At 39.8% G+C, this 119,860-nt stretch overlaps 3 protein-coding genes across 9 annotated transcripts; 1 reads left to right on the top strand and 2 right to left on the bottom strand.

Annotated features, from left to right (window-relative positions):
- The first annotated feature begins 8,341 nt into the window (after positions 1-8,341).
- LOC134388063 (zinc finger protein 266-like) lies at positions 8,342-28,182 on the top strand. 6 transcript variants are annotated; one of them, XM_063110816.1, is made up of 8 exons: positions 8,342-8,400; positions 8,683-8,769; positions 22,448-22,601; positions 23,081-23,154; positions 23,775-23,901; positions 24,513-24,593; positions 25,291-25,373; positions 26,083-28,182. In XM_063110816.1, exons 3-8 carry the CDS (start codon positions 22,577-22,579, stop codon positions 27,517-27,519), a joined length of 1,827 nt encoding a protein of 608 aa, XP_062966886.1. In that variant the 5' UTR covers positions 8,342-8,400; positions 8,683-8,769; positions 22,448-22,576; the 3' UTR covers positions 27,520-28,182. The 6 variants fall into 6 exon arrangements, with proteins under 6 accessions (XP_062966886.1, XP_062966885.1, XP_062966888.1 ...); XM_063110815.1 differs by having other exon boundaries at positions 8,350-8,589; XM_063110818.1 differs by having other exon boundaries at positions 8,350-8,589; positions 23,068-23,154.
- A 30,374-nt stretch (positions 28,183-58,556) lies between these two features.
- LOC134387219 (zinc finger protein 177-like) lies at positions 58,557-118,716 on the bottom strand. 2 transcript variants are annotated; one of them, XM_063109624.1, is made up of 6 exons: positions 118,452-118,716; positions 62,250-62,321; positions 61,518-61,644; positions 61,041-61,133; positions 60,431-60,513; positions 58,557-59,894 (listed from the first exon to the last, which is right to left on the bottom strand). In XM_063109624.1, exons 2-6 carry the CDS (start codon positions 62,280-62,282, stop codon positions 58,788-58,790), a joined length of 1,443 nt encoding a protein of 480 aa, XP_062965694.1. In that variant the 5' UTR covers positions 62,283-62,321; positions 118,452-118,716; the 3' UTR covers positions 58,557-58,787. The 2 variants fall into 2 exon arrangements, with proteins under 2 accessions (XP_062965694.1, XP_062965695.1); XM_063109625.1 differs by lacking the exon at positions 118,452-118,716 and adding an exon at positions 78,258-78,447.
- Positions 89,297-93,906, bottom strand: LOC134387577 (zinc finger protein 559-like). The gene is given in 7 exon segments (XM_063110010.1): positions 89,297-89,377; positions 89,379-89,729; positions 89,796-90,716; positions 91,263-91,345; positions 92,556-92,682; positions 93,312-93,400; positions 93,879-93,906. Coding segments are annotated over 7 exon segments (1,680 nt in total).
- Positions 118,717-119,860: the final 1,144 nt, after the last annotated feature.

Here is a 119,860-nt window from a genome sequence, read left to right as displayed (position 1 = left end):
TTATTTAGTTTTGTTAATTCATTTCAACAAAATTTGGTTTGGTTACTATAGTGTATTTCTGGTTTGTGTTGTATAGTAGTGAGAGTGTACTGCTATAACAAATTATCATAGACTGGGTGGCTGAAACAACAGAAATTTATTTTCTCATTGTTCTGGAAGCTGGAAGTGTGCCCTCTGGCTGGCCGTCTTCAGTTGGCTGAGAGCCAGCAAGCTGTTTTGTGTCTCTTCTTCACAGGGTGCTAATCCCATCATGAGTCTGGGTCCTAAACTATGTTGGGCTGTAGCACCTATTTTTGACATCAGCACATGGAGATTGAGACCACAGGGGGCAGATTTATGTAATCTCACTGGCCAAGCATGCTGAGTAAAAAGGAATTTATCCTTGGAATGCCCTTCCACTGGAGGCGCTATAGAGCACCTAATATATTTAAATATGTGGAGGAATTTGACCAATGAGCATGCCCTAAGAGAGACCAACAAAGCATACAGAAACCTGTTACATAACTGGGAATCACCCCCATAATTGGATATTCATTAGATAGCATGAATGTGTGAAGATAGTAAAAACTATAAAAGTGGAACCCAGGCAGAAGGCAGGGCTGTGGCTCACCTACGCTGGGGCCAGCCTGCACTTTGCCAGTGAGGTGTGTATGCTTTTCTCTTTTGTTGAACTTAACTTTTAGTGGGCAGCTGCTCACTGTCTTGAGCAAGCCTGCACTTTGTACTAAACCTTATGTACATATTTCTTACTTTTGTATTAAACTTGGTGTGGCTGCTGCTCAGTCTCTGGAGCTAGGCCACAATTTTCCTGTGAAGTCTGTATTTTTTATTCTTTACACTTAACCTGCTTTCATTTTCTACTGTGACTCTGGCTCTTAAATTCTTTCCTGTGGCGGAGTAAAAGAACCTGGTAGAGGAAGGGTGGGTCGAGGCTGGCCATCAGGCTTCCCCAGACCTCTTCCAGTACCACCTTGATTTTGTATCCTGCAACTTTCCTGATTTGTTTATTAGTTCCAATGATTTTTTTCATCTAATCTTTAGGGTTTTCTACATGTCACAGTTTAATTTTTCCATTCATTTGCCCCCAGTCTCCAAGCAATACTGTGGTGGCAGTGAGACATACCATGGACATTGACAACTGGACTGTGACACAGACGACCTTCTATGTAGTCTAGCCTCTAGGTAGAGACATAAATAGCACTGCAAAGTCTTTGTGTTTTTTTTTTTTTTCCAAAAGATGACCGGTAAGGGGATCTTAACCCTTGACTTGGTGTTGTCAGCACCACGCTCTCCCAAGTGAGCTAACCGGCCATCCCTATATAGGGATCCGAACCTGTGGCCTTGGTGTTATCAGCACCACACTCTCCCAAGTGAGCCATGGGCCAGCCCAGTACTGCAAAGTCTTTGAAAATGGAACTGACATTGAAACCAAAACCCAAAGAGTGCTGATTGAAACTTGTAAGCTGAACCCAACTGGGGAGTTAGTTGCCTGGTTAAAACCAAAAAACTACATTCTCCATAGGATTTAAAAGCCTGGGGTGTCGTAATATTCAAAATGCCCCAAATATAATTCAGAATTATTTGGCATACTAGTAGCAGAGCCTCAGGGGGCTGTGTGACAGTACCAAAAGCTTAATATTCATGTTATCAGAGTCCTAGAAGAAGAGGGGAAAGTAGGACGCTGTAAAAATTTTTGAAATGTAATGATGAAAAACTTCTCAAGTTTGGTGAAAGACATAAATCATCAGATTCAAGAAGTTCAGTGAAACCAAAACATTGATAACCCCAAAGAAATCCAGGCCCTCACATATTGTAATCAAAGTGCTGAAAGCTAAAAACAAAGTCTTGAGGGGCCGGCCTGTGGCTCACTCGGGAGAGTGCGGTGCTGATAACACCAAGGCCATGGGTTCGGATCCCATATAGGGATGGCCGGTTAGCTCACTGGGTGAGCGTGGTGCTGACAACACCAAGTCAAGGGTTAAGATCCCCTTACCGGTCATCTTTAAAAAAGAAAAAAATAAATAAATAAAGACATAGTCTTGAAATGAGCCTGAGAATAATGACATTACTTTTAAGAGGACAATTCAACTGACTGCGGATTTCTCATTAGAAACCATAGAGGCCAAGAGCAAATTAAACATTTTCTAAGGGCTGAGAGAAAAGGAACAGCCTTAAATTTTTTGGCTGGTTATATGAAATATATTCCCAGACTTTTGCCCTCTTAATTTGTTCTTAGCCATTGTCTTTGTTACCTGCATGCAGCTACTCAAGTTCCAGGTGACACCATGTGCATACACAGCAGTGTGTTGTGTGTGTATGTATGTGTTTCTGTGTGTGTGTGTGTGTATGCATGCACGTACGGTGACTCAATGTGGAATGACTTCCATGTATGTATAGTGGGAATTGTGTGAATTCACATGCCTTCCCTTTGTGTTCTCCTTTTGGGATGACTTCTATTTTCGTGAAAGAAAAATGAGAAAAGGATAGTGGTTGAGTTATTGACAAGTTAATTTTATATAAATGGGGAGTTGGTCCTCCAGAGAAATACTTATTCAACCAGGTAGACATGAATGTGAAGATCTCAGCATTTTACAGAGAGGGTAAGTACATTTAGAAATGTGAGGAGACTTTAAGCTGGACTGGTCATAGAGCAAATAGGTTAGGGGTACAGAATCAGGAGTCAGACTGCCAGAGCACATGTTTTGATTCTGCCTCTTGAAATTTTGGCTGTGTAATTTTGGAGAAGTTAGATGCCTCAGTCTCATCTTTTATAAACTGAATGTGAATTTTATAACTCATGATTTGGTATTGTGAGAATCAAATAAGTGAATGTATACACTCACATAAGAGAAAACTTAGAATATTTAGTGGTACTTAGTAAGATTAAATTAGTACTAAGTAATTATAATTTATTATTATTATTTTTATGTTTTATTTTTTTTGGCAGCTGGCCAGCCTGGGGATCTGAACCCTTGACCTTGGTGTTATACGCACCAGGCTCTAACCCAGTGAGCTAACTGGCCAGCCGAAGGTAATGATATTTTAAAGAAAACTTATTTGTATGCAAATATCCTAAATAAAATATTAGTAAAATTAATTCAGCTATGACAGAAAAGAATAGTGCACTATGACTAGTTTTATTCCAGGATTGCAGGAATGGCTTATTATTGGGAACATCCTCAATGTAATTGATTACTTCATTAGAGAAGAGAGAAAAAATAGTATTATTACAAGGGAAAGGGGTGGCCGGTTAGCTCACTTGGGAGAGCATGGTGCTGGTAACAACAAGGTCATGGGCTGCCAAAAAACAAAAACAAAACAAGGGAAGATGAAACTGCATCTCATAAAATTCTGCACCCATCTGGAATTCTTAAAAGTAAATGAGCAAGAAAAAAAAATGATTCCAGACTGGAAAAAATGAAGTTAATCTATCTATATTAGTAGATAACATGATCTTTTAGGTAAGTTCAGGAATCCAGTAAAAAATTAACAGAACTAAGTTCAATAAGGTAGCAGGTAACAATATTAATATAGAAAATTCAATTGTTTTTCTATATATTATCATTACACAATCCAAAAATGAAATTAAGAAAACGATTCCACTTATGATAGCATTAAAATAATAAAATACTTAGGAATAGATTTAATAAAATATGTGCAAGACTTGTATACTGAAAGCTACAAAAGGTTCATAAATTAAGACTGAAAGCAGTGGCAAGATACCCCGTGTTCATGGACTAGAGCACCTAATATTGTTAAGATGGCAGTACTCCCCAAATTGGTCTATAGATTAAACACAATATCAGAATTCCAGATGATGACAAAGATTCTTTGCTTTACCAAATTATTGTCAGGCTTTGCAACCTTTGGCCTATTTGTGCACTTCTTTGTAAAATCCAGTTTTGACAAGAACCCTGCCAAATCAGTTTAGCAAGAACCTGCCACTCTCAGTATCAGATCAAACCATCTCTCAAGTAATGTCTGATCACTTAGGCCTGTCTCCAGCAAGAAACCTGTTAGGTTGATTTATCCACAATCTTCCATACCCCTGACTTCCTCTTAGTAATTTTCCATCCACTGACCCTCACTCTTTTCCTAGGCTATAAATTTCCATTTGCTTATGCTGTATTCAGAGTTAGCCCAATCTCTCTCCTCTGCTGCAAAATCTTATAGCAGTGGTTTCCATACCTACAGTAATGGTTCTGAGTAAAGCCTGCCTTACCATGCTTTCATAAGTGCCACTGGTTAATTTTTTCTTTAGTACTGCATTCTTGGCAGAAATGGACAAGCTAATCCTACACTTTATAAATAGAAATGGAAAGAACACCAGATAGCCAAAACGATCTTGAAAAAGAGGAACATAGAGGACTCACTTCTGGATTTCAAAAAGTGCTACAAAGTTGTGATAATCAAAATAGTTTGGTACTAGCTTAAGGATAGATATATAGATTAATAAAATAGAATTGAGAGTCCAGAAATAATCCCTCACATATGTGGCAGTTGATTTTCTATAAGGATGTCAGTGTAATTCAACGGGGAATGAGAATGTTCTCAATGAATTGTGCTGGGAGAAATAAATTCCGTATACAAATGAATGAATTTGGGCCTTTACCTTACACCATGTACAAAAATTAACTCAAAATTGGTCAAAGACCTAAAACTATAAAATTCCCTGAAGAAAGTGTAGGTGGCAGTTTCATGACACTGGATTTAGCATTGTTAGGTGTGATACCAAAAGCTCACTGCAAACAAAAAATAAATTTACCAACATTAAAATCTTTTGCACTTTGAGCTAGCACCATGGCTCATTTGGGAGAGTGTGGTGCTGATAACACCAAGGCCACGGGTTTGGATCCCTACATAGGGATGGCCGGTTAGCTCCCTTGGGTGAGCGTGGTGCTGACAACACCAAGTCAAGGGTTAAGATCCCCTTACCAGTCATCTTAAAAAAACAAAAAACAAAAAACTTTTGCACTTCAAAGGACACTCAAGGACCTATATTTTTATATTCTAAAGTATACCATCAAGAAAGTGAAAGACAACCCATTGAATGGGAGAAAATATTTGCAAATCATGTAAATAGTAAGGGACTTGAGTACAGAATATATAAAGAACTCTTACAACGCAATCATGCAAAGACAAATTTTTTAATTAATTAATTAATTAATTAATTAATTAATTATTTTTATGCACAATTTATATTTTGAGACATTGCCAAAGTGCCTATTACAAATGGTTTACCAAATTGCTTTTGCACAAAGGGTTTTTCTGTAAACTTTTGCAAAAGTTTTTTTTTTTAAATTTGTTTTATTTATTTTTTTATTTTGTTGATATACATTGTGGCTGATTATTGCTCCCCATCACCAAAACCTCCCTCCCTTCTCCCTCCCCTCCTCCCTCCCAACAATGTCCTTTCTGTTTGCTTGCCGTATCAACTTCAAGTAATTGTGGTTGTTATATCTTCTTCCCCCCCCAGGTTTGTGTGTGTGTGTGTGTGAATTTATATATTAATTTTTAGCTCCCACCAATAAGTGAGAACATGTGGTATTTCTCTTTCTGTGCCTGACTTGTTTCACTTAATATAATTCTCTCAAGGTCCATCCATGTTGTTGCAAATGGCAGTATTTCATTCGTTTTTATAGCTGAGTAGTATTCCATTGTGTAGATGTACCACATTTTCCATATCCACTCATCTGATGATGGATATTTGAGCTGGTTCCACTCTTGGCTATTGTAAAGAGTGCTGCGATAAACATTGGGGAACAGGTGTACCTTCGACTTGATGATTTCCATTCCTCTGGGTATATTCCCAACAGTGGGAGAGCTGGGTCGTATGGTAGATCTATCTGCAATTGTTTGAGGAACCTCCATACCATTTTCCATAGAGACTGCACCATTTTGCAGTCCCACCAACAATGTATGAGAGTTCCTTTTTCTCCGCAACCTCGCCAGCATTTATCGTTCATAGTCTTTTGGATTTTAGCCATCCTAACTGGGGTTAGATGGTATCTCAGTGTGGTTTTGATTTGCATTTCCCGGATGCTGAGTGATGTTGAGCATTTTTTCATATGTCTGTTGGCCATTAAACAATCAAATTTTTAAAGGGACAAAGGACGTGAACAAAAATTTCTCCAAAGAAGACAGAGAAATGGCTAAAAAGCACATGAAAAGATGTTCAGCATCACTAGTCTTAGAAATACAAATCAAAATAATAATGAGGTATCACTTCACACCACTAGGTTGGCTAACATGAAAAAGGCAAACTATAACAAGAGTTAGAAAAGATCTGGAGAAATTGGAATCCTCATACATCTCTGTGGGAATGTAAAATGGTGCAGACCCTTTAGAAAACAATCTGGCAGTTCTTCAAATTCATAAACAGTTACTGTATGGCCCAGCAATTTCACTCCTAGGTGTATACCCAAGAGAAATAAAAACCTGTATGCACAAGCAGATATACGTGAATCTTCCTAGCCTCATTGCTCATATTCCCAAAGTGGAAACAACCCAAATGTCCATCAACAGATGAATAAATAATAATATAGTAGATCTATAAAATGGAATATCATTCAGCTATAAAAAGGAATGATATATGCTACAACACAGACGAACCTTGAAAAACATGCTAAGTGAAAAAAGCTTCACAAAACATTGTGTGATTTTATTCATATGAAATGTCCACAAAAGATAAATCTGTAGGGACAGAAAGTAGATTTGCAGTTGCCTAGAGATTAAGAAAGGAAATAAATGTGGGTTTTTGACATCCAGAGGGTTCTTTTAGGGCGATGAAAGGTTCAAAAGTTACGATGGTTGCACAGCACTGTTAAATGTACTGGAAACACTGAATTGTATAGTTTTAAATGGATGAATTGTGTCATATGTGAATTTATATCTCAGTAAAGCTGGTCCAAAAAACAAAAACGAAAATCATGATAGTAGCTACATCATTGGTAGCATAAAAACTTAAGGTCTATGAAGCACCTAGAATAGTAAGATACAACAAACAGCCACTATTATGTTTTTACGATGAAATATTAAAAGTTGATATAAAGCCTTGGGATGAAAAGATTATGATATTGCTATTGGCATAAGCAAACATATTACGGGCACAGAGAGTCTAGAAGAAGATACAGGTATATATTTGAATTTATTGTTTAATAAACATGGAATTTCAAGTTAGTAGGATAAGGATAATTTATCAATGAGTGGTAGTACAATAATTGTCCATCTTTCTGGGGGAAAAAAAAAAACTAGAGTCATTACCCTACACCACATGCCAAAATACATTCCATGAGGTTGAAAGATTTAAATGTTTTTAAAAGTAATACATTTTGTACCGGCCAGCCGCCAAAAAAACTTTTAAAAAGTAATACATTTCAGAAGAAAATTAGGAAAATCTGTATGTAATCTAGAGTTTATGGAGACTTTTGAATGTATGGCAGGAGACCCAGAAATTATATTAAAAAACAAACGCCTTTGGCTACATAAATATTTTGCACAGTAAAAGATGAAAAATTAACAGCAAAATAGCTAACTCACTATTCACAAAATATTCGATGGTATACCTAAACAATTCCTGATAAAACGTTAGCCAATGTTCAAAATCACTTTATTAACTCCACAAAGGCCGTACACTGAAAACAACAGCAAAACGATTACCGGAGAAACTGTAGAACCAATGCTGCGTAGGTGAAGAATGCCTGGTATCAACGTTACTTTACAACATCGTACGGGAGACCCTGGAACCTACGGTAAGACCCGAGAAACAAAAACACATATTTGAAGAAAAAATATACAAGATTTACAAAAAGTGCCAGTACATTGAAAACACAAAGAAATCAACTCAGTTTAGCAGGTTCTCCAGATTTAAACAAATAACAAAAAAGGGAAATAAAGGGCTAAAGACTGGATTGGTTGAACGGAAGAGATAGTCCGTTTCTCGGACTGGCAGGTTTATCAGTTTGGGAAAATCATCGCAAGGGCTCTCGGAACACCGGCAGAGGCAGGTAAAGAGCACTTGGTGAGACGCCCCGCAGCCTCGCTTCTGGTCTGTTCTTCCGTCCAAACCGCGCGCTGGGCCGGGTCCCGCCTCCATCCCGCCCCGAGCACGGGCCCCGCCCACAGGCCGGGTTCTAACCTCAGCCTTGTCCTCCGGGTCTGTTTCTGCCTCCAGTCCCGCGGTGCGTCGACCCGGAGGGCCATCCGCCTCAGGCGGGAGGGAAACAATTTCTGTGCCCAAACGAGGTCTAACGTGCCTGAGATGAGAACCCGGCAGCCCCGCAGGCCCGCGGCTGGGAGCGGAAGTGACGACAGCAGCGCGCCGCGTCTCTTCCGGCGCTACCTCAGCGCGGCCGGGATTCTTTCCACTTGGGCGCTCGTCTGGCTGTTAAGACCGCTTTGGTGAGGCCAGGTGGAGGGGAGGAGCCGGTGGTGAAAGTACGAGTTTGGTCTGGGCCGCCGAGGAGCCTACAGTAGGGAGGTCTGGCCCGCTCCGCTCGCGTCCGCCGGGGCCGCGGGTCCTCCCGGGGCAGCCAGGGCCGAGACGCCACCCGGGCCCTCGTCCCCGCCGGGAGTGCGTCGGGATATGTCGTAAGGGCGATTCCGTAGAGTTCTTTCAAACCCGGTAATTGCCTCTTTTAAAGCCTCCAAAGCAATCGTTGTGTTTTTTTTTTTTTCCCCCAGAAATAAAAAATTTCCCCACTTCAAGGCGCGTTGACCCCAGCCCTGCGTCCTCCCGCCTCAGGAACCTGGCGATTGCTGCGCGTTCGGGTGAGCACTGGGTTGAATGAAGTTGGTTCACGAGCGCCTCTTCCTTCTGCTTTTGCTAACGTTTCATATGAGAATTTGGCTTTCTCTTTGCTCGTTCTGTGTTTTTGACACATTATTTTCAGGTGGAAAGACAAAGCTACTTTTTTAGGTGTCTGGGGTGTGCATGTTACTGTATGTGGACATAAACGTTTTTAGACTGCAAGTCTTTCTACTGAAAAAAACAGGAATACTAAGCTGTTCTGTACCTTCCCACAGAGCTTCAAAACAGGGCTTCTAGGAAGAAAGAATGGAGGTTTTATTGCACCTTTATTGTAATGTTTGAATTTGTCATCTGCTCTCTCAGAAAAGTAAAATACATTTTTTGGTGAACTGTTTGAGAGGAAGTAAGTTGAAAATTGCAAGCGTGACACTTGAGATTTAAATGCTTGGTAATGCATATCCTATAGATAACGACATTGCCCTGTTAAAACCGCAGTACTATTTGAACCAAGAAAATTAAAAATAATGTTACTGATATCTTTCCTGTGTAAAAAAGTAAAAGTCTCCATATTGTCCCCAAATAACCTTTTGGTTGTTTTTGGATCTAATATCCACTCAAGTTTTTTATGTTGTGATTGTTTATGTCTTTTAGTCTCTTTGAACCTAGAGCAGTTGCTATTGTCTTTCAGTTATATTGTCTTCTTGAAAAGTCATTTGTTCTTCGAGAAAGTCACACATTTTGATGTATTTGATTGTATTCTCCTGGTGTGTTTAAATGTTTCCTCCATTTCTTGTATTTCCTGTAAACTGATGAGTCCCTGAATCGTTGATTAAGGCATAGTGAAAAAATTCAATATAGGGCTGTTCTTAGGGAGCTTGTAAACTAGAAGAGGAGGCTAACATCTAACCAAGCAAAAAATGTATTTTACAGTTGATGAATATCTAGAAGTAAAGTACAAGACAGTATTGTTTTTCTGTCTTTGTATGGGTGTAGGTGATGCTAAGAAAATAGAGTGATATTTAAGCTGAGTCCAGAAATATAAGTTGTATGTTTTAGCCATGTTGAAAGGGAAGGAAGGGCCAACTTATGGCTCACTTGGGAGAGTGTGGTGCTGATAACATCAAGGTCACGGGTTGGGATCCCTATATAGGGACGGCTGGTTAGCTCACTTGGGAGAGCGTGGTGCTGACAATACCAAGTCAAGTAAGATCCCCTTACTGGTCATCTTTAAAAAAAAAGAGAAAGGGAAGGAAGAGTCTGGGAAATCATTCTATGAATTGGCTGATTACATTTCTAGAGTGACAGAGGGAAGGAAATGTGATGGAATAATCTAATCTTCAGTGTATGACTAACAGGAAAAAATAAGTGCCATCTGATCAAATGATGTAAATCAAGGGAAAATAGGAAGTATGAAAGTTTTAATTTCATGAATGGGAAGTCCGTGGACTTCATGAGACTCAGTGGCTGGGCATTGAAAAATAAGTTCTCCGTGAAAATTCACGTATGTGAATTATTAATCTTAGGAAATATTTGTGTACATAATCAGAGAGTCAAAGCCTTTTCACTGATTGTTTTCAGTCCACCTCGGGGTTTCTCCTCCTACCCAAACTGGTCCTTCGTTTCCCTGAAGGAATGTCTTGTGTTACTCCTCATAGATACTCACACATCTAGGAGGCTGGAGTCACTCACTATAGGTAAATGACCAGAAAACTCCCCTGCCAATGCAGACTGCCAGAAAGCTGTGAAGGGGTCAAAGGCTTGGAAATATTCATGTTCTGTTTTTGCCACTTACAGGTCCCAGTGAGCTAGCTGGACATAGTGAAACAATTGGTGGGGGTTTTGAGGATAAAGTTGGTGAGGATGTGCATATACTGCTCTTTGGGGAGTTTACTGGAAGAGCAATTTCAAAAACTGTTGGCAGTACCTACTGAATTTGTACTTTGTGGGCTCTATAACACAACAGTAATGCGCGCAATATGAGTATCAAGATAAAAGTAAATATTTTTCATACCAGTATTATATGAAATAGCCCTAAATTGCAAAAATCCCATATGTGGATCAACAGAAGAATAGGTAAATTGTGGTATACTTAGTATTTGAAGGCTCTACAGTAAATAGAAGGGAAAAATCAAAGGTAGATGCAAAAATGCAGATGAACTTCATAAACATAATTTTGAGTGAAAGCAGAAAGAAACAAAAGAATGTCTGCCCCTTCCCAAGGCAGGGATTTAGACCTCATTAGATAACATGTATTCGTTATCTCTTGCTGCCTAACAGATTAAGACAAATTTCGTGGTTTAAAACAACACATGAGCTATCTCACAGCTTCTTTGAGTACCTGAAGTATGTTTGGCCTGGTTTAGGTAGGTCCTCCGCTCAGGATTTCACCTGATTGCAGTCAAGGCATTGGTTGGTTTGCAGTCTCATGTAGCTTAACTAGAGAAGCTAAAATAGGGAAAAATCTATTCCAAACTCACTCAGATAATGGGCAAAATTTCCTTGCAGTGACAGGATTTGTTGCTCGCTGTCAGCTGGAGGCTGACCTTAGCTCTTAGAGGCTACCTGCAGCTCTTGCCACATTGCCACTTCATTAAGCCAGGTAGAGGAGTGTCAGAACCTAAGGAAAGGCCTAGACCCTGTTTAAAAGAATACCACCTAATTAAGTCAGGCCTACTTGGATGAATTTCTTACTGAACTTAGAACCAACTGATGTAAGACTTTAATTACATCTACAGTATCCCTTCGTTTTTGCTGTGTTCTGTTGGCTAGAAACGTAAGTCTTGCATACACTCAATAGGAGGACATTATTCAGGAGCAGGTGGAGATTTTTTGGGGTCATGTCAGCATGTTTGGCCACCGTGTAGTTGTAGCCATCTGGATGGTAGAGAAGCTTGCTGGGTTATTCTGGGCCACAGTTGTTCTATCATCACTAGGCAAGATTGAAGCAATGCTCCACAGCCACGGCTAGCAGCTGTTGGTGGGCCGATGTGTGGAGGGAGTTGGGATACTACTGTCAGTATGAGCCTGGAATGCATGGTATCTGTGTTGGGAGAGCTGTCACAAACACACCTTCAGGGCAGGTGGTGGGCAGGTAATGCAGAGGCAATTTGGATGCCACTTCAGTTGTGAGGTCTGGGACCACAGTGTCTACATCTGGAGGGTTGTGGGGAACAAACTTCTGGGACACAGGTAGGTGCACAAAGTGAGCTGGGTTGATATGCAGCATGCATTCTGGAATGCACTGTGTCTGTGTCAGGAGGGAAACAACCATCAAGCATGTTGCCACTCTGCTAGTGGGAATCCTATGAGTGCGTGGTGTCCCTTTTAGGAGGGTCAAGGGATGGTGGTGACTGGGCCAGGGCTTGGTGATCACCTGGGGACTGTGTGTTCTGGGCACATGGCATGGGCAGAGCACCATCAAGTGCCCTCACACCCAACCGCTGAGCACCATGCAATAGTTGTAGCCAACATGTGAAGTTCCTTTCCTTTTGCGGTGTCCATCCCATGCCTGCTTTTTGTAAGTTCCCATGATTTGGTCTTCAGGTCTCTGGGGAGAGTGGTTACAAGTTCTAGCCCTGCCCCGAGCAGGAAGAGAGTTACATTCCAGTGTGTTGGTCAGGTGAGACACAAGGGAGGCAGCACAATAAAACACATGAAGTAACAGAAGCGTTTTATTACTCATAGGTCCAAGAGAGAAGAGCTGTGCCCTCGAGGGCCGATGGGAAGTTTGGAGACAACAGGGGTTTACCTGCGGGTAGGGAATGAGAGAGAGAGTACCTCTGGGATTGTACCTTTATTTGAGTTCATGAGGGGTTGTGGACTGGCTAGGCTAAAGAAAACACACGTGAAGGGGGAATACGTGACTCTGGTGTTAGCCATTAGGTTTCCTTGTGGTCAGTAGCTGTGGAATGTGTTGGGTTTGGGGTTAATGAGATGAGGAGCAAGCAGCTGTATCACAAGCACACAGGGAGGGGAAGTTTTAACTAGGCCCGAGATGACAGGGGACAACAGGGTTTTTTCAATGTCAGGCCTGAAAATGGCTGCTGAGGCAGCATCTATATTAAACAAATTTATGACAGTGCATCTCCTCGTGCCTTAGCATCTTTTAAATGTGAGACAGTTGCAATTAGAATGGTGGAGATACTGACTGCAGGGAGAATAGTATCGTTTAACCAACAAATTAAGCATTTTAGTAGGGCAGTTACGTTGTTGGAGGTTATGAACTCATAGTTTAGGAAAGCATATGTAAAGATTAGTGATACTGGGTGTAACCAAGGAGGAGGAGTGGTTGTGGTTACAGAGGCAAGCCAGGAGGTCCTGGTAGAAAGTGGGAGGGGGATGGGTTGTCCTCAGGGGGTTAAGGAGTTCACTGATATGAGGCAGGTGCCTCCTGGGGAAAACAATAATCTACATTAATTTTAGCAATGTGTACCAGATTTTCCTTTAGGTGTGGGTGTGTGAGGGTGTATGTATGAGCAGAGAGCAAGTAGGATCATGGGTTAAGCAGACAGTGAGCTCAGGAGGAAAAACAAAAAAATGTTCTGTCCATTTGTGCCTTAGGAGAGGCAGTCCATGGGTATCACTGTGTGGAGGTTTCAGTGTAATGGGTGAAGTTATCTCTGACAGCAAGGTCTCGGGTTGGGGCTATGTTATCTGAGGTGATGTCACCTCCTGCAGTGATATTCTGTGCCAGAGCAAAGTCATCTGGAACGTGGGACTGGTGTATTCTTTTTAAGTGGGTACTGTCTGAAATTGATGTAGCCCTTTAGGTTGTAAATCAATAAAGCATCCACACCCGTAGTAATAATACCAGTAGTTAATAGGATTATGTGTAGCTGCACCTGACAGGTTTTTTGTTTTTGTTTTTGTTTTTTGGTGGAAGTTTATGTTCATATGGGTCCCATATCAGATGAGCAGCTGCCTGGCCTGTAGGACAATCTATGGTTAATGAGTCTCAGGAGAGTATGCATCCTTGACTTGGCTTCCAGTCCTTGTGGGATGGGGGCAATATTAAAAATTTATAAAAAATAAGTTGAGGCCTGGGGCATGCTAGAAAAATTCAGGGGTTTATTCATTGGACTGGTATTTGAAAAATAGTTGTTTAAAGACATCATTATGTCTTTCAGTGAAACCATTTATTTGAGAACTATTGAATTCCTTTTTCAAAAGGTTAGTATTGTGCATGTGTGCGTGTGTGGGGGGGTATTTTTTTTTTTCTTTTAAACACCTTGAAGGTGACAGTTTTTAGGTAATGGCTCAACAGTTTATAATAAATGTAAAGATAGGACCATTTGTTCACCAGGGCATCTAGTGCTAAGATAACTGCGTGAAATTTGGCCAAGTGTGTTGTTTCTTGGGTCTCGTCCTTTATTAGGGATATCCTGGCTAAGGGGTGGAGAGCAGCAACTCTCCACTAAACTCTAGCATGTATGATGGTTAGCAGTGTTGTTTGCATAGTCCACAGACTCCCATTACTGTTCACTCAGTCCCAAGGGGCTTTCCAGGTAGTCTAGAGGCTTGGGGGAGGGGTGACCTCCTTCAACACTTTGGTATCTGGCAAGTGACTGAGGACAGGGGAAGCCATGTCCTTCTGAAGTGGAATATACTAGGGGGCCCAGGTTTGGCTCCGTCGAGTCTTAGAGAGGCCTCAGTAGTCGTGCTGAGCTTGTGAGGTGCTGTTTCCATGGCCCAAAGCATGATGGGCAGCTGGGTATGGAGGGTCCCAGGCTCAGGGTCTGTGAGAGCCTCTATTTCTACAAGAGCCGCATAGGCAGCCAGTCATTTATTTTAATGATGTATGGAAGGAGGCCAAGAGGGACAGTTTCTTGCATTAGAAGCCCTAGGAACAACTAATGGCTTTCGTAAATGGTCCAGACACTCTAGGAGACATCAGAAGATGCCAAAGCCTCTGTCAGTCACGAAAAAGGTTTTTCCTTTCTTTTTTTTTTCAAGGCACTAATGGGCCTGCCTTTTGATTTTTATATTAAAAGTATGTAAAATTTGTAAATGAGGAATATGTTTCCACCAGAACAGTACTAAAAGTTATTGGAAGATATTGGAATTATATGTCCTTCAGTGTCTGTCCACTGAGTCTCCTTGTAGAAGGTTGTTATCAGCGTAATGTCACACCTGTGTTCCTAGAGAAGGTGGGTGTTAAGATTTCTTTTGCAAAGGTTCTGTGTGTTGTGTAGCCGGACAAAAAAGTGTATTGTGTCCCTTGGATGGTGGAGTCACACTGCAGCTGAGGAGCTGTTGAAGTAGCACTGAATAGAACATGCTAACCAAACTCACAAGAGCCCAATATTTACTGGTTGTTGATTGAATAGAATTAGTAATTTTAATAATATTGGTTATGGGGAACTTGATGTGATCAGAACAGGCAAGATTGTGCTGTCAAATGGAGAAGTACTAGAGATAATCACTCCCTCATTACTTAGGTTTTATGTAAGTTTTAATTCTTGAGGCCATGTTTTAACCTATATTGGGCTATATTAACTATTTTAACTGGGGATCCATGGCATCCCATTTTATCAAGCCACTTTGTAAGTGTCACAGTCATATTTTAACTTAAATTTATTATTTATTACAATAGGGAATATTTTAAGGCAGTAGGTACCATGACTATGGGAAATTTAAGCAAGGCTGCAGTTAAAGCAAGGCATGCTTTTTTTTCCTTTTCTGTATTTAGCTATCCTTTTAAGATTTTAAGGGGTACAATGTGTAAACGTAGTGCGATTCCCATACTGATTGGAGCCACAGACTGATTTTGCCTATGCAGTTTTGTCAATTGGTGCACAAATGTTAAAGTTAATATTTAATTACCTTTAACCCCCTCCCCCCCATACACACCATCTCATTGTTTGGTTTTAAGTCACTAAGTAACCTAGGGCTGGCAGTAGTATGTTTGTTAGACCTGGCATTTGCTCAGTATTTAAAGTTTAAAGTTCCTCTTTTTTTTCTTGGACTTGTAGCTACCTAAAACCTGAGGCTTTGCAGGGGGGGAGGCGGTGTCGGAGGGGAGGGCGATTTATGCTTCTAGCTGTCTGCAGGGGTGGTTCTTAGTTTCTGTCTCTGGTTGAAAGAGGAAAAGAGGGAGGGGTAAGGGACATGGTGCCTGTAGGTAGTCTCTGTCTGGGACTTCCAAACCTCAAGATAATCAGTCCTTTTACTCCTTTTTTCCCCCTTTTAAATAAAATCTTTAGAATGGCTTGTATTTCTAGGCAGCTAAAATATTTTTTCCTCTCCAGGTGTTTGTTTACCTGACAAGCTCCTGGTGGTCCCAGTGGCTCCTGTTTTGAGCATAGGCCTTCATCTGTGGTTGGTCAACTCCATTTGTAGGTGGCCACCTCCCTCTGTAGGGTGTCCCAGGCTCCCTCAGCAGGGTTGGCATGTAGAGGAACAGTTGCAAGGGTGGGCAGCAACACAGGGATAGTGGATCCCTGCAGCGGCACTGCCAGTGAGGTGCCATCTCCATAGTGAAGGGGGTGCCCCTCCTGTCAGGTTGGAAAGTATAGTGATCTCCCTAGATACTGCCTCGCCAACTCAGGGCAGGCATAATGCAAAGCTCCCTCTTTTACTCTGCTAGCCCTCGTATTGGCACAGTGTCTACCGTACTTTCTTCTGCCTCTTAGTAGCAAGCCAGTTGGCTTACAGTCAATTTCACTCCCATGAGTAGTTCCCACTGGAGTGATAGCAGCCTTGGATGTTGCTGGGGGACTGTGCCTTTATTAAGGTCCACAGGCTTATCCCTTAGGCTTGGGCGCTGGGGGAAGGAGCTTGTGGTTGCCCCTTTTACCCTATTAAATCTAGCAATTGGTGGGTCCCGAGGAACACTTGGACACTGTGGGACCCACCCAATTTAGGGAGTTTGGGCAGCACTACACAAACGCAAAAGGCAGCAAATGCACAACAATGCAGATATCCCCCTGCCATCCGCAGTGCCTTCTGTGAGCCACAGGGGAGGGCCAGGCAGTAAGCCAGGGAGAGCCTTAAGGCATTTTGTTGTGTCCCTCGTGGTGTGACCACATACCCTACCCCCTGCACCGGTTTTATTTTCCTCTCTTTTGTCTAGAGGTCTCTCACTAGAGAGTGGCTATAAATTCTAGCCATACCCAGACCAGGAAGAGAGTTGCGTTCTGGTGTGTTGGTCAGGTGAGGCATAGAGGAGGCAGCAGCTTATTATTTTAGAATTTATAACAGAAGCACTTTATTACTCAGATCCAGGATAGAAGAGGAGCACCCTCCAGGGAGACAGCTCCCCGGTGGGTAGAGAATGAGAGAGAGACAGGACCTGGGGGACTATGCCTTTATTAAGGGCTACGGGTTTATCCCTTAGGCTTGGGGGTTGGGGAAAGGAAATTGTGGGTTGGCTAGGTTAGAGAAACCACTCTTGAAGGGGAAACTTATTTACATGACTCTGGAATTGGCCATTGGGTTTCATTTGGTCAGTAGCTGTGGGATGTCTTGGGTTTGGGGTCACTAGATGAGGAACAAGCAGCTCTATCACAAGCAGCCACCCAGGGAGGGGAAGTTTTAACTAGGCCAAAAGTGATAGGTACGACTGGGTTTCAGGTAACTTAAAATGGATGTCATGGCAGCAACTATATTAAACAAATTTATGATGCACCTTTACTTCCAAAGCTTAACATGTTGTTAATGTAGTGTAAATAAAGAATATGGTCTTTTATTCCATAGCAGGTATTGAAGGTGAAATTGGAGCTGAGATAGACAACTGTCACAGTCCACTCCTTGGCTCGTCACCCTGCATATGCTCTCTTCTACACACAGTTGAATTCCTTATAATAATTAGACAAGTCTATATTTCTGCCTAAGGCTATAAAGGAAGAAATGCTCACCCTTCCCTGAAGTGAGAAGATGCACAGTCCCCATAGTCATTGTGTCCCCATCACAGGCCATATCACTTACTCCTCAAATTTAGTCACATTCTTACTGAATATTCTGTTCCCTAAAGACTAAATTATTATTATTATTATTATTATTTTTTTTTAAAGATGACCGGGAAGGGGGATCTTAACCCTTGACTTGGTGTTGTCAGCACCACACTCAGCCAGTGAGCGAACCGGCCATCCCTATATAGGATCCGAACCCGCAGCCTTGGTGTTATCAGCACCACACTCTCCTGAGTGAGCCACGGGCCGGCCCCCTAAAGACTAAATTATAAACTTAATCTCTAGTAATGCATATATATACTAAAAGTGGGAAAGATATAGAAGAAGTGAATGGGTAGTTTTTATAAATAAACACATAGATATAACAAGCAAAGAGAAAACACAAACTACTGCCTTTCTTGTTTCGGTAATTGCTCTCAAGGTTGTAGTTGATATCTGTGGCTTACTTCTTCAGCCACCAGTTCCATATTGTCCTTGCCCTCAGCCAGAACCTCAGCAGCTCTAGCTTCTGTACTTCAAGGTGTGACCCATATCTTCATCCCCCATGGGTGTAAGTCTTCCACTGTCCTGCCTTTCTTTAGCTGTAAGTTTCCATTAATCTTTTCTTTGCAGCATGGAAATACTTGGAGGTTCCACACTACATCTTCCTTGCCTCAGTTGAATAGCAGTACTCCATTTTCCCTTTGATAACTGGGAACAATCACTCTAGGCAGTAGGTTACCCCTCCCCACTGCCATACTTTTTTTTCTGGCCTCTTGGTTAATGGTATACGAAGCCTAAAATGGGCAGTCTCGTCTTCCAGTGTATTGGAACCATAATTGTCCCCCTTGGGGGAAGCCTTCCCCATTAGGGACTAAGATCTCCAAACCTGCAGCACTCTAAGTTGCTGGGATTGGGAGCAAAAATTCTGTCAGTGGAGCCAATTCCACCTTTACCCATCAATTCCTGGGCCCATATATTCTGGCTGTGGGGAGACAGTACCATGTAAGCCTCTCTGATTCAAAGCGTATACCTAGTCCTGCGAGACAGATCCCTTCCTTTCAGAGGGTTGTCTCCCATTTGGCCTGTAAATGAGTCTTCATTATGCCATTGCACCTTTCATTTAGGTCAGCGACTCCTGAGCGATGGTGTGTGTGATGGGACCAGTTGATTGTGTGGACATGGTCCCCTTGTTGAACTTCCTGTATAGTGTAATGGGTTCTGTGTTTAGGAACAGTGCTGTGTGAATGCTGTGACTGTAGATAAGGCATTTTGTGAGTCCATGGATGCTGGTGCCAGTAAAAAGGCACATCCACATCCAGAACGTGAGTCTCTTCCAGTGAGGATGAATCTTGGACACTTCCATGATGGAAGAAGACCTGCTACCAGGTGGCCAGCTTGTTCCTTCTAAGGAATGGTATCATACTGGACACTCAGTGTTGATTTCTGCTTTCAGGAGATGAGGTAAAGCAGTAATGATAGCTGGGTCAGCCTCAGTAAGGGGAAGTCCATGTCAGTGAGTCCATGCATAGCCTTTATTCCTGCCACCGTGGCCATTTTTTTTTTCATGGGCACATTGAGCAAGCACTGAGGTGACTAGGAAAAGTAATAGACATTGTCAAAGTGCGTGATTTTGTCCACCTTATTTCCAGTGGATGACCTTTGGTGGGCATTCATATGGGACACTGTGTCCTTTCAGAGAAGGTCATCCAGATACCTTTTCCTAGACTTCCTTGTTACCAGTCTGGCTCCTCCCACTTCCTTGACCATCTAGCCAAATCATCAGCAGCTATTCATGAAATCAGTGTGTGTACGTACATCTGGTCAACTCTTACTCCAGACACAAAGACAGCCATATACACTGCTTGATGTTCTGCCACTGGGAAGATTTTCCATTGATACTGTCCTTCAGTGTCAGCTTCACTAGGACTGTGGTGCCTCAGCTCTCCACTGTCCAGTGGTACTAGCTTATCGTGCAGACCTTTCTGTAAACTAAGTTTTGTCTTGGTTTACTGGGTGTGAGGAATACCCAAGGAAGCCATAGGCACAGATTGAGGGGGAGGCGGCACTGTGAATGGAGCTTGTCGAAAGAGTCTTTGCTGCCTGCTCTTGTAGGAACTGCCTCAGCTTAGTGTCTTGTGTGATCTCCATTTCGTGATAGATCGCTGCCGCATGTACCCAAACTTATGCCTAGGTGTGTCAGACAACACCCAGCTCATGAGGGGAAGCTTGGGCCACTTGGTCACTTGATGTCCTATGGTTAGTTGTCCAGTCTTTAACTTGTACCAGTGGTAAGATGTTTCTCAAAAGGAGAATAGTTCCCTGCAGAAGAGGGCCTAGATTTGTTTCATACTAGTAGAGGTCTGTGCTCTGATACTCCTGTTGGTGCTTACCAGAGGCTTCCAACAGCATCCTATTTACTGTGGATACTTTGAGTATCATTGGGTCTGCTGGATCATTCGGACTAAGTGCTTGAGAATTTTGTACTGCAGCCTGAACTTGCTGCAGAACACAGGTAATATCTTGATTAAAATGATGCCCTGAATGTCTTTCAGATTGGTAAGGTGCTCAGCTCCTTGCTTAAGCCTAAAGCCATGACCAAAACAATCCCAAAATCTCATCTTTACAAGCCTAAGTCCTCAGATCACTTTCAGTCTCAATAGTGTGTAAGTCTTGGTCCAGCCAGAAGATAGAAGTCACACCTTGATTTAAACAAAAGTGTAACATAAATATGTAGAGAGAACTCTGACATATCCTGCAATTGACAGAGAGTACCTGAGGAAGGCAGATTAGGAGGGGGTCCCTCTCCCCAAGACTGGGCCTCAGATGTTGTTGGAGATGGTGACATTGCAGTCCATTGGCTTGTGATGAAGTTCACTGGGTTGCCATGGCCAGAGCTAGTCATCAGTCACTGGGAAAGCAGGAAGCAGCTCTCTGGAATACAGGCAAGCCCTGGCTTGTGGGCAGATGAGCAGAGGGAATCGGGTGCCTGTGGGGTGCAAGATCAAGAGCACTACGTATTCACATCAGGAGGCCATGAGAAACTGGTCTCTGCTGTGTAGACAAGTCATGGCTGGTGGGTGTGTGTGGAGAAGACGATGGTGTTCCTCCCACCCTTGCATTCTTAGTAATTCAGTACATTTCCTGCAGACTCAGATTTATGTTGTGTTATGACCAGTTTTTTAGCTGTAATGTATTTACTCTTGATTATACAATTCGAGAAGGATCTTGGTTGTCTGCTAGACAGTAGTCACTGGGTGTCTTCATGAGCCAGGCTTTGTGCCAGGTACTGGGGAATATTGGCATCCAAAGGACACATAATACTGCCATGAGATGCAAAAACTCTCCAGAGGAAAGCAGATCCCCATGCCACACATTATCATCCAAGAACATTCCTAGAGATGAGGGTACTTCAAAAAGTTCATGGAAAGATTTATTTTTTGTGGTTTTTTTACAGCTGGTCAGTAACAGGGATCTGAACCATTGACTGTGTTGTTATCAACACCGCGTGTTATCTTTTAATTATATTTCTCCACGAACTTTTTTGAAGTACCCTCCATACATAGGGTTCATAATGATAAAAGGTTTTGTTTCCTCAAAAATATTAAAGTTCAGTATGTGTATCACCCAACGATGTTACAAATTGTATAAAGTAGTGCTTCACAGACTGTTTTAGTCCATTTTGTGTTGCTATAACAGAATACCTGAGACTGGGTAACTTATAAGGAAAAGAGGTTTATTTGGCTTACGATTCTGGGACAGCTGCGTCTGGCATGGGCCTCAGGCTGCTTCTACTCATGGTGGAAAGTGGCAGGCAACCAGCAGGAACAAGCAGATCACATGGCGACAGGAAGCAAGAGAGAGAGAGAGAAGGTGCCAGGGTCTTTTTAAGCAATGAGCTCTCTTGCAGGAACTAATTGAGCAAGAAGTCACTCATTAATCCCCCTTCCCCTAGGGAAAGCATTAATCCATTCATGAGGGATCTGCCCCCATGACTCAATCAGTTTCCAATACTGCCACATTGGGGATCAAATTTCCACATGAGTTTCGGAGGGGACAACACATCCAAACTCCATCAACAGACATAAACAGGTCCACAACTCCAGTGGTAGATTTTAACATTTTTCTCCCATATTGTTTCTTTTAACAATAGAGAAAATTAAGTTAAGATATACGTTTGAGAAAGAGGAGCACGATGCCTAGTGTATGTATGCAGTATCTAGTAAATGAAGGAAATCACAGAGTGCTTATCTGGAAGTGAGGATGAGAAAATAGACCAGAAGGGGCAAGAGGAAGTTTTAAAAGATTGTGATTAATTTTTATTAAAACTAAATAAAAATTTTTGTTTTTTAGTCATGCTAGGTATATAATATGAAGTGATCATTAACACATGGCTAGTGACTACTGTATCATACAGTGCAGATCTAGACTGACTTCTGGTCATGCTGGGGAGTAGCAACAACCACTTCAGATCAGACTTTAGGGAAACTTACCTGCAACCAAGTCCTAGCTCACCACTTCCAAACTGGATGATACTGGACCAATTACTAGTGTTGTCTGAATATAGGTTTTTTCAGTATTAAAAAAGGATAATGATATCTACTGTATTATGATAATTAAGTAAAAGCTGCTAGTGCAACTTTTGACACATACTGGTCCTCAGTAAATGGTGATTGATGTTACTAATATTCATGTTATAGAGCATACTGTTCTGGTGGCTTTCACATGTGTTATCTGCAGAGAGAGCGCTATTGTATGATGTCTGATTACTGATATGTAATGCTTGTTGATTAATGATTGATTTGAACAGGTCTCCACTAACCCTTTATAAGGAGGAATGGAGATGGCCACTGCCCATGTAGATTCATAAGCTGCTCAGAAGTGATCTTGTCCTCAAGGGAAGGAGTGTTCAGGCAGATTTCGCCATCAGCCTCAGAGGATGGCAACCATTGATTTGTCCCATGGTAAGTCCTGCTAATGCCCTATTGCAGAGACTCTGCTTTAGGTCCTTCCTGTACAATACAGAGTCCCATGGTCTGGGCCTGAGCAGTCATGGTGCTGGTTCATTTAGGAGACAGCCCCTGGTATGTGTGCTTTGGGAAGAGGTACTTTCTTCATGAGTTATCACCATGGGCAGATAAAGACTCATATTTCTCAGGGCTTATGTTTCCTTACCTGCCAAATGAGGCCATTACCCTTTTCTGATGGGCAGCATAGCTCACCATTCCTTTTTCTGGCTCCAGGAGAGGCAGGATGGTGTGACAGCAATGTATGTATGTGTGTGTTTTGTTTTCAGTGTATATGTGTGTGTTTTCTTGAGTGTGCTGGAGTATATGGGAATTTCAGACAAGGATGGATTAACTTCCAGGCATGTGAACGTGCAGATTGTGGTCAGCTCTGGGTTCTCATGCCTACCTTCTTTTCCATGAGGTCTTCTTTACAGGGACCCAGTCTGCCTTTATGAAGAAAAGACAGATAGAAAAGATGGTGGCTGGCTGTCCGACAAATTATTATCAGGTATTCAGAAAGTGTATCCTTCTACAAAATGGCATACTTGCATCCACCAGGGTAATTCTTTCTACATAGAATTGTCTCCAGAGCTTGTTAAAGCAAATAAAGCTTCACTCAAGGACTGAATCCATAATTGGATCTCCCCAGGGAGTAGAGCTTCTCATTTTGGTGAAGGATTACTTTGAAAAATCATCCCAGCATTTCAGTAATTACTAATTAATTTTGACCCTCATGGTGCCCCTGCTTTTTCTTTGCTGAGTGCTCTGACAGATGGTAAGGGAGATGAAAGTATCCCTTGGTCAAAGAATTTGTTTATTTATCAGTGTTTATCAAGCATCTGCAGTGTGCTCAAGAGTGTGCAGCAATAGAGGTAAATAAGATGAGCTCCTGGTTTGGTTGTGTTGAAGTAAGCCCATGAATAAGAGGTGCCGTTAAGGCCATGTGACTGGAGTAGATGGACAGTGAGTGAGTGTGGCTAGAGAAGAGTACCTAGGACCACTGACCCCTGGGATGGACAATGGGAGCCCTCAGAACCCTGGATAGTCTTTGGGTTCCCTTCCTTATTCTCCAGTGAACATTGGTGGACATGTTTCATGGCTCAAACCAGTATGTGTGTGATGATTTAGGACCTGGTAACCTTTGAGGATGTGGCTGTGGACTTCAGCGAGGAGGAATGGACTTTACTGGACACAACTCAGAGAAACCTATACAGAGATGTGATGCTGGAGAACTACCAGAACCTGGTCACAGTAGGTGAGACTGGATCATTTCTTGTAACCTCTTATGGAACAGATACATGTTATATACTTATGGTGTTATATGATCAGTGATGTCAACTCTGAGTACAGTGGGAGATAACAGAGACATAGTCCCTGCCCTAATAGGTTTAAATGTACTTGATGCTTCTCCAAATGTGGTCTAAGATTAAGAGCATAACCATCACTCTGTTTGAAATGTACATTCTCAGTCTCTACCTTTGACATACTCAATCAGAAACTGTCCAGTTGGGGTCCTGTCATCTGTGCTTTAACAAGCTCTCTAGAGGAGTCTGATGTACCATATTGTTCAAGATTTACAGGTGTGGTGGTTTCCCCATAAAAATGAAGATCTCTTTTTCCCACGTACTTTTTTTCCTATTTGAGTAAAAGTCTTAATACTTTATAAGTGTGTACATAAATTTGAATTTGGTTTCAGAGGTCAGAGATAACCAATCTTTTGGGGGGCATAGAGGCAATGGTTGCATTTTTTTGGCTGTTTTAAAATAATTTCACTGCTTTCATGAGAACTATAGTTCTTGAATCATAGGAAGGTTTATCATCTCTTGCCTGAGCCTCTTCCATTAATCTGTCTTTCCCTGTGTACAGGATGTCAGAACATCAAACCCAGTCTGATCTCTTGGTTGGAACAAGAAGAGTTGAGGACAGTTCAGAGAGGAGCTCTCCAAGGTGAGCATTCATGAAGAATAACACAGGTCAGTAAGTTCCGTATATTTGTAAATAGAATGAAGAAACTTTGGAAGATGCACTCTACCTTGGAAGGTTGAGGCCATTTTTCTCAGAAGTTAGGAACTCTGCAACTTCCTGCTGTCTTACTCTCAGTCTGCTCAGACTTTCCTGTGATTTCACAATACAGCCTAATATATTTCAAGTTCATTGTTTTGCTGTGTGCTTCTTGTCCTGTACTTCTGCTTTCCTTCCATGATCATGTTCTTTTGTGTTCCCCATCAGTTTTTGTTTTCATAGAATCCATTTGTAATAAACTATCTAATTTTGACCCCACATCCTTATTATTGCCAGATGTTTGACATTGTCAAAATCTTCAAATCTGTGTTTGCTTTCTTTTTTCTTACCATGTTTAATTTGAAAACAAATACAAATGATTCCTACCATTTTCTTTCTTTCTTTTTTTTTTAAAAAGATGACTGGTAAGGGGAGCTTAACCCTTGACTTGGTGTTGTCAGCACCACGCTCTCCCAAGTGAGCTAACCAGCCATCCCTGTATAGGGATCCAAACCCGTGGCCTTGGTGTTATCAGCACCACTCTCTCCCAAGTGAGCCCTGGGCCGACCTGATCCCTTCCCTTTTCAACCTCTACCATATTTTGTCTCCAAACCCTTACAGTTCTCTTTCTCTTTAACTTCAGAATGGAAAGTGCATCTTGAAACCAAAGGGTCAGCACTTCAGCAGGATTTTTTGAGAGGACAAACCTCCAGTGGGATGCAAACGGTAAGATAAACAAGAGGTTTTTTTTTTTTTTTTTTTTTTAAACAAGAGGTCTTTTATTTTGCACATTCAGAGAAGATTGGGAATGCTGTATAGAAAATCAGAATGAGAGATATTTGAGAGAAGTACCATTGACCCAAGAGGGAGCTGTGTCTCTGGAGAGGTACTTGGAATATGTTGAATTTGAGGATGCTTGAAAGCTAGTGCGACACTTGTTATATCAGGGTTCCTGCAAGTACACCGTCCTCACTAACTAGATAGTGAGTTTTTAAAACAATTTAATGAAACTCTATAGAAATCTGTTTAGAGTAGATGGCACAGCATTCTGGAAGAAGCCTTTCATATTCCACTTTAAAAAAATCAACAGGGGCCTGGCCCATGGCTCACTCGGGAGAGTGTGGTGCTGAGAACACCAAGGCCCCGGGTTCAGATCCCATATAGGGATGGCCGGTTCGCTCACTGGCTGAGCGTGGTGCTGACAACACCAAGTCAAGGGTTAAGATCCCCTTACCGGTCATCTTTTTAAAAAAAAAAAAAAAAAAAAAAATCAACAGGGCAGGAATTGTATATTTGTAATGAAAATGGTAAAAATGGAAATAGTTGTTATCATAATGTTTTTATTTTCAGATGCATGGAATCTATCAATTCCATGCATGAGTCTGCATGGAATGATTCTGAACCATACTTTAATCGTTCATCCCTTTATCAACAGGCAAGAAGCCACAATGGAGAACATTATGATTGTGTGTACTATGGAGAAGTCTTCAGTGAAGACTTGTGCCTTAAGACTCATGGGATAAATCAAAATACTGAAAACACTTCTGAGTGTTATCAGAATGGAATAGACTTCCTTACTCTGCACAAGGAGACCTCTACTGGGGAGAAACTTTCTGTGTTGAATGAGTATGGAAAAGCCTTTAGTCTGAATCCAAATGTTTACCAGAGCGTGTGCACGAAAGACAAACCCTTTGAATGCAATGACTGTGGGAAAGCCTTCGTTAATCAGTCACACCTGCAGGCACATATGAGAACTCACAGTGGAGACACACTTCATGAATGGAAGGAATATGGAAGAGATTTTATTCACTCCACAAGCCTTGCTGTGAATATACAAACTCGCAGTGCAGAAAAACCCTACAGATGCAAGGAATGTGGAAAAGGCTTTAGATATTCTGCATACCTTAATATTCACATGGGAACTCACACTGGTGACAACCCCTATGAATGTAAGGAGTGTGGGAAATCATTTACTAGGTCTTGTCAACTTACTCAGCACAGAAAATCTCACACTGGAGAGAAACCCTACAAGTGTAAGGAATGTGGGAAAGCCTTCACGGTTTCCTCCTGCTTAAGTCAACATGTGAAAATTCACACTGGAGAGAAACCCTATGAATGTAAGGAATGTGGAGCAGTCTTCATTAGGTCTTCTCAGCTTACTGAACATATAAAAACTCACACTTTGGAGAACCCCTTTGAATGTAAGGTATGTGGAAAATCCTTCAGAAATTCCTCATACCTTAATGATCACTATCGAATTCACACTGGACTAAAACCCTATAAATGTAAGGACTGTGGGAAAGCCTTCATTCAGAACTCAGACCTTACTAAGCATGTACGAACGCACAGTGGAGAGAAACCCTATGAATGTAAGGACTGTGGAAAAGCCTTTGCCAGGTCCTCTCGCCTTAACGAACATATAAGAACTCACACCGGAGAGAAGCCTTTTCAGTGTGTCAAATGTGGGAAAGCGTTCGCTATTTCTTCGAATCTTAGTGGACATTTGAGAATTCACACTGGAGAGAAGCCGTTTGAGTGCACTGAATGTGGGAAAGCATTTACGCATTCCTCCAGTCTGAATAATCACATGCGGACTCACAGTGCCAAAAAACCGTACACATGTATGGAGTGTGGGAAAGCCTTTAAGTTTCCCACGTGTATTAATCTTCACATGCGAATCCACACTGGAGAAAAACCCTATGAATGTAAACAGTGTGGGAAATCTTTCAGTTACTCCAATTCATTTCAGTTACATGAAAGGACTCACACTGGAGAAAAACCCTATGAATGTAGAGAGTGTGGTAAAACCTTTAGTTCTTCCAGTTCCTTTCGAAATCATGAAAGAAGACATGCGGACAAACTGTCAGTGTAAGGAACGTTAGGAAGCCTAAAAGTGTTCTTGTTCACTTGGAAGACATGAAGAACTCAGTGGGGAGAAACCCTATGAATATAAGGAATGTGGAAGCGTCTTCACTTATCTCTTTGGTCTTAATCAATGTAAGGATTCGCAATGGAGAAGACCCTATTGCAGCATGGAATGTGGAAAAGACTTCATTAAATCCTAAGATTTACCTTACATATAAGAAATCTCACTGGAGAGAAACCCTATGAATGTAGAGAATCTGGGAAAACCTTTCCTAATTCCACAAGCCTTAATATGAATATGTGAACTCACATCGGAGAGAAACTCTATGATTTAAATGGTGTGGTCTGGATGATGCCCCCCAAAATTCATATTTTGATGCCCTAATCCCTGGCTCCTCACAAGGTATGGACATAAGGTTTTTAAACAAGTAATTAACTTAAAATGAGGCTGTTAGGGTCAGTTTGTAATTTAACATCACTGGTGTCCCTATAAGAGAAAGTGCAAGGAAGGACGTGTGCACACACAGTAAGAAGACCATGTGAAGTCACCAGAAGATGGTCATCTGCAAGCCAAGGACAGAGGCCTGGAACAAATCCTTCTATTACGGCCTCCAGAGGAAACCAACCCTGCCCCACCTTGATATTGGACTTCCAGCCTCCAGAGCGATAAGCCAATAAATTTTTCTTGTTTAAGTCATCTAGTCTATGGTATTTTGTTATGGCAATCCTAAGAAACTAATACTGTAAGGAATGTGAAAAAGGCTTTAGCTATTCCAGGAGCCTTAATGTTCATATATATATGAATCCTGTGTGCAGAGAAACACTAGGATAATAGGGAATATGGGAAAGAAAGCCTTCATTCAGCTTTCAGCTCTTTTTAAACATATAAGAAATCACACAGGAGAGAAGTTCTATGAATGTAAAGCATATGGAAAAGCTTTTAAGTGTTCATCAGATCTTAACATTCACTTCCAACTCCTGTGGTGATAGACCCTGTGAAAATAGAGGAAAAAAAGTTTATTGTGAAAGTAGGAAACCTGACTTTACACAACAGTTAGTAATTTAGAGTGGGCTGAAGCCACATTATCAGGAATGTGGTAGAACTTTTACTACATAAAAAAGTTCCTATACTTTTTTTTTACATAAAGTATATGAACTCACTATATATAGAGAAGACCCTGTACTTGTGAGATAGCTTTTGCTAATTCCACAAGGCTTATTTTACACATCTAAAATTACTGCAAATGCCCTGGGAATGTAGGGACTATATTCCAACCTTTAAATATTTCACATGCCATAACATGAAATCTCACTTTTAGAGAAAAATCCTAAGTATGTTAGGAGTATGGTGAAGCCTTATGTTGCTCAAGCCTTAATGTCTACATGAGAATTGACTCTGGAGTAAAACCCTGTGAATGTAAAGGTTGCAGGAAGTCCTTCAGTTGCTCCTCGTGTCTTACCATTTAAGATACCACAGTTCAGCACTGTATGAATATAAGGAATACCAGAAAGCTGTCAGCGTCTCCTCACAACCCAGTGTGTGATAACTCACAGGGAGATCATAATCTGCAAAACATGGAAGGCCCTTTGCTGTTATCTCAGGAGCTACTGAATAAGATTTTGCAGCAGAGAGAAACCATATTAATGTAAGATGTTGGAAAGTGGTAGTTCTGAACAAGGTTCATTTTTCATCTGAGTGGAGAAAAATGTTTTTAACAATTGAAAATTTATGTTTTGAATTTTTTTCCTTTTTTTGGTGGGTGGCTGTACAGGGATCTGAACCTGGGACCTTGATGTTATCAGCACCATGCTCTAACCAACTGAGCTCACTGGCCAGCCCTTTTTTTAATCTTCCTGGCAGCTGGCTGGTACAGGGATCCTAATCTTTGACCTTGAAAAATATATAAATGCTTTAATAGCTCTTCCTTTTTGTTTCTTTGATGGCTGGCCAGTACAAGGATCAAACCCTGGACATTGGTATTATCAACACCATGCTCAAACCAACTGAGCTAACCGGCCATCCAGCAGCTCTTTAAAAAAAAAAATAAATAAACTTTTAAATCAGTTTTTTTTTTTTTTTTTTTTTTTTTGGTCTTTTTCGTGACCGGCACTCAGCCAGTGAGTGCACCGGCCAGTCCCATATAGGATCCGAACCCGCGGCGGGAGTGTCGCCGCGCTCCCAGCGCTGCACTCTCCCGAGTGCGCCACGGGCTCGGCCTTAAATCAGTTTTAAGTTCATAGCAAAGTTGTGCAGAAAGTACAAAGACTTGCTGTATACCCACAGCTGCTGCACATGCGTAGCTTTCCCATTATTGATATAGTCCACCAGAGGGCTGCATTTGTTAGCATCAATGAACCTCCACTGACACTGCATCATTGCCCAAAGTCCACATAGCTTTCATTATGATTTACTGCTGTAAACACCCGTGTAGAGATTTTTGTGGGGACATAAGTTTTCAACTATGGGATAATACCAAGGAGAGCAATTGCTGGATTATATGTTAAGAGTATACTTAGTTTTGTAAGAAATGGCCACTGTGATGTGGGCAGGTCTGCTTGTTCAGATTGGCCTGGGGTATAGAGCTCTGACACTGGCCTCTTGCAGCCCTGATGGCCTTGGTCCTGGCTGTCTCCCTCAGCCTCTGGGAGTGCTAGCCATGGGGTTTCTCATTCTCCACTGGCCTGGTTGGGACCATCTCAGTCTGTGCTGCTCTGTGCATTTCTTCACTCATCGAGCAGCCTTCTTCCCCTCCTGCCTCTCTCCCTGCCCCCTCTGGCATTCTCATAAAGTGTGGACTTGAGTCTCTCAGGGTGACCATCAGAAAGGACACTACTGCTACCAAGAAGAGTGTCTTTCCACAAAATGTGACAGCTTTTGAAAGGCAGGCCTTGAGAGGAGTTGAGGTGAGGTTGAATGTTCCTCATTAGAAGTGAGGAGCAGGGACGGGTCAGCTTGTGTTGTGTACAAAGAGGGAGAAGAGACGTTTCCCTCTTAAAGCTTCTGAACTATTTAACTTCTGACGTAGTGGTATGGACCTCCTTTCCCCACCCCTCCTTAGTTAAAAATGGGACTAATTTCATCATTCTTTCCTCTAGCCTGTATTTCAGTGAAAGCACCGGCCCTCCTCATCTCTAGTTATGTCAGGAAGCATTTCCTGCGAGACACCAGTGGCTCCAAGGGCTATAATATAAATAAATGAAGCATGAATCTATGGTGCCTGGTGCAGGGGTCATGACAAAGTGAAGGGTTCTAGGGAAGACTTCACCTCTGTCTCAACATGTCACATCTTGGTTTCTAGAGCGAATCCTACAGTTATTGGTCAATAAATGTGTTTAGACACCTTCCCTTCACCACTGTCGAGCTGTATGTACCTCGTGGTGACTTCTGGGGCCTCAGGTTACAGGGTTGGTCTGCAGGGCCACGTGACCACTGTGCAGGCCATGCAGGCTTGAGGTGAAGTCTCTGCAAGGGCAGTTTTTGGGGCTCCCAGCCTCCCCAGGACGAAGGCCGGCCTTTCCCGGCAGCCATTGGTGCACAGTGATGTCTGTCTACAGGTCTCATTATTTGGCCTACCCTCTAGTGTCTGCCTAGTAACAAGCCACTCTTGTTTCTGATTGGCTGTGACAGCCGACACTTTGAGTCCAATGACCACTTTGTGCCTGAAATCTGCAGTAGTGACACAGGACAAGGTCATTTAAAAGTACTATTTAGTATTAGGTTTTCAACTCATTGTTTAATTCTGTGAAAGTGTGGCCGAGTAATTTGACTTATTTTTTAACAATAAATTCCTCTGTGTAACATCTGATTTAATACTCATTAAAAAATCTAATCCTTTAAAAATCTGATTTTTTATTTGCCAGTTGATAGAAAATGTCTGTTTTGGACACACATTTCTGATGTGCAAATCTAATATTAGTAACAAAACTAAAAGATCCTTCTACTTAGCAGTGGGTATTTTATTTAGCAGGGACTCTATAATGCATTGCCAGCCAAACTGGTTTTGAATTTGTTTTACACCAGATCTCTGGTTCTCAGAGGCTTCATTAAATAAAACTAGTAATCCCACATTTGCTTTTTTTATTATGGTAAAGTATACATTAAATGAAATTTACCATTTTAACTATTTTAAGTGTCCATTTCACTGGCAAACACATTGTTGTGCAACCAACACCATCCATCTCCAACGTTTTCTCTTCCCAAACTCTGTACCCATTAAACACTAACTCCCCATCCCAATCTCCCAACCCCAACACCATTCTAGACACAACGGGTCCTTTTCTCTGTGAATGCAATCAACTAATGAAACAGAGACTGGAAGTCTAGATAGGAAGGTTTATTACTTGTTAGAAGCAAGGAGAACATTGGGGATTGTTGCCAGGGTAGTGTATCCCGAAAAGTAGGGTTACAGCTTCTTTTATTGCGGGTAAGCATGAATATGCGTAGGCTTTATTGAAGTCATCACATGTAGAGGTGGGTGCCTGCACGTGCAGTTCATCACCATACTTATGCATCCTATGTTATGCTAATTAGTAATTATGCCACCCCTGGGTGGAGAATTTAGTAATGTAATCAGCAAAGTTCACTCTAGGTTCAGGATTTTAGCTCCAGAACCTGGTAGATCTGGTATTAACTGGTTCTCTGGTCATGAGCATCTCTTCTCAACTCCCTGGAACTGGCCGTTCTTACCTCTAGCACTTATCAGTCCCCTCCTACCCTGATTTTTTCTTTTCTTTTTTTTAACTTTTATTTTGTCGATATACATTGTGGTTGATTATTGTTGCCCCTTACCAAAACCTCCCACCCTCCTCCCTCTTCTTCTTCCCCCCCAACAATGTCCTTTCTGTTTGCTTGTCGTATCAACTTCAAGTAATTGTGGTTGTTATATCTTCTCCCCCCCCCCGGTTTTTTTTTTTTTTTTTGTGTGTGTGTGTGTGTGTGTGAATTTATATATTAATTTTTAGCTCCCACCAATAAGTGAGAACATGTGGTATTTCTCTTTCTGTGCCTGACTCGTTTCACTTAATATAATTCTCTCAAGGTCCATCCATGTTGTTGCAAATGGCAGTATTTCAATCGTTTTTATAGCTGAGTAGTATTCCTTTGTGTAGATGTACCACATTTTCCGTATCCACTCATCTGATGATGGACATTTGGGCTGGTTCCAACTCTTGGCTATTGTACAGTGCTGCGATGAACATTGGGGAACAGGTATACCTTCGACTTGATGACTTCCATTCCTCTGGGTATATTACCAGCAGTGGGATAGCTGGGTCGTATGGTAGATCTATCTGCAATTGTTTGAGGAACCTCCATACCATTTTCCATAGAGGCTGTACCATTTTGCAGTCCCACCAACAATGTATGAGAGTTCCTTTTTCTCCACAACCTCGCCAGCATTTATCGTTCAGAGTCTTTTGGATTTTAGTCATCCTAACTGGGGTTAGATGGTATCTCAGTGTGGTTTTGATTTGCATTTCCCGGATGCTGAGTGATGTTGAGCATTTTTTCATATGTCTGTTCGCCATTTGTATATCTTCCTTAGAGAAATGCCTGCTTAGCTCTTTTGCCCATTTTTTAATTGGGTTGCTTGTTTTTTTCTTGTAAAGTTGTTTGAGTTCCTTATATATTCTGGATATTAATCCTTTGTCAGATGTATATTTTGCAAATATTTTCTCCCACTCTGTTGGTTGTATTTTAACTCTGTTGTTTCTTTTGCTGTGCAGAAGCTTTTTAGTTTGATATAATCCCATTTGTTTATTTTTCCTTTGGTTGTCCGTGCTTTTGGGGTCGTATTCGTGAAGTCTGTGTCCAGTCCTATTTCCTGAAGTGTTTCTCCTATGTTTTCTTTAAGAAGTTTTATTGTTTCAGGGTGTATATTTAAATCCTTAATCCATTTTGAGTTGATTTTAGTATATGGTGAGAGGTATGGATCTAGTTTCATTCTCCTGCATATGGATATCCAGTTATTCCAGCACCATTTGCTGAAGAGGCAGTCCCTCCCCCAGTGAATAGGCTTGGTGCCTTTGTCAAAGATCAGATAGCAGTGAGTTTGTGGGTTGATTTCTGGATTCTCTATTCTATTCCATTGATCAGTGTGTCTTTTTATGCCAGTACCATACTGTTTTGGTTATTATACCTTTTATTATAACTTAAAGGCGGGTAGTGTTATGCCTCCAGCTTTATTTTTTTGCTCAGCATTGTTTGGCTATGCGTAGTCTTTTTATTATTCCATATAAATGTCTGGATAGTTCTTTCCATTTCTGAGAAAAATGTCTTTGGAATTTTGATGGGGATTGCATTGAATTTGTATATCACTTTGAGTAGTATGGACACTTTCACTATGTTGATTCTTCCAATCCAAGAGCATGGGATATCTTTCCATCTTCTTGTATCCTCTCTAATTTCTCTCAGCAGTGGTTTGTAGTTCTCATTATAGAGATTTTTCACCTCCTTGGTTAACTCAATTCCTAAGTATTTTATTTTTTTGGTGGCTATTGTAAATGGGCAGGCTTTCTTGATTTCTCATTCTGCATGTTCACTATTGGAGAAAAGAAATGCTACTGATTTTTGTGTGTTGATTTTGTATCCTGGTACTGTGCTGAAATCATTTATCAATTCCAAGAGTTCTTTTGTGGAGGCTTTAGGCTGTTCGATATATAGGATCATGTCATCTGCAAACAGGGACAGTTTGACTTCATCTTTTCCAATCTGAATGCCCTTTATTTCCTTTTCTTCTCTGATTGCTCTGGCTAGTACTTCCAACACTATGTTGAATAGGAGTGGTGAGAGTGGGCATCCTTGTCTAGTTCCTGTTCTTAAAGGAAAAGCTTTCAGCCTTTCCCCTTTCAGGATGATATTGGCAGTGGGTTTGTCATATATGGCTTTAATTATGTTGAGATACTTTCCGTCTATACCTAACTTATAGAGGGTCTTTGTCATGAATGAGTGCTGAATTTTATCAAATGCTTTTTCAGCATCTATAGAGATGATCATATGTTCCTTGTGTTTGAGTTTATTAATATGGTGTATCACATTTATTGATTTGCGTATGTTGAACCAACCTTGCATCCCTGGGATGAATCCCACTTGATCGTGATGAATAATTTTTCGTATGTGTTGCTGTATTCTGTTTGCTAGTATTTTAGTGAGGATTTTTGCATCTATATTCATCAAGGATATCGGCCTGTAGTTTTCTTTTTTGGTTATATCTTTACCTGGTTTTGGTATCAGGATGATGTTTGCTTCATAGAATGAGTTTGGGAGATTTGCGTCTGTTTCAATCTTTTGGAATAGTTTGTAAAGAATCGGTGTCAATTCCTCTTTGAATGTTTGGTAAAATTCTGCTGTGAAGGCATCTGGTCCTGGGCTTTTCTTTGTTGGGAGCCTTCTGATAACAGCTTCAATCTCCTTTATTGTTATTGGTCTGTTCAAATTTTCTACGTCTTCACGGTTCAGTTTTGGGAGCTTGTGTGTGTCCAGAAATTTATCCATTTCCTCCAGATTTTCAAATTTGTTGGCATATAGTTGTTTGTAGTAGTCTCGAATGATTCCTTGTATTTCAGATAAATCAGTTGTAATATCGCCTTTTTCATTTCTAATTTTTGTTATTTGAGTCTTCTCTCTTTTCTTTTGTTAGCCATGCTAATGGTTTGTCAATTTTATTTATCTTTTCAAAAAACCAACTTTTGGATTCATTGATCTTTTGTATTGTTTTTTGGGTTTCAATTTCATTCAGTTCTGCTCTGTCTTAATGATTTCTTTCCATCTGCTAACTTTAGGTTTGGATTGTTCTTATTTTTCTTGTTCTTTAATGTGAAGTGTTAGGTTGTTCACTTGCCATCTTTCCATTCTTCTGAGGTGAGCATTTAATGCTATAAATTTCCCCCTTAATACTGCTTTTGCAGTATCCCACAGGTTTTGGTATGATGTATCATTATTTTCATTAGTTTCAATAAATTTTTTGATTTCCTGCTTGATTTCTTCTTGGACCCATATGTCATTAAGTAGAATGCTGTTTAATTTCCGTGTGTTTGTATAGTTTCCAAGGTTTCGTTTGTTATTAATTTCTAGTTTTAATCCATTGTGGTCTGAGAAAATACATGGGATAATTCCAAAGTTTTTGAATTTATTGAGGCTTGATTTGTGACCTAATATGTGATGTATCCTGGAGAATGATCCATGTGCTGATGAGAAGAATGAATATTCTGAGGTTGTTGGATGGAATGTTCTGTAGATATCTGCCAATTCCAATTGGTCTAGATTCTTGTTTAGATCTTATGTTTCTCTACTGATTCTTTGCCTAGATGATCTGTCTAATATTGACAGTGGGGTGTTCAGGTCCCCTGCTATTATGGTATTAGTGTCTATTTCCTTCTTTAGGTCTAATAGAGTTTGTTTTATAAATCTGGCTGCTCCAACATTGGGTGCGTACATATTTATGATTGTTATGTCTTCTTGATGGATCAGTCCTTTTATCATTAAGTAGTGTCCCTCATAGTCTCTTTTTATGGTTTTTAGTTTAAAGTCTATTTTGTCAGATATAAGAATAGCTACTCCAGCTCGTTTTTCTTTTCTGTTTGCTTGGTAAATCTTTTTCCATCCTTTCACTCTTAGTCTATGTGAATCTTTATGGGTCAGGTGGGTCTCTTGTAGGCAGCATATAGTTGGGTCCTCCTTTTTAATCCTGTCAGCCAGTCTGTGTCTTTTGATTGGGGAATTTAAGACTTTTACATTAAGAGTTGTTATTGAAAGGCGTTGATTTATTCCTAGCATTTTATTTATTGTTTGGTTGTCTTAGGTGTCTTTTGTTCCTTGCTTTCTGATTTACTGTTTGGTTTCTGTGTTTGTTGGTTCCTTAGGTTGTAGATAATGTTTTTGTTTATTTTCTCTTCATGAATGCCATTTTTATTATACTAGTGGGTTTTGATTTTTCTTGGGTTTTTATGGCAGTGGTAGTTATTTTTCAGGAACCAAACCCAGTACTCCCTTCAGGATTTCTTGTAAGGGTGGTCGTGTGGTAGTGAACTCCTGAAATTTTTGTTTGTCTGAGAAATATACTATTTGCCCTTCATTTCAGAAGGATAGCCTTGCAGGGTAGAGTATTCTTGGCTGGCAATCTTTGTCTTTTAGTATTTTGAATATATCATCCCATTCCTTTCTAGCTTTTAGGGTTTGTGATGAAAAGTCTGATGTTAGCCTGATTGGGGCTCCCTTATAGGTGATTTGACGCTTCTCTCTTGCAGCTTTTAACATTCTTTGTCTCTGAGTTTTGTCAATTTGACTATAACATGTCTTGGAGAGGGCCTTTTTGGGTTGAATACATTTGGAGATCGTTGTGCTTCCTGGATGTGAAGATCTGTGATTTTTCCTATACCTGGGAAGTTTTCTGCCACTATTTTGTTGAATATGTTTTCAATGAAGTCTCTGTTTTCCTCCCCTTATGGAATACCCATGACTCGGATATTTGAGCACTTAACGTTGTCTGATATCTCTCCTCAAATTTTCTTCAATGTCTTTGATTCTTTTTTTTTTTTTTTGTCTGCTTGTGTTATTTCAAACAGCCCATCTTCAAGTTCAGAGGTTCTCTCTTCAACTTCGACAAGCCTGCTGGTTAAACTCTCCGTTGTGTTTTTTATTTCGCTGAATAACTTCTTCAGTTCAGCAAGTTCTGCTACATTTTTTTTCAGGACATTGATTTCCTTGTACATTTCCTCTTTCAGGTCCTGTATACTTTTCCTTGTTTCATCATGATGTCTAGCTGAGTTTTCTTGTATCTCATTCAGTTTCCTTAGAATTATCACTCAAAATTCCTTGTCAGTCATTTCAAGGGCTTCTTGTTCTATAGGATTTAGAGTTTGAGATTTATTAACTTTTGGTGGTGTACTTTCTTGAATTTGTATTTCTGGTATCTTTTTTTTTGATGTTTATTCATTGTGGCAGGTGGTTTCACAGTCCACCTGTTTGAGACTATTGACTAACTAAGATGTTGCTGTGGTTGCCAGTTTGGTATGGCTACCTCCGTAACTGCTCAGTTGGCCTCTAGTGCCTTGTGTGTGTGGTTGCCTTGGGTCTTGGGCTTCTCTGGGGAGCCACCTCTCTGGTCAGCTTGGACTCTGCTGGGCTGCTGGATCACGGGGCAGTACCGCAGGGTGTGTGGTCTCTGCTGAGCTTCCACTTCCCATGCAGGACTTCTCCCTGTTCTGTGCACTCTGGCCCAGGCTGTTGGATCACGCAGTGGCGACCCCACAAGGTGTGTGGTTTCTGTCAAGTCTCCGCCTCCCTAGCCAGACGTCTTCCCACTCTGTGCGCACTGGTCTGGGCTGGGATGTGTCTTCTGCAGCCCTCGTCTATCAGCTGGGCTTTCAAGACCGTGCTCGGCACTGCCTCACCCAGGAAGTCTACCAGGTTTCTGCTAGGTGCAGACGACCAGTCACTCTGGGTGCCTTTGTAGCACAGTGTAGATCTTTCTCGGGACTTATCACCTTCCTCCTGGTATCGCGGTTATTTGTGTACTTGTCTTATCTCCCACACCAGAGCATGAGCTCCTTGGGGGAGGAGCTTGCAGCACACGGTTCACCTGTGATTCCCCCCAGTGCGGACCGAGTCCGGTGCCCGCCCGCAGTCAGCTCTCCGGCAGGTTCAAGCGAACTCAGGGATGCTCCGACCACACTATTCTAACCAGAAATCGGTTATGCGTTTTTCCAAACTGGTGGCCACAGAGATGATATCTGCCTCCCGGTAACAGGAAGTTTACCGGGGGCGGAGCCCAGGGTGTGGTGGAGTGACAGTCAGCCCAGCCCGTACTTCCTTGCCCTCCTGACGCTGGCCAGGGACGCCCCATGGCACCAGCCCCGCCAGAGAACTGCGGAGGGAGTGGGAAGGGAGGCCAGCCCGCGGGCCCTGGGAAGCCCCGCACCGTGGCAAGCAAGTGGGAAGGCTCAGTGAGGAGCTGAGCCCAGCGAGAAGGACAGGCTTGGCCAAGCCGGGCCGGCGCCGCCACCACGTGAGAAAATGGAGGCAGCCCCGGGGCCGGTAAGTGGCCCGGTGGGGCAGGCAGAAGCCAGGTGGGCATCCATCCCCCAAGCAGGGCCGAGCCAGGGGTCACTCACAGGGCTGTGCCGGGTCGGGCGGCTCCCTCTCTGCCTCTGCGTCGTCACCATCCCCGTTCTCGGCTGCCGCCAACTTGGGCTGCTCACTCGGTCCCTCGGCGTGGCTCGGGCTCTCCCAAGAGTCTTCTTTTATGCCGGCCTGAATAGGCCAGCTGGCCGCCTTCAGCGTGGCCCCGGCCTCCGGGATCCTGGCAGCATCAACAGCAGCCCCGGCGCTGTGTTCCCTGTTTAGAGACTCGCTTTTGCAGCTAAGAAACAGTTCTTTTCCTGCTCCACACTTCAAAGCTGTTGCCTGTAAATGAGGCAGCCTCTCCTGCTAAGGGCAAAGTGGTGGTCAGCCCCCATGACCGGCCACCAGCAGCGGTCCTCCCTTAAGAGACGGCAAGAGGAAGGTCCACAAGTTTCCTGGCTGCCTAAGGCCCAGTGGCCGCCTTTTCCACCTCAGCTACTCCGCGCCAACCACCGCAGCCACCGCCATCTTAGGATCCCCCTACCCTGATCTTTTTGACTAACAATTCTATGTTGTGCCTGTGTTAATCTCACTACTCTAGATAGCTCATAAAAGTGAATAAAATAAAAGCTGCTTTCAGTTCTTTTGGTTAAATACCCAGAAGTGGAATTGCTAGATTTTACAGTGTTGCAATTTTTTAGTGTTATTATTTTTCTAATTTGGTCTTAAGGGCAAGATAGCCTCTCTTTACGAGAGCCATGGTAGTGGTGTTGAGGGTTAGATTTCCGTGTGTCAGGTGAGGCACAATGAGGAAGCAAAACCAAAACTCATGAAACAGGAAATTTATTACTTACAGGTCCCAGAGAGGCTGGGTGTGCTGAAGGGAGGCCCACAGGAAGTCTAGAGGCAGCGGGAAGCTCAATCAGTGAGTGGGTTGAGTGAGAGGAATGCAGGGAGGGAAAGAAAGGAATGGGAGCACTGTGGGACTATGCCTTTATTAAGGTCCATGGACATTATCCCTCAGGCTTTCCCTCAGGGGTTGTGGATTGGTTAGCTTAAACAAGAAGTGGGAAGGGAGAAATTTATTTACATGACTCTGGTGTTGGCCATTAGGTTTTGTGGTCAGAAGCTGTTGGATGTGCTGGGTTTAGGGTCAGTGACATGAGGAACAAGCAGCTATATCACAAACAGCCACACACAGAGGGGAAGTTTACATCAGGCCTAAAAATGGATGCCAAGGCAGCAACTGTATTGAACTTATGACATGGGGCAAGTCTATGTTTACCCCCATTCACTTTTTTTTTTTTAATGATGACCGGTAAGGGGATCTTAACCCTTGACTTGGTGTTGTCAGCACCACACTCTCCCAAGTGAGCTAACTGGCCATCCCTATATAGGGATCCGAACCCATGGCCTTGGTGTTATCAGCACCACACTCTGCCAAGTGAGCCACGGGCCAGCCCCGACCCCCATTCACTTTTCAATTCTACCATATCTTGGCAGGTGTTTCATTCATAGGGATATTTAGAAAATCCCAAACAGGGAGTTTTTGAGATGCAAATATTTCCTGGTTTGGTTGTCAAAATGTAGTAACAGCAAGTATAGCATCAATGGACTTTCAATTCCTACTTTTACCTTTGCTTGTAGATTGATATTTATATTCCCTGGAGGATGGCATAAGGCATCAAGTGACTTAGGATCCAGTTTCGGAAACTCCTTACTACTTCACTCTGAATTTGGTCAAGTCACGTGGCCCCTCTGTGCTTCTGTTTCCCATCCAGAAAATGAACAGAATAAAAGTGCCCTGTCCTGGGCTGGCCAGTGAGCTCAGTGGGTTAGAGCGTGGTGCTGATGATGCTGGGTCCAGGGTTCGATCCTTGTACCGGCCAGCTGCTTAGAAAAAGAGAGAAAAAAAAGTGCGCTTTGAGGAGAAGGGTAGCCCTCCAAAGCGTTTTTGATAGCCCCGCCCGGTCCCTGGGGCTATTGGAAGGTCACATGTCTAAAGGCCTCCCTACTTCAGCACGCTCTACCGCAGGGGCTCCGCCCCTAGGTCCCGTGACCAGAAATGGAAGTGGTACCAACTCACGTGCTGTCCTTCCTCTGCATCAGTCTGGAGAGACTGGGAGGGCCAGACGAGAGGGGCGGGCCCAGGGGCGGGAATAAAGAGCCGCTGCCCTGAGGAACCACACTCCTCCCTTCCGGTCTCTTCCTGGGCGCCTCTGCCCTGGGTTCCCTCAGGCCTTCTGCTGCTGCCCCATTTCCTCTGAGAGCCCCACCTGGGCCGCTGGGCCGTGTGTCAGGAGAGGAGGCAGCCGGGAAGTGTGGGCAGGGTGCCGCGATGGGGCCTTTGCACTCACTGCACTCCCTCTTCAGAGCCTCTCGTCGGTCTTTGCCTTCTTCCTCCAGGAGAAGCATCTCCGTCGCTCTGGTCATGGTGACTTCCACTGCAGCAGCTTCATCTGCTGGAAGACTCCAGACAGTTTGCGTGAGCTCTTGGTGAATTGCTTTCTGTGGTATCATTTATGTTTCGTAAATTATGCATCTCATATGTCACTTATCGGTGGGACTACCTTCTGAGAGACGTGTCTTTTGGTGACTTGGCCATTGTGCAAACCTCGTAGAGTGTGGTTACACCAGCTGAGGTGGCACAGCCTGTGGCTCCCAGGCTACAAACCTGTACAGAGTGTTACCGTACTGAATCCTCTTGGTGATTGTAACACGGTGGTATTTGTGTATCTAAACACAGAAAAGGTAAAATGGTTTAAAAAGTAAAAAAGGTACACCTGTCTAGGGCATGTACCACGAGTGGAGCTTGAAGGACTGGAAGTTGCTCTGGGTGAGTCAGTGAGTGAGTGGTGAGTGAATGCAAAGGCCTACGATGTTACTATGCATTACTGTAGACTTTGTAAACACTGTAAACCTGTGGAATATACTATAAAGCATATGTACTTCACAGGGCCTGGTTTTCCAAAGCCTTGCAGTTTCAAATTTTGACCTTGCGGAGGACTGGAAATTTTCCTCAGGCTATAAGTCTCTGGTGTAAGATAAAGATTTGTGTCACAGCAAGGTTGCTGGCTCAAGGACAGACTAGTTACTGATTGTTATGTAAAGATACTGAGAAATTGCGGTAAGATCACTTAATTGTCTAATGGAATGTCATCTGACTTGTTTCACTGAAAGTTACCAGCCTATATTGTTAAACTATAACCCCACCTATGTCTCTTTCTGTAACTTCCTGGTCTGGAAAATAAATGCAGGAAAAGAACCCCAGTTTGTGATTAATTTCCCAAGGAAGGGTTGCCTCTCGCTGGAGGGTCCCAGGGAAGTTAACTGCTTCAGGGTCTCTCACTGCTCAGAAGAGATGGGCTTTGAGTAATCATCTGCAGCTCCATCAGCCAGGGGGAGTGGGGTGACAAATCCATGGGGGGTGAAGCAACATAAACCTAGGCTGCAGTAACAGAAAAAATTAAGTAATTGCATTATGATGGGTATGATGTCACTAGGTGATAGGAATTTTTCAGCTCCATTATAATCTAATGGGACCACCATTATATATGTGGCCTGTTGACCTAAATGTTGTTGTTATGTGTCACATGACTGTATTCAGGTGGAAAGATTAGAAAAATTCTCAGATAATCAGAGAGCATGTGTATGTGATATAATTAAATGCATAAGTGAATGAATGCATACAAATACAGAGTTTACCACCACGGAAAGGCAGGACTTCTAAGCTTTGTTCTCAAGTCAGCTCCACCTCACCTCAGATCCCTATAAATCTCTCAGAACTCCAAAATATAAGTATCTCCAGAAAAAAAGAAAATGCAGGCTTCTTTTTGTATCAGAAATTGGAATTCAATTGATCATAAACAGGAAGGGCCTTTTCCAAGTGGATTTTCCTTAACCTTGTTAATTTGAAAGTGTTCAAACCCAAAAGAAAATGTCAAAGTTCAATAACAAACCACCATTGTCCTAGATTAACCAATTATTAAACTTTGCCATTTTTCTCTCTCTCCTTATTTGGAGGTTTATATGCTGAAATTAAGTTGATATTATGTTGACATTCTGACCCTTTATCTCTGAATCTTCAGGATAAGCATGTTCTACAAAACCACAATCCTCTATCCTACCTAAGAAAATAAATGTTATTTTAATAATATTACCTACTGTCTACTGTGTATTCAAATCAAATTTCTCCATCTGTTTCAAATAAATCTGATCCAATAAGGGTCAGGTACTATATTAGGTTTTTACATCACTAGCACAGTTTGCCCACATCTTTTTTCGTATTATTTTTAATGTGTCCAAGACAGTTATCATGTAGAAAGTATAATTTACTGCTTTTTTTATTGTATTCTAAGGGTGTTGTGTTGGGCTTGGTCACAGACCCTTCAAATCCGTCCCGTGCAGACTGGGTCACAGACCCCTCATATGCAGGTTGCAAGCTAGGTAATTGGAAAAAGATCTTGGGAGCTGTTGGCAAGGTTGACATGCTTTATTTGGACGCGAGCTCAGCCCCCAGCGGATCAGAGCTGTTGTCTTCTATACTAGAGTCAGGTAACCAAGGAACACACGGGTGTGAATCAGATAGCCAAGGAACACCTGGGTGCACATGTGCAGTTAACCTGTTTACAATAGACATGCTGAGCCATGCTCAGCTGGATATGAGGTGAGGGAACCTGATCAGTCTATCTCCATTTTCCTCACATTTTGTTGATGTGTTTCTCTACCCCTTATATTTCTGCAAATGGGAAATTAAATCTAGAAACTAGACTGTAGCTTTTATGATATATTTTATAGGTAATGTGTGCTTCTTATAGCTTCTCATCAGATGCACATGAATGCATGTTATTACATTATTAGAATGCTAAGTTTGATCATTTGGTTAAGGTGGTGACCTCCAGGACTCTTCATTAATGTTAAAGCAAATTACAGTGGAGACCAGGCCTGAAAAACCCCTGGATATGTAAGGCCAGTTAGATCTTGAAAAATGTCTTAATTTAACTTAAATTGCAAATGTGTGCAAAATTGAACTTGGGCCATTTCTTGTAAATGTTTGTATTGGAAAAAATCAGAATTTAAGTTCAACCAATTAGAAGCCACCAACTAACTTATAGTTTCATAACTAGGGACTTTCCAGCAGAATAGACCAAAGGCAACTTTATAACTGTAACCAACCAAATATTTTCTTTGTGTTACTTCTGCAGTTACTTTGTAAAAGGCTGTCCTTTATGCTTCTCTCTTGGGGCCTGGAACTGCTTCTGGTTTGGAGTTCTTATTTGTGAATTGTTGGTTTGCTCAAATAAACTCTTAAAATTTTTTTTTATTGTGCCACAGTTTACCTTTGTAACATTAGAGAAGTTAAATTTTTCCTTTGCAATGAACAAGTAGGGGATTGAGGTTTTGGCACTATGGGAATATCATGTTAACCAACATTTTAAAATCTTTTCCTGGGTCATTTATTATATTAGGAGTTAAAAAATGGTGATTTTTTTTTTTATCTTTCACTCTTTTGCTGTTTATTAGCTGGTAGTTTCTTCTCCCCATTTATGTTATTACCAAGTTTAATTTGAAAAGAAACACAAATGAGCCTTATCATTTTTAACTCCTTTAACCTATGCCATTTCTTTCTCCAAACCCTATTGTTTGTTTTTCTGTTTTACTTCCAAATGGGACATGCAACTTAAAACCAAAGGCTCAGTACTTCAGTAGGATACAGATGGTAAGACTGAAGGGATATTTCTCATTTCCGCCTGTAGAAAAGAATGATAATGCCATTATAAAAATCAACACAAGTGAGACATATGTGAGACAAGTAGCATTCACCCAAGAGGGAGCAGTGTCTCTGGAGAGCTACTCTGAATATGATAAATTTGGGGATACTATAATCCTAGCTGGAAACTTGTTGCTTCAGAGCTCCCACAAGCACACATTGCCACATATGTAACTAGATAGTGAGTTTTAAAAATAATTTCATATAACTCTACAGGAATATTTTTAAGATTAGAGAATGTGGTACAGCATTCTGGCAGAAGGGTCATATCATTCAACTTGAAAGAAATCCAAACACAAATCCAACACGGCAGGAGCTGTGTGCATGTTCTGAAAACGGTAAAAATGGAAATAATCATCATAATAATGTTTCTGTCTTCAAATGCATGGAATCTATTAATGAGTCTGAAAAATTATTAAATCCTCATTTTTCTCTTCAACAACAGAGAAGAAGCCACCGTGGATGGGAACTCTGTGGCTGTGAGCAATGTCAAGTATTCAGTGAACACTCATGCCTTAATATACACAAGAGAACTCAAAACAGAGGGAACACTTATGACTGTAATCAGTATGGAAAAAGGCTTCCTTACTCTGCAGAAGAAAACCTTTATTAGAGAGAAACTTTCGGAGTTTAATCAGCGTGATAAAGCCTTCAGTGTGACTCTGTATATTGTCTACCAGGTAACAAGCACACAAGAGAAATCCTTTGAATGCAGTGACTGTGGGAAATGCTTTGTTAATCACCTTCAGCACATGTGAGAACTTACACAGGAGAACAACTCTGTGATTGGAAGGAATGTGGGAGTGCTTTCCTTCATTCTACAAGGCCTGCTATACATCTACAAACTCACACTGCAAGAAAACCCTGTGAATGTGGGAAAGACTTTAGAGAGGCTGCATGCCTCAATGTTCCCATGCCAACCCACAAGGGAGAGAACCCGTGTGAATGGAAGGCATGTGGGTAAGCCTTCTGTTTCCTCATGCATAACAATGTGTCAGAATTTATACTGATGAGTAATCCTTAAAATGTAAGTAATGTGGGGAAGCCTTCACTAGTTCTTCTCAACTTACTGAACATATGAAAACACACTGGAGCAAAGCTTTTGGAATGTAAGAAATGTGGCAAGTCCTTTTGAAATTCCTCATGGCTTTTGAATGTGAGGAATATGGGAAAGCCTTTACTCAGTGCTTAGGCATCACTGAACATGCATGAATTCACAGTGGAGTGAAACTTGTATAAAAATGAGTAGGTATTAATCATGAGCCATATAGCGAGCATCCAGGTACTCACGATCCAGACCAAGAAACAGAAGAGGACTTTTTCCTAGAGCCTCTTTCGGTGTCCCTTTCCTACTGCCTACTATTTGTTTCCTCGAAAAGAACTTCTCTTTCATGGACTTGGTATTCATCATTTCCTTGCTTTTCTTCGTAGGTTTTAGTCCCTTTTATATGTGATCAAATATTTTATTCCCTAGGTACATTTTGAACTGTCTATGAATGGTGTCCTTGTGTACATTCCTCTGTCTTGCTTCTTTTCCTCAGTAAATAATGCATTTTATTAGATGATGGCAAACTTTCTAGAGTGGTTGTGAAATTATATTATGATTTTAATTTGCATTGTCTCAATTACTAATTGCAGCGAGCATCTTTAAGTTCGTTGGTCATTGGGTTTGTTTCCTTTTGTGAGGTATGTGTTTGTGAATTTCAGATTCTGATATTTTTCATTTGTAAGATATCTAGTTATGTTTTCTGGTTTGTTCCTTTTAACTCTCTGTTGTGTCATTGAGAATGATTTTTTAAAAATAATAAACTTTACTTTTTAGAGCAGTTTTAGCTTTATAGGAAAATTGAGCAGAAAGTATGGCGAGTCTCTCCAATTCTGGGGGCAGCTGTTTGCCCCAGTACCTCACTTCTATGACAGATTTAAGAAGAGTTTTTCAGTTTGTTTAGCTTTTTACTTGTTAGGATTGTTAAAATATACCCCAACACATAGACCAGATAGGCTGCCTGTGGCTGAAAAGAGACACTCTAAAACTACCTAACAGAACCAAACTGCCATAGCAGGATGAGAGATCAGACAGGTATTCCCACGCTTTCAGAATATGTTAACTATCATAAAACTTTTCTTACCTGTAACCAAGCAGAAATCAGCTTCTAGAAGGTAATGTCGCTTCAGCTACAACCGGAAAATTTCCACACTGGCCTTCAAAGTCCACCTGATGCCAACTGCCATCCTGCTCATGCTTGGGGGCCCACTGTATCTCCGACTGCACAGAGCTTCACAGACAGTTGGCTTCACAGACAATTCTCTCCGGATAAGCACTGCATCCTCCAAATGGCTTCAGCTGGCTCATTGAGTCTGTGCACAAAGAATCTTTTGTGCCCTTTTATTATCCTTTGAGGTCAGGAGCCGAATTTCACCTCACTTTAATACTAAATCTGCACCTCAAAATAAACATGGGACATGTGTCACATGTATGTTTACTCACTGTGCATGTGTGATTCGTCATAAATGTTCATAGAACTCCTCCAAACCTGCTGAATGTGTAGGTAGAGCTGACCCTGCACGGCCTAAGAACTGGTCCGCTCCCTTCTTCCGAGCATGCGCTTTCGGTTTTCCCTGGAGGTAGTTTCTCCCGTCTGCAGCTTGCCTTTTGTTCCTTTCCCTTTCTCTGGAAATCAAGTTTCTCTTTTTTTCTTCCTCTGTGGATCTCATGGTCTTTTGTTAACAGGATGGAGTCATAACTTCTAAGCTCCTTACATGTCTGACCAGAAATAGGATGTATCTGAGAATAATTTCTTAATTCTAGTTTAGGCACATTTATCTTTTACATGTGCTTTTTGTGTCTTAAAAAAGCTTCCCCTATCCCCTATTCTTCTTCTATTGTTAATATGTTCTGATTCATCGTCTTTTTTAAAATTTATTTTTTATTTTATTTCTAAAAGTTTTTATCAAATCATAATTTATTATACATATTTTTGGGGTTCAACATTGACATATGTGGATCAAATCAATATTACTTGCATATATATTGTTACAAATCATACTTATTCTTTATGCACCTCTTCCAATCTCTCCCCATCCCTCTCTCCTTCCCCCCCAATTATCCTAGATTTCTTCTCTCCTTCTGAAAGAGTAATGGTTACTCTGTTGATTTGTTGCCCCAATGATCTGTCCAATGCTGAGAGGTGTGTTCAGGTCCCCCAATATTATCATAGAGCAGATGCTGCTTCTGTCTCTCCGCAATGGGCTTTGTGGAGAGAGACATCCTCTTCTTTGGCCTCTGCTGGTGACTCTCCTTGTGTCAATGCACTCCAGTGGCTGGCGGACCATCTGCACAGTGGTCGTGGTGTCTAGCTGCTTTCACGGCAGCCATGGTTATTGTGGTGGCTGTGGTGGGCCACCCACATGGAGGTGATGTTTTTGGCATGCTCCTTACCTAGTTGCTGGTGGCTCCTGGCTCCATGTCTTAGGGCCCTGGGTGGGCCCCGTGGCACTGATGGTGTGCATGTTTGTGGGTGGAAGGTCTGATCTCTGGTTCCATGCCTCATGGTCCCAGGTGGGCCCCAATGGGTACTCTGTTTTTTCTTTCAGTTCTGTGTTGGATTATTTGCTGTTCTCACCACTTAAACTCAGTGCTGGAGCTAATTTGTTGTCCTTTGCTTACTTCTAATATGGGAGAACTTCCTGTGGGGACCAGCACTTGAGCTGTGTGGTTGAGCTAAATTGCTGCTTTGCTGCTGTTTCCCTGGGGAAGTCTTTATGTGCAGCTCTGGGTTTAATGGTTGACTTTATGGGTACTTCCTGGGTTAGTGAAATCTGCTGCACCTGGGTTATGTAGAAACTCTGGTCTGGGCCTGAGTCTTTTCATCAAACCGCACCCCATGCAATTCTGTATTCCTGACTAGTCTCCTCTGAGTGGTCCTGTGCTGATTGGGAGGCAGATCAGCTGTCCTTGCTGTGCCCTAGTGTTCTCTCAGCGGGCCTGCCTCCCCCACCACCTGTGCTGCAAACACTTCCCATGGGACCGGCCATGCTCTGGTCCCTTGCAATGACTCACCAGCCTCTGAATGGCTCCCTTTTTTCAGTTGTTCTGGCTCCTTGCTCCTGCGTGGGTCCATGGGAACCCTATTAGTGGTCTTGCTGGCCCGAGGGGCCACCAAGGCCCTCTTCTCCCCTGCTGCCTCCATACAACTGTATCTGAAGGGCACAGCTGCGGCTTTTGCTGGCTCCTGCTCTGTGTGCTCAGCAGGTCCAGCCTGGAAGTGGCTAGGGCTCGAAATGGTCAGAGTGGTTTTTTCTCTCACTGTGGCTTCTTCTGCCTTCAGGCACTCTGTAGGTCTATCCTCCTCTTCCCCTGAGCTCTAGTGGCCCCAGCTTGGCTGTTGTTGCTTTTTAATAGTTATAAATTTAGTTTATTTGTGGGAGAGAGTGATGTTGGGGACTGTCTATTCCACCATCTTGACCGGAAGTCCTGATGCATAGTCTTCTAAACATTTTGCATTTTTATTTAAAATTTTAAACATTTTTCATTTTTGTTTCTATTCATGTGCTTAATCCATCTAGAATTGAATTTTGTACAGGTAAATAGTTTTACTTTTTTCCCCTGTAGAAACATTTATTGAAAAGTCCACTTTATATTACATTATAAGTAATATTATGTATATATTGTTTACACAAATATATTTTTAATTTTGCAATTTCAAACTTACAGAAAGGAATTCCTGTATACCCTTGTATCAGATGTCCCCAGGACCACCCATATTTGGAGATTTGCTGGAGGGACTCATGGAGCTTAGCACATATTGATACTCATGACTAAGATTTACCACAGCAGTGTTATAAGGAGAAACAGTTGGATCATAAGGTAAAAAGAGGCAGAATTTAGAGGAATCCATCTGCAGACTTCCTTAGCTTTCTTCTTCCCATGAGGGGGTTCACAGGGCACACTGTTGTCATAGCAACAGAAATGCAGCAATGTGTGTGATGTTTCTGCCCAGGGAAGCCCACTCTCCGATGGGCTTAGCACTCAAGATTTTCACTGGGGGCTCGTCATGTTGGCAGCTTTTGAATAGCACATACTAAGCCTTCATATTCTGATAATTCCATATAGATTATTCTGTGTTTCTGCACAGGCAGTCAAATAACTTGTAAGTGACAGATTTGTTTTATTTCTGTCCAGTTCTTAGAACTTTCTTTCATTAAAAAAAAAACCAAAACCGTACTACTGAGTGGGAACTTCAGTACTAAATGTATGAGTTAGAATTTGGTAATTTCACACATATTTGTCTTCTTCCTATTACTATTAGGATATGTTTTTCTGTCTTCATTTATTTTTTTGCTTTAGGTGAATTTGTAGATATTCTTCATCAGGTCAGGGAATTTCCCTGCTTCTCACAGTTTAAGAGGTTACCTTGTGGCTACCTTTTGAATTTATCAAATACTTCCCCCTATATTTACTGAGGTGGTCATTTGTTCATTTATGTGATTCAAGTATGTAGAACACTGATCATGACAGGTACCTAAATGAATGAATAATATGACTCTTTTCCTCAAATGTGAATTATTTTACTTGATGTTCTAATTTTAAATCATCCTTACACTCCTGGATAAACTTGACTTGGATGTGATGGGCTATCATTTTTTTTAAGTCCTAGCTACCTTCTGTTTGGGATCTCAGGGCCACTCTGAGTTCCAAGTGGAGACTAGGCCAGAGTTGACAAGTGGAGGATAAGACTTGGATCTCTTCCACACCTTGCTCTCTGGTTAGTCAGAGCATAAGATACACCCTGTTTCCTCCTTGCAGGCTGCATCTAGCTGAGAAGGACAGTGCTGCCTGCTGTTATCAGCAATGGCTCAGTGGTTTTAATGCATATTCTCAAACTCTTTAACAGCTCACCCATGAAAAGGTGGAGTCTAATTTGCTTCCTCTTGAATACGGGTGGACTTACTGCCTCACAATGGAAATAAGGCTGCATGACTTCCAAGCAAATCATAAATGGTGATACAGCTCTGCACTCCTCTCTTCTGGTACACCTGCCCTGAGAGCCTTCCACTGCTGTGTAAGAATTCTGGCAACTGTGATGCCACCATGTGAAAGACTGTATGGAAAGATGATAGGGGATCCCTGAGGAGCCCCAACTGTTCCAGCTCCCAGCTTTTTAAATCTACAGTCTGTGTTCCAGCTCCCATTTACCTGCAGCCATGTGAGAGATCCTGAGTAAAAAACTGTGTGGCAGAGCCCCGTCCAACCCCAGATTCAGGAGCAAGATAAATTATTGCTGTTGGTCCAGCCTCTGTCTGGTTCTGTTTGTTATGCAGCAGATAACTGGAACAAATGGTGAGATGAATACACCTTCCTCAGGGAGCACAGCGTGAACAAGGGTTAGTACTAACAACAGAAAGCAATCTGCTGAGGGAGGATGTCTGCCCACTTACCTTTAAGGGTCTCATATTTTCATAGTAACAATTGTCAGTTTGCAGTCTTCCCCGTGGCCTCTTCCATCCCAGGGTTCTTTAGCCCTGACTTACAGCCTGCAGGGGTGCCATTTACTGAACTCCTGCTGGCCACTGACCTTGCAAGGATGGCTCTATTCCTTATGGCCCACTTTATCTAACCATCGACCACTGTCATATTACACACACACACACACACACACACACACACACACACACACACACACACACACACACACACACACACACACACACACACACACACAATCACTGATCCTCAACCCTTATCACTGGCCTTACATAATACACCCTCCATCCGCTGTGAATATATCCCACGGACCCCACAGTATTACCTCTGAGTCCCCACTGAGTAACTCCACAGACCTTCTATCAGTGACCCCGTGGTCCCCCAACATCACTGACCATTGGATCTCCATCAAGCCCCCTTGGATCCACATCACTAACCCCCAATAGCCACATTGCTTTTTTCAGACTATACATCCCTGATCCTGCTTCATATCACTGACCCCAGAGCTGCAACTTAATTCAAGAGATTTCTCCATTGATCTCTATATAATTCCTATCACTGATCCTAAGGAACCTCCATCGCTGATCCCAGTTTGCACATCATTCACTCCAGAGACTCCTAGTCACTGTCCCTACAGACTTTTATCACTAAGCCCAGAAACCCTCACTAACCCCACTGGCCCCTCTGACCTCACAATACAGATTGAATAGACTGACCTCATATCACTGATCAGAAAGACTCTCAAGGCTAATCTCCAAGTACTCCCCATTGTTTGTAATGGTGATGTTAACTTTTATCTCTTAGTTAATATGGTGTCTGGCAGGTTTCTCCACTGCGTCAATTAAAAGCAGGTTATGCTTAAATGCTTTGAAGGGAGGTGATGCTTTAAGACAATATAAATATCCTGTTCCTCTTAAACTTTCTTCCACCATCAATGATTCTTACCTGGATCAATTATGATGGTTGCCAAATGGTTGTTTTCTAACTATTCCTTCCAGATTTCTCACTTGTCATATTGCTCTAGGGTAAAGCTTTCTCTTCTCCCTATTTGTTATTCATTTCTTTATACCAGTGTGGATTCATGGATTCCTGTTTACTCATTACTTATTTTGCCCTAATTGTCCCAGCCTTGGCCAGTGGCGAAGCCCCTTCAGCTGGCTTCTGTATCCCTTTGACATGGCCCATCATTCCATGAGCACTTCCCGACTTTAAGATGTTTCAGGTTCATCTCTCTTCTCCCGCCCTCAAGTCAGCCATTTCTCCAAGAAGCCCTAGTTCCTTTTAGAGGATTATGGCATTTAGAAACTAATTCTGGATACTAGGTATGCTCATTATTATCTTAAATTCATTGTGTCTAGGGCCTTTCAGCAAACAAAGCTAGAAAATAAACACTTTCCTACGTACACACGTGCATGGATATATGCACACATATATTTTAACAAAAGTTCACGCTAATGCTTCCGGTTCACCAGCACAGGCATTATTATCCTCTCCTTACCCTTTCCAATTTGTAATTCTCCTCTCAGTGAGAAGCCTAGCCTCTGTTATCCTCCATGCATTTTCTCATCTGCTCATTCCCTCACTTGCAACTGTGTCCCCCAAAAGCTTGACCCTGGACATGGTGGGTCCCCCTAGTCCCCAAGACCTCAGGGTTGCCTTCTGAAAGGACACACTGCTGAAGGAGGAAAGGCCAGACAAATTCATTTTGTGAAATCTTTCCACGTTCATTGTAGAAACATTGGAAAATATCCGAGAGCAAAGAGGATGCTAAATAAATTTCAATCTCCAGAAAACTTTTCTGGTTGAAGTACCTCTAAATGAAAAGCAATGGCTCCAAATGTTAATATAATGTACAGTGGCAAAAAAAGTCTGAAATCTCAGAGTACTAATGTATTTATTGTACTAACAATTGGATCCATTAATGTTAATTTGGAGGTCCTTCACCTACAAAGATATGTGGTGGTTGAAGAAAAACATATTGAACATATACTCTGAAAATGTAACTGTAATAACACGTTTATTAAAACTATGGTTCCCAACTTTTCATGCACCTTGTATTTTAAGATATTTACATCTGTTTGTGAATAAGATGGCCCCATAGTTTTCCTTCTCTATCATAATCCTTGTCTGGTATCTATCATGGTTATGCTAACCTCCTAAAGGTAGTTGGGGGAATATTCCCCTCTTGACTAATATTTTTTTTGGGGGGGAGATCATGTGGGTTTTTCTCAGTTTGGTTTTTATGTGACAAACATGTAGTTACTGAATTAGTGTAAGGTGAATACTCTTGTAAACACCACTCAGTTCAAGAAACAGAACTTTGCCCACCATTCCAGATGACCTCGAAATATCTTGTCTTAATCACAGCCTTCACTGTCTTTCCTCAAAGTAATCACTTTCATGACTTTTATAGTAATCATTTTTTACTTTCACCCAAATATAGAACCCCAAACACTATAGTTTAATTTTGCCCATTTTTTGGCTGTCATTTTTGGTCTCTCCATCCTTTTTAAAAAAATTTTTGAAGCTCTTGGGTTGTTTGATCTCTAGAGTTATGTGTAGTATGGATTTTGCTAATAGCATTCCCACAAGTTTGTCAGCATGTTTCTTTTTATGTGGCAACTGGAACTAGAGATAAGACTCAGGTTCCTATTCATGGGCGGGAGCTGGGGGGCATGATGTGTGCACTTCCATCAGTAGGTACACAGTGTCCTGCTGTGTTTTGGGGAATATTAGCCATTGGTGCTCAGTGCCCAGATCCGTTAATTTTTTTTCTTTTGATTTCTTGTAAATACAGAATTAACTTAAAACTCTGCTCCATTAATATATAACAAATTCCTGAATTTGTTAGCTGGAATACTTTTTTTCAGTTACCATTTGGTTGGTGGTAGAGTTCAGATGGAAAAGTAGGATAAATGCTGCATTCTTTTTATTTACCAGTTTTTAAAATAAATTAATTCCCTATCATCTTCCAAAGCTGACCAATTAAAAAATATAGCATTAAAAACTCATTGATTCATGTATTTTAAGTTCATTGCAATTATCATTTTTATATCCTAAATTGTGCCATCTTTGATCAATGTGAGCCTCTTGAGTTTGGTCCTGTGTCCTTTTGATGTGGAACTGGTATAGCAGTCTTTGATAGGTTCTTTGCTATCTGGTATGAGGAGATGTCCAGGCTTATCTTGTATATTTCCTACCCTAGACCTGGGGTCAGGAATTTCTCCCCAAAACTGGTTTCTTTTAGTGAGAAATGATATTTATGACCACAATCTGGGCACTAGGAACTCTCATTGCTACTGTTTGTCACTATTTCCAGGCCTTTTTAATGGACAGAGCTGGGAACTATATTAGTTCATAGTGATACTACCAATTCAGATTCTAGAATTCAGGCTTTTAACTTAATTTCTATCATATCCATATCTCTTTTCTTCCATATCAAGAATCCTGGTGCTCAGGGCCGGCCCATGGCTCACTGGGGAGAGTGTGGTGCTGATAACACCAAGGCCATGGGTTCGGATTCCTATGTAGGGACGGCTGGTTAGCTTGGGAGAGTGTGGTGCTGACAACACCAAGTCAAGGGTTAAGATCCCCTGATGGGTCAAGTTAAAAAAAAAAAAAAAAGAATCCTAGTGCTCAAGGACACAAGGTTTGATACATAGGGTTAAGGTGTCCCATAGTCACTCATTTGCTTTATCCCACCTTACACACACAATCGCCTCAGAATAACAGTTCCAATTCTGCCTTAACAGTATGGTACTGAAAGCAGGTAAGTTTCGTTTGCATGATCTTTACCCATTTTCCCCTCCAATATTTCTTTTTTTTTTTTTTTGTCTTTTTCGTGACTGGCACTCAGCCAGTGAGTGCACTGGCCATTCCTATATAGGATCCGAACCCGCGGTGGGAGCGTCGCTGTGCTCCCGAGTGCGCCACGGGGTCGGCCCGCCCCTCCAATATTTCTAAAGGTTGTACAGTATCTCCTTTGTCAGGCATGTAGCCATTACATATTATATAAACTCCCTCCCTGTTAATGTTTAGTCTTTGTTCTATAAGTAACTATTTAATACTCACCATCAGGCCTTAGGTGTACTTCTCTTTAGTCGGTGTGGTTGTCTGACTTCTTTATGTCTGGGAGACACATGAATTAAGTTGCCATGAACCTCTGATATTAAAAGAACCACTTCAGGCTTCTTATGCTTGGTTTGAATATTTCTTTCTTCCCTATTTTTTAAAAAAAAAACTTTCAAGTCATGTCAGTATATTTAAAGCTTTGTTTTTTTGTCTGGTAGAAAGCACATAGTTGTGTCTTACCTTTTTAATATCTAATCTGATGATTTCTTACTATTAAATCGGAATGTTTATATCATTCCTGTTTGTTTTTGATGGATGGCAGCTGGCTAGTATATATCATTACTGTTAATGTATGATTGTTAGACTTGGGTTTAAGTATGTCATTGTTTTTGTCCCATCTGTTTTTTTTCCCTCTTTTCCTCCTCTGCCATCCTTTGGATGAACTGAGGTTTTACAGTATCAGATTGTATGTCTTCTATTGTATTTTTAGCTATACATCTTTATTTTTGTTTTTAGTGGTTGGTAGAGATTAATGTTTATTCTCAGTAAAAGCATCATGGGGATAAGTGGCACTGGCAGGGAGAACCAGTTCTGTGTTTGAAGATCTTCCATATTACATCATGCTAGCCCATGTGATGTAATGCCTCACTGGTCTCTCCATACTCCAGGAAAGTTCCTCTCCCTGTGACAGGCCTGGTCCTATGCCAGCCTGTTCCTAGACTGGGGAAATGCTTTCCAGAGAAGAAAGAAGCCACTGATTTCTGCTCTTCTAGAAGAGGCTTATTCTTCTCTGACATTTAATTCCTGTACCCTTTTTTGGTTAACAGATCTCCAGTGTCTTTAAGGACATTATCATCACTGTGTAGTTTGTGTTTTCCTAGTTGCCACAGTGGGTTTGGCAGTCTCCATAAATGTCTACAGCCAGCCTGGGAGGGGAGCTGTACAACTTTGGAACTTTTTGAATCCCTAAATCAGTCTGGAATTGTCTTTTCAGAATTGAATCTTTCAATGAGTGTGTCCATTTGTTTAGGTTGTCTTTAATGGTTTCAATATTTTATCGTCTGTAAAACAGTTTTGGTAAACTTTCAGCTTATTCTTATATATGTTATTATTATTGTTGCTACTGTAAATGGTAGTGAGTTTAAAATTATTTTTCTATTCCTGATTATAGATTGCAAGTTTGTTTAATTTTTTTGGCATCTGGCTGGTATGAGGATCTGAATCCTTGACTTTGGCGTTATCAGCACCATGCTCTTACTGAGGTTCGCATTTATTAAGATATTAAAGTTGTATCCAACAATTTTATGAAACATGTTCATTAATTCCTATAATTTATATATACTTTGTAATTTTCCAAGTAGGTAATCATATCATTTTAAATAATGATAGATTTATTTCTATCTTTCTAGCCCTTAGATTTTTTATATCTTTTCCTGTCCTCACTTTTCTAAGGTTCTGGTACAATACTAACTAGTGTTTGTGATAGTGGACAACCTTGTCATCTTCCTGATCTTAATTAAAGCAATCTTCTATCTTCCACAATTAATTATTTATTGTTTTGTTAAGTTTTTCTTTTGTACACATTTTTATATTTTGAGAGGTTTTCTCAGCAATAGCTAAGAAATTTATGAAAATGGTTTATGAAATAAATTTATAAAATAGTTTTTTCTATATCTTCTGAGATAATCTTATTTGTTCAATAATGCATCAAATATTTCGAACACTGCCTCATTCATTTTAGGTGCCTAATAATTATTAGTTACAAGCGAATGAGTAATAGGCCTATTTAAAAAGTGAATTATATTTTCTGAGTTTTCTAATGTAAAACCAACTTTGCATTCTGGGTAAACTGAAATTAGACATGATAGATTCTCCTTTTAAAAAATATCTAGTTAGTTGCTTTCTCTTTGCTAATATTTTGTAAATGACTTTTGAAGATTTGTGGGCTTTATTCTGTCCTTGTATAGTTTTGATATTCTGGTTATATTGCCCTCATATATTGACAGAAGATGTGCCTTATTATAAATTCTCAAACTGTTTCCATATTGCTTGCATCTTTTATATAGGGTAGAATATACTAGTATAGTCATCTGCAGATGGGTCACTTAAACGTGTCATTACAGTGCCTCTAAAAACCGAAAAGGCCTGCCAAGCATTGTGCTGTTTCCTTTGGTAGGTGATGCAAGCTGTAGCAATTGTTTTCATCTTGAAGGGAGTATCTTGGCCTGCTCCAGACAACTGAACCTCCAGAAACCTCACTCAGGTGTTGAGCCTGAATGTTTGGGTCTGCTGCCCATCCTCTTATTCACATATGCCTTACTAAAAGTACTTGCTACTTCCTTCTCATTGGGTCCAATCAGCATAAAATCATCAACATAGAGGACCAGTTGTGGGATGTCAAGATGATCAATACTTGGCAGATGTTATTGTAAGGAACAGTATAACTGACATAGCACTGAGAAAAGGCAAGTTGCTTCTGGTTGTCCTTACAAGTTGGTATGGAAAAAACAGCATTAGCTAGGTCAGTACCTCACATTTACATCAAGTGAATTAATGAATATTCATTTTTAGGGAAAACAGATTGGCCGTACCTAAGAATAAAATGACAATTTACCAGAAACATAAAATGAGTAAAGTTGAATGCACTCAATTATAGTCTCTTAAAGTAAAATGAGACAATTAAAAAAAACCCAATTTGACAACCCACAGTTAGTTACAGTGCAGCATTGGAACATAGCTCTCCCAATAAATGACAGATGAGGTGATGAAGTTTGTAAATATATGGATTTTAAAAACACAATATTTATCGGATGAATACACTGAAAAGCCCATTATACCCAACAATTAGAAAACACAGTTTTCAACCATACTTGAAGGACTCATAAAATTTGGCCCTATGTTAGATGTAATGGTTGGGACTGAAATCAGCTGTAAGAAAAACTTCCCACAAGAGTGGTTTATAAACCAGTTAGGAGTTTATTTTTCTCATGTAACGTGAAGTCCAAAAATAAGCAATCTGGGGTTGGTGCAGCCAGATAATAACGTCTCCTCTGTTGTATCATTTAGTGTCCTGTAACTGTCATCCTCGTGGTGTATTTTCTAGGAAAGAAGAAGGGGTAAACAAAGGACAAATGGTGAAGAGAAGATGCCAGATGAGATGTCCCCATTTCAGTGAGCTTCCTTAGAAGCCTCATCCAATGATCTTTGTTTGCCTGCTTCTCAGTGGCCAGGACTATGGACACATTTGTCTACTCACAGCTGCAAGGAAAGCTGGGAGAAGAGTTTTTAAAAAATCTATCCACATTGCCAACTTGAACATAATTAATTATAAGTTTTGTTACTTTAAGGAAGAAGGGACGAATGGATGTTGGGACAGCAACTAGTTCTATCTGCCACAATATGGCACACAGCAAGTCTCCAATAATTATCTGTTTGAAACTATGTCATATAGAATCTCTATTATAAAGACAATGCATTTTGTCCACAGTTTAATTAAACTAAAAGATAACTAAAATATGCATAGGATCTGCATGTTAATAATACACTTCTAAATAATCTGTGGGTCCAAGACATGTTGATAAGAATCAGACAATATTTAGCACTAAATTATAATGATAATACCACCTGTCAAAATTTTTGTGATGTAAGTCAGGTGGAGTTTAGTGATATGTAATCTTTAATACTGAAAAATTAATGAGTTGTGGTACTTTAAGGATGAAACACTCATTGATAAAAATAATTGCAGAACCATAACATTTCTAAGGTTTGTCCCAGTATAAGTCAGGAGTTATGGTTGAAGGCTTTTCCACATTGGTTACAATAGGGCAACTCCAGTGTGAGTTCTAAGATGAGGACTGAGGTATGAGGGACAACATAAGCCCTGCAGTCATTTCATTCATAGAGTTTCTGCCCAGTATGTATTCGCTTGTGCATTATAAGGTTAGTGCTTGTGCTGAAGGCTTTTCCACACTGAATACATTTATAAGGCTTTTCTCCAGTGTGAGTTCTCAGATGTACTCTCAGGCAAGAGGAATTCCTAAAGGCCTTCCTACATTCTTTACACTCATAGGTTTTCTCTCCAGTGTGAGTTCTCTTGTGCACAATAAGATAAGAGCCTGTGCTGAAGGATTTTCCACACTGATTACACTCATAAGGTTTCTCTCCAGTGTGAGATCGTGTGTGTTTCTTAAGGGACGACTGATCAATGAAGGCTTTCCCACAATCGCTGCATTCATAGGGTTTCTCTCCAGTGTGGGTTCTCATGTGTTTCTGAAGGGATGAAGGAACAGTGAAAGCCTTCCCACATTCCTTACAGTCGTAGGGTTTCTCTCCAGTGTGGGTTCGTTTGTGCACATTGAGATGAGAGCTCTGGCTGAAGGATTTTCCACAGTGATTACACTCATAGGGTTTCTCTCCAGTGTGAGACCTCATGTGCTTCTTAAGGGAAGACTGAAAAATAAAGGCTTTCCCACAGTTACTGCATTCATAGAGTCTCTCTCTGGGGTGAGTTCTGACACATTTCTGAAGGGACAAAGGGTCAGTGAAAGCTTTCCCATGTTCGTTACACCCCAAACTCTCCTCTGCAGTACATACTTCTTTGTGAAAACTGAGGAAAGACCTTTTTTCATAGTCACCGCCTTCACAGAGTTTCTCTCCAGTAGGTGTTTGCTTGTGTACTGAGAAGAAAGAGTGTAGGCAAAAGGACATACCACAGTGATTACGCTCACAAGTCTTCTCTCCTGTGAGAGTTAAGTGTTTCCTAAAGGACGACTCTTGATTGAAAGCTTTCCCACAATTATTAAGTCCAAGAGTTTCCTCTCCAGTGTAGGTACTCACATGATCCCTAAGAGTTGAAGGATGGCTAAAGACTTTGCCATATTCTGTATGTTTATGGCATTCCTCTGCCTTGCAATATCTTGTACAAATAAGGTGAGAGTTCTTTCTGAATTTTCCACAATGATTATATTCCAGGGCGTTCTTAGCAGGCTGAGTTTGTGCCTGTTGAAAAAGGAGTAGATTTTGATGACTAAAGCCTTTCTCAGTTTCATCACATGCTTAGGAATTCTATTCTGTGGATTCTGCTATATACAGGAAGCATGTGATTATGACTGACATGATTACTACTATCAGTATGCATGTACAATTTTTGCCCAATTAGTTTTTTCAAGTTGAATAAGCTCAGAGCTCTGCCCAAAGCTCTATCATATTCCTTCCCAGCAAAAGGGTTTTGTAAATACACAGGTTTTCTAATAATGAATGGAGAATTAATTATGTATTGAATACTTAATACTAGAATCGCATTTCAGTAAATGTTTACTTGCGGGTATTCTCTGCGAGGCAGCAAGTGTTAAGCTAGGTTTAGAGATTTCTCCAGTTTCATGACAATCATAAACTCTCTCCTGAGACCATTTCTGGTAAGTGAATGCCACTTATCTTAACTTTCACCCCTGCTTTGGGTGCTGCTGTTTTAATTCATTGAAATTCCTAGACTTTTCTTACTGTAAAGAACCAGGAATCATTCCCATAAGTCTTACCATTTTTATGTCATTGGATGTTTTGCTCCCAGGAACATTTGGTACAGCAATTGCATCTTTTGATTTAAGTTGAGTTTCCAAGTCTGAAATAGCACAGGAAAAATTTTTATAATTATTGTGTTTAAAGGTTGGGATGAAAGGACAAAGGAGGCAGATGCTATGTATTTGTTTTCAAATAATAACACTAAATAGAGGACAGATGGTGTGACAGAAAATGTGAAAGAAAAGATGTAACCAGTGACCAAAAGAGTAATTTTAGGAGTTTGGCTTTTGGAAGAGATGCAATGACAGGAACAAGCGGTAGAAACATGAGGTATTCTACTTAGAAAGAACTCTGGAAGTTTGAGAAAATATTATCTGGAAAGCAAAAGAGGGAAAACTGAACAAAAAGTATTAATGGAAATGTAAAGTTTAAAGGGAATTAAAATTGTTCTTTCTCTTACACTGAAAGAAAGTGTGAGGGATTGGACAGATGGTGAAGGAGGAAGGAAAGAGAGCTCATTCAGTGACCTCAGCCTTCTTTTCCTGCACTGACTGACATTCCCAAATGTACCAGCCCTCATTGGCCAAGGCTGCTCCATACAGTGACTCCTCTCTGCCCAGGGCTCACCTGTACAGGCACTTTGGAGAATTCCTGTCTCCTCTGTCCTCAGCTTTTCCTGTTCCACCCTGGAGAGCACACTGTGTTTGCAGAGCTGACACCCTGTTCATGAGGAAAGACACATGATGTGGGAGGACTGTGTAGGAGAAAAGAAAACTTTCCACAAATCTGATTCCAATAGTCTGGCCTCCAAGGATTCTGAAGAGAGTCAAGTCCAACTTTAGAATCAGCAAAACATTCAGGGCAGAGCTCTTTCATAAGAACCAAAAAGCAATCACTCCATGCTCCACATGGAATTGATCTTTGAAACCCATGCCCACCATCCGACACAGACAGCAAATTACCTGAAGCTTTTAATGACAGAGAAAATGAGATCAGTGCATTTTCATGGGAAGCCACTAGACTGTCCCACCAGACCCTGGAACACAAAATGGGCTTAAGAACTATTTGCTGCATGAACAAATGAAGGAATGAGGCCAGACTCACCCACTGAGGCCAGGTTCCTAAAGTTCTCCAGCATCACATCTCTGTACAGATTTTTTTGAGCAGGGTCCAGCAATGCCCACTCCTCCTGGGAAAAGTCCACTGCCACTTCCTGGAAGGTCACCAAGTTCTAAAACAGCACATATACATTCTGGCTCAGCCAATGACCATCTTCAGCAGTGTACCAGGAGGGTGAAGCTGACAGGACTGGGTTAGGAGACCCAAGGTGTTGGAAGCTCAGTCATGCGTCTGAGGCATTCCATTATTTGCTCCAAGGCTCAGTTCTCAGAACTCTCCTCTTTAAATCCTGTACTCTCTGGGCAGTCTCATTTAGGCTCAAGCCTTTATCAGCTTTTCTAAGACATGGCTGAGCTGATCTTCACATAGTTACGTTGTGAGGATTCTTTTGGTCTTATTCAGATCCAGTATGGATAGGGCATACTGCAGGAATGAGAGGAATACTTGGAAAATAAATGAACAATTTTCCTTGTGAAAATGTTTCTTAACAGCACCCAGCAGAGTAGGGAATTTATACTCATCTTGGAGAAATATGTAAAAAAAAAAAAGTTATATGTAACAGAAGCCTTTCCAAGGCATTCCCTCTCCCATCCAAGAAACCCAGAGAACTAGGGAAGACAGGCTGGCCCATGATGGGCTGCGAAGCTGTACGTCATGAGCAAGAGATGCATTTCTTGGGAATAATATTTTTTTGAAGTAGAATAATTTCCTACATACCTGTGACCAGGCTGTCAGCAATCCTGAAGCCATTCTTCCTCCTGTGTGTTTCTTTCCTGGTTGGGGAGGGTCCTGAGCAGGCAGAAATAGAGAAGAAAAAAGAAGCTGTGAGACTGCAGGCCTGCTAGATATTTAGTACTAACAGGTGTAGATGTTTCCTCATACTAAAGAGTAAACACATACACAGTATAGTTAAGATCTGTCTCCCTATCCAAGGACATAGTATATTCTTAAATTAGGAATACAGTATGTATTTATTATTTCTTTTTAAACTTTTTCCTAGCTTGAATCACCGAAAAGTTTTACTGCCAGTAACAGCTCAGTAGCAATGAACCTATATAGTGCCAAACTGTCTCTAAATGCCCTTTACTCATGACAGAAACCATAACTTATTGGGGAAAGATCTGAGTCTAGTACAGGACAAGACATTTTCAAGGTGAATCTGGAACATCTTATGCCACACCCTTAGTTTCCTCATCTTTAAAATGGGATATTATAACACAAAGGTCAAGGGTTTGAATCGCTGTACCAACCAGCTGCCAATAAATAAATAAATAAATAAAATAGGACAGACCTCATAGGGTTGAACTGACGGGACTGTTAAATAAGTTAATATATGTAAATTACTTAGAATGCTAACTGGCAATTCAGAAGGACCTCATAAATATTAGATATTATCATCATTTGCCTGTATTTCTATGCAGATGAGCATATTTTCATAATAAAAGGTTACATTCCAGAACAACATTTACCACACTTAGTTGTATATAGGAAGTCATCAAAATTTAATGCTGTGAACTCCACAGTGGAGCTAGGACTTGAAGTCAGATCTCCTTAACTCAGGAGCTCAAATTTGAGGCTCTATTTGCTGGCTGGATGCTTGCAGCTGATTAAACATCAACTCCTGATAAATCCTACATAAACCTACCTGTGTGTATGTGTGTGTGTTGTATTTTTTTTTGGTGGCTGGCTGGTATAGGGATCTGAACCTTTGACCTTGTTATCAACACTGTACTCTAACCAACTGAGCTAGCTGGCCAGCCTCTGTATATATTTCTTGAAAATCAGATATTTCTTTTTTTTTTTTTTTTGTCCTTTTTTGTGACCACGCTCAGCCAGTGAGCGAACTGGCCATCCCTATATAGGATCCGAACCCATGGCGGGAGCGCCGCACTCTCCCGAGTGAGCCACGGGGTCGGCCCTGAAAATCAGATATTTCTTGACACAGCCCATCAAATTCTGCCTGGCACACCCTCTCAGGACTGAAGAATGTATCATCTTCTAATTGGATCACAAATTCAGATTATTCTAATAATGGTGGTGTGTAAATCACTTATAACTCTAGTATAGACATTTAAAAGATAAAAACATTAAAAATAATTATAGCTACAGTACTTTGTTAATGGACACACAATGTAAGTAGTAGTAAATTGTGACATCAAAAACAAACTGTGGGAGGGGGAAATAAAAGTATAAAGTTTTTATATGCAGTCAAAATTAAGTTGTTACCAGCTTAAAATAGACTATTAAAACTATACGATCTTTTATGTAAGCCTTGCGGTAACCACAAAGCAAGAGCCTACAGTATACACAGAAAAGATAAAGAGGAAAAGAAAGCATACCCACGACAGAAAATTATCAAATCACCAAGGAAGAGAGGAACAAAGGAAAGAAGGATCTGCACAACAGCCATAAAACAACAAAATGGCAAGACTTACCTACCAATAATTACCTTAAATGTAAATGAATTAAATTCTCCATTCGAAACACAGAGTGGCTCGATGGATAAAAAGTAAAAGACCATGAGCTGGCTGGTTAGCTCAGTTGGTTAGAGTGCAGCCTTATAATACCAAGGTCATGGGTTTGGGTCCCCCTATCAGCCAGCAGTCCCTCCCCTCGCCCCTCCCCACAAAATAAAAGACCAAACTCTATCCTGCCTATGAGAGACTCTATAGCTTTAAGGACACATATAGTCTGAAAGTGAAGGGATGGAAAAAGACAATCCATGCAAATGAAAACCAAAGAATAGGGGCAGCTAAGAAAAATCTCAACTAAACAACTCAATGTTAAACCTCAAGGAACTAAAAAAAGAACAGACTAAGCCCAAAGTCAGAAGAAAGAAGGTAAGAATAAATTTAAGATCACAGCAGAAATAAATAAAATAGAGACTAGAAAGTCAACAGAAAAGATCAATGAAATAAGAGTTGGTTCTTTGAAAAAATAAACAAGATTGACAAACCTTTAGCCAGACTAAGAGAAAACTCAAATAAAATCAGAAATAAAAAAGGAGGCATGACAACTGATATCACAGAAGTACAAAGGATCGTAATAGACTATTATGAAAAATCATACACCAACAAATTAGATAACCTAGAAGAAATGAATAAATTCCTAGAAACATAGAACATATCAAGACTGAATCATAAAGAAATAGGAAACTTGAACAGACCAATAACAAGGAAGGAGACTGAATTAGTAAGCAAAAATCTCCCATCAAAGAACACCTGATGGCTTCATTGGTGAATCCTACCAAACATTTACAGAAAAATTAATAACAGTCTCTCTCAAACTCTTTCAAACAACTGAAGACGAAGGAACACTTCTATACTTGTCTTATGAGGCCAATATTACCCTTATACCAAATCCAGACAAGGCCACTATGAGAAAAGAAAATTACAAGTTGGTAAGTATCCCTGCTGAACACAGATGTGAAACTCCTGAACAAAATACATGTTTAGTATCCCTAATCTGAAAATCTGAAATGCTCCAAAATCTAATACTTTATGAATACTGACATGACACTCAAAAGATGTTCACTGGAGCCTTTTGGATTTGGAATTTTCAGATTTGGAATGCTCAACTGGTAAGTGTAATGCAAATATTCCAAAATCTGAAAAAACCCAAAATCCAGAACACTTCTGGTTGAAGAAAACAGAATTCAACAGCACTTTTTTTTTTTTTTTGGTGTCTGGCAGGTAAAGGGATTGAACCATCAAACCTTGGTGTTATCAGCACCATGCTGTAACCAACTGAGCTAACTGGCCAGCTCCAACAGCACATTAAATGGATCATGTACCATAATCAAGTGGGACTTATCCCGGAAATTAAAGGATGTTTCAACATACACAAATCAATCAATGTGATACACCACATGAACAACTAAGGATAAAAACCGTATGGTTATCTCAAGAGATGCAGATAGAGCAGCTGACAAAATTTAACATTCTTTCACAATAAAAACTCTCAACATATTAGCTATAGAAAAAATACACCCCAACACAAAAAAGGCCGTATATGACAAACCCACAGCTAACATCATATTCAACAATAAAAAGTTGAAAGCTTTTCCTCTATGATCAGGAACAAGACAAGGATGTCCATTCTTGTCCACTTCTGTTCAACAAAGTACTGGAAGTTCTGGCTAGAAAATTTATGCAAAAAAAGGAAAAAGCATCCAAATCGGAAAGGAAGAAATAAAATTATATCCATCTGAGGGCTGGCCTGTGGCTTACCTGGGAGAGTGCAGTGCTGATAACACCAAGGCCACGGGTTCGGATCCCTATACAGGGATGGCCGGTTAGCTCACTTGGGAGAGCATGGTGCTGACGACACCAAGTCCAGGGTTGAGATCCCCTTACCGGTCATCTTTTTTTTTTTTTTTTTTAAAGATGACCGGTAAGGGGATCTCAACCCTTGGCTTGGTGTTGTCAGCACCACGCTGAGCCAGTGAGCAAACCGGCCGTCCGTATATAGGATCCGAACACGTGGCCTTGGTGTTGTCATTACTGCACTCTCCCGAGTGAGCCATGGGCTGGCCCCTCGTAATCTTTTGAAAAAAAAAAATTATCTCCATTTGTAGATGACATGACCTTATATAGAGAAAACCTCAGACTCTCTAAAAAAACTAATAGAACTAACATATGAATTCACTTAAGTTGTAGGATACAAAATCAACACAATAAATCAGTTGCATTTCTAACACTAACAAACTATCCAAGAAAGAAATTAAGAAAACAATCTCATTTATAATAGCATCAGAAAGAATAAGACACTGAGGAGTAAATTTAACCAAGAAGGTGAAAGATCTGTATACCAAAACCCATAAAAAACTGGTAACAGAAATTAAAGATGACAAATAAATGGGAAAATATCCTGTGTTCATGGATGATGAGAATCAATATTGTCAAAATGTCATAGAACCCAAAGTGATCAATAGATTTAATGTAATCCCTAACAAAATTCCAATAGTACTTTTCATACAAAAACAATCCTAAAATCCTCTTGAAAACACAAAAGACCCAAATAGCTAAAGGAATGTTGAGCAAGAACAACAAAACTGGAGGCATCACACTTCCTGATTTCAAAGTACTCTTGGAGAGCTGCAGTAATCAAAATAGTATGGTACTGGCATAAAAACAGACACAAATGTATCATAATAGAAAGCCAAGAAATAATCAACTAATCTTGGACAAAGGTGCCAAGAATGCACAATGGGGAAAGAACAGTCCTTTCAATAAATGGTGTTGGGAAAACTAGATATCCACATGTGAAAAAATGAAATCAAATCTTTATCTTACACCATATACAGCAATCAAATCAAAATGAATTAAAAACTTAAATGTAAGACCCGAAACCACAACACTCCTAGAAGAAAACATACAGGAAATGCCCCATGATATTAGTTTTGACAGTTTTTTAGATACGACACCAAAAGAACAGGCAACGAAAGCAAAAATAAACAAGTAGGACTACATCAAAATAAAAAGTTTTTGCACAGCAAAGGAAATAATGAACAAAATGAAAAAGCAACCTTATGGAACAGGAGAAAATATCTGCAAACCTGATAAGGAGTTAATATCTAAAGTATATATGATACCCATACAAATCAATAGCAAAATAGCAAATGACTTGATTGAAAAATGGGGAAAAGGACCTGAATAGACATTTTTCCAAGAAAGAAGTAAAAATGGCCAACAGGTATACAAAAAGGTGCTCGACAACATTAATTATCAGGGAAATTCCAGTCAAAACGAGTTAGCTACCACCTCACTAATATGTCAGAATGGCTATTACCAAAAGTCAACAAGTAACAAGTGTTGGCAAGGATTTGGAGAAAAGGGAATCCATATACATTGTTGTTGGGAATGTAAATGGGTATAGCCATTATGGAAAACTGCATGGAGTCTCCTGAAAATATTAAAAATAGAACTAGCAAATGATCCAGCAAACCCACTACTGGGTATATATCTAAAGGACAGGAAATCACCATTTTGAAGAGACATCTGCACTTCCACATTCATTGCTGCATTATTCACAATAGCCCTGAACTGAAAACAACTTAAATGTCCTTCGATGGTTGGATAAATAAAATGTGGTGTGTGTATTCAGAAACACACACACAACACAATAGACTATTCAGCCTTAAAAAAAGAAAGCAACCTTTATGCTAAGTAAAATAAGGCAGACACAGAAAGACACAAACTGCGCAATCTCACTGTCATGTGGAATCTAAAAAAGTCAAACTCATAGAAAGAGTAGAAAGGTGGTTACAGGGGTCCGAGGGGTAGGGAAAATGTTGGTCAAAGGGTAGAAATTTGCAGTTATAAGACGGATAAGTTCTGGAGACTTAATGTACAGTATGGTGACTATAGTTAATAACGTTGCATATACATGAAATTTGCCAAGAGAGTATATCTTAAGAATTCTCACTACATGCACAGACATGCACACACATACAAAATGGTAATAAAGTGAAGTGATGGATATGATAATTAGCTTGATTGGGGTAATCATTTCATAATGTACAGATATATCAAAATGTACAGATATATCGAAACATGTTGTGTACCTTAAATATACACTGAAGCTGGGTGGTGAGTATTTAATGGCTTCACCATCTTACTCTCTACTCCTAGGTATGTTTGAAAATCCATAATGAGAAGTTTTGTTTTTGTTTTTTTGCATCTGGCTGGTACTGGAATCTGAACCCTTGACCTTAGTGTTATAAGGCTATGCTGTAATCAGCTGAGCTAACTGGACAACCCATAATGAAAAGCTTTTGTTTTTTTTTAAATTCTCATATAAATATCCCAAAGTAATTTTATTTTTAAAAATTTATTTGGCAACTGGCTGGTACAGGGATTGAACCCTGGACCTTGGTGTTATCATGGCCATGCTCTGACTGAGCTAAATGGCCCCCCTCATAATGAAAAGTTTAAAAAAAAAAAGTGTAAAACTTCCATACTGAAGGATGCAGCAAGGAAATGCACCAGTCAGGTATAGCAGAAAAAGAAAATCTCCTGAGGATTTGTAAACACCAGTGCTCTTTTAGGTTTCAGTCCAAATTCACAATATTCGTGTAGTTCAAATAACCTCAACAGAATAATTTCATTTAAAGAGGGTCCTACACGGCATTGCCCCCAAGCAACTAGTGTAAGCAAATGGACCTATCTCTGAAAAATTCAACTTTCAGTCAGGTTTCAAAGAATTCTTACATATTAAGTTCTAAATAAATTAAGTTATAGTTAAAAAAAATTATAAAACACACATACATAATGTACTGTGTGTGAGAAGCAACCAAAACACAGGCAGCAGGGAAAAAAGTGTAACACTTCACATCATACCAAAACCTGTGGGATACAGCAAAAGCAGTTTTAAGGGCGGAAATTTATTGCATTAAATGCTTACTTCAGAAGAATGGAAAGATGGCAAATAAATAACCTAACACCTCACCTTAAAGATCCAGAAAAACAAGAACAATCCAAACCTAAAGTTAGTAGATGGAAAGAAAGAATTAAGATCAGAGCAGAACTAAATGAAAGAGAAACACGAAAAATACAAAAGATCAATGAAACAAAATGTTGGTTCTTTGAAAAGATTAATAAAATCGGCAAACCTTTAACAGGATTAACTAAGAAGACAGAATACGCAAATAACAAAAATTAGAAACAAAAAAGGTGATATTACAACTGACACCTCAGAAATACAAGGAATCATTTGAGACTACTATAAACATCTACATGCCAACAAATTTGAAAATCTGGAAGAAATGGATAAATTTCTGGATGCACACAAATTACCAAAACTGAGCCAAGACAATGTAGAAAATCTGAACAGTCCAATAACAATAAAAGAGATTGAAGCTGTTACCACAAGGCTCCCAACAAAGAAAAGCCCAGGACCAGACAGGTTCACTGCAGAGTTCTACCAAATCTTCAAAGAGGAACTGATACCAATTCTCTGCAAACTGTTCCAAAAGATTGAAACAGAGGCCATTCTCCCAAACTCATTCTATGAAGTAAATATCACCTTGGAACCAAAACCAGACAAAGATGCATCAAAAATAGAAAACTACAGGCCAGTATCCTTGATGAACATAGATGCAAAAATCCTCAATAAAATACTCTCTAACAGAATAGAGCAATACATACAGAAAATTATACACCATGATCAAGTGGGATTCATCCCAGGGATGCAAGTTTGGTTCAACATATGCAAACCAATAAATGTGATACACCACATTAATAAAAGCAAAGACAAAAACCACATGATCATCTCTATTGATGCTGAAAAAGCATTTGACAAAATTCAACATCCTTTCATGATAAAGACTCTCTACAAGTTAGGCATAGACGGAAAGTATCTCAACATAATCAAAGCCATATACAATAAGCCCACTGCCAATATCATCCTGAATGGGGAAAAGCTGAAAGCTTTTCTTTAAAAACAGGAACTAGACAAGGATGCCCACTCTCACCACTCCTATTCAACATAGTGTTGGAAGAACTAGCCAGAGCAATTCTATTCAACATAGTGTTGGAAGTACTAGCCAGAGCAATTCTATTCAACATAGTGTTGGAAGTACTAGCCAGAGCAATTCTATTCAACATAGTGTTGGAAGTACTAGCCAGAGCAATTCTATTCAACATAGTGTTGGAAGTACTAGCCAGAGCAATTCTATTCAACATAGTGTTGGAAGTACTAGCCAGAGCAATCAGAAGAGAAGGAAACAAAGGGCATCCAGATTGGAAAGGATGAAGTCAAGCTGTCCCTTTTTACAGATGATATGATCCTACTATTGAACAGCCTAAAGCTTCTATAAAAAAACCCCTAGAGTTGATAAATGATTTCAGTGAAATTGCAGGGTACAAAATCAACACACAAAAATCAGGAGCATTTCTATACTCTGCCAGTGAACATGCAGAAAAATAAATCAAGAAAGCTAGCCCATTTACAACAGCCACCAAAAAAATAAAATATTTAGGAATAAAGCTGACCAAGGATGTGAAAAATCTCTACAAAGAGAACTACAAACCACTACTGAGAGAAATTAAAGAGGACACAAGAAGATGGAAAGATATCACATGCTCTTGGATTAGAAGAATTAACATTGTGAAAATGTCCATATTACCCAAAGTGATCTACAAATTCAATGCAATCCCCATCAAAATTCCAATGACATTTTTCTCTGAGATGGAAAAAGCTATCCAGACATTTATATGGAACAACAAAAGACCACGCATAGCCAAAGCAATTCTGAGCCAAAAATAAATAAATAAATAAATAAATAAATAAATAAATAAATAAAGCTGGAGGCATAACACTACCTGACTTTAAACTATATTACAAAGGTATAATAACCCAAACAGCATGGTACTGGCATAAAAACAGACACACGGATCAATGGAACAGAATAGAGAACTCAGAAATTAACCCATATGCCTTTGACAAAGGCATCAAATCGACATACTGGGGAAGAGACTGCCTTTTCAACAAATGGTGCTGGGAAAACTGGGTAATCATATGTAGGAGACTGAAACTAGACTGATATCTTTCACCATATACCAAAATCAACTCAAACTGTATTAAATAATTAAATATACACCCTGAAACAATAAAACTCCTTAAAGAAAACATACGAGAAACACTCCAGGAAATAGGAGTGGGTATAGAATTCATGAATAGGACCCAAAAAGCACAGGCTAGTAAAGGTAAAATAAGCAAATGGGATTATATCAAACTCAAAAGCTTCTGCACAGCAAGAGAAACAATCAACAGTAAAAAAACAACCAACAGAGTGGGAGAAAATATCTTCTAAATATACATCTGACAAAGGATTAATATCCAGAAAATACAAGGAACTCAAACAACTTTACAACAAAAAACCAAATAACCCAATTAAAAAATGGGCAAAGGAGCTGAACAGACATTTCTCAAAGGAAGATATACGAATGGCCAACAGACACATGAAAAAGTGCTCAATATCACTCAGCATCTGGGAAATGCAAATCAAAACCACACTGAGCTACCATCTCACTCCAGTTAGGATGGCTAACATCCAAAAGACTGAGAACAATAAGTGCTGGAGAAGTTGTGGAGAAAAAGGAACTCTCATCCACTGTTGGTGGGGCTGCAAAATGGTGCAGCCTTTATGGAAAATGATATGGAGGTGCCTCAAACAATTACAGATACATCTACCATTTGACCCAGTGATCCCACTGCTGGGAATATACCCAGAGGAGTGGAAATCATCATACCAAAGGCATACCTGTACTCCAATATTTATTGCAGCTCTATATACAATAGCCAAGAGCTGGAACCAGCCAAAATGTCCATCATCTTATTAGTGGATAAGGAAACTGTGATATATCTACACAATGGAATACTACTCTGCTATAAAAAAGAATGAAATACTACTACCATTCGCAACAACATGGATGGACTTAGAGAAAATTATATTAAGTGAAACGAGTGAGGCACAGAAAGAGAAATACCACATGTTCTTACTTATTTGTGGGAGCTAAAAATTAATAAATAAATAAACATACAAACAAATAACAATTGGCGGGGGGAAGAAGACAGAATAACCACAAAAATTCTTGGACTATTTAAGCCAAGTGCACAAATATGATGTGTGTGTGGGGGTACAGTGAGGGGAAGGGGTGGAGAGGAACGGATAAAGGGGCATGAAAATGAAGTACAATGTATTTTGAGAAGTAAAATAAAATTAAATTAACAAAATAAAAAAAGTATAGCACTTCAGATACTACACTTTTAGAAATAAAATATAAAATCTAAATTTAACAGGCTTAAAGAAATTAAGAGAAACTTGAATGAATATGGAATAAGACACTATAAAAATGGTCAAGCAGTTTAAAAAAATTTTTTAGAAGTGAAAAACAGACTCATTGAAATGAGAAACAATGTAAGGATTAACCACCAGATTAGAACTTTGTTAGCACCATCACATGAAAAACTAACTAGGAATTTTCTAGAACTAGGAGAAGACACTAACCTTTGGGACCTGGAAGTACAGTGAATCCCAAGCTGAATAAATAAAAGAAATCCACACCTAGCTCCATTATAGTTTTTTTCATCTTTGGAGTTGATTTTTCCCCACAATCATAAAGGCAGCCAGGGGAAAAAACATAGGTCATATAAAAAGGAAAAAGAAATAGACTAATGGCTGACTTCTCAACAGCAACAGTGGATATCAGAAGAAAGCAGGATGATATCTTCAGTGTGTTGAGAAAAACAACTATCAACCTAGCATTATAGAACCAGTTTTAGTATTAACTTTAATGATGAATTTATAAAAATCAAATTGCACTCAATCAAGCTTCTAGATCTACTATTCTTCATAGGAAACACAGAGATAAACAAGTTAATACTAAGTAGCATCAGTCAGCCAAATTCTTATACAACGTAGGACATTTTAAGAACAAATGACTTCATTTATTCAGTAAATCAATGACTTAAACAAAAGGGGAGGAGGAACAGTACAGACAAAACAGAAACTTAAAGGTTATAAATTAAAAAAACAATGTGCAGACCCTCTTAAGATCCTCATTTTAATAAACTAAATGTAAAAAGATATTCTATAGACAATCACGGAATTTCAGACTGTGTTAGGTGCGATAATGGCATGGTGATTATACACCAACCAGAGATGCACAGTTAAATACAATATTTACAGATGTAATAACAGGATGTTTGGAAACTGGTTTTAGAAAATCTGGGGGGGGGATAAAAAGCAGGCTAATGGTATTGTCCAATACTATTATCTGCTGTAACTAATACACTAGCCAGCAGTCATGTATGGCTATTAAGCACTTGAAATGAGACTTTGTGGTATTTAACTTTAAGTAATTTAAATTTCTTTTATTTTTTTTCTTCTTTTTCAGCTGGCCAGTGCAGGTATCTAAACTCTTGACCTTGGTGTTATCAGCACCATTAGGTAATTTAAATTTAAACTAAATTTAATAGGTACGTGTAGATAGTGGCTACTGTATTGGACAGCTCAGGCCTAGATGATGCAAGACTGGGAACATATTGATAATTGTCAAAGTTAAACAATTCTTTCTACTTTTGTAGAGAATTAAAAATTCCCATGATATAAAGCTTAAAAAAATTGAAAAGGAGAGTAAAATAAAGGCATTTTCAAGTAAAGACCTGAGACAACTTACTCACCAAAAAGATCATCACTAAAGTAAATTTAAAGTATTCCAGAAAATAGGAATTTGAAGACCTGAAATGTTAAATAGAATAAACAAAAATAAAAAGGGTAAAATTAAGCAAACTGTTATTATATAAAATGGTAATAATACCTAATTTGTGAGATAAAAAACCAAGCTACAATCCTAATACTGAATAATAACAAAAATTGGAAGGAAGTGATTGACTTTATGCTCCCTATACTCTTCCTATGGGGACTAAAGATATTCATTAGCTTTACATTTTCAGTATGCATGATAAATGGTAACTAGTAAAGAAATGGACACAATCTATTTAACTTGCAATGTAGAAGAATAAAAAATGGAATGACTTTTTAAAAAAAACTTCAATTATTCCAAAGGTAATAAAAAAAGCAAAAAACAATGAAAAAGAGAGAAAGAAAGTCAAATAAAAAGCACAATGTAAAATGTAAGATGGTAGAAAATGTGTAACTATATCAATAATAACAATAAATGTACAAATAAATGGGCTAAATTCTGCAGTTTAAAAAAGTTTGTCATGGTAGGTTGAGATAAATTCCAGCTCTATGCTATTTCATGAGATGTACTAACAACAACACAGAAGGACTGAGTGTCAAAAATGAAAAAGATATATACCAGGTAAATAAACACTAACCAAAATAAAGTTTGGCTAAAACGCACTACTAGAGGTAACGACATTCAGATATATGGTTCAATTAATCAGGAAGATATATTAGGCTGGCAGGTTAGCTCAGCTGGCTAAAGCATAGGTTGAGTTCAGGTCCCCATACTTGTCAGCCGCCCCCTCCCCCAAAAATCAGGAAGCTATAAAGATTCTTAGGTTCTATACACTAAAATCGTCTTTTAAAATTTATATGGCACAAAGACAAAAAACAAACAAACAAACAAACCCCAAAACCAAAACAAATAAAAAATTTATAAGGCAGAAGCTAGCAGAATTAAAGGAGAAATAAGACAAATTGCCATCACTGTAAGAGACTTTAAAACACTGCTCTCAGTAATGAATAAATCATAGAAAAAAAAGAGGATATGAAGATTTAAACACTGCAATGAACAAGCTTAATCAACACTACCCAATAAATGGAGTAATTCCATTTATTAAATACATATTTTCTTTTGAAGCACATGTGGATTGTTAGCAAAAATTGACCACATTGAAATGCTATAAAGCTAGCACACGTGGATTGTTAGCAAAAACTGACCACATTGAAATGCTATAAAGCTAGTCTTAAAGCTTTCAAAGACTTGGTATACAGACATGTTCTCTTATCACAATGTAATTAGGTTATAAGTTAATAACAAAGAAAACTATTATGGTAAACCATTTTGTAGTTTTAAAAAATGGTTGAATGTTAGTTTCATATGGTTCAATCTAACAGAAAAAAGCCACACATTTAGAAGTTAGAAAACATCACACTTATAACTTAGTTTTGTAAAATAATTAAATTAGAAAATACATAATAATACGATTTTTGATCAGTTCTAAGTACCAAAACTTGTAGGATGCAACAAGCTTTGTATGTTTATACTAGAAAAGAAGTGAGATAAAAAATTAATGATAAAAGTTTCCAACTTAAGAGGCTGGAGAAGGAATAGCAAAATAAACGAAGAATAAATGAAACTGAAGAAAGAAAACAGAATTTGTACTGGCTAGCTGCCAAAAAAAAAAAAAAAAGGAAAGAAAAAAAAGAATTTGATGAACTAGTAAACAATAGTAGGACCAATCAAGCTAAAAATTGGTTCTTTGAAAACTAACAGGAAAAAAATCAGGCAAAATTATTCAAGGAAAAAAGGGAGAAAAAGAACACAAGTATAGATGTTGCAGAGATTAAACAAATAAGATATTCTGAATAACTTTATGCCAATCATATTCAAAACTCTCAGGAAATAAATCAATTCCTACAGAAATATAACTTACCAAAACTGACTACATACATAATAAAAAACTGAATACTCCTATAAAAATTACCAAAAGTGAACTAGATAGTGATGGTTACATAACATGGTGAATACAACGAATACCACTGAATTGCACGTTTAAAAATGATTAAATGGCAAATTTTGCTTTATGTATTTTACCACAACACAAAAATGTAAATAAAAAAAGTAATTTGGGCTGTTGCTGATCCCTTGAGAGGCTCTAGTTCTCCCCAACCCGAATAACATTCTCCAAATTCCTTTAAAAAACAAAACAAACAAAACCACTAGAAGTTTAAATAGTCTCCACAAAGAAAACACCAGGCTCAAAGGCTTTACAGATCTGTTATGCCATTCAAAGAAGAAAGAATTCCAGTCTGACTTACAGTCTTCCAAAGATTAGACACATTTATGAAGAGTCTGGTTACTTACACTTCAATGTAACTTGAGTTAGTATAAGTATAGGTAATAATGATGTATCCAACCTATAAGGCAAGAGTTAGGTATTTGGAAGGTTTTATTTAGCTTTTATGCAAAAACCCAGAATTGTGCATGATTCAAAATGTCATGTTTGCATTTTGATTATTCTGTTACAGGAGTGTATACGATATTACAACCGGGGGGAAAAAGGTCACTTTTAAAACACTTCACAGAATAGTTTATCAAAGGGATTGCCCTGATTAAGAGTATAAAGGGAAGAAATATGTTGAGATTGGCATATTGATATATCGAACATGACAAGACCACTAGAAAACAACAAAAATATAGGCAAATTTCGATGAACATAGATGCAGATATTCTAAGGAAAATAAGTCCAAACAAAAGACATCAATAAGAAAGATAATACAACAGAATCAAGTTGGGTTTACCCTAGGAATGCAAGAGAAAATCGGTATAATTTGCTGTGTTAATAGATCAAAGGAAAAAACAGTATAATCTCAATTTTATCACATCATGACTTAAAAAATAATTAAAAAAATTTTAGCCTGAATTTCAGGCTGAATTTAATTTAGCCAATTGAATTTTAAAAAGACGAGTAAAAAAAATGGGCAAATGATCTGAATAAACAATTTTCTAAAGAAGATACAAAGGTCAATAGCACATAAAAAGATGCTCAACATCATTAGTTATCAGAGAAATGCAAACCAAAACCACAATAAGATATCACTTCATACCCACTAAAATGGCTATAATTAAAAAGACAAATAATAAGTGTTGATGATGGTGAGGAGAAACTGGAACTCCTATTTTTTGTTGACGGGAAAGTGAAATTATACAGATACTTTGAAAAACAGGCATTTCGCCAAAAGGTCAAACAGTTATCTTATGAATCAGCCACTCCGGTCGTAGATATATACATATCCAAGAGAAATGAAAACATCTACACAAAAACGTCTACACGAATAATCACAGCAGCATTATTTATAATAGCCAAAAAGGAGAAATAACCCAAATGTCCATCAAGCCGATGGATAAGATAAAAATACGGTATATCCATACAATGGAACATTATTAAACAAAAGGAATGAAGTATTGATGCATGCTACAAATATACCTTGAAACCATTATGCTACGTGAAAGAAACCGGTCAAAAACGACCACATATTTTATGACTCCGTTTATACGAAATGTCCGGAATAGGCACATCCACAGAAACGAAGTCTGTGAAGTGGGGAATGACTGCTAATGAGTATGGGGTTTCTTTTAGGGGCGATGAAAATGTTCTAAGATTATAGTGATGGTTGGAAAATTGTGAATATGCTAAAAACCACTGGTTTACACATTTTAAATGGATGAAATACATGTGAATTTCATGTCAATGAAGCTGTTATAAAAATAACAGTAGCAGACAAGGAAAAGAAGGGAAGAAATAGAAGGGAATGTTTTTAATCTCAAAATGTATCAAGACCACACAGCAAACACGTAAGAAGTGACAAGCTGAAAGACTTAAAATTCTGAGACCTGGAAGAACAGGGTTGCTCCTTCCAGTGTTTTGGAGGGGAAAGGTAGAGCAGCAAATTCGGGGGGGGGCACATAATAGTTTGGATTGTAAAGAAGAATAATCCTGTTATTATTCATAGATGATATGATGGTATCTAAACATCCAAAAAAAAAAAAAAATCTACAAATAAATTGTTTGAAAACAGAGAGGTCTGCACCTTGCTGGACACAAAATATACACCCCCCGGGCTCGAAACTGCACAAGTCTCATGGAGAGGGGCATTTGGTAATACCTAGAAATGTTACACATGCATTTTAGCCCTTGACTCAACAAATTTATTCTTAAAATTAAATCGACCTTGAAGACCTAAGGCCACAAACATGAAGAAACACGCACAAGCTCGTTCAGATGGGAACAACTCAAATTTGTCAACCAGGGTCTAGGGTGCATCCACAGAACCGGGGGCGGGGGGAAGACATCGGTAGAGTAATAACAGTATCTCAAAATATGCCATTAATGAAGGAAACTGAGGTACGGGAAAGGGCATTTTCTTGTATAAAAAATAAAGTGATTTTTGGGGGGACTTCTAACCAGGAACGTACAGAGAGGATAGGGAAAGGGTCCTGACGACGCGCTCTGACCGCATTAACCCACCCGCCTCCTGGGAACCGACGTCCCAAGCGGCTGCCTGGACTCTGGCCGCGCCGGGAGAAGGCTCTGGAAAGAAACACGGCGACAACCCCGGCCGTGGAGTCCGGCGGGAGGAAACGCCGGCTCCCAAGCAGCCGGGCTGCAAGTTGTGCCCTAGACCCCTTCCCTCCCGGGCCGAGCTTGGGCCGGAACAACGCGGACTGACGCGGAAACCCGTCCCCAGCCGCTGGAGGCAGCTCCAAGAAAGGCTGCGCCGCGACTAACGCACTTTTCCGCTTCCGGCTTTGGGCGCGAGAGGCGGGCCCGGATGGGGGCGGGGCCAAGAAGGGCCGGGAGGCGTGGGAAGCGGCCCGCGCTAGGAGATAGGACGAAGGTTGGAGACGCATTTTACTCTTTTTAAGAGGAAACATAGGCACAGCAAGTCAAGTAAGTTGCTATTGGCCTCATAGCTAGGTAACAGGATCCGCAGGAACTTAAGCCCAGGACTTTGATTCCATACGGTGTTCCCCAAAGGAAAAAGGGTCCCCAGACAAAAAGGGGACCGTGCAGCCGCTAGGGAGGGGGTCCAAGCCTCACTTCTAGCCCACCGTAGATACCCTTGTGTGGTCATCGTCCCCCCCGCGCCCCACCCTCTTCCTGACCAAAGACCCCCAGAAGTCAGGGATTCTTTTCTCCGGACCCCAGTTTAAACAATGAGATCCAGATACTTTAAACACACATCCATCCACTCACCCCTATCAGCACTTGAAATTATCTGCCAAGAAATGGGATCTTGTCAGGGCCAAGAGAGTACTGACTCTTACACCTGCACAATCGAAAGATGCGTGTTACGGTGCTTTGCGGTAATTACTACATTTAAAACCCAAGCCAGAGTGTTAAAAAATCTCAATAGCCCCCTCTTTGTGCCTTTTCCAGGCACTCCAATGAATAAAACGACTGTCTTAGAAGCAGGGTTTAAGAAAGGTTAAGAGGACTTTTTTTTTTTTTTTGGCAGCTGGCCTTACACGGATTCGAACCCTTGACCTTGGTGTTATAACACCACGCTCTAACTGAGCTAACCGGCCAGGCAAGAGGATCATTATTAATATTATTTAATAGAGTCACCTAGAACTGGAAATCTTGCTTAAAAGAAATCTCAACTTCTGGAGGTCTGTGCTTCTCACAGAAACCAGCTCGATAAAATACCTGGCCAGAAGGGCCTTAAACGGCTACGGACCTAATTACCAATATTAAATTTAAACATTAGGACCACGTGTTTAAAATAAAAATTTCACTCTGAATCCATGAAAAAAAGGTTTGAAGGTGTTAGGTTCTTTTCTTTACCACATATTAATCACAGTCTAACAAGGTATTATTAGGTGAAGTGTGAGGATATTTACACACTTTTATTGACCAAGTACTATGGGCTTTGCTCTAGGGACAAAGTGTGGCATTTTGAGGCACAAGTAAAATGCCCATTAGCTCTCCTGAGCTCCACCACAAACACACACAGCCTTTGCCAATACCTCTGCCTTGGCCACCTGTAGTTATACACAGAGCCAGAATCACAGAGGTTCCTCTTTTCTAGGGGAAGTGACAAGACTGCACACATGCAGATACAAAGCACAGGCTGCCTGTTCACTGGAATACATCTAGTTCACTGACGAAACCAATTCCCCGTTTTAATGTTTTGTTGAGTGGTAGTAGTGGAGGAGAAGGAAGTTCCAGAGGGTAAGAGTTCCAGAGCGCCCAGAAACTAAAGTCAGTGGAATGTCTCCTCACCACAGCCTGCTCTGCTCCCCACTGCTAACAATTAACACTGAGCCCTCAGGTGGAGGCTTTTCCACACATGAATACCTTCCATGAATGCAAAGACTGGTGGGGGCAATAATTTTATGTCAAAGATAAGCCCTGAGGGGACCCACCTCAATGTCTTTGAGGTGACAGAGACTGAGGCTCAGAAAGGGGATGGCCCAAAACTACTGCGCTAGATGTGAATTTCCCACTTGGATGAATCTCATCTGAGAATAACACAGGCTTCTCCTGTGGGGGCCCCTATGGGCTCTGACAACAGTCAGTTTGGGGTAGGCAGTATAGAAACCCTGGAGATTTCCTCACATGCATTTGTAAAAGCCATGTTAAGGTGAAAGCATTTACATTAAAACACCATAGATTCATACAAATCTAAGAAGACTTTGTGATGTGTTTGCCTAAAATCTGTGATTTCTTAAAGAAATTTTTAAAAAAGCAGACCCCAAAACTGAAAATAGGCTTTTAAAATCTAAATGGATAGTTTTTCTTCCATATGAAAAGTTCACTTTTCTGGATTCTGTATTGTTATTGGCCAGATTTTTAGAATATTTTTTAAAAAAGAGTACTCTAGTATTTTCCTCAAAACAAAGGCCCCTCTCACTATTTACATAAAGATGCAAAATTGCAGCACATACGGGTTCAGAATTGAGACATATTTGAATACATATTACCAATGAGACTAAACATGGGGGTTTTCAGGGTTCAAAACCAAAACCTACGGTGTCATTAAATGCTCATGTATACTTTTAGAAAAGTATTTACCTTCCCTTGTCAATATTAAGATATGTGCAATTGACAAAGGAATAAAGATTTCGTCCCTCTTACGTGATGACAGCAGTAGTCTTCCATTTCCTTATAATTCCTGAAAACCAACATGTAACTGTTATAATCTGGAACTAAATAAATTATATTGTCTATAAGTGCCAAAATGGTGGGGAAAGATAAACAGCCCTTCTGTGTCTTTCCCTGAGTGTTTGTGGTTCTGAATTTGAAGAATGATTACTAAAAAGCAAAGTGATTGAAAAAAAAAAAAAAAGGTCAGTCTAACTCTGATATAATTTCATGCAGGCTTAATAGGTGTCTGGGGGTCAGCAATGGGGGCGATTTTGGATTCATCTTGGGATCTGTAGAGTAAGTGGCTTAATAACAAAATCATGTGCTTTATTACTGTCATGCTTATCTTCTGAAATACGTGATGTCTAACAAGAGTGTACATGATGTATGTGTCCAATCAGATGGATGCAGCTTGCTGTGTAACTTCCAAACAAGAGAGGAAAAAGAAATAGTATAAACTATTCATTCTAGGATCACAGTTGCAGAATGATGGGCCAGAGTCTTCAGTCCTGGTAAGCAAGGCTCAGCCTAGTGCTACCCACCTGTCTTAACTATTTACTTTTATCCCAACTTGCTCCAAGATTATTTCTTTGTGCATTTCACATACTCTACAATTAACAGTTCACTACGTTTTTAGCAAGGGCAGATTCAGTTTTGCTGGCAGTTCTGGGTTGGCTGAAACTTTGATACTGGGGTTTCCATCTGAAGATATTTATAGATTAATTGAACTGCGAGTTCTGTGCTCAGAGGAACACAGTAATTCTGAATATCTGGCCAACAGTAATACAGGACCTATAGGAATATAAATCAACTGCTAATTTTGGATGAGGCCAGAAAGTCTGAAGTCATCAGTAACTAGTGTTCCTCTGTGAACTCTAAAGACTGGGTGGATTAAAGTGAAACTTGGTGCGCTAGAATCCATCAGAGAAGATGGTGGATATTTCATGTTACATAAATCACAGAAAACAATAATAACAGTAGCTCCCTCAGAGAGTTATACTGAAGAAGTGAGCTGACCCACAGAAAACTTTTAGGGTATTTTATGGCATCCAGTAAGGGCAAAATAACTGTAAGCTCTCACCAGCCCTTGTGACAGTTATGACTATTAGAAAGTTTCCACTGATATTTAGTAACAAAATCATTTGCCTTATTAATGGACTCATTTAACAAATGGGGAATGAGGCTTAGGAGAGGCTAAAGGAAGTGCCCTGGACACCTAGCTCAAAAGTAACAGCTGCAGGACTCACACTCCAGCAGTTGGGCTCCACAGTTTGAGCCCTTAACACATAAACCCTACACTTGGGCAAAGAGTACCTCTAGAGGCTACGTGTCTCTGAAGAATATTGGGATCCTGGAGTCTTCTCAGTCAGCAGTGTAGACCACTGAAGACCATACAGTTTGAGACAGGAATAGGAAAATCAGAAAAGGCATTCCTATTTAAAATGTGTGGGTGGGGAGGAATGGGTGGTCCACAGCAGCCCCTTATCCACTGCAATTCTGAAATCCAGGCCAGAGCATGTTGCCTGTTCCCTGTTTAAGAACCAGTACAGCTCCACAGGAACGATTCTCGTGGAGCTCTGTCCTCCAAATCATATTCGCTTTCCCATAAAAAGTAGACCATATTTTCAGCTGAGTGGTTTCATTGGCCTATTTCATCTTGCTCCCTGTCCACAGTTTGGGAGTTCAAAGCCCTCTTTTAATTTTGTACTATTTCTTTCTGTTTTAGTCAAAGTTGGCCTTGTTTTTACCAGTACAATTTTTTTTAAAAAAATTTCCTATTTATTTTCATTAATTTTACTGGGTTTATGTCATTAAAAAAAAAAAAAAAAAAAAAAGGCCAAAATCTCTTAGGCCCTTCTCTATCTTGGGCCACTGTCTGTAAAACTATGGAGAAACAATGCCCAAGATTCTTAGAAGCTCTACTGTCTAATGGGAACAGACTTCAAGGCACCTTAAGATTCTAGATATTATAGCTATTCATAAGGGTCTATGAGACACCAAACTAAAGTTCTCAGACGTCTTAAGAAAGGGTTCTATGTTAAAAGATTTTCATAAAAAAATCTCTCAGTGAATTGGGAACAGAAAGGAAACTTCCTCAATATAATAAAGCCAACTTCAAAAAACCTACAGCTAACACCATACCTAAAAGGCTGAATGCTTTCTATCTAAAGTTGGGAATAAGGCAAGGATGTCAGTTCTCACCATTCTTATTTGACACTGTACAGGAGGTCCTAGCCAGTGCAATAATTAAATATAAAGAAATAAAAGGCACAGATATCAGAAAGTAAAACTACCTTAATACACAAAGGATGCAATTATTTGTGCAGAATATCCCCCAAAGCTACAGGAACTAATAGTTAAATATATAGTTTGCAGGATGCAAGGTCAATAACCAAATATAAATTGTGATTTTATACACTAACGCTGAACAAATGAAATTTAAAAACTACCATTTACAATAGAATCAAAGAAATATGTGCAATACAGAAAACAACAAAACACTGTTGAGAGAAATCAAATAAGAACTAATAAAACAGGGAGATTGTCTTAGTCTTCTTGGGCTTCTGTAACAAAATACTAAAGACTGGTTGGCTTATAAACAACAGAAATTTATTCCGCACAGTTCTGGAGGCTGGGAAGTTCAAGATCAAGGTACTAGCAGATTCAGTGTCTGGTGAGGGTCTGCTTCCTGGTTCACAGACAGCCGTCTTCTTGTTCTGTCCTTACATGGTGGAAGGAACAAGTGAGCTCTCTGGGACCTCATTTACAAAGGCACTAATGCCATTCATGAGGACTCTCCTTCATGACTTAATCACTTCCCAAAGGCTCCACCCCCTAATATCATGACATTGGAGGTCAGGATTTCAACATATGAATTTTGGGGGGGCACAAACATTCAGACCATGGCAGGTATAGACCAGATCTATGGATCAAAACAGCCAATATTATTAACATGCTATCTCTTTAAATTTATCTTTAGATTCAACTGAATCTCAAAATCCCAGCCAGCTTTTTATGGAAATCAATATTCTCATTTTAGGGGATGGCCTCATTTGGTCCAGGGTTTGGATCCCCATACTGGCCAGCCACCAAAGAAAAAAAGGAAGAAAAGAAAAAAAGCTGATTTTAAAATTTATGTGGAAAAGCAAAGAACATAGAATATCCCAGATAATTCTGAAAATTAATATCAAAGTTGGAACCTTCATGCTACTTGCTTTCATGACTTACCAGAAAGCTACAGTAATCAAAAAAGTGTAGTATTAGCAAAGGATAAATACACAGACTAATTGAACAGAAGAGATCCCAGAAATAGACCTAAACATACATGATCAATCTGACTTTCGAAAAAGGTGCAAAGATAAGCCAATAGAGAAAAGATTTTTTCCAACCAATTGTGTTGGAAAAAAATCATTCACGTGCCTCCCACTCCCTCCAAAGGAAATCTTGACCCATGTACCATATACAAAGATTAATTGAAAAGAATCATAGAATGACTAACACTTTCCAATTTCAAAAATTACTGTAAAGCTATAATAAACAGGACAGTGTGGTATGAGCATAAGGACAAACATATACAGTGGAGGTGAATTGAGAGTCTAGAAGTAAACCTTTACATTTATAGTTAATTGATTTTGACAAGGATGCCAAGACAATTCAATGGGGGAAAGAACAGTTTTTTCAACAAATGTGCTGGGACAACAGGGTATTACATGCAAAAGCATAAAGCTGGACACATTTCTTACACTACACACAAATATTAGTTCAAAATGCAGCATAGATCTCAATGTAAGAGCTGAAACTATAAAATTCCTAGAAGAAAACAAATCCTCATGTCCTTGGGTTAGGTAATGGTTTTTCTTAGATTTGACACCAAAAGCACAAGCCACAAAAGAAAAAATAAATAAATTTAGTACTTTTGCACCTGAAAGAATGCCATCAAGAAAGTGAAGACAGCCTGGTGCTGATAACACCATGTCCAGGGAGTTCAATCCCTGTACCAGCCACCAATACCCTTCCCCCTCCCAAAAAAGGAAGTGAAGACAATACAAAGAATGGGAGAAAATATTTGCAAACTATATATTTAATAAGGGATTTGTATCTAGAATATATAGATAACTCTTAAAACTAAATAATAAAAGTAGTGGCAAAGGATCTAAAGACATTTTTCCAAATAAGATATACAAATAGCCAATAAACACTTGAAAAGATGCTCAACATCTTTATGCATAAGAGAAATACAAATTAAAAACCATGCTACTACTTCCCACCCAATAGTTAGAACAAAAGACAGATAATCAAAAAGGCAGATAATACATATTAGAAGGGAATTTTTTCCCCTTAAAAAATGGTAACTAGGGCCGAGCCTGTGGCGCACTTGGGAGAGTGCGGTGCTGGGAGCGCAGCGACGCTCCTGCCGCAGGTTCGGATCCTATATAGGAATGGCCGGTACACTCACTGGCTGAGTGCCGGTCACGAAAAAGACAAAAAAAAAAAAAAAAAAAAAAAAAAGGTAACTATGTTCAACTAATGGTAAAAGATTCAATGCCTTCCCCCAAACCAGAAATACGACAAGGATGTCTGGTTTCACAAATCCTATTCAGCAATATAATGCAGGTTCTAACTAGTGTAATAAGGCAAGAAGGAGACATAAAAGGCATATAGATTGCAAAGAAATAAGTAACTTTTTAATTTGCAGACAATAGGATTGTTCAAGTAGAAAATGTGATGAAATCTACAAAATAGATTCTTATTGTTCTTATTGCCAGAACAAATAAGTCTAACAAGGAGGTTGCAGGATATAAGATCAACCTATGCACAAAAACTTTATTTCTCTATACTAGTAGTGAATGAGAAATTGAAAATTGCTGAGAAAAAATTTTAAATCCTAAGTAAGTGGAGAGATATATTCATGGGTTGGAAGGCTAAATGTTAATATGTCAATTCAGTGCAAATCAATCTATAGATTCAACACAATGCTAATCAAAATGTTGGCAGGTTATTTGAGGGGAGAAGTAGAAATTGACAAACTAATTCTAAAATTTATATGGAGATTCAGAAGTCCTAGAACAAGGGTCAGAAAAGTATAGCCCATTGGCCAAATCAAGACCAAATCTGGCTCATGGCCTATATTTGTATGGCCTGGATGTAACTTAAGAATTGTTTTTATATTTTAAAAGAACTGTGAAAGGAAAATAACAAAAACAAAAACAAACCAAAAAGCAGTAACCAAGGTCAAGGTTCGGATCCCCTTCCTAGACAGCTAAAAAAAAAAAGGAAAACAAAGTAGGAGGGCTAACTACCAGATTTCAAAGATAATTATAATCAAGTAGTCAAGAGAGGGTAGTATTGGCATAAAGATAAGCAGGTAGGTAAATGGAATAGAATAGAGTTCAAATAGACTCACACACAAAGACAACTTGGTTTTCAAGAAAGATGCTAGGACAATTGGGAGAAGAAAGAATAATCTTTTCAACAAATGGTGCTGGAACAATTAGATATCAACATGGAGGGTGGGAACCAAAACACCAAAACCAAAACAAACAACCCCCCCCAATACTAAAACCCCAACAATTTTGATCCAAACCTTGTGCCACATAATGATTTTAGCTCAAAGTGCATCATGTATGAGTGTATTTCAAAAAGTTTGTGGAAAAATGTAATTAAAAGATAATATGAATCTTTCCATGAACTTAACCTTTTCTTTTTTGTAGGTGGCTGGACCTTGGTGTTGTCATCACCACGCTCTAACAACAAACTAATCTAACCAGCTAGCCCCCATGAATGTTTTCAAGATCCCTTGTACTTGTATCCAAAGTACAACATATTATATTAAATACTGTAGTGGACTGAATTAGGTACCCCCAAAACTCACTGAAGTTTGAATTGTGTCTCCTAAGTTTTGTGTATTAGAAAGTTGGACTCACTGTGACTTAAGAGGGTGGGAAGTCCTTCTATGGTAATTGAAAGGTGGAGCCGTGAAGAGGTGATTAGATTGTAGGACCATGTTGTAGTGAATGGATTAACAATGGTGGTCAAAGGCATGTTTCTGAAGGCTTTAAAAGGAAAGGAGAGTCTGTCTCTCTCTCTGCTCCACCATCTTCACAATGTGACACCCTCCTGTTACTGGAGTCACAACCAAAGAAAGCCTTCACCAGATGTGTTCCCTCTGGACTTTGGACTTCCTAGCCGCTGAAACTGTAAGCAATAAATTTCATTTTCTTATAATTACCCAGTTCCAGGTATTTTGTTATAAGCAACAGAAATGGACTAATACAAATATATTAACTACATTAAAATAAAATACAAAATATACTTTATTATATATTTAAATATGTTAACTATATTAACTATGAAATATTAAGATTAAATATACTAATATATCTAATATATTGAAATATATATGGCAATTATACCTGAAGTGAAATATATTAAATATATTAGAATGAAAAACTCAAAATTCAATAAGAAAAATTTCAAAACCAATGTAATACAGGCAGAAGATTTAAACAAACACTTCCTCAAAGATTTAAGGCCAATAAGCACATGAAAACATGTTAAACATCATTAGTCAGGTAAATGCAAATTAAAAACATGAGATACTACTCTACACCCATTAGAACGGTCAAAATAAGAGACTAACCATACCAATTATTGGCGAAGATGTGGAGGAGAAACTGCAGTTCTCAAACACTGCTTGTGGGAATGTCAAATGGTACAACTACTTGGGAAAAGTTTAGTAGTTTCTTAAAAAGTTACATGTACACTAACATATCATCTGGTCACTCCACTCTTAAATGAAAGCACATGTTAAAGCAATTTGTACATGGATGTTCAAGGCAACTTTAATTACAACAGGCAAAAGGTGGAACTAATATGTGAAAGAATAAGTAATTTGTGGTATGCCTTACAATGATACTACTCAACAGTGAAAAGTAATCTACAACATGAATGAATCTCAAAATGATTACTCTGGGTTAAAAGAAGCCACAGAAAAAGGCATACTGCATGATTCCACTTATAGAAAAACTCTACCAAATGCAAAGTAGCCTACTGTGACAGAAAGCAGATCAGTGGATCAGAGGAGTTAGGGGGAAGGGAATGGTGAGAGGAAGGAATTAAAAAAGGGCAGGAAGAAATTGTTTGGGCTGATAAATATGTTCATTTTCTTGAGTATGGTGATGGTTTCAGGGATGTGTGTTTATGCCAAAACTTAAGATGTATGCTTAAAATATGTGTTTTATTATATGGCAATTATAACTCAATAAATCTGTTTATTAAAAGAACCAACTCAACTCAAACCAAAGACTCTTAACAGGAATAAAAGATTATAGAGCATACACTTCACCAAAAATATATGGATGGTAAATAAGCATATGAAAAGATGCTCAACATTACTAGTCTTTAAAGACACACAGATAGACAAACTCATTTAAATAAAAATTTATTTCATTTTTTTTGCCAGTATCCATTCTCTTGTATCCAATAAGTGAAAAACTGTATCCCCAAACTTTCCTAAATTCCTTACTCTTTTAGGTTTTACTTAAAACCTTTTTGTAAGGTTTTTACATTCATGATTTTTCACACCTTTGAGAAACCTTTTTGTAAGGTTTTTTACATTAAGATTTTTATTTTTATAAAAAAATACACTGTAAGGCCTGTATATTCACCAAAAACATTCCAATTTTTTTTACATGCAAACAGTATTTCTCCAGTGTGACTTTCTGCATGTACTGTAAATTAATACAGCCATTTCTACCTTCCCTACAGTCACAGTTCCTCTTCAGTGTGGGTCATGTTTCCTATGACAAAGATCAATGGCTTTCCCACATTCCTTTCACTAATGAGATTTCTCAATAATGTGTGTTTTTACATTTTCCCAAAGTAGAAAATAAACACAAAACAAAGCCCCATATTTCTTACACTCATGATTTTTCACACCTGTGAGATTACAGGCAAATATTAAGGTATAAGGCAAAATGAAAGGTTTCAACACATTCCTTACATCCAGAGTACTTGCATTTATATCCAATGTGCTCACAAGCTCAGTAAGGTCTGAGGAAAATGGTGGAAGCCTTCCCACCCTCCTCACAGTCATAGTGGTTTCTTCCCAACATGACAGACAGACTCAGGAAAGTGTGAGGGTTGAGTCAAGGTTTTCCTACATTCTGCACATTCATAGCATGTTTCCTAGGATGCACAGACACATGAATAGTAAGTGAGGCATATGGAAGAGCCAAGGCTTTCCCACATTCCTTACATTCATATGGCTTCTATTCTATTAGAATTCTTGAGATCTGAGACACCAAGGAAGGCTTCCCACATTCCTTATAAATGTGTACATTTCCACTATGAATTAGTATATATTAAGTGAGAAAGTAGTGGCTTTCCCATGTTCTTTCCAAGCATAAGCTTCTTTCTCAAGTGTGAATTCTTACACGTTCAGTAAGGCATGAGGAATTAGTGAAGGTTTCCCACACTTTTTTATATATGGCTTCTCCCACTGTGAGCTCTTAAATGTCGAAAAAGATATGTGGATCAAGTAAAGGCTTTCCCACATTCCTGACATTCATAGGGCCGTTCACCAGTGTGAGTTCTCATGTGCACTGTAAGTCCTGATGAAATAGTGAAGGCTAGCCCACAGTTTTTACATTTATATGGTCTCTCTCCAGTGTGTGTTCTTTTGTGTTGACTAAGGTGTGAGGAGTAACTAAAGGCTTTCCCACATTCCTTACATTCAAAAGGCCTTTCTACACTGTGACTCCTTAAGTGTTGAATAAGAAATGAGGATCAAATAAAGGTTTTTCCACACTGCTTACAGTCATAGGGTTTCACACCTGGGTGAGTCTGCATGTGACTTTTAAAGCAAGAGGAATTACTAAAGGCTTTCCCACATTCCTTACCCAGGTGAGTCTGCATGTGACTTTTAAAGCAAGAGGAATTACTAAAGGCTTTCCCACATTCCTTACATTGATAAGGCTTCTCACCAGTATGAGTTCTCATATGTACAGTAAGATGTGAAGAGCTAGCAAAGGCTTTTCCACATTCCTTACAGTCATAAGGCTTTTCTCCAGTATGAGTTCTTCCGTGCTTTGTAAGACCTGAAGAATCAGTGAAGGCTTTCCCACATTTATTACACTCATAGGGTTTTTCTCCAGTGTGAACTCGCATGTGAATGGTAAGTTTTGAGAAACAAGTAAACCCTTTGCCACATTCCTTACAAACATAGTGTTTTTCTCTAGTATTAAGTCTTCCACATTTAGCAAGATCTGGAGAATAAGCAAAGGCTTTCTCAAATTTCACACATTCCTCAGGCATCGGTCTACTGTGAGTTCTTAAATGTTGAGTAAGATATGAAAATTGAATAAAGGCTTTCCCACATTCTTTACATTCATAGGGTTTTTCTACATTATGAGCTTGCAGGTGCACATAAAGGCCCATAGAATGAGAAAAGGCTTTCCCACACTCTGTAAAAGCATATGGCCTCTCACCACCATGAATTCTCACACATTCTCTGAGGTGTAAGAAGGAAGGTGAGCATTTTCCACAGTCACTGCATTTATAAGGTTTTTCTTGAGTGTGAGTTTTCTTGAAGACCAGAAAATGTGGAGTTTGGCTGAAGGCTGTGTCACATTGATTACATTGAGAAAGTTTCTCTCCAACATTGGTTTTCTTTTGTAGGGTAAAGGTAGAGTGTTTTGTCAAGGCTTTTTCACACTGATTACACTCACAAGTTTTCTTTCTAAAAGTTCTCCTGTGAGTCTTAAGGCATGAGCAGTCACTCAATGCTCTTTCACACTGGTTAAAGTTAAAAGGTTCCTCTCCAATGTGGTTTGTCTCCTGCTGATGAAGAGATTAATGATGACTTATAAAAGTTTTCCAGATTTATTTCATTCAGAGATTCTGTCCTCTACCCCAACTTGTTATGTATAGTAAATAAATTAGTATAGTTGAAATGTTTTATTTTTTTGTTTCTTTCCTACCATTTTCATGCAATGCATGGTTCCAGACCTAAGTGCTTTCAAGTAGAATGAAGTGACTCTTCTGTGAGAAAGTTCCATTATATTCTTTATTTTCATAGGGCTTCTAATATGGTTTAGCTGATAATTGCCAAAGATCAAATTATTTATCAAAAACTTCTTCTGAGATCAATATATGGGAATGTTTAGTTGAGGGAACTCTGAAAAGAAATATATTTTGAGGACTGTTTAGACTATTTGCCAAATTCATGATACTCAAGAATCTCTCCAAGAGACAGCTTTTTTATCAGGTGAATAACACTAATCTCAAACATATCTCATGGTTATTACGCTGCTTTTCTATTTTCTAGAATTTCCAATTTTCCTCTAATGTGGAAGGCAAAAAATTATACCTTGTGAATCTTACCATTTCCACCACACTGGATGTTTTTCCCTGCAAAAAAATCTGCTGAGGTGCTGACCATTTGGTATTAGTATGAATCTCCCAATCTGAAATAAGATAAATAACAATTTAAGTTCTTACAGAAATAGTGTTAAAAATGCATGGCCAATGTGTAGGTACTTTCAAACACTGACTTGAAATATAGTTGAGGGCTGGCCAGTTAGCTCACTTGGTTAGACTGCTGATAACACTAAGTTCAAGGGTTCAGATCCCTATACTAGCCTGCCACCAAAAAGAAAAACAATATATTTTATTTAAATATAAAATATAAGAAATATAAGCAGATTGAGAAATTTGGCTGTATTAAGAGTTTGAAAACAATAAGTTCTTGTGGTCAAATTGGTAAATGATTTACTAAGAAATGATTCTCTAAATATTGAGACTGACAGTGAACACACACACAAAAAAAATAAATAGGGAAATAAAGCTGAAAGGAAATGGATAAAGAGCTAAATGGAAATTAAAAATTTAAAGAAGAAATGGGACAAATCTTACTGTCAGACCAAAAGAAAGTTTCAAAGATAGAAAGTGAAAGTGAAGTTTAAGGTACCCATGGAACCTCAGAAACCAAATGGCCTCAATATTCTCAGAAAAAAAGTGCATCTTCAAAAGCTTCTAACTTAACACTTCCAAATGGACTGCACCTATCATAGGTTAGGACTGTTTCTCACAGAGTCATATCTGCCTTTTCCCTCACCTTGAAGAACTTTCTCCACTCTCCTCAGTTCTTCTTGTTCCACTTGAAAAGTCATACCAGGTCTATATAGCTGGTGCCCTGCTCTCAGGGAAAGATGCGTGATGGAGAAGAATGAGCAAGAAATGACAAATACTTCCATAAATTAGGGGCCAAGATTCTGTTTTTCAGGCATTCCAAATGCTGTCAGGTATAACTTGAGAAACAACAAAACATTCATGCCAAAACTAACGAACCAGTAAACTTTGAAATGAATCTAAAATGCAAACACTTTCTCTTTCACTGCATATCAAAAGGACTGGTGATCTTTCCCTGAAACCCAGGCTTGAACTTCTCTATACATTTATGAAGTCTTAAGTCTTTTATCCATGGAGAAAACAAAGCTAGTGCAATGAATAGCTCTTCATTTTCATGAGGAAGTCATTTGACGGTAAGGTCTATGAGAGAGAAACAATGACCTGTTTACCACTGCACTGCCGTTAATAAGCACAGAGCTTAGAATACAGTTACTTAAATATTTGTTCCAGAAAAAAAACTAAATGAAGGAATGGTACCAGCTTTACCTACTACAACTAGATTCTTGTAGTTTTCCAGCATCACATCTCTCTATAAGTTCCTTTGAGTTTGATCCAGCAAAGTCCACTCCTCCCGGGTGAAGTCCACAGCCACATCCTCAAAGGTCACTGAGTCCTAAGCCATCACACACATGCTGGCATCAGGCAAGTACCTTCTCTCCACTGTGTTCACTGGAGAATGAGGAACCCAATGCCTTGACAAAGTTCTGTGGTCTCCTATCCCTTGATGGTCCTCACTCCTCTTCTATCTGTACATATTCACCAGTGATCTCGTAGTCACATGGCTTTAAGAGCATCTCTTTCACCTGTCAGAATGTATCTCACCACAACTAGATTGTGACCTTTTCTGGCCTTATTTTTCTTTCTTGATAGGTTTTAGCAAAGCCCTGAGCACATTATAGACACTTGAATAAATGCTCCAGTGACAGTACAAATACTCTGAGAGAAGTAAATATTCACTCCCTTACTGTCTATCATAGCAAAATGAAAGCATACATTCAGAATGGGCAAGAGTTAGATTAAGTTAGTAAATACTGGGATAATTGGATCATTTCCCTATGTAATCTGTTAACCACATGAGAGCCCCTGTGACCTGAGGAAATATGATTAGAGACTTAGTCCCTAAAAGCTGACTAGAGACTCAGGCCCTATTTGCTATAAAGACGTGCTGTTCCTTGGAAGGGAACATATCTACTTGGTAGGAAGAAGCATAGGCTTCTATAGAAAAATCAATTTCCTACTTACCTGAGAATAATTTCTCCACCACCCAGCCACCATCCTTTTCTCTTCTGAGTTTGCCTTACAAAGACAGAAAATGTCTTGAGAAAGATGATCTTGTGAAGAAGAAATAAAAACCGAGAACCCAGGCTGTCCACAGCTTCCATACTCACAAGCCTGGAAGCCACTCCATACTAATTCTAAGTGGAGACACGCACACACACAGCTGCCATTAAATACCCAAGCAACCTCTCTCCTGAAGCTAGAAAAGGTGCTTTAGGCTTTGATAACCAGGAGGTACAGTTTAATAATCCCATTTTACGGATGAAGAAATCAAATTCCAGAGAGATTAATGCTTTCTCTCTTTTTGCCAAAAATGGTGAAACACATGTGATTAAGCAGAACCTCTCCCACAAAATCTTGCATACTTACTCCTTCCCAAATACTAGGATTTAGACAACAGCATGTTCATATCTATTTTAGTCCCCTCTGAGGTAGGTCAGAAACAGGACTGCTGAGAACCTAGACCCTGATCACAAGACAAGGTGTTCACAGGCTAAAGTGGGGTCTCAAAGGAGCATGAACAAGGACTACCACAAAGGGAAAGATCAATGGTTGGCATCCTTTGAGTCTGATAGTGAAATATGCCTGAACATCTTGTTCCCCAAGTATCTTCAAGACAGTGTCTGAATTTAGTGTATAAGTCAATCTCAATTCCTCTTGACTACATAGTAATGGGAATCTTGCCTCAAACCATGAATCTTTAAGGAACAGGCATTACTCATCTGTCATCAAGTATCAATCATTAACCATCTCTCTGCAGAAGATGAAATCATTTATGTGAATGCCATTAGAAGCTATAGAGTACTACACCACATGGATATAAATAATAACAATTGCTATTGAATGAGTACCCACGATGTGCCAGAAACAGTGGCAGGATAATTTCATATAATTATTGAAGCAGTTTTTATTATTGTCATTCAACAGGTGAGGAAACCTAAGCTCAGACAGGAGTAACTGACCCAAGATCATCAGACAGTGGCGAGCCATAACTTGAATGCAGGTTACTTTGTCTCAAAAGCCTAAACTCCTGAGGTGGTTGTTATTCTCCAACATGACCAGAAGATGGTCATGATATGGTGTGCAGAAAAGGTTTACTCAGCAGGCCCAGGCTGCTCAAATCTTGCACTTTCCTGAGAAAGGTCTGTCTTTAGGACTGTCCCTTGGCTCAGTTTATGGGCAATGGCCTCTGAGCCCATGGAATATCTTGCCAATAAGCATGTTTCTGTATGCCTAAGGCCTTGAGCCACACTGTACTAGTTTGACCAGATAGTTTATGCTAACAGTATGATTTATATTAAATACCTGTTTTTGTATGCCTGAGGCTTTGGGCAAGGATGTATCAGTTTGAACTCTGGAAGCTGAACCTGAGTGAATGAAGCCTGTCATGCAGGTGCTGCATACCTAAGTGACTAACCCTCAATAAAAACTCTGGACACCAAGTTCAGGTGAACATTCCTGGTGGGCAACACTTCACATGAATACTACATAGAGCTACAGGGAGAATTAAGCATTATCCATGTACCTACACTGGGAGAGGATGCCTAGAAGCTTGGTTTCTCCTGGACTTCATTCCACGCCTCTTTTCCCTTTGCTTATTCTGATCTGTACCCTTTTGTTATAATAAACTGTAACCATGGGTTAAGTAGTTCCTGAGTCCTGTGGGTCCTTCTAGTGAATCACTGAGCATGAGAGTGATCTTGAGGATCCTCAACACAAATGGTTTTTTGAATTCAGACATCTTTCAGCTCCTCCAAAGCCATGTAGGCCGGTTGCCTCCCTTAAAGTCTTTATTTCTGGCTTAAGCCTTCATTTATTCCTCAAATATTTATGAAAGGCTTTCTCTTTGCCAGGTAATACACTAGACACTGAAGAGAAAGCAGTGAACTATATATAAAAGATCCTACACTTTAGGTATCTCATGTTACAAAGGGCTAAGCAGATAATAAACACAAATACTAGGGGTCTTCAAAAAGTTCATAGAAAATGTGTATGATAAAAAATTTATGCATGGATTTCAATTTTTTTTGCACTAAAATCCTTTTTTTTTTTTTTTCCTGGAACCAAACCCTTGTGTTATAGCATTGTGCTCTAACCAACTGAGCTACCTGGCTAGCCCAAACAATGGCCTCCCATTTTTGTTTATTATTATTATTATTATTATTAATTTGGGCAGCTGGCTGGTAAGGGGGTCTGAATCCTTGACTGTGGTCTTATAACACCATGCTCTAACCGACTGAACTAACTGATAGCCCTGCACTAAAATAAACTCATACTAACTTGTAACATGTGAAGAGAATCTAATTTGAGGTACTAAGACAGACAAGCTATCAGTTTGAAAAGAGTCCCCATCAGAGTAACATGAATTCTGCTAAAATCAAAGCAAGAACAAACATCACGTTTATGATGATGCCTGAGTGGAAGAATGGTGATATAATCGATGCTTTATGGAAAGTTTGAGGACAACACCCTCCACACCCCAAATCGACAGTTTACAAAAGGACGACATGAGATGATAGGATGAGATAATGTTCAAGATGAAGCCTACAGCAGCAGACCATCCACAACAATTCGCCAGGAAAAACATCTTGTTCACTGAAGAGGACCAGTGATTAACAACAGAAACAATAGCTGACACCATAGACATCTCAACTGGTTCTGATTACACAAATCTGGTTGAAAAATTACAATTAAGCAAACTCTCCACTTGATGAATGCTAAAACTGCTGTGCTCAGATAAGCTGCAGACAAGAACAGAGCATTCAATGGAAATTTTAAACAAGCAGGATCAAGATCCTGAAGTGTATCTTCAAAGAACTGTAAAAGGAGATGAAACATGGCTTTACCAGTACATTCCTGAAGACAAAACACAATCAAAGTAATGGCTACCAAGAGGTGGAAATGGTCCAGTCAAATCAAAAGAAGACTGGTCAAGAGCAAAGGTCATGGCAACAGGTTTTTGGGATGCACAAGGCATTTTGCTGGTTGACTTTCTGGAGGTCCAAAGAACAAGAACATCTGCATATCATGTGAGTGTTTTGAGAAAGTTCGCCAAAGCTTTGGCAGAAAAACACCCAGGAAATCTTCACCAGAGCATCCTTCTCCACCATGACAATGCTCCTGGTCATTCTTCTCATTAAACAAGGGCAATTTTATGAGGGTTTCAATACGGTATTATTAGGCATCCACCTTACAGTCTTGATTTGACTACTTCTGACTTCTTTTTGTTTCCTATTCTTAAAAAATCTTTAAAGGGCACTCACTTTTCTTCAGTTAATCATGTAAAAAACATTGCATTGACATGGTAAGTTCCCAGGACACTCAGTTCTTTAGGGATGGACTAAATGGCTGGTTATCATCACTTACAAAAATGTCTTGAATTTGATGGAGCTAATGTTGAGAAATAGATTATATTTTTATTTTTATCTTTTAATTCCATTTTTCCATGAAAAATTTGAAGTCCCCTTGTATGTATTATATCAGATGGTAATAAGTGCTATGGATAAAAGTCAAGTAGATAAATGGATAAGGAATATCATCCTCCACTTCTCCCACCACACACACACACACACACACACACACACACTTACACACTCAGGACTTTTTCTGTCCAAGATAATGATGGCCTAAGAAAATAACCATTCAGAATATTTTGGATAACTACTATCTGGCTTGCCTAAAAAAGTAATATTCAACTTTTGATCCAAAGCATTAGAGTAATACTATGATTCACAAAATAAACTCTAAGTACATTTCAAATAGTGGCTCACTTAACAGAATATCACTTAGAAACACTCAAAGAGATCTGACCCTCTCCCCCGAGGTCCTAGCAGAGGGCAGAAAATGTATGGAGTGAGTGGAGTGCTCAATCAGACATTATCCAAAGTTTGTCCATCAGCTTATTGATCAGTTCTACTTTTTTCCCATTCAATTTTGCTTTTATTTTTATTCCTTCTTACTTATGCTTATGTTCCCTCTGTTGATCTCTTTCTAACATTTAGAAATTTCAGAGAGTTCATTTTTTAAACATCTTAATGAGGTATATTTTTAAAATGCAGAATTACAAATACATAGTACATTATCATGAATTTCTACATCCTGACACACTCATTATGCCACACCTAAATCAATACCCCACTCTCCTACCCAAATGGAAGCACTATTCTGACTTCTAATACCATAGATTAATTTTGCCTGTTTTTGGACTTCATATATATAAATAAAACCATGCATTAGTTTGTGTCTAACTTCTTTCATTCAACATTATGAGATTCATCCATATTGCTGTGTGTATCTATAGCTAGTTCTTTTTCTTTCACTGAAAACTCCTCCATAATATATGAGGGGACTTCAAGAAGTCTGTGGAAAAATGGAATTAAGAATCTTAGCAATTAGAGTTCCAGTCAAGATGGTGGAACAGATGGTCCCATGTCATTCTCTTCCACAAATCAACCTATTTGCAACTATAAAAATGTAACAACAGCCAAGCTGGGGCCACTAGGGCTCAGGGGAAGAGGAGGAGAGACCTATGCAGTTCATGAAGGTGGGAGAAGCCACGATGAAAGAAAAAAACTGCTCAGAGTGTTTTGTGCCATGGCCGCTTTAAGGCTGGAGCTGCTGAGCACATAGAGCAGGAGTTGGCAGAAGCTGCAGCTGTGCCCTTCAGATGGAGTTGCCTGGAGGTGGCAGGGGAGAAGAGGGCCTTAGTGGCCCACAGGACAACAAGACCACTAATAGGGTTCCCGTGGACCCACACAGGAGGAGCCAGAACTGAAAAAAGGCCAGTGAGTCATCCCAAGGGACCAGTGCAGGGCCCGTCCTATGGGAAGTGTTTGGAGCATAGGCGGTGGAGGAGATGGGCCCACTGGGAGAACACTGGGATACAGCAAAGACCCCCAATCAGTGCAGGACTACTCAAGAGGAGGAGACTTGTCAGGAATACAGAATTGAATGGGGTGCAGTTTGATGAAAAGATGCAAGCCCTGATCAGGGTTTCTATACAACCCAGGTGCATTAGGTCTCTGGAAAGCCAGAAGTATCTATAAGGTAACTATTAAGCCCTGAACTGCACAAAAAGCCTTCCCTAGGGAAACAGCAGCAAAGTAGCAATTTAGCTCAAACACACAGCTCAAGTACTGGTTCCCACAGGAAGTTCCCTCTTTTTAGAAGTAAGCAAAGGACAACAAATTAGTTCCGGCCTAGGCACACCATCAGTGTCTCGAAGCCTCCCAGGGGACCTGAGACTGGAGCCAGGATGGACCCCTCGCCCACAACCAGGCACACCATGCCAGTGCCTCAGGGCCTGCCAGGCAATCTGAGGTATGGAACTGGGGACTGGACCCTGCCCCCACAGCCAGGCACACCACCAGCACCAAGGAGCATGCCAAAAACATCACCTCCATATGGGTGGCCCACCATAGACACCACAGTAACCACAGCTGCCACAAAAGGGGCTAGACATCACAACCACCATGCAGATGGTCCACCAGCCACTGGAGTGCATTGACACAAGGAGAGTCACCAGCAGAGACTAAAGAAAAGAAGAGGATGTCTCTCTCCACAAAGCCCATTCCAGAGTGACAGGAGAAGCATCTGCTCTATGATAATATTGGGGGACCTGAACACACCTCCTAGCATTAGACAGATCATCTAGGCAACAAATCAACAGAGTAACCATTACTCTTTCAGAGGGAGAGAAGAAATCTAGGGTTATCAGTGGTGGGAGGGAGAGTGGGATATGGAGAGATTGGACAAGGGTCATAAAGAATAAGTACAATTTGTAACAATACATATACTAGGAATATTGATTTGATCAACTATGATTCAATTAAAAAAATTAAATACGATTTTGGGAAAAAAAAAGAATCTTGGCAATTAGTTTATAGGAAAGACAGACACAAACTAACATTGACAAGTATTTTTCCAGGGCTTACCACATGCCAAGCTTGGTGATATGAATGCAATGGTGAAAGCAAGGTCTATGGCAACCATTGCAGGCTGTCACAACTATCCGAACCTCCTGTGGTAGTTGGCAAGCAGCCACAGATACTCATAAATACACACAATATATTTATGCATTCTTGTATTGATTGACATTTGAGTTGCATTTAATATTGGGCTATTTCAAATAAGCGTGCTATATGGTTGCATTAAAGGGTATATTCTTATGTTCAAATTTAGTAAACAATGTCAAACTGTTCAAAATATCTTTCTACTTTACACCACCAGCAGCAGTGTATGCAAATTCCAGTTTTGCTACTTTCTGACACCTGGCATTTGCATTTAGCCATTCTGAAGTGTACAGTGACAGATTTTATTTACATTTGCCTGATTACTAATGATGATAAAAAATTTTATTTTTCATGCTTACTGTCCTTTAACAGTGCATTTTGTGAAGAGCCAGCTCAAGCCGCTTATTCATTTTTCGATTGGATTGTTTGAATTTCTGGAATTAATCTGTGAAAGTTCTTATTATATTCTGGACACAAGCCCTTTGTCAGTTACACATACAGTAATTCTCTTCTCTCTAAGACTTTCTTAAAGGTATGTTTTGATGAACAAAAGTTCTCAAGTTTAATGTAGTCCAGTTTATCTTCCATTTATACTCAGTCATATTTATAACTTACATAAAGAAGTTTTTCCCAACTCCCAATGTCATAAGATATTCTGCTCTGTTATCTTCTTGAAACTTTATTATTTAGCTTTCACTTTGAAATTTAGAATCCATTGGTAATTGATTTTTGTGAAGGATGTGAAGTTGGGGGGTCAAGATACCTATTTAAGGGGAAAACATATTCATTCAATGAAGCTTCTGGGGTAAATGATTATTACTACTATATGGTGATTGCCAAAGGGTGATTTTTAAATTCGTCACTCCTACATCTATCTGCTGGCATTCTACGTAGAAGGTGGTCAGTATCTAAGTACATGACTTTTAAAAATCATGTTTCTATGGGGAAGGGCCTCTTTTACCTGGAGCAGGATAGAGAAAATACCTCAGAGCCATTAGCCTCTTTAGCTTTTATAGAATCTAAAAGAGACAGCTTTTCCTCAACCTGCTTGAAACCAAACACATTCACCCCTCATTCTCTGGACTGCTTAATTCCTCTGCTGCATTCATCATTTAATCAGGACCAGTTTCTCGAGGTCTCCACAGAGTTAAAGCCAACTGAAAACAATTCCTTGTTCTCAGCCTGTGACTCTCACATAGACTCTTAGTACAAATCCATAAGACAGAAGAATGCTTTGAGGCTGCCCGATCTTCTTCATGGAACCCCCCCCCCCCGAACCAGGTACCAAATGTACATCATCAAGTATAGTCCCAGCCACTGGGGAGAGGAGGGAGCAGAAGCTCAGGCTCAGCAGGCTCGATAGATAGCTCAACTGGCAAGGAGTATCCTGGATGTTTGGCCTCAGCTGGGGACTGAGGAGGGGCTCAGGGTTGGCTGCAGGACCACCCAGAGAATTTGGCTGTCTGTATATAAACATATACACCTTGGTAAGATTGACTTGACACATATGAATTATCTTGGAGTACTTATCTTTTCAATGCTCAGCCTTTCAGTCTAATTCCTCAACTGATTTTCTATTCACGAAACTAAAGCACTATAACGTTTTTGGTTTTCTTTTTTCTATTTTTACTTGATTTATACCATTTTAATGAATCTTTTTTTTACCATCAGTTCTATAACAAAGATTTAATCATATTTCCTCACTCAGCATATTCCTCTATTTCCGTAAATGGCTGCTAGTGTCAAACTTGGAATTAATCCTTAATGCACACTTCTCCCCTCTCAATCTAAGATATAATTAACCAATTAATCAAAAGATCCATGATACTGTCTCTATAAGGAACACTTCCCATACCGTGACACCCCTCCCCTGAATCTCTATTCCCATCTGGCTAACTCCATTTCCTTGTATTTTTTATCTCAGTTTAAATGTCATGTCCTTGATGTAACCTTTTTGGGTTTTTACTACTGCACTCACTCCCATAAAAAACAAAGCCTTTTTTGGGGGGGTATTTTCTCTTAATATCACTCTCTGTTTGATCTTCAAATTCATCATAAACTTGAAATTATAAATTTGTTTGGTTAGATGTTTTTATATCTCCTCTACTATACTGTAAAGAGATCATTGAAACACAGTATAATTAAATTGTCAAGTCAGAGATAGAATTTTAAAAGCAGCAAGTAAAAAGCAACTCATTACATACAAGGAAGCCCCCACAAAACTGTCAGATTTCTCAGCAGAAACCTGGCAGGACAGGAGAGAGTGGGATAATATATTCCAAGTGCTGAAAGAAAAAAAATTACCAACCAAGAATACTATACCCAGCAAAGCCCTCCTTCAGAAATGAAGGAGAGATAAGGATTTTCCCAGACAAACAAAAACTGAAGGAGTTCATCACCACTAGATACGTCTTACAAGAAATGCTAAAGAGAGGTCTGCAGGCTGAAACAAAAGGACACTAATAAGCATCATTAAAACATATGAAGATATGAAACTCACTGGCAAAGGTAAGCATATAGTCAAATACAGAATACTCTAATACTGTTATAGTGGTACATAAATCACCTAACTCTAGTATAAAGCTTAAAAGACAAAGTATTACAAATAAAAATAATAATTTGTTAATGGATTCACAATATAAAAAGTAAATTGTTACATCAATAACAAAGGGTGTGTGGAAGAATTAAAAGTGTACATTTTTGTATGCAATCAAAGTTAAGTTGCTATCAGCTTAAAACAGATTGTTATGACTATAAGATGTTTTATGTAAGCCTCATAGTAAATACAAATAAAAAACCAGTAGTAGAGACACAAAACATAAAGAGTAAGAAATCAGAGTATACCAGCACAAGTCATCAAATAACAAAGGAAGCAAGAAAGACAGAAACAAAGGAACTACAAAACAGAAAACAATTAATAAAATGGCAACAATAAGTCTTCATCTAGCAATAATTATTTTAAATCTAAAAGGATTAAATTTGCCGCTTAAAAGACATAGAGTGACTATGCCTTGGGTTGAACGTCCTCCCCAAACTTAATCCTCACTGTAACTGTTGAGAGTAGGAAATCATATTATGGTAATTGAAAGGTGGGGCCTTAAAGAGGTGATCAGATTGTAGGACCATGCCATAATGAATGGATTAAAAATGGTGGTCATGGGCATGGTTCTGAGGGCTTTAGAAAAAGAGTGAATGAGAAAGTTAGTCTTTGCTGTCTCTGCTCCACCATTTTTACAATGTGATACCTTGCTGTCACTATTGCCACCACCAAAGCCTTCATCAGATGTGTCCCTGGACTTTGGACTTCCCAGCCTCTGAAACTGTTAAGTACTAAATTTAATTTTCTTATAATTTATCCAGTTCTGTGTGTTTTATTTTAAGCAACAGAAATGGACTGATACAGGCTGAATGGATTTAAAAAAGTAAGATCTAACTACATGCTACTTACAAGAGATTGACTAGCTTTAAGGGCACACACAGGCTGAAAGTGAAGGATTGGGAAAAGATATTCCATGCAAGTGGTAACCAAAAGTGGCTAAACTTATATTAGACAAAATAAACTTTAAGGCAAAAGCTGTCACAAGAGACAAATTCATTATATAATGACAAAGGGGTCAATTCATCAAGAATATATAACAATTATAAATACATATGCTCCTATATATGTAGAAAGCACCTAGTACATAATGCAAATGTTAACAGATCTGAAGAAAGAAATAGCAATGCAATAATAGTACGGGACTTCAACATCCTTCCAATAATGGACATGTCATCCCGACAGAAAATCAGAAAGAAAACACTGGACTCAAACAACACTATACACCAAATGGATCTAACAAACTTTTACAGAACATTCATCCAACAGTAGCACAATACACATTCTTCTCAAGGGCACACAAAACATTCTCCAAGACAGATCATATGTTAGGCCACAAAACAAGTCCTAAAAATTTAAGAAAACTGACATCATATCAAGTATCTTTTCTGACCACAAGAGTGTAAAAGTAGAAATCAATAACAGGAGGAAAACTAGAAAATTCACAAATACATTGGAATTAAACAACATGCTCCTGAACAACCAATGAGTCAAAGAAGAAATCAAAGAGAAATCAAAAAATATCTTGAGACAAATGAAAATGAAAACACAACATATCAAAACTCATAGGATGAAGCAAAAACATTTCTAAGAGGGACATTTATAGCAATATTACCTACATTGAAAAAAAAATATCTCAAATAAACAACCTAACATTACACCTCAGGGAACTAGAAAAAAGAAATAAGCCCAGTTATACAAAGGAAAGATTATCAAAGATCACAGCAGACAAATGAAATAGAGATCAGAAAAGATGAGTGAGACTAAGAGCTGGTTTATTTGAAAAGATAAAGCAAACAGAAATCTTTAGCTAGACTAAGAAAAAGAGCAGGCTCAAAAAAAAAAAAAGTCAAAAATGAAAAAGAAGACATTATAGTTGTCCTGTGGTATCCATGGGGGATTGGTTCTAGGACCTCCACGGATACCAAAATACTCAGATGCTCAAGTCCCAGATATAAAATGGCATAGTATTTGCACATAATCTATGCACATTCTCCTGGGTACTTTAATGACAAGAAAAAAAATTTTTTCCCCAATATTTTTGATCCATGGTTGGTTAAATCCATGAATACAGAAACTACAGATGCGGAGGGCCAGCTATACTACCGATACCACAGAAACAGAAATCATAAGAGACTATTATGAACAATTACATGTCAACAAATTGGATAACCTAGAAGAGATGGACTAATCTCTAGAAACATAAAATCTTCCAAAACTGAATCACGAAGGAATAGAAAATCTGAACAGACCAATAACAAATATAGATATAAATATATAACAGGGAAATTATTAGGGTAATTGCTTTCCATGATTACGGAGGCTGAGAAGTCCAATGATAGGCTGTCTGAAAGCTGGAGGATCAGACAAGCTGGTAGCATGGCTCAGTCCAAGTCTGAAGGCCCGAGAACCAAAGAAGCTGATGGTGTAACTCTCAGTTGGAGGCCAAAGGGCCAAGAGGCCCCGAAGGCCAAAGAACCTGGAGTTCTGATGTTCATGGACAGAAGAAGGGTGTCCCTCTCTGTAAGAGAGGGGCAGGGGGAGCAAAATGAGGAGTGGAGAGAGAGAGAATTAGGTATTATACCTTTTTGTTCCATCTGAGCCCCAAGCCAATTAGATGATGCCTGCCCACACGTGGGTGGATATTTCCCACTCAGCTGACGAACTTACACACCAATCTCCTCTGAAAACACCCTCACAGACATGCCCGGAAACAATGCTTCACCAGCCACCTAGGCATCTCTCAGTCCAGTCAAGATGACACCTAAAATTAACCATCATTACAAGTAAAGAGACTGACTCAGTAATCAACTCTCCTTCCCCAACAAAGAAAAGTCCAGGACCAGATGGCTTTTCACTGGTACATTCTACCAAACATTTTAAGAATAATTAACAGCAATCCTTCTCTAACTCTTCCAAAAAACTGAAGAGATAGGAACACTTCCAAATTCATTTTATGAGGCCAGCATTATCCTGATATCAAAGCCAAAGACACCACAAGAAAAGAAAATGACAAATATTTCTGATGGACACAGATGTAAAAATGATCCAAAAAATATTAGCAAGCCAAATTCAACAGCACATTAAAAGGATCATAAGCCATGATCCATAGTTCAAGTGGGATTTATCCATAGGGTGTAAAGATGGTTCAGCATACATAGATCTGTAAATATGTTACACCACAGTAACAGAATAATGGACGAAAATCTTAGGATTACCTCAATAAGTTCAGAAAAAGCATCTGACAGATTCAACAGCTTTCATGATAAAAACTCTAAACAAGTTAGGCATAGGAGGAATGTACCTCAGCATAATAATGGCCATATATGACAAGCCCACAGCTAACATACTCTGGTTTAAAAGTGAAAGTTTTTACTTTAAGATCAATAACAAGACAAGGGTGCCCACCCTTGCCACTTCTATTCAATATTGTGGAATATACTATAAAGCAAATGTACCACACAGGGCTTGGTTTTCCAAAGTCTTGCAGTTTCAAATATTGAACTTGCAAGGACAGGAAATTTTCCTCAGGCCATGAGTCTCTGGTGTGAGATAAAGAATTGTTGCACAGCAGGTTGCTGGCTCAGAGACAGACTAGTTAGTGACTGTTATGTAAAGATACTGAGAAATTGCTATAAGAAGGAATGTTTGTTAAGATCAAAGCTTTTGTTGATAGCATTATTGGAATGTCATCTGGTTGTTTCACTGAAAGATACCAGCCCTCTTCTTCCTTCCAGTGGCCCAAGCTGAAAGCCGGTTTTTCAGATTTCTAGGAGGAAATTCTGTAGTTTGTTGCTCGACCGGAAATTGCCCTCACGTCCCATTTCTGTCAGGTGATGGACTCCACCCTGGAGCTGCCCAAGATGGCGGTGGCTGCGGCAGTTGGCGCAGAGTAGCTGAGGTGGAAAAGGCGGCCACTGGGCCTCAGGCAGCCGGTAAACTTGTGGACCTTCCTCTTGCCATCTCTTAAGGGAGGACCGCTGCTGGTGACAGGTCGTGGGGGCTGACCGCCACTTTGCCCTTGGCAGGAGAGGCTGCCTCATTTACAGGCAACAGCTTTGAAGTGTGGAGCAGGAAAAGAACTGATTCTTAGCTGCAAAAGCGAGTCTCTAAACAGGGAACACAGCGCTGGGGCTGCTGTTGATGCTGCCAGGATCCCAGAGGCCGGGGCCACGCTGAAGGCGGCCAGCTGGCCTATTCAGGCCGGCATAAAAGAAGATTCTTGGGAGCGCCCGAGCCACGCCGAGGGACCGAGTGAGCAGCCCAAGGTGGCGGCAGCCGAGAACGGGGATGGTGACGATGCAGAGGCAGAGAGGGAGCCGCCCGACCTGGCACAGCCCTGTGAGTGACCCCTGGCCCGGCCCTGCTTGGGGGATGGATGCCCACCTGGCTTCTTCCTGCCCCACTGGGCCACTTACCGGCCCCGGGGCTGCCTCCATTTTCTCAGGTGGTGGCGGCTCTGGCCCGGCTTGGCCAAGCCTGTCCTTCTCGCCGGGCTCAGCTCCTCACTGAGCCTTCCCACTTGCTTGCCTCGGTGCGGGGCTTCCCAGGGCCCACGGGCTGGCCTCCCTTCCCACTCCCTCTGCAGTTCTCTGGCGGGGCTGGTGCCATGGGGCGTCCCTGGCCAGCGTCAGGAGGGCAAGGAAGTACGGGCTGGGCCGACTGTCACTCCACCGCACCCTGGGCTGCGCCCCCGGTAAACTTCCTGTTACTGGGAGGCAGATATCATCTCTGTGGCCACCAGTTTGGAAAAACGCCTAACCGATTTCTGGTTACAATAGTGTGGTCGGAGCATCCCTGAGTTCGCTTGAACCTGCCGGAGAGCTGACTGCGGGCGGGCACCGGACTCGGTCCGCACCGGGGGGATTCACAGGTGAACTGTGTGCTGCAAGTTCCTCCCCCAAGGAGATCATGCTCTGGTGTGGGAGATAAGACAAGTACACAAATAATCGTGATACCAGGAGGAAGGTGATAAGTCCCGAGAAAGAGCTACACTGTGCTACAAAGGCACCCAGAGTGACTGGTCGTCTGCACCTAGCAGAAACCTGGTAGACTTCCTGGGTGAGGCAGTGCCGAGCACAGTCTTGAAGGCCCAGCTGACAGACGAGGGCTGCAGAAGACACGTCACAGCCCAGACCAGTGCGCACAGAGTGGGAAGACGTCTGGCTAGGGAGGCGGAGACTTGACAGAAACCACACACCTTGTGAGGTCGCCACTGCGTGATCCAACAGCCTGGGCCAGAGCGCACAGAACAGGGAGAAGTCCTGCATGGGAAGTGGAAGCTCAGCAGAGACCACACACCCTGCAGTACTGCCCCGTGATCCAGCAGCCCAGCAGAGTCCAAGCTGACCAGAGAGGTGGCTCCCCAGAGAAGCCCAAGACCCAAGGCAACCACACACACAAGGCACTAGAGGCCAACTGAGCAGTTACGGAGGTAGCCATACCAAACTGGCAACCACAGCAACATCTTAGTTAGTCAATAGTCTCAAACAGGTGGACTGTGAAACCACCTGCCACAATGAATAAACATCAAAAAAAAGATACCAGAAATACAAATTCAAGAAAGTACACCACCAAAAGTTAATAAATCTCAAACTCTAGATCCTATAGAACAAGAAGCCCTTGAAATGACTGACAAGGAATTTCGAGTGATAATTCTAAGGAAACTGAATGAGATACAAGAAAACTCAGCTAGACATCATGATGAAACAAGGAAAAGTATACAGGACCTGAAAGAGGAAATGTACAAGGAAATCAATGTCCTGAAAAAAAATGTAGCAGAACTTGCTGAACTGAAGAAGTTATTCAGCGAAATAAAAAACACAACGGAGAGTTTAACCAGCAGGCTTCTCGAAGTTGAAGAGAGAACCTCTGAACTTGAAGATGGGCTGTTTGAAATAACACAAGCAGACAAAAAAAAAAAAAAAAAAAAGAATCAAAGACATTGAAGAAAATTTGAGAGATATCAGACAACGTTAAGCGCTCAAATATCCGAGTCATGGGTATTCCATAAGGGGAGGAAAACAGAGACTGCATTGAAAACATATTCAACAAAATAGTGGCAGAAAACTTCCCAGGTATAGGAAAAATCACAGATCTTCAGATCTAGGAAGCACAACGATCTCCAAATGTATTCAACCCAAAAAGGCCCTCTCCAAGACATGTTATAGTCAAATTGACAAAACTCAGAGACAAAGAGAGAATCTTAAAAGCTGCAAGAGAGAAGCGTCAAATCACCTATAAGGGAGCCCCAATCAGGCTAACATCAGACTTTTCATCACAAACCCTAAAAGCTAGAAAGGAATGGGATGATATATTCAAAATACTAAAAGACAAAGATTGCCAGCCAAGAATACTCTACCCTACAAGGCTACCCTTCTGAAATGAAGGGCAAATAGTATATTTCTCAGACAAACAAAAACTTCAGGAGTTCACTACCACACGACCACCATTACAAGAAATCCTCAAGGGAGTACTGGGTTTGGTTCCTGAAAAATAACTACCACTGCCATAAAAACCCAAGAAAAATCAAAACCCACTAGTATAATAAAAATGGCATTCATGAAGAGAAAATAAACAAAAACATTATCTACAACCTAAGGAACCAACAAACACAGAAAACAAACAGTAAATCAAAAAGCAAAGAACAAAAGACACCTAAGACAAGCAAACAACCAATAAAATGCTAGGAATAAATCAACGCCTTTCAATAACAACTCTTAATGTAAAAGGCTTAAATTCCACAATCAAAAGACACAGACTGGCTGACTGGATTCAAAAGGAGGACCCAACTATATGCTGCCTACAAGAGACCCACCTCACCCATAAAGATTCACATAGACTAAGAGTGAAAGGATGGAAAAAGATTTACCATGCAAACAGAAAAGAAAAACGAGCTGGAGTAGCTATTCTTATATCTGACAAAATAGACTTTAAACTAAAAACCATAAAAAGAGACAATGAGGGACACTACTTAATGATAAAAGGACTGATCCATCAAGAAGACATAACAATCATAAATATGTACGCACCCAATGTTGGAGTAGCCAGATTTATAAAACAAACTCTATTAGACGTAAAGAAGGAAATAGACACTAATACCATAATAGCAGGGGACCTGAACACCCCACTGTCAATATTAGACAGATCATCTAGGCAAAGAATCAGTAGAGAAACACAAGATCTAAACAAGACTCTAGACCAATTGGAATTGGCAGATATCTACAGAACATTCCATGCAACAACCTAAGAATATTCATTCTTCTCATCAGCACATGGATCATTCTCCAGGATACATCACATATTAGGTCACAAATCAAGTCTCAATAAATTCAAAAACTTTGGAATTATCCCATGTATTTTCTCAGACCACAATGGATTAAAACTAGAAATTAATAACAAACGAAACTCTGGAAACTATACAAACACACGGAAATTAAGCAGCATACTACTTAATGACATATGGGTCCAAGAAGAAATCAAGCAGGAAATCAAAAAATTTATTGAAAATAATGAAAATAATGATACATCATACCAAAACCCGTGGGATACTGCAAAAGCAGTATTAAGGGGGAAATTTATAGCATTAAATGCTCACCTCAGAAGAATGGAAAGATGGCAAGTGAACAACCTAACACTTCACATTAAAGAACTAGAAAAATAAGAACAATCCAAACCTAAAGTTAGCAGACGGAAAGAAATCATTAAGACAGAGCAGAACTGAATGAAATTGAAACCCAAAAAACAATACAGAAGATCAATGAATCAAAAAGTTGGTTTTTTGAAAAGATAAATAAAATTGACAAACCATTAGCATGGCTAACAAAAGAAAAGAAGAGAGAAGATTCAAATAACAAAAATTAGAAATGAAAAAGGCGATATTACAACTGATTCATCTGAAATACAAGGAATCATTCGAGACTACTACAAACAACTATATGCCAACAAATTTGAAAATCTGGAGGAAATGGATAAATTTCTGGACACACACAAGCTCCCAAAACTGAACCGTGAAGACGTAGAAAATTTGAACAGACCAATAACAATAAAGGAGATTGAAGCTGTTATCAGAAGGCTCCCAACAAAGAAAAGCCCAGGACCAGATGCCTTCACAGCAGAATTTTACCAAACATTCAAAGAGGAATTGACACCGATTCTTTACAAACTATTCCAAAAGATTGAAATGGACGCAAATCTCCCAAACTCTTTCTATGAAGCAAACATCATCCTGATACCAAAACCAGGTAAAGATATAACCAAAAAAGAAAACTACAGGCCGATATCCTTGATGAATATAGATGCAAAAATCCTCACTAAAATACTAGCAAACAGAATACAGCAACACATACGTAAAATTATTCATCACGATCAAGTGGGATTCATCCCAGGGATGCAAGGTTGGTTCAACATACGCAAATCAATAAATGTGATACACCATATTAATAAACTCAAACACAAGGACCATATGATCATCTCTATAGATGCTGAAAAATCATTTGATAAAATTCAGCACTCATTCATGACAAAGACCCTCTATAAGTTAGGTATAGACGGAAAGTATCTCAACATAATTAAAGCCATATATGACAAACCCACTGCCAATATCATCCTGAATGGGGAAAAGCTGAAAGCTTTTCCTTTAAGAACAGGAACTGTTCTTAAGGATGCCCACTCTCACCACTCCTATTCAACATAGTGTTGGAAGTACTAGCCAGAGCAATCAGAGAAGAAAAGGAAATAAAGGGCATCCAGATTGGAAAAGATGAAGTCAAACTGTCCCTGTTTGCAGATGACATGATCCTATATATCGAACAGCCTAAAACCTCTAAAAAAAAACTCTTGGAATTGATAAATGATTTCAGCACAGTAGCAGGATACAAAATCAACACACAAAAATCAGTAGCATTTCTTTTCTGCAGCAGTGAACATGCAGAACGAGAAATCAAGAAAGCCTGCCCATTTACAATAGCCACCAAAAAAATAAAATACTTAGGAATTGAGTTAACCAAGGAGGTGAAAAATCTCTATAATGAGAACTACAAACCACTGCTGAGAGAAATTAGAGAGGATATAAAAAGATGGAAAGATATCCCATGCTCTTGGATTGGAAAAATCAACATAGTGAAAGTGTCCATACTACCCAAAGTGATATACAAATTCAATGCAATCCTCATCAAAATTCAAAATTCAAAAGACATTTTTCTCAGAAATGGAAAAAAATATCCAGACATTTATATGGAATAATAAAAGACCACGCATAGCCAAAGCAATGCTGAGCCAAAAAAATAAAGCTGGAGGCATAACACTACCTGACTTTAAGCTATACAACAAAGCTATAATAACCAAAACAGTATGGTACTGACATAAAAACAGACACACTGACCAATGGAATAGAATAGAGAATCCAGAAATCAACCCACACACTTACTTCCATCTGATCTTTGACAAAGGCACCAAGCCTATTCACTGGGGGAGGGACTGCCTCTTCAGCAAATGGTGCTGGGATAACTGGATATCCATATGCAGGAGAATGAAACTAGATCTATACCTCTCACCATATACTAAAATCAACTCAAAATGGATTAAGGATTTAAATATACACTCTGAAACAATAAAACTTCTTAAAGAAAACATAGGAGAAACACTTCAGGAAATAGGACTGGACACAGACTTCATGAATACGACCTCAAAAGCACGGGCAACCAAAAGGAAAAATAAAGAAACAAATAAAGGGATTATATCAAACTAAAAAGCTTCTGCACAGTGAAAGAAACAATTAATAGAGTTAAAAGACAACCAACAGAGTGGGAGAAAATATTTGCAAAATATACATCTGACAAAGGATTAATATCCAGAATATATAAGGAACTCAAACAACTTTACAAGAAAAAAACAAGCAACCCAATTAAAAAATGGGCAAAAGAGCTAAGTAGGGATTTCTCTAAGGAAGACATACAAATGGCCAACAGACATATGAAAAAATGCTCAACATCACTCAGCATCCGGGAAATGCAAATCAAAACCACACTAGATACCATCTCACCCCAGTTAGGATGGCTAAAATCCAAAAGACTCTGAACAATAAATGCTGGCAAGGTTGCGGAGAAAAAAGGAACTCTCATACATTGTTGGTGGGACTGCAAAACTGTGCAGCCTCTATGGAAAACGGTATGGAGGTTCCTCAAACAATTGCAGATAGATCTACCATACGACCCAGCTATCCCACTGTTGGGAATAGACCCAGAAGAATGGAAATCATCAAGTCGAAGGTATACCTGTTCCTCAATGTTCATCGCAGCACTCTTTACAATAGCCAAGAGTTGGAACCAGCCCAAATGTCCATCATCCGATGAGTGGATACAGAAAATGTGGTACATCTACACAATGGAATACTACTCAGCTATAAAAACGAATGAAATACTGCCATTTGCAACAACATGGATGGACCTTGAGAGAATTATATTAAGTGAAACAAGTCAGGCACAGAAAGAGAAATACCACATGTTCTCACTTATTGGTGGGAGCTAAAAATTAATATATAAATTCACACACACACACACACACACACACACACAAAAAAAAAAAAAAAAAAAAAAAAACAACCGGGGGGGGAAGAAGATATAACAACCACAATTACTTGAAGTTGATACGACAAGCAAACAGAAAGGACATTGTTGGGGGGGGGGAGGATGGAGGGAGGTTTTGGTGATGGGGAGCAATAATCAGCCATAATGTATATTGACAAAATAAAATTTAAAAAAAAAAAAAAAAGAAAGTTACCAGCCTATATTGTTAAACTATAACACCACCTTTGTTCTCTTCCTGTAACTTCCTTGTCTGGAAAATAAATGCAGGAAGAGAACCTCAATTCAGCATTAATTTCTGAAGGAAGAGATCCCTCTTGCTTGAGGGTTCCCGTGGGACTTTAACCACGTTGGGGCCTCTCACTGCTTAGAAGAGATGGGCTTTGAGTAATCCTTTGCGTCTCCGTCACCCAGGGGAAGTCGGCTGACAAATCCGTGGGGGGCAAAGCAACAGCAAGCAACACAACATAGCACTGTAAGTCCTAGCCAGAGAAAATAGGCAAAACAAAGAAATAAAAGGCATCCAAATTGGAAAAGAAATTGTTAAATTGTTCCTGCAAATAACACGATCTTATGTATATAGAAAACTCTGAAGACTCTACCAAAAAAACCCTGTTAGAACTAATAAATTTATTAAAGTTGCAGGATAAAAAATCAACATGTAAAAATCAGTTTGGTTTATTTAACTAACAATGAGTTATCTGATAAAGAAATTAAGAACCACAATCCAATTTGAATAGCATTAAAAGTAATAAAATACTTAGAGATAAATTTAACAAAGGAGGTGAAAGACTGGCACACTGAAAAGTATAATACATCAACGAAATAAATTGAAGACAGAAATAAATGGGATGATATTCTGTGTTCATAGATTAGAGAAATTAATATTGTTAAAATGTCCATAGTACCCAAGGGGATCTATAGATTCAGTGCAATACCTTTCAAAGTTCAAAGGGTATTTTTCAAAGTAATAGACCAAAAAATCCTAAAAGTCATATGAACCAACAAAAGATCCCAAATAGCCAAAGCAATCTTGAACAAGAGGCAAAAAGCGGGAGGCATCACACTGGCTTATTTCAAAATATATTACAAAGCTATCGTAATCAAAACAGTGTGGTACTGGCATAAAAACTGACATATACCAACGTAACAGAATAGAAAGCCTAGAAATAAACTTACACAGTTGTGTTCAAATGATCTTCCAAGGGTGCCAAGAATGCACAATGGGGAAAGGATAGTCTCTTCAATAAATGGTACTGAAAAAACTGGATATCCACATGTAAAAAAATGAAATTGGATTTTTATCTTACACCATACACAAAAATAAACTCCATATAGATTAACAACTTAAACATAAGACCTAAAACTGTAAAACAGCTAGAAGAAAACAAAGGGAAAAACCTTCTTGACACTGGTTTAGGCAATAAGTTTTTGGATAGGGCCCCAAAAGCACAAGCAACAAAATAAAAAATAATCAAGTGATACTACATCAAACTAAAAGCTTCTGATCTATAAAAGAAACAATCAACAGAGTGAAGAGACAACCATGTAAAGCTTTTAGATATTAAAAAATAAATTAATTTGAAAAGGAGGCAAACCTTAAATGTAAACAGAAAATTTAAATGTAAACAAGCATAATAGCATATTAAATTGATAACATGACCACGCAAAAAGAAAAGACTAAGTTCAAGGAAACATTTGAACACAGTGCTCTGAACTCTATATCCTTAATAAAGACAAAAGGAAATGAAAAGAAAATCAATACATTACTGAATAAGATTACAGTTGGTAGTAATACTGGAATTATAATTTTTGAAACTACTGTACACATACTGTAGGATAAAACAAATAATATATTAATGCTATTAGGGACCAAACTTTTTATCATAAGAGAAAAGAAATACAAATATAAAATAGGAGAAAGCAAGAACATCTTATAATATTAAATTTGTTCTGGGAATATGAGTATGAATTTGGGATGTAAGAAAATATATATTCTAGATGTCCAGTGAAAGACCTAGACACAACTATACCACAGTAGCACTGAACCCATGCATCACACAGACATTGGTGTCTAAAAGGAACCAGGCTTTTTTGGAGAAATCATAGATTCCAAGTCTGTAACAGGAAAGTACAATGTGAACTGGGGATTATTTTATACTTAAAAACTAATAGGTTGTGTGAAAGGGACACAGGAACCAAGTTAAAACAACCACTTTTGGCCAAATTTGGGAAACTTTGAGCATCAAAACAAATGACAGCAGTTGACTATGATACAGTGAATGAGAAAAAAAAAAAAAAAGTTGTGATACTCTCCAAAAAGAAAAAATACAGACAGCAGGGGAGGTGGGGAATGAAACATAACTTCTCTTCAAAGATGACTGCCAACTAAAGAATGGAGAAGGAAAAACAGATTTAGTAAAAAAAAAAGAAAAAAAATTCTATTTTGTAAACTACCAATGTAAAAATGGGTACAGGCAAAAATCAACAAGTGATGCTAAAACCATTAGGTGAAAGGCTGTTGAGGAACAGATTATTCCTCTTAACAAAGTATCACCCACAGATGACTATAAGAAAAAGGTAACTATACAGGTATCAGTACCTTGACCAAATGCTTAGCATCACTAATAAACAATGGGACAATCTGCCTTATATGCCTCCTGATGAGATAGAATATAAAGTACACAACATGGCCTAGGAAATTTTCAAGTCTCTTAGACCTGCTCAGTCTAACTCAGTACCTACTGGCTCTATCTGACTATTGAGAACATGAAATGTGGTTAGTGCAACTGTGCAAATGAATTCTTAACTTACTTTTAAGTTTAAAAATAAAATTGATTCAGTTATTGAAAAACTTTAAAGTATGTTTGGAACAACCTGGGTTTGTAAATCTACTTTTAACAACAAGTATCAAGAATTTCCAATGAAAATTAGGATCCTCATTGAGATGTGCTGTAAATGTATAATACCCACTGGATTCCAAAGATTTAGTACTAAAGAAAAGAAATGTAAAATGTCTCAATAATTTTATATTGACTACAGTAGTCATTAATTTCATTAATAATTTATAGTGATAACTGAATGTGCTGGGTTAAACCAGATACATTAAAAATAATTTCACATATACATTTAAAATTTTCTAACTTGGCTACAAAATTTTTAAAAAATCACATCTGTGTTTTGCATTATATTTGTATTAGACAGTACTGCTCCAAGTCTACTTTACAAGAAATACAGGACATAGATAAGTTAAAATCATGCAAAAACAATGTCGCATCAGAATGCAAACATTTTACAAGTTAATGCTCCTGGAATCTTCAAAAGTCAAAGTTGTATTTAAAAAAAAATTCAGGCAAATATTCTAGGTTAAACATTAACATAAAGATCTAAAAACAAAATGCAATGTGCAAATCTTGTCTGGATCATAGTTCCAAAAACACTGACAACTATAATAGATACTTTTGTACAACTGGGAAAATTTAATTTTCTTGGGAGAACAATGAAGTTTCGTTTTCTGTTTGGTAGAAGATTCTCATTCTTAGAAGGTACACAATTGAGACTAAACGTGAAATGAATGCCTGCAATTTAAACGGTTCATCACAGCAAAGTATCTATATACAGAAAAGCAAATGAAACAAATCTTAACAATTAAGTGAATTTAGGTTAAGGGTTAATAGAGGTTTGTTTTACTGAAGCTACAGAATTTCTTTAGAAAAGAATTTAATGGGTCTTCCGGTCAAGATGGCAGAATAGACGGTCCCCAGCGTCACTCTCTCCCACAAATCAATGAATTTACAACTATAAAAATGTAACATCAGCCAAGCTGGGGCCGTTGGAGCTCAGTGGAAGAGGAGGAGAGAGCTAGGGAACTCATGAAGGCAGGAGAAACCACGATGAGAGAAAGAAAAAACTGCTGTCAGTGTTTTGGACTGTGGCCGCTTAAATGCTGGAGAACATGGAGCAGGAGCCAGCAGAAGCTGCTGCTGTGCCCTTTAGATGGAGTTACTTGGAGGCGGAAGGGGAGAAGAGGACTTTGGTGGTCCCCAGGACAGCAAGACCACTAATAGGGTTCCCATGGACCCATGCAGGAGCGAGGAGCCAGAACAGCTGAAAAAGGGGAGCCATTCAGAAGCGGGTAAGTCATCGCAAGGGACGGACGCACAGCCCATCACATGGGAAGTGTTTGGGCACGGGCGGTGGGGGAGACAGGACAAACCGGGAGAAAACTGGGACACAGCAAGGACAGATGATCTGCCCCCCAATTAGCACAGGACCACTCAGAGGAGATTGGTCGGGAATGCAGAATTGCATGGGGTGCAATTTGATGAAAAAACTCAGGCCCAGATCGGAGTTTCTATACAACCCATGTGCATCGAGTACTTGGAGTGCTGGAAGTACCTATAAGGTCAACCATTAAACCCTGTGCTGTACAAAAAGCCTTCCCTAGGGAAATAGTAGCAAAGCAGCAAATTACTCAACCACACAGCTCAAGTACTGGTTCCCACAGAAAGTTCCTACATGTTAGAAGTAAGCATAGGACAAAAAGTTGGTTCTGGCTCAAGCACGCCAGCAATGCGTTGGGGCCCACCATGGGACATGAGGCATGGAGCCAGGGGCAGGACCCCCACCCACAACCACTCACAGGAGCAGCACCTCGGGGCCCGGCCCAGGAACGTGAGGATTAGAGCTGGGACCAGACCCCACTCCCACATCCAGGCACACCACCAAAGCCTCGGGTCCCCCCAGGGACCGCAGCTGGGGACCGGGCCCTCTTCCCAGACCCAGGCACACTGTGACAGCGCCTCAGGGCCCCACCCAGGGGCCCGAGACATGGAGAAGGGGACCTGACCCCCTTTCTGCAACCAAGCACACTGCACCAGCACTTTGGGGCCTGCCCAGAGACCCGGGGCATGGATAAGGGGACTGGACCCCCCCCCACAACCAGGCTCACCACACCAGTGCCTCGGGGCCCACCCAGGCACTCGGGGTATGGATCCGGGGACTGGACACTCTCCACAACCAGGCACACTGCTAGCACCAAGGAGCATGCCAAAATCATCTCCGCCACGTGGGTGGCCCACCATAGCCACCACGATATCCATGGCTGCTGCGAAAGTGGCTAGACGCCACAACCACCATGCAGATGGTCTGTCAGCCACTGGAGGAGTGCATTGACACAGGGAGAGTCACCAGCAGAGATGAAGAAAGGAGGAGGATGTCTTCCCCCACAGAGCCCATAGAAGAGGCATCTGCTCTATGATTGCATTGGGGGACCTGATCATGCCTCTCAGCACTGGACAGATCATCTAGGCAACAAATGAACAGAGTGACCATTATTCTTTCAGAAGGAGTGAAGAAATCTAGGGTAATCAGAGGGGGGAGGGAAAAGAGGATGGGGAGGGATTGGACAAGGGGCATAAAGAATAATTACGACTTGTAACAATATATATGCTAGTAATATTGATTTGATCAACATATCTCAGTGTTGAACCCCCAAAATATGTATAATCAATTTTGATTCAATAAAAATTAAATTAAAAAAAAGAACTTAAAAACGAATATCTTGGAAAAAACTCGTCAAAACTGATCTTCCTTATGGTCAATTCAACTCCAACTTCTACTTACAGAAATAAGCCTGCATCGTCTTCCTAAGACTAACCCATTTTTAAGCTCTGGGGGATTTACAGGGCTCTGAGGTGAGACTGAGATGCTGACCTGAGCAGAGAGCTGAGAAATCCTGCTTCTCCTTGTGCTAAGTTTTGTATTTATATGCATTCATTCACTCATGCATTTAATTATATCAGATTCACGTGCTCCCTAACAGACTATGAAGGTTTACCTTTCTACCTGAATATAACTTATCAAACTTCAAGAACAGACACCCACAGTCAGAACAATTCCACCAAGCGCTCACCGGGACACCACAGAATTGCCAGGTTGGTGAGGACAGGAAGACGCCGGGATCAGAGTCTGTCACCGTGACCCGGACGGCGGAGACGCTTTTTCTTCTGGAAAAAGGGCAAAAGGTTGCTTTGGAGGCTTTTGAAAAGGGGTGCCCAGCGGAAGGAAAGGCCGCGCCGATCCGCCTCCTCCCGGGACCGAGGCCGGGAGCGGCCTCCTCAACCCCAGAGGGCGGAGCTGGCCGGGGCTCTCTGAAGAGAGGCCGCGCCTCGGGAACGCCCCCGAGAGGTGGAGCCGCCTAGAACGCGAAAGGCGCCGGCGGCATTTCACTTCGCGCCTCCCCTTCGGACGTCCCCCACGCCAAGGCCGTACCCTGGCAGGGCCTGACGCCAAGAACCGAAAATTTACCTCACACACCGAGGGGAGTGCGCAGTCACAATGGCCGCCAGTACGCGCACGCGCAGACGCAGAGAGCCGCGCACGCACGCGGAAGGGGCGGGGCCTGGAAGGGAGAAGAGAGAAGGGAAGAGCTGCGGTTGCTGCTTCTTCCAGCTCCGATCCCAGTAGATACGCTGTTTACCTCCGGCGAAGACGCGGTTTGGTTTGTCCCGGAGTGCAAGGACTTGATTTTTGGTCATTTCACACGCAGAGACTCGAGTGCTCCTGCTCCTTGGTAGGTGTTCAAAAATTAGCACCAAGATAAGACTATGGGGACTCCTCTAGGTTTTGGTTGGAATCCTGAACCTGTCGTCACGTATTAGTGACAAAGATTCTTTGCTTGACCAAACTAGTCAGGCTCCTGAACCTTCTCTTAGGCCTATCTGCGCACATCCTTGTAAAATCCAGTTTTAGCAAGAACTGTATTAATTTGGTTTAACCAGAATATCATCCCACCAGCTCCTGTCAAAGTAAGTAATATAGAGCCGAATCTGGCGTTTTATTTGGGAGAACAGAATTGCAATTCGGACATACAGACCAGTGTGGACTACGATATTTCCGAAGAACAAAGAAAGGTTTGGGAGTTTTATTAGAAAGAAAAATGCTACATACTGCTTTGAAAGAAAGCTCATTAGCACTAGTGTAGTTGTGGGGAGCTGGCAAGCTCTGGTTGGTGAGTGACTGAAGTAGGTAAAACTAGTCTTAGGGTTATGGCAGGTCGTTTTAGCAGCTACTAGGGTATGGCTGGTTGGCTCAGTTGGTTAGAGCACTGCCTTGTAGCACCAAGATCAAGGAAGGGTTCAGATCCCTGTACTGGCCACCTGAAAACAACAACAAAACAAAAAAACCCCCAGCTACTAGGGTAATCTGGTCTTAGGGTTATAGCAGGCCGTTTCAGCAGCTAAGCTTGCAGAAAATTCTTGAGCAGGTGCTATGTGCCTGAGTAATTTTACCCTAGGGCCCCTCCGCTCTGATTTAGTCTGG

This window comes from Cynocephalus volans, chromosome 10, assembly GCF_027409185.1.
Source record: "Cynocephalus volans isolate mCynVol1 chromosome 10, mCynVol1.pri, whole genome shotgun sequence".
In the NCBI taxonomy this organism is placed as follows: Eukaryota; Metazoa; Chordata; class Mammalia; order Dermoptera; family Cynocephalidae; genus Cynocephalus; species Cynocephalus volans.
The sequence above is the reverse complement of the archived record's forward strand: the minus strand, read 5'-3'. Positions and strand labels throughout refer to the sequence as shown.

Excerpts from the sequence above, each read along its gene's own strand:
- LOC134388063 (XM_063110816.1), top strand. The coding sequence starts at position 22,577 with ATGGCAACCATTGATTTGTCCCATG. Across the intron at positions 22,602-23,080 it reads AACCATTGATTTGTCCCATG|GGACCCAGTCTGCCTTTATG; the intron begins GTAAGTCCTGCT and ends TCTTCTTTACAG. Across the intron at positions 23,902-24,512 it reads CCAGAACCTGGTCACAGTAG|GATGTCAGAACATCAAACCC; the intron begins GTGAGACTGGAT and ends CCCTGTGTACAG.
- LOC134387219 (XM_063109624.1), bottom strand. The coding sequence starts at position 62,282 with ATGGCTTCAGGATTGCTGACAGCCTGGTCACAG. Across the intron at positions 60,514-61,040 it reads TCTCCAAAGTGCCTGTACAG|ACTTGGAAACTCAACTTAAA; the intron begins GTGAGCCCTGGG and ends GTGCTATTTCAG. Across the intron at positions 59,895-60,430 it reads CATCCAATGACATAAAAATG|GCACAAACTCAGCCTGCTAA; the intron begins GTAAGACTTATG and ends CTTTTTCAACAG.